This window comes from Equus caballus, chromosome 2 (assembly GCF_041296265.1).
Source record: "Equus caballus isolate H_3958 breed thoroughbred chromosome 2, TB-T2T, whole genome shotgun sequence".
In the NCBI taxonomy this organism is placed as follows: Eukaryota; Metazoa; Chordata; class Mammalia; order Perissodactyla; family Equidae; genus Equus; species Equus caballus.
In genome coordinates this window covers 116,058,727-116,202,905 of record NC_091685.1, presented here as the reverse complement: position 1 = coordinate 116,202,905, position 144,179 = coordinate 116,058,727, and the positions used below count along the sequence as shown (strand labels likewise).

At 36.5% G+C, this 144,179-nt stretch overlaps 1 long non-coding RNA gene and 1 other non-coding gene across 24 annotated transcripts; both read left to right on the top strand.

The window, feature by feature from the left end:
* The first annotated feature begins 49,640 nt into the window (after positions 1–49,640).
* LOC111772582 (uncharacterized) lies at positions 49,641–117,205 on the top strand. 23 transcript variants are annotated; one of them, XR_011436285.1, is made up of 11 exons: positions 49,641–50,376; positions 51,664–51,745; positions 54,356–54,496; positions 62,004–62,357; positions 71,899–71,995; positions 88,425–88,511; positions 90,650–90,720; positions 97,212–97,328; positions 101,263–101,335; positions 106,418–106,634; positions 112,815–117,205. It is a non-coding gene; the product is annotated as an uncharacterized lncRNA (long non-coding RNA). The 23 variants fall into 23 exon arrangements; XR_011436293.1 differs by lacking the exons at positions 90,650–90,720; positions 106,418–106,634 and adding an exon at positions 90,759–90,848 and having other exon boundaries at positions 62,004–62,137; positions 101,260–101,335; XR_011436276.1 differs by lacking the exons at positions 88,425–88,511; positions 90,650–90,720 and adding an exon at positions 90,759–90,848.
* Positions 117,206–139,626: 22,421 nt separating this feature from the next.
* Positions 139,627–139,733, top strand: LOC111772626 (U6 spliceosomal RNA). Its single transcript, XR_002806630.1, has one exon. It is a non-coding gene; the product is annotated as a U6 spliceosomal RNA (small nuclear RNA).
* Positions 139,734–144,179: the final 4,446 nt, after the last annotated feature.

Below are 144,179 nucleotides of genomic sequence, written 5' to 3'. Positions count from 1 at the left end.
CGCCACTGCTTCCAGACCTTGGAAATCACACCATTGCCACTCTTTCTAATTCCGTCATATAGAATAGTTTAACTTCCCTTCACTTCTTAATTTCTTTTTTTAGTGTCAATATAATAAAAAACAAACATACACAATTAACCAAACAACAAAGCTACGTAAAACATTACTACATTACTAATGTTACATGATATGTGCAATCAGCTGCTTCTTTGTCTCCAACTTATTTGTTATGTAGACTGTGTCCACCTTTTATTGATGAACCAACAGCTTTTAAAAGCATGCAGGTAGAAAAAATAGGCAAAATCAGAACTACTTGGCTGCAAAAAATAAAGCTGGCCAGGCCAAAATTATCTTGTGCAGGAAATGAAATTTTTTTAATGGCAAATAGCAAATTACATTAGTTACATTAATGTAATACAATATTTGTTGTTGGCTTGTCAGCCCATTTAAGTATTTAAAGAGAACTCTTTCCAAATCCTTTCTCTCTCCTAGACAATATGCTGCATTAGCTATTCAATTAAGGAATATGCTGTCAGCTTCATTTTTAATAAATGGTTTTAGTTTCTCTGATACACCTATGCCACTGTTAGAAAAATTAATACCAGAGAGTCACACTTGGAATCCAAATCCTGGCATGACTATTGGCTTAAGATTTATATCCTCAAACAAACCCCGCTAAAAATATATATATGAATTCTTTTGGTCCAACAGTAGTTGCACCTGGAAATTAGGAGTTTCCATTCTACCTATGTAGAAAGAATCTGCCTTCCTGGGCTGAGCTCTTTTGTCTGCCAACATAAAATCAGTATCCTCATGGGAAAGTCAGAACCACAGCAACACTGTGCTTCCTATGGAAAAGAGGCTGAGCTGAAACATCTGACAGCTCTGCATTAGCTTGTTGCATTAGAAATTGATGTATCATTGCCCCTGCTTTCAAGTTCTGAAGGAAAGGAGAAATGTGGAGCTGCCAGACATTTAAGACTCAGCCATTCATTAGACAAGAACTGTTATATCAAATCAGTGATTTTGCTCAACTGAAATGTCCTGCGGCTTGAGCTGTCACCAAGGAGGATGCCATCTATCCCTTCCCTACACTGTTTGACATGAAGGCTGGGGTTCATCATTGTGACTAACATTTGCACTCAGGATTTTCCTCTCTGAGGGTTTGTGCACATCCGTGTGTGTGTGTGTTCAGTTTTAGAAATTCTAAATTTTAGTAGAGATGTTCCAGTAGTAACAAAAAATAATAGTTTTAGCACACAGATGAAAGACCAGGTCTGAAAATGTAAATTTTGTATTTTCTTAAGACTTCTGTTGACGTGACTCTCCCTGTTTACTCTTATAATAAGTGAAAACTGTCAAGAAAAGATGTACAAATGTTTGTGTGGAGCAGCAGAGAGAGGAAAGGGCTTAGGTTTTACGTTACTTTTTGAAACTTAGATTAAAGTACTTAGGAAAAAACTCTAAAGCAAAAATGCCATATTCTCTTCTTATTAGAAATGAAAACAAGTTAGAAGCCAAGCAAGAAGGAGGAAGGATGTAAGCATGTATGTGTTCTTTGCTTCTCCAGGATGGGGGGATCTTTTAATGTGAATTGCGTGAATTCTCTGAACATCGGAAATATCTATGTTTAATATAACCACATAGTTATATTCTACTTTCAATACGTTCTTTTTTGTTTATATCATTCTTACTCTCAATTGCTTTCCACAAAAAGAGAAATTGATTTCTATTTTTTTAAACTAGAAAATCTTTCAATCTTCATTATTTATATAAATTTAAATTTTTTAATTATTGCTAAAAACAACCATCAAAAATCATTTATTTAATACCACACTCTAGACAAGGCCCTGAAACTGAATCATGGGAAGAAGAAACCCATTATGTTCAGTGAAACTGCTGCTTGAGATGACAGCCGTAGGCCACCCACGAGGAGGGGCTGCTTAAAGGTAAGAAGTTTTCCTTACCACATCTGTCCCAAAGGAAAAGCTAGACGTGGAAACTACAGGAAAAATGTGAAATGTCAAGAAAAAGAAGAAATTGGCCAGGAAGTCAATCGCGACAAAGTCATAATATCTGAAGTCTAAATAAATATTTAACTACAGAAATTAAATGTGTTCCTATGGAAAGGTGCTAAAATGTCAATATCCAACCATTATGCCTTTGAGTAATAAGAAATAAGTCTCTATGGGGTCAAGCTTGCCCTCGTAATTTATTAAGACTTCTGTAGTACAACAAGACCTATTTAAGTATCTTTAAACCATGAGTGGTATATTTAAAAGGAGTATTTATCCTTATCCAAGCTGTTTGTTATAATTAGTCCTTCAAGGAAAGGAGAAGATACGCTTCTCGTCAAATGGTTTAGCAATATGAGTTTACCAGAAATGATGTAACTAGGCTTTATGGGAAGTTCTTTAGTGAATATAAAAACGCACAAGGTTTCAATTTAATCAGATACGTGAAATAAACTCAGAAAAGAAAATGACGGAAAATATTTTTAAATGTTCTCACCCCAATAGAAGCAAAAAGAAGAGAAACATCAAATTAATTTTTGATCTTATGACATTTTTTAATTAAAAGATCAGCAAACTCCTCAAGTCTTTATTGTATCCAAGTCTACAGTTACTGTCCTTATGGTAAAGTATGTGAGTAGAAATCCTTCCAGGAGTGTTGACATTTTCCATTACCATAAGTTGTCAAATTTTCTGTATAAATGCTTGAATAGTTTTTCAAAATTTCTATTCTGGAATACCAAGGAAGCAGTGTTCTTGAGATTGTCTTAGGAATAATGTAAGACAGCGTTTAAAATAGAAAGCTCAATGAACGTTCAATTTATGATTTAGAGCTGAAATTAAGATTTACTATCTATTGATGGGTAATATGAAAACAACTTAGTTCCAACCTGAAGAGCACATAGTGCTTGAACAAAATTACAGCGCATAGATGGAACTTGTCATTCCAATGGATGACTCATTGAAAACTGTTCATAAAGTAAATTGGAACCTCAACGTGGAGTACTAGCATAGGTCATTTATTATTGAGAAAATGACTTTTGATTACTGTGCGAGGCATACGTAGCCTTTACCCATTTGCAGTGATTTGTACTGAAAACAAGTGAACAGCTGCATTTGCTCCCTCAGTTACAAAGAAATTCCAGCAGTGGTGTAGGTGGCATGTGAATTAAAGAGACGCTATCCACACACCCTCCGCCATTCCTCAAAGGTCTTTTGGTGCCTAACAAAATGAACAACAACATCTATATTTACAGGAAAGTTCTTGAAATTCTATCCAATCACCTTTCTCCTTCCTTAAAGCTTCTTAACTACACAAGAGAGATGCTGGGTATCTCCTTTTTATGCTGCTATTTTCCGCTTAAATTTGGTGGTCTCTTTCTCTATCAGAGGTACTTGTTCAGAGAAAAGACAGAGTTAAATGCAAAATGAAATACTTTGGCATGTTTAGCATCCTCCATAAGGTAATGTTCTTGTTCTCAGTCAAGAGCCCTTGTTGCTTAAAATAAATAAACAACAATATAACACCACAAACATAAGTTGAAAATTTAATAGAGCTTAGAAGCTTTTAATTTCAGAAAAACAAATGATTTCTTTTGAAAGCCTATGTTAAAAGTTATTCTCATAGTACTTTTGACTGCCTCGCTGTGTAATTTAGCACAGGTCTTCCTAATCCCTCATTTCCACATAAGTAAAACAGATAACTTTATTTAAACAAAGGTCTTGAAAAATCCTATGATACAAAATGATGCTTGTTGAAGTAATAACTTGCTGAAATCATGTAGATTTTGTTAAAGCATCTCTGTAAGTTGTAGAGAGCAGCAAAGTCTGGAAGAGAATTATAGAATGTTCATATTTTTAGGATGCAGTGACTATGTTTCAAACTAATCTTATATTTTGTGCTATAATTTAACAGAAAACTATCAACTTGAATAAATCTCATACTGTAAAACTGAATAAAAATCAGCCTGACTTGTTAAACAGGATGCATCCATCTTCTTGTTTGTCTCATGATTAAATGAGACAAACAAGAATGAACTAAAAATTTTAAAATATACTTAATGTAATGCTAAAATACAAATATAATGCTCATTGTTGGGCTATTTTCTCTCCCTATCCTTCAACATTTTTTTCTCTATCTTCCTTTCTTCTGTATGCATACAGCATTCTTTCTAAACCTATTGTCACACTCAACTCTAGGAATCCTCCACTTCATCATGAGACACCTTCGGAATACTTCTAGCATTTGTGAATTTCATGGCGTATTATCACAAGATTTTATACTCTACAGCATATTGGTATCTATGTATCTCTATGTAAGTTCACGTGTCTGTAAACTATATGGACATGGAGATGTAAATCTATCTATCTACTCTCCAAAAATGCTTACAAAGCCCTCTGTTATCTCCTATATCCCTAGTCTAGAATATGCACAAATGGGCAACACGTGTGAACACACAAACACAACTTGATGAGTCAATTGACTGTATGATTGTTTAACTATCTATTCTTCCTCTCTAAGGAAGTGACAGAATTAATGTCAAAAAGAAGCAACAACGGTAATCTGTTTTTATTAGAATAACTTTTGGTTTTTTATTACCCATAAACACATCAGCAAACTGAGAATCAAATAAGAAGAAATGGGTTTAAGCTACAGTGAAGAATATTTTGCTTGTTGTTATTAACAATTCTACCTAGAATATATCATATTTATGAAAAAACCTGTATCATGCTTGGTCAGACAGATAATTTCCTGCATCTGTGCAGTTAACTTATACATTACAGCCTTCAAAATGTATACATATTGAAAAATGGAAATAACTATAAAAAGATTGATATAGGGCAACAAATAGAAAATAGTAATAAATATGGTAGCTATTAATACAACTATTTGTTGTTAGTGACGTAGAGTCAATTCCCACTCCTAGTGACCCTGTGTACAACAGAGTGGAACCCTGCCCAGTCGTTTTGTGTCATCTTCTCATCTTCTAGATCTATATCAGACAATGCTCTGCTGCTATTCATAGGGTTTTCATGACTAAACTTTTTGGAAGTGGGTGACAGTTTCTTCTTCCTAAATGCAACTATATCAGCAATCTAATTGGTACATTTACATCATTCATGCTCAAATGCAACAATGTAAAAAAGAATTATACACCACAAGCAAGTGGGATTTATCCCAAGTACACAAGTCTAGTTTAACATTATACAATTAATTTATGTAATCCCTCATGTCAACAGGCTAAAAAAGGAAAATCACGTGATCATATCAATAGGTGCAGAAAAAGCCACTTGACAAAACCCAACACTCATCCATGATAAAAACACTCAGTAAACAATGCATAGAAGAAAACCTTCTAACTGATAAAGAATATTTACAAAAACCCTATAGCTAACATCATATTTAATGATTAGAAGTTTGACGTTTTCCCACTAAGATCAGGTTCAAAGCAAGAATGTTCTCTCTCACCACTTCTTTTCAACATTGTTGTATAAGTTCTTGCAAATAGAACAAGATAAGAAAAGGAAATAAAAAGTATGCAGATTTGGGGGCTGGCTCTGTGGCCAAGTGGTTAAGTTCGCGTGCTCCGCTGCAGCAGCCCAGGGTTCGGATCCTGGCCGTGGACATGGCACCACTCGTCAGGCCATGTTGAGGCGGCATCCCACATCCCACAGCTAGAAGGACCTGCAACTAAGATATACAACTATGTACCGGGGGGTTTGGGAAATAAAGCAGAAAAAAAAAGATTGGCAACAGTTGTTAGCCCAGGTGCCAATCTTTAAAAAAAAAAAGTATGCAGATTTGGAAGGAAGAAATAAAACTCTCTTTGTTCACAGATGACATGATTATCTATGTAGAAAACCTGAAAGAATTGACCAAAAAAACCCTCCTGGAATTAAAAAGTGATTATGGTAAGGTTGCAGAATATAAGGTAAATATACAAAAAATCAATTGCTTTCCTATATACCAGCAATGAACAAGTGAAATTTGAAACTACAAACATAATACCATTTACATTAGCATCCCCAAAACTGAAATGCTTACATATGTCTAATAAAATATGTACAAGATCTATGTGAGGAAAACTACAAAACTCTGATGAATGAAATCAGAGGAACTAAGTGAATGGAGAGACATTCCATGTCCATGTATAGGAAAACAATACTGTCTAGATGTCAGTTCTTCCCAACTTGATCTACAGATTCAATGCAATTCCAATCAAAATCCCAGCAAGTTATTTTATAAGTATTGACAAACTATTTCTAAAGATTATAAATGGAGAGGCAACAGAACCAGAATAGGCAATACAATATTGAAGGAGAGGAACAATGTTGAAGGACTGACACTACCCAACTTTAAGACTTATCATAAAGCTATAGTAAAGAAGAATATGATGTTGGCAGAGGAACAAAGAGATCAGTGGAGTAGAATAGACATCACAAAAACAGACCCACATAAATACAGTCAACTAATCTTTGACAAAGGAGCAAAGGCAATACAATGGAGCAAAGATTTTTTTTTCAACAAATGGTGCTCGGATAATTGCACATCCACATGCAAAAAAAAATTAATCTGGACACAGACCTTACAGCTTTTACAAAAATCAAAATGGATCATAGGGGCTGGGCTGGTAGTGTAGTGGTTAAGTTTGCATGCTCCGCTTTGGTGGCCTGAGGTTTGTGGGTTTGGACTTACACACCAATTATCAAGTCATGCTGTGGTGGCATCACACATACAAAATAGAGGAAGATTGGCACAGACGTTAGCTCAGGGCCAATCTTCCTCACACACACACAAAAAAAAAACCACAAAAGCCATCATAGACCTACATGTAGAACTCAAAACTAAAACTCTTAGAAGATAACATAGGAAAAAACCCAGATGACTTTGGGTATGGTGATAACTCCTTAGATACAATACCAAAGACGTTATCCATGAAAGAAAGAATTGACCAATTGGACTTCATTAAAATTAAACTTTTTTCTCTGCAAAGACACTGTCAAGAGAATGAGAAGACAACCCATAGACTAGAAGAAAGCATTTGCAAAGTTTTATCTGATAAAGGACAGTTATGCAAAATATACAAAGAACACAAGAACTCAATGATAAGAAAACAAACTGATTAAAAAATGGGTCAAAGATCTTAACAGATACCTCATCAAAGAAGGTAGACAGATGATGGAAACTGGTCGTATGAAAAGATGTTCGACATCATATGTTACCAGGGAAATGAAAATTGAAACCACAATGGAGCAACACTACAGACCTATTAGAATGGCCAAAATGCAGAAGACTAGATGCTGACAACACTAAATGCCAATAAGGATGTGGAGCAACAGAACTTTCATTCACTTATGGTCAAAATGCAAAATGGTACAGCCACTTTGGAAGACAGTTTTGGGTTTCTTACAAAACACAACATACTCTTAACCATACAATCCGGCAATTGTGCTCCTTAATGTTTTCCCAAAGGAGTTAAACATTATGTCCACACCAAAGCCTGCATATGAATACTTATAGCAGTCTTATTTATGATTGCCAAAACTTAGAAGCAACCAAGATAACCTTCAGTAGATGAGTGGATAAATAAACTGTGACATATCCAAGCAATAGAATAACATTCAACACTAAAAAAATTTGCTATCAAGCCATGAAAAGACATGGAGGACACTTAAATGTGTATTATTAAGTGAAAGATACCTATATGAAAGCCTGCATACTCTATGATTCCAACTATACGACCTTTGGAAAAAGGCAAAACTATGGAGTAGTAAAAAGATCAGTGGTTGCCGAGGGTCTGTCAGGTGGATGAATAGTCAGAGCACAAAGGAGTTTTAAGACAGTGAATTTACTCTGTATGATACTATAATGATGGACATGTCATTATGCATTTATCTAAACCCTTAGAATGCACAAAACCAAGAGTAAACCTTAATGTAAATTATGGATTTGAGTGACAATGATGTGTCAGTACAGATATATGAATTTTGACAAATATACCATGGTGGTGTGGAATGTTGATACTGAAGGAATCTATGCATGTGTAGGAGCATGGAATATATGGGAAATCTCTATACCTAGCAACGTTTTGTGAACCTAAAACTTCTCTAAAAAATAAAGTCTATAAAAAAAAGATATACTTCTAAAATTTTTTCTTGAGACTGTCAATATTTAAAGTAGAGAATCTTTCATCTGCTGACTCTTATTGGTAGGATACATCTTCACTTGAATAGACTGATATAGATGTCACCGCATAAGTATCAGGGATAAGACAGGGAAGTAAATTGTCTTAAAAGTTACAGCATAACTTTTAGCATATAAATATTTGCATCTGGGCACCCAAATTGTTGTTCATGTAAAAATCAAACCGTAGAAGGAAACACTAGCATGAAGCAATTTTCCAAAATGTTTTAAAAAGCACAGAGGTTGAGTAAGAAACAATGCAGCTCAAATAAAATTAACATTTTCCCTTGTCAACACTCTCTTACAGATGGTCATTTGTCAGTCCAATATCAAAGAATCACTCTACGATGAAGGAAGAATAATTGATAAGGTTATGATTCCATTTTTTTTAGTACTTGCACTTTTAAGGATTTTAGTCAACTAAACATTTCCACCCATTCTAAAGTGATCATTCGATGGCTGCATATATTGGCGCCCAAATCCATACAGGAAATGAATAAGGGAGGAATGGTAATATTGATGGTTTTATTTTCCTATCACTTCTTCCTCTGTAAAGTTCCCCTTTCCTTCATTGTTAGAGTTAAGTTGCTTTTCATTTCAAGTGAGAAACACTGCCTTTGGCTCTGTAGAATAAAGGGAGTTTTGTTTGAAGCATACAGTGGGAGTTCACAGAAAACAAGAAACCACCGAACAACAAAGACTTGAAAATGTCTGCAATCTTGGAACCTCCAGGGACTTTAATAGCAAGTTTGCCTACGTCTCCCTAGGACACTGCCATTAACCTGTGTTGATGCAAAACATTTCAGTTCAAATCGCAAATTTCTGAGAGAGCAGAGCTGATTGCTTTACATGGATCAGGCAAACCACTCGTATTCGGACAGCATGCCTTTGCATAAATATAGCCTCTGGGTACTCAGACCCACATATTAATTGATTGGGATCATTATAAGAAAGGAGATAATTATGGTCAATCAAGCAGAAAGCCTAATTAGTGCATAAATGGAATGACACTTTTGTACACTTACTTTATTATAATTAAAGTGTACCTGGATAAATAAATAAATAAATAAACAGCAAGAATTAAAACCAATAATTTAAACTAGCAGGGAATTTCAACCCTGCATCCCATCTAAAGCATTTACAGCTCTGGAGTGGGCATATTTTTTAAATGAATGATGTGGACATTTTTAACGCTACATTGCCAAACAAAAAAAAAACCTGACAAAACAAAAAGTCCAATAGATTTTAGGTAAAAATATGCATATATTGTGGGCTTTGTTGTTTGCCTAGTGAGCATCCATCCTTCTTATTTGAACAACTATCCTGTTCCATGTTCACATTTTCTTTTCTCTCACATGCATCTTCAGAAGATGATGTGATCCTTCTACACTGGAGACGTTGGGTGACGAGCCTGAGGATATCCCCACCTTTTTTTTCCTTGACCAGTGTTGGGTTTGCAATGAGCATATGTTAAAATTAAGGCTCCTGGGAGGTCTTCAGGGAAAGTTTTCTCAGCTTTCCTGGGAGTGACATGCGGATGTTAAACCTTAATTATCACTGCCATCTTGCTACATGGAAAGAAAAGCTAAGAGGACTATGGGGAAATACACCCTTTTGGGAGTCCATCATCCCTCAGACAACCACTTATATACGTCAACATATTTCCTTTTTGCTTAATTCTGTTTGACCTGAGTATTCAGTTACTTGCTGATGACAGAATTCTGATATGCTTTTTCTCTTTATGAAATTTTGATAAGATATCTGTATAAAGGAATAGAGACAATGCAAAGTTATTCTCTTAGTAGTAAGTATAAATACTCCTTTTTAGGGAAAGGTCCATTTTTGTTGAAACTGGCTTTAGGCTTTGTGTAGGAAAATGAAGCTACTCTAAATACCAAGGAGGGAGAGGAGAGAGCAAGACTAGGTTCTACACGGGAAAACAAGTGAGGGTGCAGTCCAGCAGCTGGGGCCTGAAGGAGGAGCTCAGCCAGAGACATTCCGGCCAGGAGTTCCCCACGGCCCTGTGTGCACCAAGTGATGTGGCACCTTTTTATGATCCCACAACACTTTGGAAATAAAAAAAGAAGAGATAATTATAATATATTTGGTTATATTAAAATCCTGTGGAAGTCAGTAAAGGCATCTCAGTGAGATTTGAAAGCATCGAGAGAATAAACCCATAGGGACAGGAAACAAATAACATCTGTGTTATTAGTGGACATTGGAATGACATCCCCCAAAATGTTAATGGTGAGCATCTTTGTTGAGTTTTCCTCATATTTTTTCTGTATTTTCCAACTTTGTGTTGTTTTCGCTCCAGAGGAAGTAACTTTTCATGATCGTAACATGAGAGGTCTATTGAGAAAGCCAATGCCCGGAGGCAGAAGGACACTGGTAAATCTTAGAGAAAGTGAGACATTTCAGTGATGGTTATCACAATGTGGGTAATGGACTCAGATATCAGGTGGTGTTTGACAAAGTGATAAGTAAAATGTATCAGATCTGTCTAAAGAGTAAAAGCAAACCTCGGACACACCAGGATGACAAGAGTAGTAAAAGGATCTGATAATTGGATATTACAGTAAAATAGCTCATGGCTGAAACTGTGAATAAGATAGAGCTTATGACATGTTGTTAAAGTAAAAAGACCTTTATCTGCCCTCCCACAGTGTAAATCACCCTTCAGAGAAAAAGAGAGAACAACTCTTGTAATGGTTCAAGGGAGCCTGTCATCCCACTAAGAGAAAATAAGAAATCATACTAGTTGTTATCCTACCAGTATATGTAAATGTATATTTTTAATAACTTTTTAAAATAGAAGAACAGCTTTTATTTTTTAAATGACAAGGAATTACTTTTTTTTTTTTTTAAAGATTTTTTTATTTTTTCCTTTTTCTCCCCAAAGACCCCCGGTACATAGTTGTGCATTCTTCGTTGTGGGTTCCTCTAGTTGTGGCATGTGGGACGCTGCCTCAGCGTGGTCTGACGAGCAGTGCCATGTCCGCGCCCAGGATTCGAACCGAGGAAACACTGGGCCGCCTGCAGCGGAGCGCGCGAACTTAACCACTCGGCCACGGGGCCAGCCCCCAGGAATTACTTTTTATAAGACTATTTTTTTAGAGCAGTTTTAGGTTTACAAAAAATTGGGAGGAAGGTACAGAGATTCCCCATATACCCCTGTGCCACAAATGCATAGCCGTCCATCACCAGCGTCACTAACCAGAATGGTGCAGTTTTTACGACGGATGAACCTACGTGGAAACATCTTAATCACCCAAAGTACATAGTTTACATTAGGGCTCACTCTTGGTGTTGTACATTCTGTGGGTTTGCACAAATATATAATGACATATACTGTTTATATTTTCTCATATTTTCCTCCCTTTTACACAAACAATAAAAAGATTTTTTAAAGAAATATCATGACCTACCAAGTGTAAACCCAACACTACTTTGTAAGGCCATTGAATTAATTCCACCTGCTTCTTTAGGAAAAAATCTGTTTTAACTAGATAAGTTACAAAGCTTTATTTTTCCCTCTCCCACCATGTTTTGCATTCTACTTATACCTATAATGTGATTAATGACAAGAATACATAAAATTATCCCCTGAATGAGTGAGAAGTTAGGGGAAAAAAGGGTAGGCTTAGTTAATAAATTCTTGAGAATCTGATATTTAGTCTAATGTTGTGGATGTGAATAAAACTTTACTTACAAATTTTCAAGTTTCTACTTGTCTTTTATTTTAAATGCTACCATTACTAAGAGAAAAAAACACTTAGCCAAGGCCCCATTAAATCTTTTCCTCCTTCACTACACACTTTATGATTTGTGCTCTTTGTGAACTTGATACATCACAAGAAAACATAAACCCTTCTCCATAATATAACTGTATTTAGGAAGAAATTTTGATTTGCTGAGCATTTAGCATTACCAATGCTATTTCATTAAGTCTTTCTTTGTTCTTGGAAAGCTGAGTTTAGGAAAGTACTATGACTTTTCTTTTTCAATTGGGAAACATATAACACAACTGTAATTTTCTAAATATCTTTTTGAGATGCTGATCAGCCCCGTAGTTACTAATTAGTCACAAAACATGTATCAAACACCCTTCATATAGGGCATAGGGAACATAATAAAAAAAAAGGAAATCTATTATAAGATATTTGAGTAATTAACAATTCTGAGATGTTAGAGACATAAGAAACGAACCTGCAGACACAGATAAGCTAGGTAAATACTAGAAAAGTAGAAATAGCTTTTAACACTTTTGAAGATGAATAATGAACTTTTACACAAAGATAAAAGTCCAAGTGTTTTTCTTTACTTTTTATTATTTAGATCCAACTTTATGTTTCAAATTTCCAAAGACTTTAATAATTTCTTCTTATAGACATATAATAATAAACACAAATATGGTACCACAAAGAAATCAAATTATTGTAATGAGACGGTTACATTACTGCAGTAGGCAGAATAATGGCTCCACAAAGATGCTCCCAGAACTTGTGAATATGTCATTTTATACGACAAAGGAGAATTAAGATTATAGATGAAATTAAATTTTTTAATCAAATGGTGCTAGATTATCTGGCTGGATATTTATCACAAAAGTCCTTGAAAGAGGAAGGCGGAGGCAGGAAAAGGAGGCCAGGGTGATGTGATATGAGGAAGACCCAAGCTGCCTTTCCTGGCTTTGAACATGGAGTAAGGGAGCCACAAGCCAAGGAATGAGGCTGACCTCTAGAAGCTGGACAAGGTGAAGAAATGGGTATTCCCCTAGAACTCTCAGAAGGGAACCCAGTACTGCTAACACCTTGATTTTACCTCAATGAGACCCATGCTGAACGTATGACCTAAAGAACTGTAAGATAATAAATTTGCATCATTTTAAGCTGCTAAATTTGTGGTAATCTTACAGCAGCAAAAGAAAATGAACACTGACTTTAGTGCCGGAAGTGGGAAGCTGTTGTAACAAACACAAATTTGGAAATGGCTTTGGAATTGTGCAGAGGAGAGGGGCAGGAAGAAGACTGTTAGGATAACAGTGGGTGTTAACATTTCTGCAATCGAGGACTCCAGTGGAAGTGAGGAGCATGGTAGAGAAAATCTAAATTACCTCGGAAAGCTCCCATATCATTGTGAACAGACTGTTAGCAGAAAGATGGGTGTCAAAGGTGCAGCTGCTGATACTGAGGGCTGGGGAAGAAATGAGGAACATGTTGGAAGCTGCAGGAAAGACAATCCTTGTTACATAGGCAGTGTAGGGGAGGAAGACATTTCCTCTTCCCAAATGTGGGTTCGTCTGGCCGGAGAACGAATTAAATTCACATGAGACAGAATAGCAAGAGAAAATTAAACAAAGCTTTATGAGGAACCATGGCCCGGGGCCTTTCTTCCTGAATGAAGAAAGGGCACCGAAGAAGTGGGGTGCACATAGTGGTTATATACCCCCAAACAGGGTGTTTCACATGTGATTGAAATGTCCCTCCCACAATAGTCACAAGATTGCCCTGTCTGCACAGCGCTTGATGGACAGAGCAGGTAGTGGGTCTGCTATCTCGGTGGGCGTAGCAGGAGGCAAGTCTATTGTCTGGAGCTGGGCGGTCACAGGTGAGTTCAGCAATCAGTTCCTAGACTAAGGAAAGATGCTTAATCCTTAAAGAAATGCCAATGTTGGGAGGGGGAGGGAAGTCAGTTACAGGAGGTTACCAGACTAGCACAATAAAATGCAGATTTAAGTCCTTGCCTTTGATATTGATTAAGAGTTTCTAGAGAGAAGGTCATCTCCTTTCTTCTTCCTGGTACAGAGAGGGAGGCACATTTTACAGATAGAGATTTACCTTACAAATGTAAATGTGTCCTAACAAAGGGCAAGTTCCATTCCTCAGAGCCTCCTTCCCTGTCCCAGTTTATCAAAAGCAATCAGCCTCAAATAATCCTGATGCCAAAGAGATATATCTTGGGGTGGCCAATTCCAGGTCCCCACAGCAGAAATCTTGGCAGTTGTGTGTCCTGTAGTTATGTGGAAAACAGAACTCATGAGAGAACTTAGGTGGTATTAAGGAGGCTAATCAGCTGACCTTGAGATGGAAAGATAATCCTGGATTATCCAGGTAAACACAATGTGATCAGAAGGGTCCTTGTAAGAGGAAGAGGGAAGCCATTAGAGGAGGTCAAAATGATTTGATACGAGGAGGACACAACCCGCCATGGCTGGCTTTGAAGATGGAGACAAGGGGCCAGGAGCCAAGTGTCAAATAAAAATGGCAAGTAATAGGATATATTGGAGTATATGAGGAAGCCATTTTGGTGTAAACCTAATTCGGCCTGACCTTGTCTTTCCAAAAGGGCCTGACCGAGGCCGTTGAGCATGCATTGTATATCTGCTTTAGAGATTCCCTATGGCAAGAGCAAAAGGCCCTTGAGATAAAGGTGCAACTTCCCTCCCCCTCCCAACGTTGGCGTCTCTTTAAGGATTAAGCATCTTTCCTTAGGCTAGAAACTGATTGCTGCGCTCACCTGTGACCGCCCAGCTCCAGACAATAGACTTGCCTCCTGCTACTCCCACCGACATAGCAGACCCACTACCTGCTGTGTCCATCAAGCGCTGTGCAGACAGGGCAATCTTGTGACTATTGTGGGAGGGACATTTCAATCATATGTAAGGCACCCTCTTTGGGGATATATAACCATTCTGTACACCTTATTTCTTTGGTGCCCTTTCTTCCTGGGCCATGGTCCTCAGATTTCAGCTCAGAATAAACTCACCCAAATTTTCATTTACAGATTGGTTATGGATCATTTTCGTCGACACAAGGAATGTGGGTCATCTCTAAAAGCAGGAAAACACAAGGAAATGGTTTTTCCCCAGGTCATTCAGAAAGGAACACAGCCCTGCTGACATCTTTATTTTAGCTGAGTGAGACGGTGTTGGACTTCTGACCTACAAAATTATGAGATCATAAATGTGAGTTGTTTTAAGCTACCAAATTTGTGGTAATTTGTTGCAGCAGTGATAGAAAATAAATATAATTACCTAAAGCCACAGTTCTCAAGGTTTCTTTCCTTGTTTTTTGGTAACTAATATATCTGAGATAATTTCAAACTTAGGGAAAATCTGTAAGACGTACACAGAAATCTGTCTACCCAAATTCATTAATTTTTAACATTTACGCATTTGCTTTTTATCATTCATTCTGATCCCCTCCCTCTCTGGGTCCCTCCCCTTCCTCTCAGAGTTGAGTGTACATTGTATATAACATGTCATTATTGCTGTGTTTTTAGTACGCATTCCCAAAGAAATAACACATTTTTCTGACATAACCACAGTAAAATTACAAAATGTAAGAAATGTTACATTAAGTTAAAAAATCTTTGCCTCTAAAGTTGACCGAGATTAGTCACAGAAATGCCAGCACTTTCGTAATAGTTGAAATTAACTTGTGAGAGAAAGCGTGAGCCCTGAGCAGTGGTTCTCCATGTGTGGTCCCTGGAACACAATTACCGGCATCACGTGCTTACTTACTAGTGAAGCCACTTCTCTTCCTATCCCACCACCAAACATATTACTCAATTAGAAACTGTATTACCCAGGCCCAGAAATCTGTTTGTTAACAAGCCCTCAAAGTCATTCTGATATGTGCTAAAATTGGAATATCGCAGGTCTACAAGCTTTAGGCAACTAAAATTCTTTACGTAAGGAAATGAGTGTATTGAACAAAAACAAAAAAATTACTGACCTGCCTGCACATCCTGTCAACTTCTAAGAAAGGACAACTGCGAAACCTAAAAGTCACGTATGTTTCTGTTGTGCTAAACTTCACTTGCAGGCACTAAGTCCACGGTGCTGACTGGGCTGTGAAGAATGCTTGAAAGGGACGGCATTTTTAGGACTGCCTAATCCGGTTTCTCTTCACCTCTGGGATGGTCAGGACACTCTGCATCTTACGTAGTGAAAGCGCTAGGCATTTTGCACAGAACACAAACCCTCTTTCTCTGTTTCTGCTCTTTGGGATATAAATGTTCACAAGCGTTTTTGAAAGCATCACACCAGCATATATTCTACTTACCAAGGATCTCAGAAGCTGAGAAAAACTGAGACCCTACTACATATTTCATATACTACATGTGAGACTATACTACATACTTCGTGCCCGAAGTATTGCACAAACCAAGGTCCCAAACAATAATTCTAAATAAAATGCAAGAAGGCTGTATCTAGCCAAAAGGATCTTAATAAGAAACAATCTAGACCTCTAAAGGTTTCTCATATAATCAGTGGACCCTGTTGACAAGGAATTACAAAATTTGTATAGGCTTTTTCTCTACTATATAAAATTCAGAAAGCTTGAGGAGTTACAGTAAGATGAAGACAAATGTTATAATAACTCTTTGCTATCTTGCATAATACTATCCAAAAAGAACAAGAAGGGGCCAGCCCCATGGCGTAGTGTTTAAGTTCGTGTACTTCATTACGGCAGCCCAGGGTTCTCAGGTTTAAATCTGGGCACAGACCTGTATACCACTCATCCAGCCTTGCTGTGGCGGCATCCCATATACAAAGTACAGGAAGATTGGCAACAGATGTTAGCTCAGGGCCAATCTTCCTCGCAAAAAATTTCAAAAAGAACAAGAAAAAAAAGAAGCTTCCATGTTAGAGGCACATGCTGAAGTGTTTTTCTGTGAAATGAAATGTTGTTGAGGTTTTGCTTCAAAATACTTCAGAACAAAAAATAGGAGAAAGAGAAATAGATTCAAGACTGCAAATGTAATAAGTAGTGAAGCTGGGAAATTATTAAACTATTATTATTGTTTATTTAAAATTTCTCATAATAAAAAGTATAACATGAAAAAAATAATAAAAGATAAACCAAACAAACCTAAAAGACCAAAAAAAACTGAAAGAAACAGTATTTCTCTACTTTGAACTTTAAAAGAACTTTTTTACTTAAATGACTTCTGTTCGGGGCCGGCTCTGCGGCCGAGTGGTTAAAGTTCACGTGCTCCGCTGCCGTGGCCCAGGGTTCGGATCCTGGGCGCAGACATGGCACCACTCGTCAGGCCACATTGAGGCAGCGTCCCACATCCCACAACTAGAAGGACCTGCAACTAAGATATACAACTATGTACACGGGGGGTTTAGGGAGATAAAGTAGGAAAAAAAAAAAAAAAGATTGGTAACAGTTGTTAGCCCAGGTGCCAATCTTTAAAAAAAAAAAAATGACTTCTGTTCTCACAGACGTGTGTTTCAGAGGAAAGTCAAGAGTTGTGGTAATAGAGGAATAAAAAACATGATATATTGAAAGAATTGATACTGTTTGTAGAAATACAGATTATATTACAAAGGTATAAAGAGATACTTTATAAAGGCAATCATTTCAAAAATAGAAAAAAAAACAGTATGGAGTAACTGTATCTCAAAATACTAATCTTTTTAAATTTGTTTATATTTTGTTCATTTAGCTCCCTCTAGTTTATACCAAAGCAATACACAGCAAATCTTTCATATTTGTTGTAAGATAGATGTAACCTGATGCTGCTTAGTGCACTAGTTTACCCCCCCAAGAAGAGCTGACACTGGATTTGGAAGAGGAACAGGAGGACGTGGAAGGGCATCTAAAATGAGAGTGGAAGATGTGGAAGGGAGTGGAGTCTTCAAAGTGGGGAGAAGCAGACAATGTAAGTAGCAAGATGTTCTTAATGGTGGAAATACCCTCCAGCCTATCGCTGGACAATATACTGTCCACCATTCTAGAAGACTTGTCAACCCCACAGAGAGAGGAGCTGGATTCCTTATTTGGGTTCAGAGTCAAGATAGGATACTTCTGAACATGGCAGAATCGAACAGAACCAAGAGGGCAGGTTCCTCTGAGTCCCGCGTCTGTAATCAAATGCCCACTGTTACATCAGCATTTGTTCCAAATCAGCCTGGGCTATCTTTTGCTTAAGATCTCTGAAAATGGACTTTTGTGTGTTTTAATGTTTTCATCGAAAGCAATGCAAAGAATATCCTTCATTTGTAAATATGTTTTTTCATTTTGTACTTATATCCATTACAATGTAGAATCCTGAAGTAAACATATTAATAAATATTTTATATATGCATATGCCTGTGTAACAGCCACACCTGTCAAGATATAAAGAACTTTTACCACCAGAATGTCTCCTCCTTACCTGTGCCTATCAGTCTCCTTTGTTCTGACTTCTATCACCTTGTATTAGTGACTTGTCCTTAAAATTTATTTAAATTTAAATAATACAAGATAGACTTGTTTTATTGGTTCCTTTTGCTCAATATACTGTCTCTGAGATTCGGGCAGGCTGTTGTGTATATAAGTGCATTAAAAATTTTTGTATTAGATAGCATTATAAGCATATACCACAACTTATTGATCCATTCTTCTTTTCACAGATATTTGGGTTGTTTTCAGTTTCCTTTTGACAGCAATTAGCTGTTTCCAGTTTAGTGCTATCTGGAGGAAAGCTGCTTTGAACAGTATTGTACATGTCCTTGATAGCCAAACACAAGAATTTCTTTTTAGACATACAAATGGGAGTGAAATCCCTGGCTCATGGAATAGGAATATGCTTAGTTTTAGTAGGTACTGTCCAAGAAATTTCCAAAGGGTTTTTTCTTTTAATCAATTTACACTTCATGCTACAAAATACAAGATTTCTAGTGGCTCCACGTCCTTGCTAATAACTGAAACTGTCAACTTTTAAAAGTTTATCCATTCTAGGCGTGTAGTGCTATTTCATTGTGGTTTTCATTTTCATTTCTCCAATGAGTAATGGTGTCAGGCATGATTTTATAGATTTATTGGCCAACTGGAGATTATTTTCAGTTAAGTGTATTTTCAAGATTTGTGTCCAATGTATAAATTAGGTTTTTTTCTTTTCTTCCTTGCTTGTGGTGGTTCTTTATAGATTCTGGACATTAATCTTTTCTATATAAAAATTTTAAATATTTTCTCCCAGTCTGTGGCTCACCTATTTGCTTCTGAAGACCGTATTTTAGTGAATTGAAGTGCTTACTTTTAATAAATTCCAATTTATCAATTTTTATGTCTAGTACTGTTTGTGACTCGCATAATATATTTTGGACTCTACAATATCATAAAAATATCTTCTATATTTTCTTCTATAATCTTTATTGTTTTATCTTTTGTGTTTGTGTTTATGATCCATATAAAATTGAAATTTGTATATTGTTTGAGGTGGCAGTCAATTTTGTTCCTGCCAAACTTATTGAACTGATCATTCCTTCCCCAAATGAATTACATTGTTTCTTTTGCCATAAATTAAGTGGACATGGTTGAGTGTCTTTCTATTTGTCCCATTTGTCAATTTATCGAAGCTTGCATCAATTATACACTGTCTTACCAAAGCTTTAAAGTAAATTTTGAAATATGGTACTATAATTCCTCCCATACTCTTCATGCTCTTTAAATTTTCATTGCCGATTCTAAGTCAGTTACATTTCCATATAAGTTTTAGGCTTTTGCAGTCCTTAAATTTTTGAGTAAAATACCAGTCAGGCCTTCTGGACTTAAAAGATTTTTCTTTTGTGAGGGGAGAGTAATTACATAATTAATATCTTTAATATAGAGAGGATTATCCAATTTTCTATGTTTTTTCAGGTAAGAATAGTAATTTTATATACCAATTTCTATTTAAATAGGGCATGAAATATTGCTTGGATTATATTCAGTTTCTATATCAATTTAAGGATAATATTAACAATATAAAATATGAATCGATAATTCACAATTATTTAATCAATTAACAAGGTGTATATTCTCAATTTTAGGTTTAATTTTTCTCAGAAATATTTTGTAGTTTTAAATTTCCAGATCATCTATGACTCTTTTTTTCTTTCTTTTTTTGCTGAGGAAGATTCACCTTGAGTTAAAATCTGTTCCCAATCTTCCTCTTTTTGCTTGAGGAAGATGTGCCCTGACCTAATATCTGTGCCAATCTTCCTCTATTTTTTATGTGGGTTGCTGTCACAGCATGGCTGCTGATGAGTGGTATAGGTCCATGCCTGGGAACTGAACTCAGGCTGCCAGAGCGGAGCACACTGAACTTAACCACTTGGCCACAGGGCAGGCCCCTATGACTTCTTTTTTGAGATTTGTGTCTTTGTGTTCAATAATTCTGATGCTACTATAAATGACATTTTTATATTTAATTTTCTGGGTTTTGTTGATATAACTGGGTTTGTATGTCAATGTTAAGTTTGATGACCTTACAAAATTTACATCTAAACTCTGATAGTTTCTTTACAGCATTTTTCAAAACCAAGACATTGAATAAAGACAGCTCTGACCATTCCTTTCCAATAGTCATGCCATTTTTCCCCTCACGTTATTGCACTGGCAGTAATTTCCAGTACAATACTTCATTCTGACCACAGAAGACATGCATTAATATTTTGCCACTGACTTTAATATTATCTGTAATTTTTAAAAAAAGATAGATAGATGTAGAAATAGATAATAGGTAAATATAGATGCAGATACTCCCTATCTGATTAAGGCAGTCTTTCTATTAGAAGCTGATTGAGAATAGTTATCATACATGGGTGTTGAATTTTATGAAATATATTTCTAGCATCTACAAGACGATTACATGCTTCCCTCCTTTATCCTACAAATGTGGTGCATTGTACTGATGAAATGTACTGATGCATTGTACCACTTCCAGTGGTAAAGCCCACTCACACTCCTGGCATTGTCTGCCCTTGGACACAATTAATCAACCTCTTTATGATCCTATTTGTCGTTATTGAGACTTTTTACATTTATGTCTATGAAAGTTAGTGTGCACTTAATTATCATTTTTATGACAATTTTATGACGGTTTTATTTTTTATTTCATTATTATTATTTTTTGCTGGCGAAGATTCACCCTAAGCTAACACCTGTTGCCAATCTTCCTCTCTTTTTTTTGCCCCCTCCATAAAGCCCCCGTGCATAGTTGTACATCCTAGTTGTAAGTCCTTCTAGTTCTTCTGTGTAAGCTGCTGCCACAGCATGGCAACTGGCAGACAGGTGGTGTGGTTCCGCGCTCAGGAACCAAACTCGGGCAGCCGAAGCAGAGCAGGCGGAACTTTAACCCATAGGCCATCACGGCTGGCTCTATCATTTCTTAAAATCTCTTTTTTAAGTTTTAGTATCAAAGTTTTGTTGATCTCATCAACTAAGTTTGTAAACTAACTTTTTCTATTCCTAGGGAGAATTTGTACAAGTTTAGCATTATTTCTTCCTCACCTGTCTGGAAAGATTTATCAGTGAAGCTGGTCCTCTTGCCTTTAAAGGGTTTGTTATGTTTGTTTTGTTTTGTTTTATTTTGTTTTGGGTTGAAGAAAGGATTTTCGGTTCCAGATTCAATGTCCTTAGTAGGTATAAGCATACTCAATATTTTTACTTCTGGTGGTAGTTTTTGTTAAGTTCTGCAGAAAATTATCCATTTGCTATATTTATGTATCTATTGTCATAAACATGTTTTTACAATATCATCTTATTAATATTTATATGGTTATAATTCCATATCTCTGCCCAATCCTTCCCGCTGTTCCGGAAAGAATAGAGATATAATTAGAGTGTGCCCTGAGGCAGTCATCGAATTCATCACCCAAATCTCTTCCAGTAAACAGAATGCCTCTTTGACCTTACAGTACTCTCAAACGAAAAAGTGTAGCTTATTAGTTTATAGAAATTGCATATGTTTATGTGTTTGTTGGTGGAAGAATCCCAGATTCCACCTCATCATCTGCAATGCTTCCAGGCAGAACCAGTTGTAGCATATTTCAGTAAAAAGTCTGTCGTCTTTTATGTAAGTGAGTTGGTAGTTGGCTATATCATAATATATTTACATATGTCCTTTAAATATTAAGTATGTTTAAATATCTACAGTGTTGAATACACACTTTTAAACTAATAGGAAACATCCACACCATGGAAAAAATCCAGGACTTCAGTAAATAATGTTAAAGCCCAGAAAATTATTACATCATAGTATTTTAGTTTACTACCTTAAATTCAGATTTTTAGAAAATTCAGGATGTATCCCAGAGGAGATTTTGGATAGGGAGAACTTTGGAATTTGAGTTAATGATAGTAACAAAATCATAATTAGCAATAATGAAACAACAATATTATCTAACACTTATTAAACACTTTCAATTCACCAAATATTTGCTAAACATTTTACATGAATCATCATATTTAAAAATTTCATAATAATTAGAAGCAACTGCTGTTAAATGCTGTTCAATTTGTGCATATGAGGAAGTGAACTGAGGCAAGTTCATTAGCTTTTTTAAAGTCTCAATGCAGGAAAGTGCTGGAGCTGTAAGATGACAGAAACACCGTTCTCTCCACCCATCTACAGTGGGCGTAACTCTTTTGACCTAACAGCAGCAGAGCTGGTCAGGTGTGGCTTCTAGACTGAGGTACTATTTAACCAATTAATTCCTCATGGTGGATGAATTTATGAGCTTCCTGTATCAGTGTCTCAGTAGGAAGAGAGACGGAGTGAGGAATCAGTTAGCTCTAAAAGAACAGTGGCATTCTATACAACTGATGAGAGTGAAAAAGAGCCATTAGATTTAAGGATATCAGTTAAACAGAATTTAGCAAAAGCATTATTCTAGGAATAAGGTAGTGTTAAGTTTGTTAATTGTTAGGTAGGTACGTTTTCCAATAGAAAAAGACACCTAATTGATGGTCTGGAAGAAAGGAAAATTAACTCAGAACCTCAGATGTTTTGTTTAAAAAATATCCTAGATTGTTCAAGTTAGTGTAGAGCCAAAGACTCCTTGTCATTTTGTGAGATTAAGAAGTACACTATGTTAAGAAACCTTAATCAAATGAGGGCCTTAAAAACTGCAAATATCATTAACTTTGAAATTTACATTATTGATTCTTAAAAATAATTGATTATTTGAAAATAATTCTCCCAAATGAGGATAACTGAGATCAGTAAGGTCATTTCCCAGACAGTAAACTTTTCTGGAGATGTTTTTAAAAATATAAAAAAGAAAATCTTCATTCTTATTTTCGGTTAATTTGAGCATGCAAACATTTTAAATGGAAAAAAAATTAAGTGAAATTGGTGTTCCTGAAATTCAGAATATACAAAAACCTTTCAAAATGGTAAAATCAAAAGCTCCAAATATAACAAATTCCTCCTATGCCCCTATTTTAAAATATGAAGACAATTTGAGACCGATACATAGTGGACAATAACGAACACTACATTCCCACAAACGCTCTGGGCGCCCTATAAAGCTTGGAGTCACAGGTGGTCTGCTCCAAAATTAGAATCAAATTCTGCTCCTGTGAAAAAACTTTTGAGTAATGAGTTTCAACTTCAAAATTACATTCAAGTGACAAGGTGATCTTTTATAACTTGCCTGCATATATTGGGTTTATTAGTATTTTAAGTAAGGATTTAATCTGAGATGTCTGAATAAAAGAACAGATGGAAGCTTTATTTAAATTTAGAGAGAATGAATACCACATGCTGAGCTCAATAAAGCAATTTAAATGTTTTCTATCTGATATAAATTTTATTTAATGTTATAATCAGCTTAGGAATTCTAAAATACTAACTATAAAACAACTAATCCTACCTATGTCTTTCATCTGTATATAACCAGAAAAATATGTTCTAAGAATATGGAGATCCTATTTTTAATTCTTTTGAGAAACTGGCTAAAACAGGTAAGTTACAATGCAAACCTCATTTCAGCTAGTAAATAGTATCTTCGAATTAACCAACAAGCGTTGTGATTCAAAGTCCATATTCTTCACCGCTGCATGACTCAGATATTCTGAGCTGCCTAATCAGCAAGACTGCTGAAAACTTTCTCTCTAGCTTAATATTCTTATATCCATGCCATGAAATATATATTATATAAATCTTTTTCTACTTAAATTCAGCATCTCTGCAATGTGACAAATTTCATGGTGTTGTCCAAAGGATATTAAACTTCCATTATTCATTGATTAGGTCCACCATTTTTTTTTAAAAGTCCAACCTGTCCCACAAAAGAAAAACTAAATCACTAATGATTTCAGATAGAGGGAAGCAAGGATTATGGTTGACTGCAAAGATGAGAATGTATTTTAAACAGGTTCCCAATGGAGTTGTCATGGGCTCCAGTAGGCTCATGGGTTTAAATGCCAGATTTTCTTCAATTACTATTCTTTGCATTCTTTGTTGTTGTGTGTCTCCCTTTGTGGTTTAGTTTCAAGATTTTTTTTTAAAAAAATCATTTTTGTTTGGCTCTCCTTTTTAACACCATAAAGAAAAAGAATACAAAAATATTTTTTCTCTTTCAACTATTTTCTTTATTTATTACAATGAATACCCCCAAATGGCATAATAGAGGTGAAAGAATCTAAAATATTTGCAGAATATTAGTCATTAAGGTTGATAAATAACATAGAATTTGTCCAAGTCAAAAAATACTAAATAAGAAGGGGGATCTTTGATAATAGCAGAGAGTTAGTATTAAAGGAACATTTGCAGAGGAAACAATTATTTACTGTGCACAATACTTAAAAAGAAATATTTGAAGTTATTTGACTGCTAGAGCCAAAGATCAACACAATTAAGGGGAAGATAAAAGAAGTTAGAAAACTAAACAGTTCCAGGTGTGCAAAGAATAAAGAAAAAGCCACCAATGTTTTAAAAAAAAAAAAGCAGTTGAGAGAATAGAAACCTGATGATCTTTATTTAAAAACATTTATGTATATGATGACCAAAAGAAAATATGCTCATTATAATTGAATTAATGGGAAATCTATAAAAAATAGAAATCAAAGCAAAATAAAAAGGAAACTCAAGAACCAAAACCTACAGTCATTGAAATGACAAATTTACAAGATGGGTTTATCACAGGTGAGAGAGAGCAGAAAAACCTAAAATTAAAGAAAGATCTATTGAAATGATTGAATCTGAAGAATATAAACAGAAGAAGATAGTTTATGGAAAAAGCAGAACACTGGGCTTTGTATAATATCAAGCAGTCTAACTTAAATATAATTGGATTCACTATAAATGAAAAGAGAGAATGGTGCAGGAAAATAATTTGAAGATATAATGGCAAACTTTTTCCCAATTTTGTTGAAAAATATCAAACTCCATGTTCTTTCTGTATCAAATTTCAAGTCCAATAAACACAGCAAAACTGCAAGCAGATAAAAAAGAAAATCCTATCACATTGTGGTATAATAATAAACACATATTTTAGTCTTTATCCCTAGCTCCTGGTCAGAGCTCTTGAAATCTTTGTAATTTCCCAAACAATAAAGGTGCTACTAAGAGCATCTTTTGTTCTAATATTTGGTCTTTGGCCACACTTCCTGACACAAAGCATCTATATCCCTTGGAATTTTCTGGGTGATAAGAATGTCTTTTGTTCTGATGAGGTGACTCTTGGTGGGCTCCTGATGGCTTCAGGATGGGCTTGGTCACCAGAAGGATCAAGCCAAGATTAGAAGTTGGAAGCTTCAGCCCTACCCCTAACCTCCAGGTAGGGGAGAAGGGCTAGAGATTGAGTTAATGATCTATCGTACCCATGTAATGAGGAGGCCATAAAAATCCCTAAAGTATGTGATTTGGGGAGGTTCCTGGTTGGTGAATACATCCTCATACCAGGAGAGTGGCATACCCGAACTTCATGGGGACAGAAGGTCCTGTGCTCAAGACCCCTCCAGGCCTTTTCCTGTGTATTTCTTCATCTGACTGTTCATCTGTGTCCTTTATCATACCCTTAATTCTAAAATAAACTTGTAAGCATAAAATAAAGTCGTTTTCCTGAGTTCTGTGAGCTGTTCTAGCAAATTACTGAACCCAAAGAGAATGTCGTAGGAACCTCGATTTATAGCCAGAAGCACAGATGACAACTTAGGACTTGTGATTGGTGTCTAAAGTGGGATCAGTCCTATGGGACTGAGCCCTTAACTTGTAGGAAGTGAAGCTAACTCCAGGTAGGTAATGTCAGAACTAAATTGAACTGTAAGACATTCAATTGGTGTCCATAAAGCATTGGAGAATTCTCAATGCTTAGTGTGGAAAACGCACACAACTGGTGTCAGAAATACTGTGAGTGTAGTGGAGAAGAAACATGTGAGTTTTTCTTAGACACATCATAATCAAAACGCTGATAATCAAATATAAAGAGAAAATATTAAAGGAAGGCAGAGAAAAATGTACCACTGCATACAGGGGAATAACCTATGAGTTACGGCTGACTTCATATTAGAAACAATGGAGACAGACAACGATGCCATGGCAACTTTAAATCTCCAGAAAAGATGCTAAAGAAAATTCAGGAAGCTGAAGGAAAATGCCTTCAGATGTAAACTGGCGTCTACAGGAATGAAAAGAAAACACCAGGGATTTGCAAATATTTGGGAAAATAAGCAAGACTTTAAGTTTTCTCTGACTGAATTAAAGTACATATGCCAGATTGATCTCCTACTCTTTTTCTTTCACTTTGCCATTTTCATTATTTTCCTCTAGTCCTTAAAAATCTTGTCCAATGGGGCCGGCCTGGTGGCGCAGTGGTTAAGCACTAAGGTTCACCTTCGGTGGCCCTGGGTTCACCCGTCTGGATCCTGGGTGCGGACATGGCACTGCTTGGTACGCCATGCTGTGGTAGGCGTCCCACGTATAAAGTAGAGGAATATGAGCATGGATGTTAGCTCAGGGCCAGTCTTCCTCAGCAAAAAGATGAGGATTGGCAGCAGTTAGCTCAGGACTAATCTTCCTCAAAAAAAAAAATTTGTTCAAGAGTGTTTAGGAAGAACAAGCCTGGTAAACATCTGTGCCCAGGTGAGGAGAGAATGGGTAGGAGTTGGTATGCAATTTCAGAACCTGTGTAGGATGAAGGAAGCATGTATGTAGATGTTGTGTGGGGGGGATGTTGAATTGTAAACAGGTAAGGAGAACATGCCCATCGTGTGGCAGTCTGGCATGAGATGTTAGAGCACAAGCCAGTTGAAGAGTGATCAACATGGGGAAGTGGACCAGTTTAAGTAGCCAAAGCCCTAGCAGGGTGATGAACGTGTAGATGCCGAAGGGAGCGGCACATAGAATGAGCCAACACGTATGCATATTGTAGAAAGTGTTTGCGTGGGATGGCCGTCCAATATGAGGTACTGAAGCCTAAATGAAGCATGATGAGTAGCCTCCTAAAAAGACGACTTGATGCAAGCTGTTGGAGCCTGAGTGGTGCAAAGCTGTGTTCATGTGGGAAGCAATCTCACGGGGGGCGTCACAGCCCTAGTGGGATGAGGAAAACACTCTTTCCCTGTTGAATATATTTTCCTAGAAAAGTGAAAAATAAAAGCTAAAATTTGTTCAGATCATACTCTGGGAGTCATGCTTGTTCAATGTCCCGGTTACATTATCTTGTTTATCAAGCCTTTGCATCTCTATTTAAAGAAATGAGGAAAGAGAGATCCAGAGGCTAACTATCCCTGAGTCACAAGGAAAAGAGCCAGGACTAGAACTCTTTCTCTTGAATCATAGTCAATACCCATTTCCCTACTACCACATCAAGCTTTAAGATCAGCCCTCCCGATACCAATTGCAAAGTAACTCAGTGTTAATAAACAGCAAAGTACTGTTTTTAAAGTTTATGTTGAATATGTCAACTACATATTTTCAGCTCAAAGACCATGACAAATACCCACTGAAGATCAAAACAAAAGCTTTCTTTTTATGATGCTTCATAAATACAAAAAAATTTTCATGTGCATTGTCAACCTTAATGACAATTAGCATAGACTAAATTTGTATATTACTTTTATTAGAGAGATGCTGAATTTAAGGAGAAAAGGATTTATATAATATATATTTCATGGCATGTACATGAGAATATTCAGCTAGTAGAGAAACTTTTCTGCAGTCTTCTAGATTAGGCTGCTCAAAATATCTTGAGTCGTGCAGCTGTGAAGAATAATGGACTTTGAAGTCTAAAGCTTGTTGGTTAATTCGCAGATACTAATGTCCTAGCTGAAATGAGGTTTGCATTGTAACGTCTCCTTTAGCCAGTTTCTCAAGAGAACTGAAAATAAGATTTGAAATATTTGGAAGGTGTCTTGAGAGGGATGTTTTGGAGGGAGAACTTCTGTTACCCAAAAAATGGCAACAATTCTAAATATCTTCTCCCTGGACATTCACATCCTACCACTTTTGTAGTATTCTCTCTTCTCGTTTTTTTATATACTTTTCACAAGTTGCCTACCACCTAGTGGTTGTTGTTTCATCTCCCATTTCCCACCAAATCCTTTTTTCTCCATATTCCTTTAAGGCTTTAGGATAAATTCTCAGCTATGTTTACACAGCCATACACCACACAGCCTGAGCCAGAGCACTAAGGGTGGGCGATTTCGCTGCTTGTCCTCTTACATATGTCCGCCATGTATCCAGGATTCTCATACTCCTTTTAGGCTATCCAAACTTTCTCAATGGTCCTTCCTGTCAAATTACCAATTAGTAGCCATAATTCTTCTACGACTGGCTCAGGGTATGCAGGTGTGAGCACACAGACTATTGTAATAGATTCTAGTAAGGTGGACTAGCTTCTTTTTTCAGAGTAACTTGGCACTTGTATCCATTAACATTCTCGAGGCAATTCATTTGAGAAGAAGCCTACATCCATTTATCAGTGGAAAGAGGCGAGGAAAAGGGGAAAAAAATGAAAAAGAACAGGTGGGAGAAGCATGTTAAAATTTATGAGATATAATGCTGCTTCTTTATCTCTAAGTTAACGCACCCAGTCTTGATTTATCTGCATTTCCTCATCTAGAACCATGATGCTTCAGGCCTGGAATAGCTTCCCCTTGAACTAAGGTACTTGAATATTATTCAATCTTCACATCTTTTCTAACAAGCCATCTTCATCCAGACAACTGTGCTTATCATCCAACTGAATGCACTCAGATTTTTACAACATTTTTTTTTTTTTTTGCCTATGCTTATGTAAATTAGATTGCAAGTTTAGGAAATGCTATACACTTTGATCTAGTCTGCACAACCCACGGCAATATACAAGCTAAGAGACTTTGAAATAAATTGTTTAGAAAATATCACTGAAAACAGAACAATGCGATTTCAATTTTAAAGGAATACTCAAGAATATATATTTAGATTCCAAGGCATGTTCAGTCTTCAACATCTTCAGAAATATATTTTCTCTATTTTATGCTTCTTTGTTAATGAGTATATCAACATTTTTTAATCGTAAATGTAGAGGTAAAGAACTTGAAGGACGAAACATGCCGCGTGAGCACTTTTTTCTCGGGCAATGCCAGAGAGGAATCTACAAAGAAAGGAGGCTTGTAATAAGACCTAACTAGTTGTGAGGAAAGACATCACAGGCATTTCCTGACAGAAAGACGGAGATTTCATCACCGAAGCTGCTTTTGCAGCCGCTGCCCAGGCGCGTTAGCATCGCCATAGGGAGCAGGATGCCCGTCAAGCCTGCAGCAACGCGAACGCAATTGCTGCCGCCGCGCCGCCCGCGGACGACAGATGATGCTCACGCGCTGTTTATTTTCCTTCCGCACATTTTGATCTTGTGTTGCTTTATCTGTAAAAAATGCCAAGCCTTTGTATCACTAGAGAAGGATATCTAGGGAGAAAAAATTGCTATTAAATCTACGAAAAGGAGGAAAATGCTTCTTCAGCTTTTACGCCACTAGCCAGAATCTTGCTGCTGAGTAAAGCAAAGATCTATATTGATCATTCGTCAAAAATCTGTAAGATTTAGAGGGACACAATTAAAACATTTTCATCTGAAAATAGGAAAAGTACAATAAGAATTATATAGTCTGTAATACTGTGGTACTTCCAAATATAAGGAAGCTCCTTAAGCCAATTTAGGCACGTTGCTTGTGTGACCTTGAAAGGATAACTTAACCACGTAGATGGTTTCCTTATCTAGAAAGTGGGAAAACAGCATCTCTAGTGCTGCTTGAAAGAGAAGTAAATCAGATACTCTACAGAAAGGCCCAACATTTGCTAGATACTTAAGACAAATGAGCTCGCTTCCATTTCATCCCAGATTCTTCATTCCTATACAGGGTCTCAAGATCTATTTATTATAATCTTCATAGTTGTTCAATAAATATTTGCAGGGTTAATATATGAACACTTATGTGTTCTAATGCTCACCTCTGCTGGAAATATGACACTAGAGACAGATGACAAAAGGGGACAGAAGCAAGAGACTGTTCATAGCACTGGAAAAAAGGCCGGTTGAATTTAGGGTTTCTGTTAACATCTCAATTCACCTGCATAAATACAGTATTGGGCCTATAGGAGTGAAATCACATGAGATTTTGAGTTTCTAGAATCACCACAAAGGTTATATTTTAGCCTTTATAAATTTATAAAATTAAATAACATTTATAATATTAGCTACCAGGTATAAGAATCACAATGTGCTCACTATAATAAGTACTATGCTTTAATGTACTATCTCACTTTATTTTCATGATTAAAAGATATGGCTCTCTATGTGTATATTTGATATATATGTTTGTGTGCACACACGCACATGTGTGTATCTGTGTGTGTATATACACTCTGCCTCACATGTGATCTGTGTTACTGATCACATGTGATCTTGAGTTGCTTCATTAAACTCAAGCATGTTTCTCTTAAAAGCCAATGCCATTTCTTTTACACTGAACTGCAAACAACGTTATAAATTTGGAAGCAGCTTAAGTGCATTAAGGTTGTCTGGACAGAATTTGATATAATGACAGAAGTTAATTGAGCCCCTCTCCTACTTTAATGTGGAAAACTCCCTCCGTATACTCATCTATCCTGTCCTGTCCACAAGCACAAGAGAAAAATTCGTTATATATTTCTAACCACTCACTGGCCTAAAAAAGATTTCTATTTCCATTCAAACACACGAAACAAAGCTATGAAAAACACCAGCTGAAGGTAGGCAGACGTGGTGCTTATGGAAATATTCTGTAACTTTCCCAAGAAAGTGAAAGGATAATTATAATGGACAAAGAAAACTTTTGTACCCCTAGCTGACTGATTTGGTTACATTATGTGGCCTGGGATAAAAGAAAGTAGAGTGAGAGAAAGGAATTTTCTGTAGATCTTAACTGTTTTTCTACAAAATGCACCATGAAGAGGAACTGTAAAAGTTTATCATCTGCTAAATTTTCCCCTTTCACTGAAGTGTAACCCCAGATTTACTACTCATTGTGTTCTAACTTGCTGGCTCAAAACTGTCATAAACCTAAGAAAGTGCATTCAGAGATATAACGCTTTGCATATGGAGAAACTTACGTGGTACAGGAGCTCTGCACTTGCCAAATGCCACCCTCAAGCAGCTGGCAATGCTTAATTAAGTAGAGATTGAAAACATCTGTAGCTCCCCTCTTCATGCTTCTACGACAGAACTGAAGAAAGTCCCATCCTCATGTAGAGGGTCTGTGAAAATCAGAGATTGGCAAATAAGTTTAATTGAAATGACATTGGTTCGAAGTGCTCCTGCTTGTGAGAATCTGTGAAGAATTAACTGTAGGGAATTACGTTCTTATTGCAAAAAAAAAAAAAAAACCTAGAAAAACTGGCAAATATGGGACAAAGACATTTCATATTTTATCGACAGGCAAAACAGGAGAAAAGCCGAGAATTGTGGACCACACTTGCCCCACCTTACAGCCTGGAGGCAGTTTCTGAGCCACAGGGCTGGAAGTGCAAGCTAAACACAGTATGGTGGTCTCACTTCCTCGAGGAGACAGGGACTGGAGTTTCAGAAGGCATTGTTCCCCTCACGTTTATGCTTCTATAAAGCATCACTGCTCTTCTGGTTCTGAAGAAGATGGAGCAGACGCATTTCACCCTGCTCGTCCTTCTGCTTACAACAACTCTGGATACAACTAGTAAAGCAACTGACGGAAGACTGAAAGGTAGAAAACAAAAGCAGCTGGCTGGAGAATTTGAGACTTGAGGATGACACGGTGGGAGGACTTGTTTTGTTTTGTTTCTGTTTGCCTCCAATAAAAGTAGTTTCAATATTCCATAACTTCAACTATTGTCTTTATCAATCAGTTTGTATTATTTCTCTGTGATTTTTACACAAAGAATAAGTCCTCCCTAAACAAGGGGGAGAGATGGCGGCCCTGGTGCAGGGTATCCTAACTTAGAACATCATTTAACAGGACTCAAGTCAGTGCTCATAAGACAGCCCTCAGGCTTCAAAGTTCATCGTTTCCGTTTATAGCAAACATATTCTCCAACTCAATAAAATGAAATAGAATTGTCTTCTCTGCTTCCAGACATCATATAATACCATCCACCCTTCAGATAACCATTTCCCCTTAGTCAGTACTGTTGCATGCTGCGCTTCACCTTATTTAACTCAATACCAGGATGCATGAAGAAGGAATATGCAAAGTTTGTTAGATTCCATGGCCTAGCAGGGTAGATAACATAGCATTTCACTCAGATAAGAGAAACCCAGGCCTGAGGACAAAACTCTCCCACTGAGGAAGTAGCAATGCTTAGGATGCTGACTCAGCCTCTTGGTGGTAGCACACTATCCAAAGATGATGGCTGATTTTTCTGGAAACCCTAAATAAATTATGAGGGCACTTTGCACATGATGCCTCCTGGAGCTGTTACTTTGGGTTTCTGAAATGACTCCAAGTATGGCCAACTCTCTGTTGTGTACTTCAACCTGACACTGTTTCCTTTGAACTGCTTTCTGATGAAGTTCCAAAGACAGCAAAAACACTTGGGTTCTAAACACCAAAAAGAAAGTGCTATAACATAAGGATTCCTAGATTTACATAAAGATTCCTGGGTTTTCACACCAGGGCAGTGATTTCACATGTCATAACAACACTGGTGGAAAAGCTGTCTACCAGAAAAAAGACACTGATAAGAACTTCATGAGAAATCATACTGGTCTTGGCATCCTGTCTCTCATATGTCATCTAGTTTTGTCGTCTGTCATAATGAGGATGGTTATATGGAACTCATGTAGTCTCTGGCCAAGTACAAGAAGAAATGAACACTGTGGAAGCCATGGAGAGCTTTGGTGCCTAGAAATGCCAACATCCACAGAAGGTCACCATGGCTTCAATGTGGGACTCTACTATTCCCACCCATGATTTCTGTATCTTGGAGTAGCTCCTGCTACCCCAGGTCTGCTCTCATACCCTGTCACCTGTCTGCTTCTCTTTGCCTTTCTTTAGCTTTCCTTTCCCTTAACTCCTTCCTAAGTGTGGCTGGACTGTAGGGTAAAGTTCATGACCAAAACTAAGAGATACAAATTTCAAAAATTCATTACAAAGGAGGTGCACAAGAAGCAGAGGGCAGTGGGCGAGTGGCCTGACATCCACTTATCCAGGGAGCAGAGGTTTGGGGAGAAGGGAACCCCAGTGAACATGAAAGGAGCTCAGCGGTCAATGTTTGGTACTATGGGAGAACCAAAACAAGAAACTGAAGGACCAGACGAATTATGAAGACAGAAACCACTTACTAAAATCATGGCACTCCAAGACAAAGCTGCTCTTTGCAACAAGACAAAAACCTTCTTACCTGCTGTGGGACAGAGTGAGCCTGCCAGAAAGAATATCTGAGTACGGAAGTTAAGTACCTGATTTATTGCAGAGCCTGGAGAAATGACCACCCTAAGAACAGAAGTTTAAAGGACTCAGCTATATAGATTGGACCTCCAGAAGGAGGGATTAAAAGAAGTCATTACATCCCACACATCAACTGAACATGCAGAAATCGATTGGTATTTGTAATTGGGTTGTACTTTAGCATCTTGAAAAAATACTTGCTTCATTTTCTAATAGTAAACATATAATATCATGGCAATATATAGGGTTCTTTTTCTTTATGACTTGATTTAAGACATTTTCAAAGACTATTTTATGTCTGTATAGTTAGAAAAAAATTAAGTATTATATCTACCTCTTTACTTTCACTTATTTAAATGAGAAATATCCATCTCAGGTCAAAGATGATACTAGATCTGAAATCTGATAGTCTTCCCAAAGAACAAAGTTCCAGAGACTCCCTGGGAGCTGCTCAATGCTACTCTGAGCACAAGGTGATGTGGAACTGAAGAAAAATTTCATTAACATGAGATTTTCATTTTTGCTTAAGTTTATCAATCTTTCTGCTCAGACAGAAGAAAATGGCATGCTCCTTGGTCCCAACTGAAAAACTAATTTTTTTTAGATGACAATAAAGTTTATGTTATTTTATTTTTTTCTAAGTTTTTCATTATTTCCAGTTACAATATAACACATAGGAAACTGAACCAAGTGGTGCGGAGTATCATTGTAAGAATATCAACTGAGTCCCACAGGATGTGTCTGTATCTCAGATTGTAGCACATCTCACAATTACTCAAAGCTCGCCTCTGATAAAGTAAACTAAATCGTGAAAGTCAGAAACTGCCAAGGTTAGCTGGCACCACTGTTCACCATAAAAGGATGCAATCCTGGAGCACCTGGGATGCTGAGGGATCAGAAAACAAAACCTACTCTTTTCACCTGTCATTTATCTCAGAAGAAAAAGAAAACTGAAATCTTATTGGGTTCGTTGAAGTCATAATTACTGTTGAAGGCTGAACAGTCTCTTAGAACTCAAGCACTCTGATTGCATCGGAAAGGTACCAGACAAAATCTTTTCTAAATATATATATTTTAATTATCAAAGAAGAAATAGGGGAAAGTATGACCATCAGAAGGTTGAATAGAAATAAATCAAATTAAATCAATATTAGTTGTGTGTTTTCTAGATGTAAGACACAGTGATAGGAATTTTGAAGGCAACTAGGAGATATCAAACATAGTTCCTGCTTTAAAAGCAGCTTACGTTTTAATCTAGTAGAGAAAGGATATAAATACATTGGATTATAAATAATGATGCAAGCTAGAATTTACAAATAGTTTGTCTGTAAAAGAAATAAGATAAGATAGGAAGTTCATGATAAATTACAAATGAAAGAAGCAATCAATACAGAAGAAAAGATATGATTTGAACTGTGGATACTTCACAAAACTTTTGTAACAATGTGGAATTTGAATGCAGTCTTGAAGGATGAATGAATATAAGAGTATATCTTACTTTACGCATTAGATGTGAAAAAAATGTATAATTATTTAATTCAAGTCAAATGTGGTCCACTGGCTGCAGGTGACTGCTACTTCTATGTCAAGTTTGCACAAAAGAATCTTTGCTTCTGGTAGGACCCTGGTATTTAAGTTCTCTGCTCTTTGAGGCTACCACAGACAAGTGGTTACGCTCTGCCATGTGGCCACCCATCCTGGGCCCTGCTAGGGAGTAAGCAGTGCTCTCCTATACTCTTGTCACCTGCTCAGCTCCTTCTCCTCTCACTCCTGGGCTTCCTCTCTCTCTTTTTCTCTCCCCACCCACCCTGTCTTCCCTTCACTCTCCTTAATAACTAAAAGTCCCTCAAGGTCTTTGGTCTTCTGGAAAAAAACAAAGCCAGGAAAATGTGTTCTAGTGCAAATTTCTTCTTTCTCTCTGGGAAAATAAATTTCCCCTAGTCAAGAATCTCTATGCTTGGGAACCTGCTTGGAATAGTGAGGAGGGAATAAAAGAAAAGCAAAATATAAACTAATATCTGAAGAAATTATCCTGCCATATATGAAAAAGATTATGCTGGGAAGTCCAGGCTGGGGAACTTGGACAATGAAATTTAAGAGACAATGAATAAACCAGTCTAATAACTAGAGATGATCAATTCTAATTCTCTAAAAGAGAATTCAAATAGAAAAATATTTTCTAAATATTCTAAATTAATATTAAAGTTAAGTTTGGGAAAAATTTAAAGAACATTGAATACAAGGTTAAAGGTCTTATGTATGACTCTACCTAATGAAAATCATCGATGGTTTTTAGAAGAATGATTTAATCAAAACACATTGTTTTAGAAATGATTGAAGATTAGAAAACACACTAGATTGAGGAAGGGAACGGCTCAAAGAAGGAAGAGTGAGTAGACAGTCAGGGTGACACAGAAATAAGGGATTTTTCTTCTTAGCGTATTTTGTTTATGATACTTATGTGTCGTATGTGAAATCTTATGGTAAATTAAAGTGCCATGAGTTGATTGGCAAAAGGTAGGGTCAGTAAATTAATGAGAAAAGGGAGTAGGGAATTAAAAAAAGATGACGTTGAGAAGGGATTCAGAATGCAAGTGGTGTCTTAGGATTAGTGTGGGAATGTGACCAATTATTCATAAGAAAATTTAAAATATATATGATATTGCAAATCATTTATTATTCTGAGAAAAGCAAGAGACATGGAGTTCGACACTTTGAAATCCCACTGATTGGAGGAGACATTTGACAAATGAGCAAAGCAGAACAAAAATTTTATTTAAATAAATCATGTCTCAAAATGCCAATGCCATGGGGGTCTTGAATGATGACAAAGTTTCCACATTTGCATACAAAATGCAAATCAATTGGGCAAAATTAATTTCCATTTTAATTAACTTTAACTTTAAAAAATTCATTTGCTTTGGTATTGTCAGAATGTCTCACTCTTTTTTTGTTTTTTTTGAATCTTTAAGAGAAATTTGGGGTTTAGGAGATTGCATTAGAAAAAGGAATTTTAGAAGTCTAGTAGAATTAGCAGTTATTCAGAGAAAAAAATAATCTCTATATGGAAATGTTAAGGGATTATAAAAGGTTTTTTATTATAATCCTTGTGTAGAAGGTAAAACTTCATTTGCTTTTTAAACTGGGCATGGTGAAGAATTCTTAATTAGATAAATATTTTGTATGGAAATGGCAATCCAGAATCCTTGGGTGCCCCTGCTGCTCTGTGACCAATTAGCTTGGTAATCTCAGCTCTTCAATCTTACCTTCTTAGATCTTAGCCTCACTTCACAAGCCTTTTACCTTAATTTTCAAGTGGAAGAATTTGAACTAGAATCAGAGATCTCAAACTAGATACGATGGCATCTTAGTAGCTTCACACTGCTGTAACAAAATACCACAGACTGGGTGGCTTATAAACAATAGAAACTGATTTCCCTCAGTTCTGGAGGCTGGAAGTCCTAGATCAGGGTGCCAGTGTGGTCAGGTGAGGGACCTCACCCTGCTTCCAGACTTCTTCTATCCTCACATGGCAGAAAGGATGAGGGATCTCTGTGGGGTGTCTTTTGTAAGAACAGTAAACCCATACATGAGAGCTTTGTCCTCCTGATACAATCACCTCCCACAGGCCCCATCTCCTAACACCCCCGTCTTTAGGGGCGAGGATTTCATATATGAATTTGAGGGAGAGCACATTCAGACCACAGAGGATAGCAAAGGTGATTTACTTGGCCTATGGTATTGATTTTTTAAAACCGTTCCAATATCAAACAAAGATTTACATCAATACCTACATATAGCTTCTTTTGAGCCCTGGGTCCACTTTCTCACTGAGTTGCTGTTGTCCTATTTGGACTGGTCACAGAAGTGAAACTTCATCAGCATTATCTATGTTGTTGGCCTGGTCCTTGTAGGTATTGAAGTTAGCAAACTCTAATCTGGATGATTACTGAGTTCCTGAAATATCTAAGAACTCTCATTGGACACTGTCAAAGGATAGAATGTGTATAGAGGTGTATGTCTGTGTATGTGTTTTTAACTTAGTTTACAAATAATTTATTGTATTATTTTCATTGTGTATATTTTTCCTTGTCAAGCAATGTGCTGTTCCTCTACAAAGATATTTCTTAATAATTTAACTAATTTTGTTATTGCGTATATTATTCTGTTGTAAGGAGCCACAGATATTTTTGGAAATATGAATGAATTATATCTCTCTCTCTAGCTATATATATATATATATATATATATATATATATACACTCCATAAACATATACTATAAATATACATATACATTACACACATATGTGTCTGTGTGTGTATGTAGACAGCAAGAAAGAGAAAGAGAAAAAGAGAGAGCACATATTTGATTGTCTAAATTTAACTGATATGATGGATTATACATTTCTGTAGTGTAGATTCACAAGAAGCCATCCCATGCTGTAACTGCTATAGATGACACTGAATGGTGCTACGGCTTCATATGGCAAACGTGAAGCTGATGAAACATGAAATTGTGAGCAACACAAAGGACTTAATGTTTTATAAAGTATTTTAATAATCTAGCAAATAAAACATTAGCTATTTAATCACTAAAATGGAATATAAGCATTAAAAATATTAGCATATTTTAAAAGAGAAAATCAATTTTATTTTTTCTTCTAGGATATATTCATATTTCATTTTGTCTCATAAATATTTACAAATGTAGTCTGCACAAAATTTTACTTTCCATGTTTTGTTTCATAGCATTACATCAGATACATTTTTCCATGTTGAAATCATGTTCATAATTATCTTAATGGCAGCATAATATATCATCAAATGGTAGCATTTTAACTTGCTTATTCAATATATTTTATCTTCATAATTTTATTGCTGCCGTGTGCTTCTTTGTGCATATAATTTTTCTCTTCTTTCTTTTTCTCTGTCTCCTATTTCTCTTTCTCATATCCCTCCTTCCCTTGTTTCTTCTTCTAATCTTTTTCTTCTTCTTTTGAAGTGTTTCTATAAAGTACTTTCCCAAGAGTGGAATTATTGAGTCAAAAGTCAAAGAGATTTGTCTATAGTTTATGATATACATAGCCACATTCTTTTCCAAAAGGAAGTATGAATTTGTGTTGCCCCAAGGAATGAACCAGTTTTGTTTGAAACTTAGTGACACTTGGCTATTATTATTTTAATTTTATGCTACTTAAATTAACTCACAGCTATTTAAAACTTTTGATATTAATCATGAATATTTTAACATAGGACTTGTGCTATTGAAGTAGTTAACTAAAACCTCCATATTAGTAAATAAAATGTAGAAATAAAAAATCCAGGTCATGTGTCCTAGCATCACTGGAACACAGAATAATAAAGGATTGAGAGAGAACTTTCCACTACTTACTTCAACTTACATTGCTGTGGGTATAATCCTTTTTTATAAAACCCTGCATACGTTCAGAATCGTGTTTCGGTTGTCACTCCTTATGACAGTGAACTGTTCTATCAAATGCTACTTTGCTGAACAAAATTTTAACTTGTCTTCTGGAATATCTGAGTATTTCATCTACTTTAATTAAAGAAAATGAGCTGCCTTAAAAGTATTTGCTTATCTAGGCCTCAAATAAACAATTGAATATGAATTTTTCAGATGATTGACAACTTGGAAGAAAGTAATGCCAACATTTAATTCAAATACAACTAAAATCATGTGACACACACTAAACTTTACAAATCCAATTAAATAATCATCTGAAATATTCTTGGGAAGGCTGTTTAAAATCAAAATAATATGTACAACAACCTATCCATTTACGAAATCAGTAACTTATATGAGAGGAAAAAAAAAGCTCAAACAGCAAAATCTAAAGAAATTAATGAAAACTACGAACACACACATCCACCATAAATTTGTACGTCAATTTAAATGCCTGAAGAAAAATACTATATTCCTAGATAGAAAGGCAATGTTTTAGAAATGTTAGTTATCTCTGAATAATATACAGATTTAATAAAATTTCAATCAAAATTATAGTGGATATATCAAAACTTGAATTATTGTGAAAGACTCTAAAGTCCCTTAGGAAGAATAACAGGCAAAAGTGAGTTAAATTTGGAGCTGGCCCAGTGGTGCAGCAGTTAAGTTTGCATGTTCCACATGGGCAGTCTGGGGTTCTCTGGTTCGGATCCCGGGTGCGGACCTCCACACCGCTTGGCAAGCCATGCTGTGGCAGGCGTCCCACATATAGAGTAGAGGAAGATGGGCACGGATGTTAGCTCAGGGCCAGTCTTTCTCAGCAAAAAGAGGATTGGTGGCAGATGTTAGCTCAGGGCTAATCTTCCTTAAAAAAAAGTAAACTAAATTTGTTTTAAAAATGAAATAGGAAGAGCTTTTTTTCACTACTTGATATTCAAGTTTGTTAGAATGTGTGGTAATTAAAATACTGCTGTCAGGAGGCAAGAACAGACTCTCATATCAGACAAATCAGAAACAGACCCTCGGATCTGTAAACGCTGAACATGATAAAGGAACTATCACAAGCCAATAAAAAAGGAGTGGGGTTTTCAATAAACTGAATCTAGATAATTGGCATTTGAAGGTGAAAAATAAAAACAATCTAGTGTCTCATCTTCCATCACCCATCAAAATTAATTCTAAGCAAATAAAAGACAACAACATGAAATAAAAAATAAAGGACTACTAGTATATACTTTAGGGGAACATTTATCGAATCATGGATGGGGGAATATAATGAGCTTTTAATGAATTACAAATGAGCATGAGAAAAAGGGAAAAAATTATCACTCCCTTAAAACATACACATCGAAAATCATAGTCACAATATTAAGATAAAATCAACAAGGCAAAATGTAGCAAAATATTGGCTGATAAGTAAAATATGTAGAATGCTTGTGAAATTTGTAAGAAAAATCCCAAAAGGAAATAAAACAAATTAATGTACAAGGAATCTATAGGAAAAAAAACAATTTTAATAATAATAAAGAAATAGAACAATAATTATATTATAGTAATATAATGAACACTGTTATACACACTGTGGAGAATATTAATTGATCTGACTAATCTCAAAAGCAAATTTTAAATTATTTGGCAGAAATTTAAAAAATATCCATTTCGCTTCTAGGAATCTATCCAAAGGAAATAATGAGAAATATAAAATAATATGCATACACTAGGATGCCATTTTCTGTATAACAGTTTATTTATCATGGCAAAACATTAGAAATGACCAAAATCTTCTAGTATCGCACTATTCAATTGTATTAAAAAAAAGTACAAGTAGCAAAAGTATGTGAGTGAATTACATCAAAATGTTCACAAAGTATTCTTTATAATGGGATTAAGTCATGTATTTCTATAATTCTAATATCGTTCTGTAATTAATACATATTACAATATTATAATATGTAATTCAATATTTCTAATAAGATTATAGATTACTTTTAGCTTATAAAACAATAAGAGTTATCTAAACTTGAAATAAATTAAAGTTAGTTAAATTTTATTTATTCATTTCAGAAAGGATGCATAATTAAATAAGGACATTGATCTCTTGTTAGTTCTAAATAATTAAGCCAAATTTTCAGAATATAAAAGCATTGAAGATAGATTTTTTCTATCAAAAAATGTATTTTCATTTTGGATTTTGGGATTACTCAATCTATAACTTCTTTTCAAATTCTCTTCTTTCAAATCAGAGTAACTGAAGTGTTTTAATTTATATAATTCATATATTTAGCAAGTTTGTTAATTTATGCTTTCTTTCTTGTGTTTCACTACATTTTAAATGAGGACAATAATTAGCTAAGGGCCTACAGGTAATTGAATTATTTCCTTCCTGTTTACAAAGCTGGTAAAAAAAATTAAACTAAATTTATTGACCCAGCAAAAAATTCCAAAAGTCTATATCCTTTGTGTGTTTACAAATACCATCTTTATATTTTGGAAAAAATAAGTCTTTCAGTATTCACATTATTTAACTTTCCTTACATGTGACTCTCAACTTATCAATATGAACAAAGGAGAAATTTAAAGGACCTCTGGGACTCTAAACATGAAAGCATGAGGGAGCAAGTTTTATGGAAAAATTTTCCCTAAAACAAAAGGGTGGCATCACAGTCTCTTTTGATTCTTGGAAATATTTAATTTTTGCTTGTTACTTTTTGATAAAATAGTAAACTATGACTTTTTAATTAAACCACAAGAGAGTCTGTCTTTGTGAAGTTAAATGACAATGATCCATTTATGTGTGAAAGTTTTGTTCTACTGATTATTATTATTGATTCTGAAAAGCCATTCTCATTTCTATAGTGCTTAACACAAAGCTCATCAATAAGAAGTTATCTGCCACATAAAGTTTCATACACAAAAAGAAATGAAAACTTACTGCAGTTCATACACATATAGCATAAACTTGACGATGAAATATGTCATTGGAAAATTTCTATAGCAATAGAATGTGAGTAAGTGATATAAACAGAAGTTTGAAACCTGTAGTTACTGAATTCTATTCACAATCAAATCCAACTCAGGTTTCCCCCGGGCCACTGAGATAGTGAGTTATATTTCAGACATCAGCTAGTAGAAAAACAGTGACAATATGTTAAAATGAACTTTCAGTGGCTGAAGCCCTGGGAATCAACAGACTGATTCTAGGGGGATGAATGTGTCACCGCATAGCACCATAATTCTTCTTCATCTAAAAGATAAAGGACATACTCAAGAGTGCCTAAATCTTTTTGTGTCTGTTTCATTTTTATTATATATACTTGGATGGGAGTACCTTGGACAGTGTTTGTGACAACCAGAAGAAATATGACAGTAGTTAAATAATAAAAGGGAATATTTATTTGACAAAAGTATGGTATCAATTTATACCAAAGTATGATCAAGAACAACCTCCATTTGGCTATTGGAATTACAAACTCAATAATAAAATAGAAAATCACAGAAAAAAATCTACTCCAGCAACTGGCCCCATGGCTGAATGGTTAAAGTTCTGCTCCCCTGCTTCAGCAGCCCCAGTTCATGCCTTCGGATCCTCGGTGCAGACCTGCTCCACTCATCAGCCATGCTGTGGTGGCATCCCACATGCAAAGTAGAGGAGGATCAGCACGGATGTTAACTCAGGGCTAATCTTCCTCAAGTGAAAAGATTGGCAACAGATGTTAGCTCATGGCAAATCTTCCTCACCAGAAAAAAAAAGGAAAGAATTTACTCAATAAACGTTCAATGTAGCGTACAATATGGCTGAGTAAACCTAATAAAAAGAAGTTGTTTCAGATTCTAGCTGTTCTAAATGTACCAAGAATAATATTTTTATCAGATAATGTAACAGCATTGACAAATTCAATCATTTATTTTCTCTGAAGGAAAAATTTAAAGCATAGTCTCTGAACTCAATACAGTCAATATCAATAGATTAGAAATTAATAGATTCTGTGATAACTTATTGGGAGCTCTAAGTTTTAAAGCACCTTTTTCCTTTTTTCTTTTTTATTATTCTTTTACTATACTTCTTTCTCTTGGTCAGTGTTTTCATTGGAGATTTGTTTTAAAGCCATTTTGAGAACTAGAAGCAGATATACTGTAGAAATTACATGTAGCAGAGTGTCTTATGTCTGATAAAGGGGTCACATTTATTAGCACTTTAAAACGGGAATTTGGAATATTTACCACAACTGTGTTGATTCTTTAATCTGCCCTGTGTACTTACAAACAGTTGTCATTGTTTGTATAACTAATTACATGATTCTTTCCAAAAATAATTCTTCTCCCATCTGTTTACTTGTGACTTTGGTACCACAATAACTGCAGAATTATTTGTGTTCTTAAATGTTTGTTTCATATGCCAATGTTTAAGCAGTGAAAAGCATGCTCTGAAATATTCTAAGGAATGTTAATCAGATGTTTAAACTTTATTATTTTAATAAGAATTTTACTAGATGATGGAGATCATTTTTACCTATACTGGAAGCCAACAATTACAGAGCCTTTCTTCAGTACCAAAATCTTGTTCAAAGAAAACCTGATTCTGTAATTATTATAGTATTATTTGCAGAGTGTTAAGTTTGTGAGAATATTTGTAGCTTCATTATTCGTCTCTTTCCACGCATAGAAAGTAAATGCTAGTATGCCTTTTTTGGGAGGCTATTTTGACAATAAGGTTAAAAGCCAGGAGCAAGAGAAATCACATAGCACTAAATTATTCTGATACTTTGTGTCAACAGTGGTGCCATTAAGTAAACAATTAATGGATTGTGGCTACAATATCTTCACCATAAACAGACTATTATTATACGTAACTCCAGTGTATATATGTTTAATTTAATGGAGTCTTTTGAAAGTTTTATGAAGACAATTATTGCCCCAGTGATAGGCTATTTAGACTACTGAAATCATTATAGCTGGAAGAAATCTAAAAGTTCTGAAAGATATCACTCCCTCACTTTAGAGATACAGAAAATTTCAGAGCACAGGTGGAAATAGATATTTTTACCAATCACTTGAGGTTCTTGAAAAAAACGTAGATTCCTAATATAATACTACGAAAGATTCTAATTTTACAGGTTTGCGCTGGCCTCCTGGAGATCTGCATTTTTACAAACTTGCCAGGTGGCGTGATGCAGGCAGTCCACGTAGAAACACTGAAATGAAAATGCAAACACCCAGGGCCTCAGAATCTAAAGTCAATGTTTTTTCTATTCTACCAAAACTTTCATGAACATTATGAAGTTTTAAAATTCAGTTAAATGAGGTGTAATTCAGCTTAACACATAGGTTAGGTAAATTATAATTCAGAATTGTGTATCAATCATATTTTTACCATGGGATTCATGTTTTGACCATAAATTACGGTGGTTAGTAATCAGAAAAGGCATCCTTTCTTTCTGGGGAGCATTCTCTTTCATCTATTTAGGTAACAAACAATGGCTTTAGTCATTCTCATATATTGCGCTTCCAGGAGCAGAAAGGACGACTAAGATTTGATTGCTGGTTCCTGGTCAAAGATACAGCAGGGGACTCAGAATTTCCCACTGGTGGTGAGACTTCTGAGGAAGACACAACTTTGCCCTAGAGCCACTCTGGCAATACACAGTGGCAGCCTTCTCTTTGCTGTCTATTATTAACTAATCCAACTTTAAAAAACAAAAAAGTACTGATGCTCTCTACTTTGAAATTGGGAATTGTTTTAAAGGAAAATCACTGAAATATTGTTCTTTACATAAAAATATGCAACAAAATGGATTCTAGAGTTTCTCTGTAAAATATACTAAACAACTTTGTAACGTGGTAGAAACACAATTGAATTTTTTCCCATCTTTCGCCAGCCTTCACCTTTGGTGAGAGCAGTTCACATATGTTAGCAGTTTATCTTATCCCCCATCACGCAGTAAGTAAACTACATCACTTTTGTGCTGAGTGTAAATAACTTTCTAAAACACACTTAAGTTTCAAAAGCCGAAAAATGTGACTTTACAAAAGCTTTCTGTGCAGTTTAAAGATAATAATCGGCTTTCAGCACTTAAATAAAAAGAAAGATTTCCAGCATTTAGATACTTGGCATAACTGTTTTAACCCATCACCAAAATAAACACACAATTTTTGAAGAAACCGTGTTGTTTATTGGAAGGAGTATGAATATTTTGAGTTAAAAGTTCTAAATTAAAGGCTTCTCCCCAACATTTATTTTTAGGTTTAACAGGTTGTATCTCTCTAAGCTTCAGCTGCTTCCCATTTAAAATTAGTCTTTAAAAATGCATCCACACATCTAGGGTTTAATAAAATGGTATTTACAAACTGTGAAATCACCTTATAGATCACACCTATATTTTAGTTTTCTATTTAGAAAATATTATCTACTGACAGTGAATTTCTAATTCAGTTATGAAAAGTTATTAAATAGAATTGTCAACTAGTTTATAAATTACTCGAAAAGATGTGTGCATTTTTGGCACCCTAAAATCCACACTCCTACCCTTTTGTCCTCCGTTCTCTCCCACTTCCTTCCCTCTCTTTCTATCTCTTCTTCCTCCTCCCTCCCTCCTGTCCTGTTTCCTTCTCCCCTCCCTCCCTGCTTTCCTTCCCTCCTTGCATCCTTCCATTCTTCTTTTCTTCTTTCTCTCTTGCAGCACTTTCCTTACTTGTTAGCACTACAAGATGTTCCAGACTCATCTTTTATTTCCCCTGCCAACAGCCCTAGAATTATCTATTTTTCCAAGCGTCTCTGGTTCCTTTAATTGGATTATGGCATTTAGAAAGAAATATCTGGGTATGAGTATTTGTCCTTGCCATTGGGGTGTCACTGCTTCTTGACCTTCTTAGTGGACTGAGCTAGAAACCATACATATCTATGATGGCCCATGTATGCACATATATTTAAATGTATATCTATCTCTGTATGTATTAAAAATAAACACAAGTTCATATTAATAGCTCTGATTAACCCAGAACATCAGTGTCCGTCTAGCATTCTCTGCTTGTTTATTTTATTGTAACATTGTAAAAGAGAAGTATGGCTTTCATCTGCAATCTTTTTATTATTAGTTCAACCATGGTAAACATATAACGTAGAATCACACTTACTAATGGTAGCCCTGGGACAAACAAATTTGCCAACTAGAGCACAGTTTTTGTTCACAGTTCTTTATGTTTTTAGCCTTCCAATATCTGAGAAAACATTCTTTTCCAGAGTTGTTTAGCTTAGCTCCTTTCTTCCCCACCCACTTCTCTGAGATTACATCATATAATTGAGATAGAATTAGATTCATTTCAATGTCTGCATTCCATCCTGGCTTCCCTACATCCCGATTGTTTTTCAATTTGAATGCAGTAAAAGTCATTCTTTGTAGTGTACAGTTCCATGGCTTTTGAGAAGAGTCATGTATCTACAAATGCAGTACCAAAACAGAGAGTCCCATCAACCTAAAAACTCCTTTGTGAGGCCCCTTTGCAGAAACTATTGCAAGAGTTGGGGGAGGGGCAATATGGTCTATTCACCATCTCAACTCTCTGTGTGTCAAATCCTTTGGACTGCCACTCTGACCTTCCAGGTCTTTATGATAATTGCAGCTTCCTGTCTTCTGGTGATTAAGTGCCAACTCCTGGCCTCATGGCCAGACCATCATCCTCATGGATATCAAGGAGCCCAGCTCTGTGAATACCTCTCCTGCTATTAAATCACGTCCACAGTGGAGAATCACTAACAAACATCTTAGTGATGCTGGTGCCCCTCTCACCAGTATATTCCTGATGACCGCCATCGAATAGTGTTTCCTCTGGCCCTCTGGTGGAATATAATCCACTGGTGGATATTCTGGCTTCAAATAATATATTCACTCCAATAATCTCACTTCCTTCATCCCCTTTAGTCCCTTCTCTGCTAATTGTCAGAGCAATTTAGCCTTATCCATCTGAGCCAGCCTTAGCCATCATTTCCTAAGATTCATGCTAGCCATGAGTTCGCCTCTTCCCTTGGGGTCCTTCCTAGAGCGTTATATCTCATATTCGAAAAAAGTGCCCCCAAGTCAATGAATTCTTGCTTATTCAGTCTTAAAGGTTTTGGCCACCTTGATCAAGCATCTGCAACACCTGGCTCCTGCCTGTAGACACTGGTTCTTCCAACTCCTCTGTCCTCTCGCATAAAGCCCAGCACACCCCCAATCAAATTATCCTGAGATTTATCCCTAGATAAGGGCCTTACAGCCAAAAGAAGAGAAACTGTTGAGTGGTGGTGGTGGGGCGGGGGGGGGGGCGGGGGGGGAGTGGTACATGTTAACTGGGGAGGAGAAACCTCCGCAGCATTTTCCAGTACAGAAGAAGTACCACGACAAGGTCCGAGAGTCCAAGTGGTTTACAAAGCCGGTATTCTCAGGAGTAGTCATCTACAGATCAGCACTCACATTTCAGGGGCCCAGCTTTTTTTCCTACTGGGACTCCAACCTTAACATAACGGACCTGCAGTGGCTGAGCATTTAAACATCTCTAAAGATGGGTGAGTCTAACTTGTAGGGGTCACAAAGTCCTAGAACTATGTCTTTTTGCCTCTGATTGGCCTGACATGGGGCCCGAGCATATCTCTGAAATAATCCTTGGTACGAGAGGAACAAGAGACTTCCATTGAACAGCTCAGGGTCCTGTTCACTGAAGTCAGGGCAGGAGTTAGCATCACCTGAAGCAAAGGAACAGCGTGGGGGATGATTTATTATTTATAACTACAAGCCGGAGGGTGTGCTAGGCAGCAAACCTGCAAATGCCTGGGAAAAAACTTAACATAGGTTGGTTCCTATTTCTTAAATATTTTTATGTTCTGAGTTACTTGGAACCAAAACAAAATTTGTTTAAACAATAAAGACCCCAAATAAAACACAAATTTTGGACAGTGTCGAGCCATATAATCCATAACCAATCTATAAATAAAATTTTCGGTTGAGTTTATTATGAGCCAGGTCTGAGGTCAATAGCCCCCAGGGTGGGGTGGGGGGGTTCCTTCCCCAAGGAAGGAAGCACATCTGAAGATGTAGGGTGTCCAGAGTGGTTATATACATCTTGGAGCATGGAGCATACATCACACATGACAGGAACATCTTTTATGCTGCTGTCTCTAGATGCTTAGCTGGTACAGCAGTCAATGGTCACAAAGTGAGCACAGCAGGTCAATAATTAATCCTTAGTTTTCAGGAAAAGATGCTTCTCCTTTAAGAGATGCCTGTATTGGTGGAAGATACATCCCTATCTTTAAGGACATCATTCCTGTCTTTGGGACACCGTAAATGTTTACAGCAGATGCACCATTCATGCTCAACAGACCACGTCAGGCTCTTTTGGAAAAATAACGTCAAGCTGAATTAGTTTTAAACCAAATGGCTTCCTCATATACTCCAATACATCCTATTGCTTTTTTATTTATTCATCAACAGCAAACCTCACACCTTAGATCTAACAATGTTCTTTCAATCAGATCCAAAAATGTTCTGTCAATTGCAGGCCTTCCGCTTGTCTTCTAATCCTAGAACACAGGAAACGGGAGAATGGAGGCGAGAACTCCTGGTTTTACAGTCTCACATCAGTTGGTTTATCCTTTCCTCCGTGTAAACCCACGGCTTCGGGCCTCCTGTGTGGCAGGGGCGTTGAGTCCAATCTGTAGATCTAGACTCAGAATCTCAGCGCTCTCCCGGGCCGAGCTCTGGCCTGTCCAGTGGATGTGCGTGAGGGAAATAAAAGACCCTAGGAAGGCAGTGAAGCGGTGGCAGCGGTAGTTAAGGATAAATTCTGCGGAGGCCAAGTGGCAGAGTCGCTACACCCTGCTAATAATTATCACCACTATGAAGCATGGGAGCAACTGTTCCCCTTCCCACCCACTGTCCTAGGAGTGGAGGGTAAATGCCCCTCTGTGTGACTGTCACCAGCTTTGGAGTGATCCAAACAGCCGCCCCGGGCACCGCCTCAAGACTCCGACCAGCTTCCCGGCCCATCCTGGGCGGCCGCCACCAACCTGCCCGCAGCGGCCAGGGAGAGATGCCGGGGTCCCCACGCCGCCCAGGCCGGGGACAGAAGGACCAGAGGGGCCGATCCCGGCGCAAGGCGGGCGGATGGGGGGTCCCTGCCCCTGCCCCTTCCCCTTCCCCTTCCCCGGCGGGCAGGCGGGCAGGCGGGCGCGGGAGGCGGCGGGAGGGCGGCGGCGGGGAGCGAGCGCAGAGTCCCCGCCCGCCCCGCGCTCGCCCCGCCCGCCCCGCCGGCGCCGCCGCCTCCCGGAGCAGCCGCGGCGTCCGCGCTCCGGCCGCGGGCCCGGCGAGGGGAAGGGCCGCCCGGGGAGCCGCGGAGGCCGAGGCCCCGGGGCGGGAGGAGTCGCGGCAGCTGCAGCCCGTGGTGCGGACCCCGGCGGCCGGTCCGGTCCTCGCCCGGGACCCCGCCCCGGGCGGCGTGGGGTGCGGAGCCCAGAGGTGGCACCCACGATGGGGACAAGTTTCTCGCGGCTTGAAATGAAGGGGTCCTGAAACAAACACTCGTTTGATTTAATCAGCTTAACAAGTTTCTTTAGACCAAGAGGAAATACTTCCCTAGAGTATTTTCGGTTGAAAACATTATTCTGAAAGTTATCGTCTGCTGTGGTTATTTGCGTATGTATATTTGTTAACTTCCTAGCCAATAGAAACCCTTAAATTAAAATATTCGGACAGACACATTACAGGATGGCTGTGGCGCTTGAGCATCATGTTATCAGTTTAGTTAGCATCTGTCTTCCAGGACTGGTACCAAAGCCAGTCCCTTGGCGATGCGTGTTGCTTGTTACAGTCGTGGCTGAGTCCCACCAGGTTCGCAGCCCTTATATGGCTAATTTTAGCAACGTGTAGCGTAGCACGAGGTTGTGGGGCTGCTACCAATACTGCTGCCTTATTTAAGTGAAGCCAGTTTCCAAAGGGCCGGGGCCACGGGGAGTGGGTACTGCGGTTCTCTCTCTGTCGTGCGAGCCTTAAAATTTTCTCCAGCGCTCATTTCAGCTTGTTGAAGTTTAACTTCAGGTAAGTGTGCCCATTTGTTTGGCCTATCCAATAATAACGATTCAACTGTAAACTTTTAAAAGAGGTGAAGCAACTATGTTGCTCTTGTTTATTTACTGAGACAATTTAGGAGTTGACCTAGTGACTGCTTTTGTTCTCTTAGTTGAAATTATTTTAATTAAATCAAGTAAAACAAGACAAGCAAAAAAACCCATTCTTTTTTATCATTCTGAGTTATTTGTAAGTCTCTTGAAACATTCCAGTATTGAGAAGAGGGGCTACCCCCTTTTAATTGTTTAAAATCTCCATCAAAAACTTGCAGTTGTCTCTTTAATGGGTTTATTAAACAAACTACTTGTCTTCTTTCGCTTGAGGGACTTTGTCAGAAACATTAGGGATTCCTACTTGATACAATGTATTTTATCACCTTCAGTTAGTTACTCTGGGTACCCATTTGAATGCCAAATTTAGTTAGAATTGAAGTATTATTTCTTTTATAAACAATTGTAATCTAGCAATATATGTAATCAGGAGGGATTTCGAGAAGAATACTCTTTTAAAGAATGGAAATGCGTATGTTAAAATACTAATGTGTAAATATTGAGACACAAGTGAAACTGATCTCAAACACTTATATAGTCTTTCTTTGCTCTTAGCCATATTAAAGCAGAATAGTTTGAGAGTTTCTCAAAAGTCTGTGTAGAACATGTATATTTCTCCTTTCCTGGACTTCAAAAATAAAATACTCCTTTAAAAACAGGGCTGTATATACCAAGAGGCTTGCTCTGTCTCCTCCCCCTGAACACAGTGTCTGCCTTCCCTATGATAAGCTAATCGTTTTTCTTTAAATGCATTTAATGGGAAAAATAGGAGGTTTTCTCCTCTAATATGCAAAATCTTGATTCTAAACTTGTCTCATTATTTAAAATTTTTCTTTAGCATCTTTAAAATAAGGGAATTTCAAAACAGTAAAATATCTTAGAAGAACACATGCATTTTTGTGAAGAGATTTATTACTCAGTTTTGTTGATTTACAATATGGCATTTTCTTTCAACTAATTTTTGGGGAAAGATAGTGTTTCTGAAAATTATAGCAAACATCTGAGTAATTTTGATAAAATTTAAAGTTAGTTTTAGTGATAGTAGCGATAGCATTTTAACTTTTTTTTCCTGAACCATATATCATGCAGATGAAGTAAATGAACTGGAATTGAAATATGTCATGGTTAGTGTGGGTTTGGGGAAATTGTAGCTTTAGTATTTCTTTTTCCAGTTCAGGGAGTGTTTGACTATATAACTTTCTTGCAGTCAAGCTGTGCGTTGCTGCTCTTTGGTGCAGAGGCCAATTTACTTACGCCACTCCACAAGCAAACTTCAGCTCTTTTTCAAGGTAAACTGCCGTATTTATTGTAATATTTATGTGTGGTCAATCATTAGACATGAGTAAAACTGTGCTTACATATTAATTAAGTTCCCAGCTGTTTTTTATGTTTCACTGACAAAGTTTCTGAGTGACGTTTCCCTAGCTCCGTGTTTTCCAGAGGCTTCCTGGTTTATGCTGCAAGATTTTGCATAGTTCAGTGATCTTTTTTACTTTAGTACTGCATGTGTCAGCTTGTAGCCAAACTAACTGTGTGTTTGTGTGTGTGTGTGTGTGTGTATGTAGATATATGGGTACTTTATTATGTATGATCTGAAATATATAATTTATAGGATAAATAATGTAATTATACTTACCGTAATGTGGAGATGTAATATCTGTTTCAGTTATCTATTGCTGAATAACAATCCTGGAATTTAGTAGCTTAAATTAAAAGTTTAAATTATAAGCTTAGTAGCTTTTAATGTCTCTCGTCGTTGTGCGACTTGACTGAGCTCAGCTGGGCAGTTCTCCTGCTGGCCTCACTTGTGGTCTCATGTAGTTATAATCAGATGGCGGCTGGGGTGGAAGCATCTGAGGGGTTTATGGTAGTGCTTCCCTCTCTCTTCAAGTAGCCCCGGGGCCTCTTCTCTCATGGTGTCTCCCTGTCATGGTGTCTCCAGCAGGGTAGCCACATTTCTTATATGGAAACCCCAGGGTAAGCAACAAGCACAGCAGTAGAAACTGGCAGGCGTTCTTAAGCCTTAGACCTGGAACTGGTACAATGTGACTTTCTCCACCTCCACTAGACTAAGCAGCTACAGGGCCAGCCCATCTCCAGAGAAGGGGAAAGCACTGCCTTGTGATGGGGAATGGCAAAGAATTTGTGGCTGTCTTTAATCCACCACAATGTCCTTCACTAATAATTTTGCAGATGAATATCACAAGATTTTAGAGCCAAAAGGCTCTTAGCAATTGTTTAGTCCAACATCATCAGTTTACGTGAAGGGGTACTGGAGCAAAATATCACAATAGAAGACAGAGTCAGAGTTATTACCCTCTCAACTTTTTTTTATTTCTCGTAAGGCATGGAAAACTGCCTGGGATATAGTAGGCAATAAATACATACTGTTGACATGGGAATTTATTAATAAATGAAACCTAAGATTCTAGTAATATTCTACTTTAAAGGTACTCACTTTTCTAACTTGTTAGAAATATGCCTGAATTTTCCAAAAGGCATTAAGACTTGAAAGATATTTTAAATGGTGGCATAACAAGATATTTCAGGACGTTTTCACATAATTATTGTGCCTTCTCCAAACGCACACACATCAACACAGAAGTGGAATGTCATAAGACAGTGAATCTAAGGTAAATCTTCTATTCCTGAGGACTGTGTGGCCCCCTCATGGTCTAATGCGCAGGTCATTATGCCTCTTCACACTCCTCTCACCCCAAGAATGTCCTTATTTTAGACTGTAAATGTGTACTTCTCAAATAATCAATTAGGATGGGAACCTGTTTTTATTGCCAGAAAGTTACCCTGCTCATGAAAACACCATTGATGGTATTGTTTTGTGCCTGAACTTAAAAATACAATAGTAACAAAATTCACTGTATATACAACATAAAAAAAAGTTCTGTTGGTTTAAGTGAGGTACGTACCGAAATGTGTCCAAACTTTCTGACCTTTCATTGTGTCTATCCCTCTCGTCTGACCCCCCCCCCACCTTTTCTAACCAATGTTTTCATTTTATAGTCTCTACATCAATTACCCTAATTTAAAAACACCAGTGAAATTCTACTCCTTCTCTTTATTTTTTCTCCTTAGTTCCCTTCTTTGACTCCTAGGTGTTTTAATTCTGATGGCAATTGTTCTTTCCTCCCTGCTTAGACTCATCTTCCTTATTTATGAATCCGTTTGCCTGTATTTCGTTTGTCTCTGAACTAAACTATGTATTTATTGCCTTTCTTAATTTTTGGACTTGCTAATTGTCTATTTTTCTATTGGGTTTTTCTTTTTTCTATTGATTTGTTAGATATTCTTTCACAAAGAAAAACTATGTATTAATTAGAAATAATAGCATTTGTTTGCTTTTCCTAGTATTTTTCTTCATTCTTGTAACTAAGAGAAGAAATTAATTTTCTTATGAATTCAGGTCTCTGTTGTCAATGTTTCTTTTGTGTTATATGCTGTAAGTAGAGTGGTGTGTTTCCTAGTTAGGAAATGAAGCTCTAATGGCTGTGCTTCCAGAGTACTACATGAAGCTTCTTATAAACTGGATTTAAGGAAATCCCAATCATATAGAATAAGGCTTATGCAACCTCTTTTAGAAATACCAAGTCTCAGCATCTGGTATTCCTTTTCCGTTTTTTTGTTCCTGTATTGTAAGAGCCCTGTTGATGGCTGTTTAAAGGTTATGTGACTTTTCACCAGCCAGTCACGACGCTGGTTCTGATTCCTCTGTAAAAGTGGGAATGAAAATAGCCATACCTCCTACTTCACTTAGCTGTTATAAGAATGTAATGAGCCTCTGGCTGTAAGAATACTTTACAAATTATAGGTCATTTTTCATCTCGGTTTTGGTTTGTTTATAAGGTGTGAAAACTAGATTTAATCATTTCTGATGTCTCCAGCAGTTTGAACTATGTGAGAGTCTTTAAAACATCACTAAGGGAGAGCAGCACCCATTGATTGGAACGTAGTAATTGTGTGGTAAAATCAGGTGAGCAGAACACCTCTTCTGAGGGTTGGAATCCCCATCATCTGTCCACATGGTAAGTTTGGCCTAAACGTCGGACATTTTGTGACAAGTTACTTTGGCCTCCTGGACTTCAGCCTCTTCAGGTGAAGAGTATAATTCTAAGACACTCTGGTTTTCCTGAGTAAGTTATTATCCATCTATAATATAACATTTAAAATACTTGAAGGTACTTATATACTTACTTTCTACCATTTGTTATTGCAAGAAATTCAAAACTTACTTCTCGTATGAAATGAATTTACTGGCCTCTAACCCTTAACCAAATATGTCATCATTGTGCTTGTACCTTTGGAGAACTCAACTATTTTCCTCTTGTCTTACACATTTGTATACTGAAAATTTTTTTCTGCCCCCCCTCTTTATTTCTTATTTACCCTTGTCAGATGCGTAACTGGATAGCTTTGAAAGAGCTTGAGATTTAGAGTGAGATAACCCTGCCTTTAAGTCCCAGCTTTGGCAGTTTTTATCTGTGGTCCTGAGCAAGTTCTTTAGTCCTTGTAGGCATCATTTTCCTTTCTGTAAAATGAGGACATGGACCTCATAGGTTAGATACTTTATCTGTGAGAATTCAAAGGCATATAAAATGCCTAGCACAGTAAATCCTCAATATATTTATTACTTATCATGGTAATTAGATCTTGAGTAAGGATGGTGTAATTAAAAAACACTTTGGTGAAATTCCAGAATGAGTAAAATGAGTTTCCTTAAAAATGCCAGAAGTGTAAACTCAGCAAGTGTGATCATTTTTGTAGTTCATTTATTCAAAAAACATTTGAGTGCTTGCTATGAGCCAAGCACACTTCCAGCAGCTGGCTGTGGAATGACAGACAACAGGGCAAGTCACTGCCCTCATGCAGCCTGCCTTCCAGGGAGGAAAGACAGAAAATCAACTCACAAATAAATATGTATGGTGATTTCAGATGTGATAGGAACTGTGAAGACAAAACAGATTATGAGACAAAGAGTGGCAGGGTGTACAAGAGGCGGAGGAAGTCCTGCCGTGGTGCAGGAACTAAGAAAACACTGCTGGAACATTCCCGCTGTGATGGCATGTATGATTATTATTAAGGGGAGGAAGACCAAGCAATGTAGCCAAAAGGACAAGGTCGGGAGCACTTCACAATTGAGGTCATAGCTCAGGTATACTCAGGTGAAACAGGAGGACCAGAGCATCAGAGATAATTGTATACCTCACTAATTTTTAGGGAGAGTCTTATTCCTAAGTTAACTCCTGAAACAGTTTCATTTGAAATTCTAGATCTCAAACTACCCTCCATTTAATGTTTCACTTAATGTCTTCAAATTAGGTGGTAGGCTTCTTGTGGATCGCATCATGCAGTGTGTTTCTTTTGGTCTGTCCCTGACCCTGGCATGGTGTAATGCAAACAGAAAGTGCTCATTTTAATGCCCTCTTTAATTAATCATTTAATGTGGTACTAGAGTATCTTTTCCTTTGTGATACATAGTAGACCAGCTACTGGGGCCCCCAATCATTTTGTTTTAAGGAAGGCCTCTAAGTGGACAGCTCACTTTACTGCCACACGCCACCTCCCCACCCCCAATGACTTTGGAAAACTCGTCAAAGCTCAATGGTCAAGGCTCAAAATACACCTTAATTTATGCATGTAGAATCCAGAAATTGTCTTTCTTCTACTAGAAAAGCCTAGATGCAAAGTGAAAAGATAATGGGTTTCAGACTTGAGCAGACCAGCGCTGAACTTTCAGATACACTCCAGAGCAGAACTTTGCCAGCTTCTTAACCTTCTGAACCACGGTCATCTCATATATGAAATGGAGATGATAGCACCTTCCTCATAATGCTTGAAGAGGCTGAACAAGAGCGTGTCCTCAAATGATGGTTCTATTATCTATCCTACAAAATGTGCTTCATCTCAGGAAGTGTTTTGGGTGTTCGCAAATTCCCATCTTACTGTGTGCGCCAACTGCAGGTGCACTCTCCATCAATTCATTGTGTGCCTAAAAATTCAGCCTATTTTGAAAAGGGTGCATACAGCATAAGAAGTGATTGTATGTGTGTATATGTATTTGTAGCTATAAAAATACAGAGTTATAGAAAGTTATTTTACAGACATTAATTACTTTTCTTATTGTCTCTAAATGGTTCTCCAAATGTAATAGAAGAGATCTTTTACAGTTGTCCTAAGTATTTTTTTGTTTGTTTTTAAAGATTTAGCAGTATTCACAGTCAAGGACTGTCACAGTCTCGTTATTTTCTGGCCCCTGGAGGAGAGCTGTGCTAATTGAGTACATTTAATGGGGAAAATTATTTCTTCTTTGTTTATGTTCTGCTTCAGCTCCTGTTCCTCTACTTATTAGTGCTTGTTACAATTTATTAACCATGAATTATACATCTCAGTAAATGAAACGTTCCTTCTCTGCTGCCTGCCCCCCACACTGAATTTGCCAGGTAGAAAATTTGCATAAAGTTAAGAACCAGTCAGTTAGCTTCTTGAGAATAATGTCGTTACTGACCAATTTCTTGTAGTGCTTGACCTCAGAACAATTCACCAGCTCCTGTGGACCCAGTGCTGATTTTCCTTTTCCAGCCAGGAGCGGTCGTATCAGCCAGGCGCAGCACCGTGTACCTGTCTTTACAAAGCTGTTTACAGTCACGTCTGCTTATTAGATTTCCCTGGTTGAGAGCTGCATGTTTTCTTTGCCCTCCCATTCTTTGTATCCAGCAAACCACGCACACACACATACACACACACTTCCCTATTACAAATATGGTGCATTTTATGATGTTTTCTGATGTTTTATTTCATTATTTTTTCCACCTCCATCCTCAAACCATTACATTGGAGCTTTAAATAAACTGGATTTTATGCCATACATGGCTGTTGACAAGTTTTCGTTTTGTCACTAGAGATTTTTCTCTTAATACATTGTGTAACAGATTAGCACTGTTATGAATACATGTGTTTTTGAAATTTGCATTGATTTATTCTATGTGTGGAATCATCAAATCATATATTTCTCTTCTAAAGGGATACTCTCAAATTCCTTGGTATAGTTTTGGTTTTTTTAATGAAGAGGCAGTTTTTTAAGGCTTACCCAATTTACTTGACCTCTGTGTGCCTCGATTTTCCCATCTATTAAAGATTGTCTTAAGGGGTTGAAGGAGATAATCGGTGCATAGTTTCTTGGCACAAAGCTTCCTGGCTGGTAACTGGCTGTGGCAGTTACCTCATGAAGAGATGGGGTGGTTGGCACATCTCCTTGAGCCTTAATGAGTGTGGTAATGGCTTTTGCTAATAGAAATGATTCTGGACCAATGTCCCACCTCAGGCACTTTTCACCTCCTGCCTCTTGATATGTTACAGCTAGGAGCTCTGAATTGGCATGTAAGTTTTCTGACTAGCCTTGAGGCTGCCATACTGGAGAGGCCATGTGTAGGCTCTCTGGTCCCCAGTTTTAGATGAGCCTAAGATTCCAGCCACTTCCATCAAGACATCATACTTGTGAACAAATCAATCTTGAGTGTTCCAGATTAGCCCATCTACCAGCAGAATACCACAGAATCATCTATTGATGCTCCATACAACAAAAGAATTTCCTGGTCAGGATCTACCTGAATTCTTCACCCACAAAACCTTGAGATTTGAGACAATGGTTGTTGCTATATAAGCCACTAAGTTTTGGGCAGCAATAGATAACTAGAACACTGGTATATCGAAATAAAAAGGCTTTCATATCCTGTGACATTACTAAAATTACTTATTAATTTCTAATATTTTTCTATATATATACTCCTTATGTATACATTCAGAATATTCTGAATATACATATGATTTTCTAAATATACATTCACCTGTGAAAAATGACTTTTATTCCTAGTTTTCCAATGTTAATTAACTCATTACTATGCCTTCTTGCAGTGCCTAGGGCTTTGGGACAGTGTGGGATAAGCATGGTGATAGCAGCAGATTAATGGCCTTTTTGGCTTCAAGAGGGAAACCTGTTAAGAGTATTGTGTTCAGTACGATGTTTGCTTTAGGTTTTTTGTAGATGTACTTTATCAGATTAAGGAAGCTCCAGTCTATTTCTGGTTTCCTAAGAGGAATTATCATTATTATTATATTATAATAATTATTATCTGAAAAAAGAATAGCTCTTGAAAACTGTTTTTAAAAAATTATTTGCAAATTGTTTTTCTCGTTTTTCTAATGTGAAAGCTCTTGAGGTTATATGTGTTAGGATGATTATTGCTGTAGCTTTAGCCACTAGAACAGTACCTTTTTTTTTTTTTTAATTAATTTATTTATTTTTTCCTTTTTCTCCCCAAAGCCCCCCAGTACATAGTTGTATATTCTTTGTTGTGGGTCCTTCTAGTTGTGGCATGTGGGACGCTGCCTCAGCGTGGTTTGATGAGCAGTGTCATGTCCGCGCCCAGGATTCGAACCAACGAAACACTGGGCCGCCTGCAGCAGAGCGCATGAACCTATCCACACAGCCACGGGGCCAGCCCCCTAGAACAGTACCTTTTGAATAAATGTTATTGAATACAGCAATAAATAACTGAAAAATTTGTTGAATGTGTGACAGTTAAACTTTCATACTTTCTACTGGTATATCTATGGAGCTACTAATCAATTAAATTTGAAGTTGCGAAAAATTGATGGAAGGAAAGCTACTGTAAACATCAGGATGGGTGAAGTCTTTTCTATTTTAAAGGCAGTTAACAGTATCAAACATTACACCAAGTCTGAGAGTGACACAATTTCATAATTGTATTGATCAACATATATTCTTAAATTTAATATTTATATATATATACTGTGTATTTATTAAAAATATAGAGACACCACTATGTAACTGATAAGGAATGAGTTCCAAGATCTTGAAAAAGAAAATCAAGTCACAGTATAGTGACTAGAACATAATGCCATTTGTATATAAAAAGAATATATACCCAATTCTAGATTCTTCCACCTATTTTATAGTGTAGGAAACTAAGTTTTGGAGGGATTATGTAATTTGTCAAAGGTCACATATCTGTCCGTCTGTCTATCTGAAGGTATTCATAATAAGTTAGTGAGACGGGGCCTTCCTGGAGAAGGGACTGGAGAAGTGGAAGGTTAAGGACAGGAATGAAAGAGACTTCTTATTTTATTACTTTTCATACTTTTTAATTTGTGTCATACACATACAATGTCTATTCTACTAAACACATAAGTAATTTTTAAAAACTGCTGCTGTATTTAAATAGGTTTATTATGATGTGGCATAGTTTTCTACAATTGTACTTACTTTTTAAAATTTTCACTTCCAATATTGTCGAGTTATCCTGTTTGTATTTTTTTTGAGACTCTCCAAGGGTTTAAGCAAGAAAATTTTTAGAGTGCTACTTGTATACTAATAATCTTGTTACAAAGTCCATGTGCATATGAATAATACAAATGTATTTTTAGAATAAGTGAGGTTGCCTTCGTTCCTGGAATTGAATGAAACATGAGCCTTGACACTAGTATGTTTGACAATACATCTCAGTGAAAGTTTGCCTTCTCAATTTGAGATTTTTGAAGGTTGTAATTATAATTTTACGAGGTCCTAAAGGCCTTTTTCCCCTAAATTTCTTAGACCAAGTGAGTAAGATAATTTCCAGAAATGTCACAAAAATGCTGTCCCTATAGTTCACGTTTTAAAATTACGTTATGATTGAATGTCATTAGCTACAAGCAATGAAAATAACGATAAAGACATGATCCTTAGTGTGATGTGTGCAGTATAGTTTTTAAAGAATACCTCATGCTGTGTTTTAATGGGAGTGAATCTTAACTTGTTTGCTATGCATGAATATGCTTTCCCAACAAAAATGTTCCTTTGCTTATAAAAATGTTTTTCTCAAGAGTAGTAAATTTGGAAATCTATTTATGTCCTTCTGCCTACGCATATGGCTACCTTGTTCAAAAGAGATAAATTCCTGCTGTACTCCAAAATTGTAAACGTATTTTGAAAAGTTCTGGAATGCATTGATAAGGAGAAGTACTTGTAAATAAATTATATAGTCAATTATGTAAGGGTTAATGTTACTTTGAATGTAACTGGTGTTAAAGAAAAAAATATTCTGACACTAGTTAAAACAAAAAGGAAGACTTTATTCAGGACTATTGTGATAGGTAATCAAGACTATGGAAATTGAGGAGAGAGATGGGGCTTAACTCTGAACACAGTAAACACTGTGATTTATAGCCAAGGAGCAGAGGCAGTGGTGGGGAGCGCGGTCAGTGGTCAGTGGATAGAAAATTGCTAACAGGAGACTTCAAGAGTAGGGGGATTCTTACTGAACCAACATAATAGAATTCTTGTTGAAGGCAGGCTAGGGTGATCTGATATTGAGAGAAGGGGATAAGGAATTTGATCAGATATCAAGGATGGGGGGGTATTCTCACTAAAGTGACTTAGTAAGATTCTTGCCACAGCTGGGCTATGCAGGCTCAGCAAGGACAGAAGCCAAATGATGAGGCCCAGACAAAAAGAGGGTTCAGAGGAGGCTGTCTAAAGTTTGGTGATGGGGAGAGTCTTTGTCACCAGCCAGAATATGGCAGATGCAACTGCAATCAATAGAATGTGAGGCATCCCCAGGCTCTATTAGCTTCTAGGGCCATCTGGCCTGGCAGACATTTTGAGCATTAACATTGACTCCCTGCTGCTTTCTTGAGTGGGCTGAGCTTCTTTCAGTATGCCACGTGCTGACCATAAGGGGACACCTGACCTTCAGGAAAATAGGGCAAAGGTCTGCAAGAAGAAACCACTAGATGTGCCAGCTAAGAGTAAGCAGCAGCTGAGGTTGGGAGCGAGGTTGGTCGGTCCCTGTACAGGTGCTGCACCATCGGGCTTGCGGACATTGCAGTTAGCTTGCTGAAGAAAGCAAATACATGAAAGGTCTGTAAGTTAAATCATGTTGGTGTGCCATTTCTCTTGATATTATCTACTTTTCACCACCTCTACTCTTGTCTTTGTTTTGAGTTTGCAGTATAATTACTCAGAATAAAAGAGATATGACCTCTTGATGACCTTTCTGAAAATTACTTGCTTATAGGTTAGTTTTGCCACCTTTGCAGATATTCCTGGGTGAGAACTTTCCATTTATCAATAATAGTTCTGAAAATGTCCTTAACACAGTTATAACCGTAGCTCTACTAAGGTCACAGCATGGGGACACCGTGACATTAAGGAGTAGAGGATTGTCATCAACATCTTCTTAATTCTGGCCTAACGACAGGATGATTATCTTGGAAGTCCTTGAATGCTTGAGGAATGGCCAAGACGTAGGTTCTAGACACTTGGACCAGGTTGTATCTGTGCAGTGGGGAGGTGAGGGGAAAATTAGGAGAACGATGCAAGAAAACTCTGGACTACCGAAATTTATCCAAGAAACATTATATGGCAACTGAATTTTTCTGTTCACCTCTTAAGTCCTAAGAAATGAAGCCCTCCTTGTTTTGTGTTCCCTCATCACAAATGTCTGTCTCTCTTCTTCCTCCTTGTCTTCCAAGAGCTCCCTTCTCTGTCTTTCCCTGAGTGATTCCCGAAGTTCTCAGTGATGACGGTCCTGAGCTGTGCTGGAGAACATGGAGAAGTGGGTGGTGCAGCCAGGCCTGGGAGGGGTCTTGCGTCAGACCACATCTGGGTAAGATCCACAGCTGCCTCAGCACCACAGCCAGCGTTGTCTAAGGACGGAAAGACCATATTGCAGTGAGAACTGTTACCAAATTGTAATTGCTACTCTGCAATCTTGAGAACTGAGAAATTGTAAAATTTGAAAATAAAAGAGATACTCTTCTTTTTCTACTGAACATGTCATCCACTTAACTCAGCTGAGCACGGAGGGAGAAAGCACTGTCAAAACAGTACGTTCGACTTTATTTTGTAAGAGTGTTGTGTGTGTTACATCTTACTTCATTTCTTTTCTCTTGAATTATGAAAATGTTAGTGGCGCTTAGTTAGTATCTGCCCTGATATTGGGTCCCCTACAGTGAACCCAGCATGTGTGGGGTTAAGACCAAAAGCACGCCTTCCCGGGTCCCTGCTTCTTTTTTTTTTTTTTTGAGGAAGATTAGCCCTGAGCTAACATCTGCTGCCAATCCTCCTCTTTTTCGCTGAGGAAGCCTGGCCCTGAGCCAACATCCGTGCCCATCTTCCTCTGCTTTATATGTGGGATGCCTACCACAGCATGGCGTGCCAAGCGATGCCATGTCGACACCCGGGATTCTAACCAGCGAACCCCAGGCCACTGAGAAGCGGAACGTGCGAACTTAACCACTGCACCATGGGGCCGGGCCCTCCCTGCTTCTTTAGTTACACTCATATGTAAATATTTCTTTCTTTGACCTCTGACTCCCTGAGCTTTACAACCAAATAGAAGTTGCAAATTGTTAAAGTCCAGGTGGCCTGCCACTGAGATCACACTAAAGTTTTAGCTAATTGTGTGTCCTTGAAGTTTCTTTACAGAGAAACTAATGTCCAGAGAATATGAAGCTTCCCAGAGGAATCCACTGGCCACCAGAGACAAACAGCCGAGGATGCCCATCTGTAAATTCTTTATCTTGCCCTGCAAATAGCCTCAAGGCCAAATGCAAACTGGTGGGAAAACACAGGCCAAAACTATGTACACCCCCTCCCCTACCAAAAACCCCCAATAAAAATCCCTACCCATTTCTTAACAAGGAGCTAGCAATTCTTGAGGCACCAGCCCCTGCTTTGCTCCCTCTGCCTGGCAAAGTAAAACCTTTCCTTTTCACTCAAGACTCTGCTCTTGTTATTCGGATTGGCATCAGGTTCAGAGACTGAAATTTCGGTAACAAAAGATTTGCTTATTTGTGAGAAATCTAAAGATGGGAGAATGAAAAATGTGGCCGCCCTTTGTTGAGCACTCCCCACGTTCTCTGTGCTGAGGGATCTTCCTGTGCTGCCTCGGTGAATTCTAGAGTTTCTGCTGTCTGGAACCTCTGTGTCTGGATAACTCACTTAAACGTGCCCAAGCTTACACTGTTGAAGAACAGTCTTAACCCTATTTTGATTTGAGCCTATGGCTGGTGATTTAGGAAATTGAACATTTTTTCTTTTCATTGTTGTTTGGGTGGCAATCTGTGGCTAAGGACACTGAAGGACAAGAGGTTGCTACCCCGTATCTGTAGGGTTTTTAGATTTATGATTTTTTCCCAAGCTACTCAGGACCCATAGTATTTGTAAATTGCAGAGTTGTAGAATTAGTTTAAAATTTAAATAAAATTATAATTATTTTTAATATTCAAATTTATTTCTAAACTCCATATCCTGTAAAGTGCACAGAGTTTAGAATTGTTCAAACTGGATTTGAATTCAGGTTCTTCCCCATAAGCTTTGTTGACTTCAGGCAAACTAATTCTGCTTTCTGAGTCTCATTTGTCTCATCTGTAAAATGAGGCTAACCGTGACTTACCACTTGGGGTTATTTATGAGAATTAAATGACATAGTCTTATAAAGTGCTTAGCACAATGCTTGATACTGGTAAGTTTGCAATCAGTGATAGTTTTTATATGATATTAGAATAAGAAATCCTATGGATTAATTACTGGAGAGTTCTAAGTCATAAAAATAGTTATACAATATTAGTAAGTAATAATTTACAATAATATCAAGAACATAGCATTTTAATAACTCAGGTGAGAGCACTTAAAGTTGAGGAATTTGAGTTCTAGCCCTTCTCTCTTCCTCTGCTTCTGATGAAGATGGGCAAAATGAGGAAGTGAAGGGACCACCAGAGACCATGAATCCAGCCATGAACAACTAAATTCCAGCTTCTTTTTTTATCATTTATGAATAAAGTAATAAGCAACTTTCTATGAAAATAATCCAGAACCAAAAATTGGAGTGAGTTTATTCTCAGTCAGATATGAGGACTAGCTTAGCCCAGGGCCTTCCTTCCCAGGGATGGAAGGGCACCAAAGAAGAGGGGTGTACAGAGTGGTTATTTATCCTCAAAGAACATGTTTCACGTATGATTGAAATGCCAATTTTATAATAGTCATGAGACTGCTCTGTCTGCACAACGATTGATGGACACAGCAGGTAGTAGGTCTGCTGTCTCGGTGGACACAGCAGGGAGCAAGTCTGTTGTCTTGAGCTGGGTGGTCACAGGTGATCGCAGCAATCAGTTCCTAGTCTAGAGAGAGATACTTACCCTTAAGGAAATGTCAATGTGGGGGAGGTTGCATCTTTATCTTAAGGCCATTTATTCTTGTCTTTGGGACATAGCAAATGTTTAAAGCAGGTATACAATGCATGCTCAACAGCCATGTCAGGCCCTTTGGAAAAACAAGGTTAGTCCGAATTAGGTCTACACCAAATGGCTTCCTCATATACTTCAATATATCCTATTGCTTGCCATTTGTTTGTCACAATAGACACTTGTAGATAGTATATAATGAATTCTGATACAAATAAAAACAATACCAAAGTGAGATTTAAGGAAATCAAATAAGGCAGAGAATAAAGGCAGAGCCATGGAGAATAAAGGAGGGCAGACACCATCTGTTTAACTCCTGTGTGATTCAAATGAATGGATGTTTTTGCCTCAAATATAACTGTGATATTCAAGAAACGGCAACAGGTGCCTGGGTCACTTTTTGTTTTCCTAAAAACAAGCAAACAAACAACACACAAGATCTGTTTCTCTGTCTTGATAAATTTTGGGCAAAGGACAAGTAGAAAAATGAATGAAGGAGAGATGGGAGGAAAGACGTAGGGGAAGATGAGAGTTTAGTTGACGGGAACCAGAACATTAGGGCGGGTGACTGTTCATCAATTTCAGCTCACATTCATTCCACTCACATTGCAGTGAAGGGCCGACTCAGAGAGCAGTGGTTAGAGTTCCTGATTACTGCAGGACCTCCACACCTGAGACATCTGCCAGTTCTCAGTTTAGGGAAGAAAAATTGTAGGAAGTAATTGATTTTTGTGTTAACTATTGTGTTCTGAGGAAATGAAAAACATTCAGCAACAGGAGCATAGCATGGGTGAAAGTAGAGATAGTTAATTACGAGGAAACTAAACCCTACCCTCATGTCACCATGTCTCTAAACATCACCAACCACATCTACAAAACTCGTATTTACCAGACCCTTCTTCCTTTACCCCCAAAAGGTAGCAAAACCCAAAGCCCTATCTGGCTTGAGCTTTGCAGGGATGTTGTAAACCTTCTTTTCCAGCTCCCTTTTCCTTGTCATTCCACAATGGGCAGCTTCCCTGAGCTGTAAAATAAAGACGGGCAAGTTTCAGGAATGTGAGTGTGGGTTACTCGTTAATCATAATGTTTCGGTCAGCATAATGGTTTGGTTAATCAACGAACCTGTTGTCCCCTCTGCCACAGAACAGTCAGATGATAATATCCTTTCAATCCTGAGGTGTAGATTTAATGACAAAAACCCAAAGAGATTTGGAAAAGACATGAGGAAAACAAGGGTGGTGCAACCTACAAATGAACTAACATTTTCCAATTCCCATAGCTATACTTTTCCTCTATGCTATGGTCCCAAGAGTATAAGACAAAGAGGGAAAACACCTTTGAAGATATCCTTTACATTGTTTCTTCTTTTAATAGCTTAATTTTTTTCTTGAGATATAACTGACATATAACATTATGTTAGTTTCAGGTGTACAACATAATGATTCGGTATTTCAATATATTGCGAAATGATTACCACAGTAAGTTTAGTTAACATCCATCACCACACAGTTACACGTTTTCTTTCCTGTGATGAGCACTTTTAAGATCTACTCTCAGCAACTTTCAAGTGCACAGTACAGGACTGTTAACCATAGTTGCCATGCTGTACAGTACATCCCCATGGCTTATTTATATGACGTTTCTTTAAGGAATTTTAGTAAGTCCAAAACGGACAAGTCATTTTCCAAGAAAATCCTATAGACTTAACCCAGGACTAAATGAATTGAAATACGTTCTGTTGATTGATTTGGAGAGACTAAATATTAACATTTTCATATTACTAAATATCACTCATGCAAACAATCATACAGAGAAATGTGTTTAGTTTAAGATGAACCTATATAGCACCTATATTTAAACATTTCAACTGAGACTCATTTCATCTATTTTATAAGCAAATAAAATCTAGTCCACTTAAATTCTTTCACAGAGAACTTTTACACTTTAACCCATATTTTAATTTGTTTTGGCATACATAATATCTTCATCAATATAAATTATTTAAATTTCATAATATAGTAGAATCTTTTTTTTAAAAAAAGTTTTAATCTGTCACCATTTGTGCATCCTCTAACATCTACTTCAGTATTGGTGCCAGATTTTTAACTAAGCTTATTGTTTTTGCATTTATAAAGAATTTGTCCTGTGGGATTTCTGTCATTTTAACTAAGTAATTCAGTTGTCTTATCTTCTAAAATGACAATTTTATCATTGTGTTTATATAACATAAGCTAACGGTTTTGTTATCTAATTTCTATTACCTTTATAATTTATAAACATATTTTTCTGTTTTGTCCCAGACAAAGGTCAGCCTCTTTTCTATAATGAGGTGTCTCTCTGGCCACCTTGCTGGGCAGTCACTGCCATTCCTACCATCCTCCATTCACAGTGGCCGCTGAAGGACTCCTCCCTCACCAGGGGTCAGACTGCCCACAGTCCCCCGGGAGATGACATATGTGTGTAACCAATCAGGATGTCACCTTAGGAAACACATTGTCTTAAAAGATGCTTTCATGAATTGACTTTTTCCCTCATATGCTGTTTGCAGTCACACACACACACAAATGTATATGTGTGTATTATGTTCTAAAGGCTCTAATTCAGTTTTTAAACATGCATTCCTTGCCCCCACCACACACACACCCAGCCAGCCTCTGGAGAGATGTATTTTCTTACATATGTAGTTCTTAGGTGTGAAATAATAATTCAGATGCCATCAGTTTTGGAGAAGCCAGATTGAAAATCAAAGCAAAATTACTTTTATCTACATATAACTTATCTAGATAGAACTCTAAATGTGTCACAATATGCAAACATTTAGAAAATTTGTTTTGCGTTCATATAATTATAAATGTAAATTCTGAATATTGTGAGATTGTTAACCAAGGCATGGGTTTCAACTTCTCCTATTCTTAGGAAATGGGGCATTCTAACCAAAGTGATTATTTTAGATGTGTTCCATTTTATACTTCAGTGAATCTGCTTAACCTTCTATCATTGTGGAGATTTTCGAATTACATTTGTTTGCAGACTCTCTTGTATATAAAATATTGAAATATTCAATAGGTGTTCTTTTCATAAATAGAAATTTAAAAAGTTTTTCTTGTTCAAAAGTATGAAATGAAAAAAATTGTTAAAGTAAAATAGTGTTCTTAATTACTAGTGTGAATTTAAACCAGCCCCTCCTCCAAAAGTATTAAGGATATTGACAAAAACAATTTATTTAGTAATGAGGCTTAATGTGTTGCTCATAACAGGTGAACAAAGATTTTTTTTCTGTTGTGGAATATTAATAAAAATTATTTTTCAGGGAAAACAGCATCATTTTTTTGCTTCCTAAATTGTGTTGGTCTTACGTCCTCTATTTAGAAAATATTTGATGTAAAATCTAGAAAAATAGTGCAGTGTTGACTTTTGTACAATAGTTTAAATATATGAATGCATAAAAATTGATTATAACTTATTGTGTGGTAAAACGAAATGAAAATTTTCACCTATAGGGTCAGAAGTGTTCTTCACATATTCACTATACAAATATTAAAATTTCTCTGTGAGTTATCCCGTATCCATTCGGCAGATTAATTGACAGCTTAATTTAACTGACATGATTGTATAAAGGAAGACTAGAACAGGGGGTGAATGCTACAGAAACATATTTGTTCAAAGATATTTACTTAGTGCTTGCCATTGACTAAGAACAGGGGTTATAATGGCAAACAGAACAAATACACTGTAAGCTTTCCTGGATCTTACTGTTTAGTGGGAAAATCAAATAATTATGCAAAGAAATGTCCATTTACAGACGATGTTGCCTACTTGAAAGACATGTGAAGAATAACGTGAGAAGCTGTAAGGCAGCAGGCTTGGTTTAGAATGGGGGTTGTTTTTACATAGAGATGCGGGAAGATTGAAAAACTCTATCACCACAACTACTTTCACAGCAATCTTCCTGGATTAACTCTGATGATACATATTTTCTACTATTTTATATTTTTCCTATTATAAAATAAGCATTTGTTCTCAAATTCAGAGTCAGAAATAAGGAATCATATATATATATACATATACATATATGTACACCTTATAAAACATGGTCAACAGTCTTGTAGAACAACCAGCCTTCACTCTCAGGTTAAAATTTTTCTAGTGAGGTGATATTTCAGGCAATTCTCTTTGGTACTCAGTGTAAATCTTGGCCTAATTTGTGCAGTCATTAATCTAAACTCACATAAAAGTAGCTTCTTATTAACATTCTATTTTGACAGCTGGGACCTTGTGTTACCAGAGGAGGAATCAGAGCAAAAGGATGGCCAACTAGGGAACGGCCAGGGCAGTAGGAAGAGACTGACACCTTGTAAAGAGTGGACCAGTAATGCGGTAATATCCTTCTCAGAGTGGAGGGCTAACAGTTTTGTAGGATATTAGTGAACAAAAGCACTGGGCAAGGATAGAAACAATGACAATAACAGACAATATTTATGGATATTTATGATGTATCAAGAATTGTGCTTGATGCTTTGTATTCTATATTTTATTGGTCATCCCTATAAGGTAAATATTTCATTTTTAGCACTTTAGAGAGAAAGACACTAAGGGTTAGAGAGTTTTGGTAACATTCCAAAGGTGACTGTAGATGGTTAGTGGATGTGGTAAGCTAGAAAATACCCCTCCAAAAGGTATCCACCTCCCCATCCCTGGAATCTGAGAATGTACTTTAAATGGCAGAAGGAAGGATTTTTGCAGATATAGTTAAGTTAAGGACATTGACATGGGGAGATTATCCAGGCGTACCCGGGTACAATCACATGTATCCTTATAAGAGGAAGGCAGGGGGATATTTTACACACTGACGCACAGAGGAGACTCTGGTGTGACCATGGAGGCAGGGATTAGAGCGATGTGGCCACAAGTCAAGGAATGCTGGCAGCCCCCAGAAGCTGGAAGATGCCAGGAACAGGGTTGTCCCCTGAGCCTCCCCAGGGAGCACAGCCCTGCTGGCACCTTGATTTCAGTCCAGTGATGTGAACTTTGAACTTCTGGCCTTCAGAACTGTGAGGAAAAAGCCATTCTGTTGTTTTGAGGTTTCAAGGATGTGGCAATTTGTTACCGCAGCTGTAGGAAACTAATAGAGTTATGAAATAAACCAGATATGTCTGTCTCCAGAAATAGAGCTTTCCACCACTTGCCAGACCATAGATATAAATTACAAGGCATAAAAATTATCAATTTTTCCTTAGCACCAAAAGCTGAAAGGAAAAAATTAAGTAAAACGTGTGTGTGTATGTGTATATGAATATGTCATGTATGTATATGGTAAATTATGAAGCCTAAAAGTCTTAAAGTAATGTTTTAATTTTACAATCAATGCTCATGCACACACACACACACCTGTTCACAAACATTGTTTGTCTAATCCAAAGTTAGGGAAATGTTTCTACAATGCCATACCATTTGTTTATTATACCATATTCCTGAAGATACAGTTAACTTTTATGAGTAATTGAAAGTAGTTTGAGTGTTATCATTCCCTAAGGAGGCGTACTTTCCTCCAAATTTAAATTTGTACTTGCTGGCATTGTAAAATTTATCTTTGCTTATTTTTCTCACTTTTACTCTTTCACTGTCTTTTAAAAGATTAGTTAACCTGGTAACCATATAATTTTTTCATTCATTTTTCTGTGGCTTAAGTCTGTTTCCTCTCATTCATTTCATTATCCTTGCATTCCCACACTGGAACCATTGAGATGAATCCTGCACTGATCTTCTTCTGAAACATTATGAGTTTTGCAGTTCCAAGTTCTATCCTTGGATGAATAAAATCAACTTTGCATTCGTCTGAATTTTTAAAAGCACATTTTAACAAAAAAGGCAATCAGATATTTCGGCAGTATGTTTTAGTGAAGTTCTAAAACACATAGTAATGGCCATGATAATTTCACATGCTTTGGGGCTGGCCAAAGTTAAATTCAGTGGCACAGCAGTTAAATTCACACATTCCCTTCGGCAGCCCGGGGTTCGCCGGTTTGGATCCCGCGTGTGGAAATGGCACCAGTTGGCAAGCCATGCTATTGTAGGCATCCCACATATAAAGTAGAGGAAGATAGGAATGAGATGTTAGCTCAGGGTCAGTCTTCCTCAACAAAAAGAGGAGGATTGGCAGCAGATGTTAGCTCAGAGCTAATGCTCCTCAGAAAAAAAAAATCATCCTTCTCCCACCCTTCAGAAGCCCTCCCTGGGTCCCCTTCACATCTGGTATGAGCCAGCCCTTTGCTCACAGCACTGTTGTTGTGGTCAGTTTTTCCAGGATTCTCAGCTTTGGCTAACTGAATGAATAGAGTTTACTAAAATAAGAGGGGACAGAGCATTTCAATTAAAGGAAATAATAGATGCAGTGGCTACAGCGTGGACAGAAAGATAATTATTAGGAATGACGGGAGGGTTGCTGATGCTAGGGAGGCTGGGCTTATATTTCGAAACACCTCACGAGTTATGTGAAGGCGTCTGGATTGTAAGTACCACCAGTTTTCCTGGCATGTCCAAGTGATTCATATACTTTCCTCCCTTCCTGGTATCATTTAGATTCAAAAATAAAGCCGACCATATTCTTCCAATATTCTATACCTATTTGTACAATGTTTTTATAACTCAATGATTTTAACAGCGACACCTCAGTGGTCTCTATATGAAATGGCTCTTTTCATGTACAAAAACCAACATAAGTTGGACTTTCAACGACGATAAAGCTATATAAAAGTAAAGGCTAACAAATAAATGAGATTATCTCAAGGACAACAAAAGTAGTGATAGAATCCTGGGAGCCAGGAGAGTACTTCTTATGACAAACATCTTCCTTCCCTTTTGCCTGTGCATTTGATTGTTGCACCAAAGAGGATGTGTGATGGAGCATCTCAAGGAGAGAAAATCAATCAAAAATTGTATAAAACCATTCCACCAGCACCATCACAACAGCAGCAAATCATTTTTAAAAACTTCTAGATGTCAACTAGATTTATTATCTGAAGTAAGAGGACCTGTGGAGATCATGTGAATGGAAGAAGCATATGGCATATGATATTTTATGAGCTTAGTGTATGTGTAGTTTTGAATTTTTATCAACTGGAAGGGTTTTATGTTCAGTTTTTTTTCAAATTAACTAAATTCTCGGATTATGTGGCACTTTCAGAAATTCCTGCTTTCATTGTGAAGACTTATCCTTTAAAGAAAATCGCTCTTCAGAATCTGACCTTGCTATCCAATTTAAGGTGTATGCTCCTCTCAAGGTAAGCGACATTGTTTGTTATGGGCCCATATGCGAAATGACCAACAGAAATGTGACAGACTTGGTGGCAACTAGAAAATAAAATCCTGTCGGAAGGCCTGGTCTACTCGGAGTGTATTCTGCTCCCCCAGTAGATCCTTGTTTAATTTTGTGGGGAACACTTAGGTTGTTTGTAGTAAGTGTCATTTTTCCCACTGAAATTATGAGCGGTGAAAGGAATGTGGATGCTATCCCAAGGGTGTGCTGAATGGGAGATATAGTCACATCCTTCTCTGAAGCCACTAGTCCTGTCCGCCAACCCTCAAACACAAACATACCAACATCAAGCCTGATGGAATAGCTATAATAATTAATGAAGTCTGCAAGTCTTAAAAGTAACATCTGAATTTCACCACGTAGTTAAGTAATGGTAGATTTAACTAGATGTATTTACAGTACGTTTTAAAATTCTCTATTTAAATCTATTTAAAATAAGATTAGCCTTTGCCTAATGCTTCTTGGTGTTCTGTGGGGCCTCGCTTGCCTGTGGCCCTGGAGCTCAGTGCCACCGAGGCAGTAACAATCGTGTACTACCTCGGGCTGGACAGGGCTGGAGGGGGGATTTTGCTGGTCTCATAACCTGGGCGAGACTGTCTGATGGGAAATTGCCCAGACAGAGGAGCCTGAGGAGTAGATAGTTGGTGGAGGATATCGCAGACATTAATAACGTTAAAAAGCAAACTCAGGCACATTAAAGTTTTCAAGAGTTTATTTGAATATACATGGATTGAAATCTAGCAGCGTGAAACCGAAAATGGTTAGGAATGCAGCACTGACAGGAGCTAGGGGAGAGGTTTTTATGGAGAAGATGGGGAAACAAAGAGAGGAAATTATTGGATTGGCTGTAGTTTAAGCGGGTGCCTTATTTGGGAAGGCCTCCTCGCCTGCCTGTTGTGATCTGTTGTTCTTCAGGTTCGTTTTCTCCATTTCCAGCACGTTGACTCTGGTTGGGTTTTGGTTTGCTTGCATCGGCTGCTATGACCTTACAGCCGCCTCTGTCCAATGGCCTCCTTGTTTAATGACCTTAACAGTAATAGCTGCTGGTTTCTAATCTGTCTTTATAAAGTGATCTCGAAAGTGCCGCCAGCTTGTTCATAAAACATTTATATTTTCAATTAAAATGAGACAATACAGTGATAGCATTCTGCTAACCTAAGTATTTATAGTGAATATACGTTTCTGTATTTTGAAATGCTCCCTAACATTTCTTGTTTAGAAAATAATATGAACATTTAGAAACCTTTTGGCTTAGACATTAATTTCTGACTTCTCACTGACTCTTCCATTCTGTGATAAATTCTCCCTACCCTGTTAAGGGAAAGAGAGGGTGTCAGGATGTTTGTCAAGCTTCTGTGGCCCCGAAACCATACAGAGGCATGGCACATTCTGTCTTTTCAGTGGCCAGAGACCTCACATAATGCCCAGATGTAAAGAGAGGTATTTTTAAAAAGTTTTTCAACAATGCTTTATTTTTTGGTTTTGTTAGAGAATTACACGATAAGCAAGTGATTTGCTATTAACCTATAAAAATACAGTATTTCAATTGCTGAGCATCAAAGCTGATCTTGTGCTCAAGGGAAAAAATAGTAGAATGGAATTTATCACTTTGTCTCCATATGCTTAACTTGGTGTTTATTCTTTCATGTGCTATTTGTATACGTTATGATAAAAATGCTAAGTTAAAAAAATAATATTTATTGAATGAAAGTTGAATGAGTAAAGTCAGTTCTGTATTCCTGTTTTTTATGAGAGAGGATTCAGATTGCAGTTCAGGCAACATATTCATTTATTTAACAGATGTTTTGTTGTTGTTTGTTTCTTCTTTTTTTGTTTTTACCTTTCGACTCCCTTCATCCATTTCCCTGACCCCAGACTCTGGTAACCACCCATCTGTTCTCTGTCGGTGAGCTTTTGTTTTCTGTCAGATTCCACATATAAGAGCAGTCATAAGGTCTTTGTCTTTCTCTGTATAACTTATTTCACTTAGCATAATGCCTTCAAGGGCCATCCATTTTGCCTCAATGGCAATATTTCATTCCATTTTATGGCTGAGTAATATTCCACTGTGTATATATACACCACAATTTGTCCATTCATCTGTGGATGGGCACTTAGGTTGTTTCTCTATCTTGGCTAGTGTAAACAATGCTGCAATGAACATGGGGGTGCATATATCTTTTCAAATTAGTGTTTTTGTTTTTGGATAAATACAAAGAAGTGAAATTGCTGGATAATATGGTAGTTCTAGTTTTACTTTTTTGAGGACTCTCCATACTGTTTTTTTTCTGAGGAATCTCCATGCTGTTTCCTTTCTTTTTTTTTTGAGGAAGATTAGCCCTTAGCTAACATCTGCCGCCAATCCTCCTCTTTTTGCTGAGGAAGACTGGCCCTGAGCTAACATCTGTGCCCATCTTCCTCTACTTTATATGTGGGACACCTGCCACAGCATGGCTTGCAAACTTAACCCCTGCACCACTGGACCGGCCCCTTCATACTGTTTTCCATTGTGGCTGCATCAATTTACATTCCCACCAGCAGTGCACAAGGGTTCAACCCCAAATTTTTTACACAGAAAAAATAATCTCTCTAAAATGAAGAAGAAATAAAAGCATTTCCATAAATATAAAAACTGACAGAATTTGTCATCATCAGATATACCTTAGAGAAAGAAAAAGAGCATTCTTCTCTAGAAGGAAAATGATTTTTAGTCAGAAATGTTGAAATAAAAGAAGGCATTAAAATCAACCAAGAGGCTAAAATTTGCATAAATGTGAATTATATAGTCTGTACAAAAACATAATGATAAGATCTCTGGAATCAAAGGAATTTGTAAAGAAATCCTTACTTTTAATAAGACAGTTTAGAGGCCAGCCCAGTGGCATAGTGGTTAGGTTTGCATGCTCTGCTTCAGCAGCTTGGGCTTCGCTGGTTCGGATCCTGGGCGTGGACCTAGCACTGCTCATCAAGCCATGCTGAGGTGGCATCCCACATGGAAGAACTGGAAGGACCTGCAACTAGGATATGCAACTATGTACTGGGGCTTTGGGGAGCAAAAAAAGAAAAAGAGGAAGATTGGCAACAGATGTTAGCTCAGGGCCAGTCTGCCTTGCCAAAACATAAATAAATAAAAGCACACATTCACAAACAAGACAGTTTAGCAAGGTAGCTGGATACAAAATTGATGCATACAAAACTACTATACGATTTTATACTGTTTGAAATGAAATGATATAAGCTACCAGATCCATTCATAAAAAATGTGAGGTAATTTGAATAAATCTAGCAGAAGTGTAATATCCTATGTGAGAAAAGTTGTAGAAATTTTCCTGAGATTTACTTTAAAAAGACCTAACTTAGTGGAAAGATATAATACATTCATCATTTTGAAAACACTGTACCGTAACAATATAAATTCTTTTCACATTTACGTATAGATTCAATGTAATCCCAATGTGTGTGTGTGTGTGTGTGTGTGTGTGAACATGTGTGTAACATATGACAAGCAGATTCTAAAACTTAAATGCAATGTAAAAGGCCAGAAGTAGCTACGAGATTCTTGAAAAAGAAGAACAAGCTCTCAAAACTTGCTCTACCAGTGTAGAGGGATAGAAAGATCGATAAATCGATACAGGTAGATGAGGAGAGAGAGAGAGCTTTAGTGCTGGGAGGAGAAAATAGATACGTGGGAGGTAATGGTGAGTCCAGAATCAGTCTCACATATGTTTATACATTTGATTTGAGATTTTCATCTCTTTGATTATTGATTTCTTTCATGCAAACAAATCATTTATCCTGAGGAAAAAATCTAATTATAAAGGTACATGAATTTACATTTTAGGTTATTCCCATTTTGTTGCCCAATTCAAGTTTTTCTGTGCTTTCTAGTGACTCCATTGATTTTCCAATATTAGTAAAATTATTTCAACTATTTTGAGAAAGAGACTGTAAGATTTATATTTACTTAAATATCATCTGCCTGAGACAACTGCTATTCTCTGTACCTTCAAAATTAAATTTTATTTATAAAAGTTTTGCTTTATTAAGAACGTATGTATATATGAAAAGTGTTTTAGGTGTGGACTATGAGGACACAGTTGTTCTCCTTCTAAAAGAAATTCAAGGAACAAATTGATTCAAACTTTTCTAGTGAAAGATCTTATTAGGCACATGGTTGCCTGATACAAGGACCTAGAAGGAAAGAAGAGAATAAAATAAAATCCACTAAGACATTTACCCACCTGAATTCAGAGGAGTGACTGTGAGAGAAGAAGGCAGAGAGAAAGAACTATAAGATGTAATGGGTAAACCAGTGAGACACTCCTCTCCTATTTCCAGTTTATAAGAGTTGATGAAAAATGAACACATCAGAACGATTAAAGTGAAAATTCCTAAGCACTGAATAGAGCCAAATAAAATGTACTTTTACTATATATTTTTAATTTATTTAGTATTCAGAAGTACAGAATTCAGTTGATCAAACTTATGGCTTCATGGCATACGAATATTATTTACTCATGATTTTTCTCTGTTAATTTCTTGTTCTATTGTCTTTACTCTTCATCCCTCAACCGCAGAACCATTTCCCCTTCAACATTAGCCCCCATTCTTGTGGGTTAAATATGTTTGCTTTCAATCTGCTATCCAGCCTTCTTGTTTTATATGTGTATTTGTGACTACTTGAACTATTAATTTATATTTTTGATAAGTTTACAAATAAATTTTGATATAAATGTGTTTCTTTTAAAATTCACTATGATCTATTTTTCATATGTTTCTACATTCAGCTTATGCAAATAGTCCATTTATTCTCATCACTACATAGTATCCTATTACACACATATAGCTGATGTTACTTCAACATTCTCCCATAAGAGACACCTAGGTAGCCTTCTGCTGTTTCCTAAAAAGGAATATTGCAGTATAAATCCTTATGCATGTCTCCCTTGTCCACCTGAAAGAGTTTTCTAGGCTTTTTTGCTTAATGTTCTCTTTTTGAAAACATGGCAACATTTACACAGTTGAACAGTTCTTTACTGAGAGTTAAGATATAACCAAACAAAGGTGGAAATAATGAAAAACGAGAGCAAATAAGAAGAAAAGACCGTGTGGACAAACCTAAGGAGAAACTAATAAGATAAGTCATCTCGCTAACATACTATTTGGAGTTGTCTAGAAACAGCAACAGGATTAAGAGACTACAGTTTTTTAAAAAATCATGCTATTGGGTATAGAATTTTAAAATAGGAATGTTAAAATGAACATTGGCATAAGAAAAGCTTCATTATGCTAAAATGAAATAAATAATAAAAATTGAAATGATTTAGTTATATACACTCTATACAAACTCTTTTAGAGGCAAATTTATATTTGATATATAACACACCTCTTGTAATAAAGTTATGGTATCCTTATCTATTCTATAAGGCATTATTTTTAACTAATGGGGTTAAATTTAACATTTTAAGTGTATATAATATATACAATGTTTGTACATTAAGATTGAAGAGGAAAACAATGCTTTTCTCAAAAAAATGAAAAAAGCAAATTGTAAATTTAAAAAATAGGAAAAATACCACGTTTTACATGTGTGTTTTCCAAATTATGGTGTGTGGTCTACTTAATGCCTACCAAATAGTAAAATCAGAAATTTGTCGTAGTTAAGAATTGTTTGAAACATATAATATTTTAAAAATCTCCTCCCAACTCAGAATACCTCTCCACAAGTGTAGAGGAGAAAGACAATAATCTTAATGTTGCATAAGCAATAAACCAGAATGTGAGGCACATCACAGGCAGTTTGTAAGAGAAAATTGCCAAAGACAGAAAGAAATCTCACCCTAGTATGTTGCCAAGCAGATCGATGCATTGTGTACATGTTCTCAACATAGACAATAATTAGTCCTCAAGAAAGAAGATTTGACAGCATCAATTCTCACACATAGTTCATCCTAAATTCACCTGGTTATTGGGGTGAACATCTATGTTTGCTAATGGGCTTTATTGAAAAGAAGAATGAATTTCCCATGTCTTTATGACATGAAGTAATTTTGCCACTTAGGCAAGGCGTCTACTGAAATTAGGCTCCTGCCCTCCCACACAACCTAGGAGGTAGGGAAGCTCTTTCCCTTGATGTCGACATTTCAAAGAAGTGGTTCCCAGGTCTTAGAGAAAGTCATTCATGGGTCTTAAAGCTGGTAAGAGGCTTATTAAACTTCTAAAAGGATTTACATACATATCCAACAGAGAAAGAACTTATAAGTTTTCTAAAGTAAATATTCTAAGAAAAGGGAGGGAAGAGAACTCTCTTCCCTTATTTTCAACAGAGAATTAAACCACTTGTTTTTAATTTCTTTTCCCTTCTAGAATCTATATTGAGTAGACAGAAAATTCAGTTCTCCTGGAAAATTATACATTTGAACTTTATATAGAAGAAATATTATTGGATATTTCTATATGTATAAATATTTTCTGATCAAAACATGCTATAATCAAATGAGATCATAGGAAAACCATGAAAAATATTTAAAAATTTAGTAAAATATATTAATTATAGGAGCCTTGTATATATATAAGATATTTATTTGAGATATTAATTTATGTGCATTATATGTAAATATATATTGAAATTCAAAAATATTTATATATTTTATATAAAACTGTATTTGTATTTCAATATAAATCAAAGTTTTAAAGGTCATATTCTTTCTGGAAGAAAACCATCCGTAGTTCAAATTTACTTGGAAATTCACATGCTTCAAGAAATCAGAACTAGTGTTTCTAATTCCAAATACGACTTAAGGCTAACATAGACTTATTACCACAGAATTAAGACTAACACAGACTTATGATAACCTTCAGTCCTTTTTACTCAGAGAAAATCATCAAGTTAAAGTTGCACATTTGCTAGATATATACTACTGGTTGATTGAAATTCTCAACCCATTTTTCTTTCTAACACATTAGCAGTAACAACACTGTTAAAAATAGCCTTGAATTTTGATGTCTATGGAGTTATGACAAGCACAGCACAGACTGTGAAACCTCTCCTATTACTGACTTATATTAATAGAGATACAGAGTTATTATTGCCTGTCAAGCCTGCAGTTGACAGGAATTCAAGTTATGCAATCGAAAGTTGCCCTGAATTTTCACTGAAACCATTTTGCAAATGAGTGTTTCTCTGCGATCATAATAACAATGTCCAAATTGTGACATAGACTTATTGAATATCTTCCTTTTTGATTTTTAATAACAAAACATTTTTTATTAAGGTATTTTTTACATACCATAAAATTGACCTATCAGAAGTGTACAGTTTGATAAATTTTGGGAACTGTCTATAAACATGTACCCTCCATGCACAATTCAGATATAGACAAATTTCCTCTCCCTAAAAGCATCCTTCTGTTCCTTTGTGGGGGAGACTGTCTCCCACCCCTAGAGCCAGTAAAGGCTACTCTGCTTTCTGTCACTGTGGTTTTTCCTTTTATAGAATTTTATATAAATGGAATTATATTGTCTTTTGTATTTTACTACTTTCAGTTAGCATAATGTCCCAGATTCAGCTAGGTTGTGGTATCTATTCATTTTTTTACTTTTTATCATCATGTAATATCCTATAGAATGTTTAAGCCACAATTTGTCCGTCACTGGTAGATGGACATACAGCTTGTTTACAGTTTTTAGTCATTATGAATAAAGCTGCTATGAATATTCACAGACACATCTGCGTAAGCATATATTTTCACTTCTCTTTGATAAGTACCTAAGAGTGGAATTGCTGGTTTGTACGATCAGTGTATGTTTTACACTATATGGTAGAGCTATATTGTTTCAAAAGTGACCGTTTGGGATGCCCACCAGCTTGTATGAAAGTTTCACTTACTCCCCACACTCCTCAAGTCTGAGTATTTTCACTTGAGCCATTTTAGTGTATGTGTGTGTAGTTGTATTTTGTGGTCATTCTAATTTGTGTTTTTCACTTGAGCCATTTTAGTGTATGTGTGTGTAGTTGTATTTTGTGGTCATTCTAATTTGTGTTTTTCACTTGAGCCATTTTAGTGTATGTGTGTGTAGCTGTATTTTGTGGTCATTCTAATTTGTGTTTTTCACTTGAGCCATTTTAGTGTATGTGTGTGTAGTTGTATTTTGTGGTCATTCTAATTTGTGTTTTTCACTTGAGCCATTTTAGTGTATGTGTGTGTAGTTGTATTTTGTGGTCATTCTAATTTGTGTTTTTCTCTTGAGCCATTTTAGTGTATGTGTGTGTAGTTGTATTTTGTGGTCATTCTAATTTGTGTTTTTCACTTGAGCCATTTTAGTGTATGTGTGTGTAGTTGTATTTTGTGGTCATTCTAATTTGTGTTTTTCACTTGAGCCATTTTAGTGTATGTGTGTGTAGCTGTATTTTGTGGTCATTCTAATTTGTGTTTTTCACTTGAGCCATTTTAGTGTATGTGTGTGTAGCTGTATTTTGTGGTCATTCTAATTTGTGTTTTTCACTTGAGCCATTTTAGTGTATGTGTGTGTAGTTGTATTTTGTGGTCATTCTAATTTGTGTTTTTCACTTGAGCCATTTTAGTGTATGTGTGTAGTTGTATTTTGTGGTCATTCTAATTTGTGTTTTTCTCTTGACCCATTTTAGTGTATGTGTGTAGTTGTATTTTGTGGTCATTCTAATTTGTGTTTTTCACTTGAGCCATTTTAGTGTGTGTGTGTAGTTGTATTTTGTGGTCATTCTAATTTGTGTTTTTCACTTGAGCCATTTTAGTGTATGTGTGTGTAGTTGTATTTTGTGGTCATTCTAATTTGTGTTTTTCTGGTGGCTCGTGACGTTTAGCATCTTTTCACATTACAGTTTGCCATCGCACATCTTCTTTGCGAAGTGTCTACTCCTATCTTTTGCTGAGTTTTCATTGGATTGTCCTATTGTTCGTGAGTCATAAGAGGCCTTCCCATATCCAGCCCATGGTTGGATTTGCAAAAGTTTCCCCGGGTCTGTACTTTGCTTTTCTGTGTCCTGAGTGATGTCTTTCAAATAGCAACCATGTCTAATGTTGATGAAATATATTTTATCAACTTTCAGATACTTTATTTTTTGTGTTGTTTAACAAATCTTAGCCTAACCTAATTCTCAAAGATTTTCTCTTATGTTTTTACCTTCCACCTGGATGTCTGTATGTGAGAGTAAAGGTACTGGATAGTTCAAAACAAAACAAAAAACTCCTTTTTCTGTGAAGCTTTTTCAATTTCAGGTAAGTCCAAAACACTTTAAGATGAATTATTCTAGGAAAAGGCAGTGTATTGAATTAGATATATTGACAATAATTCTAATCAAAGTGTCAGTATTTCTCTGTCATTTTTCTTAAAGTTTCGACAATTCATGGTCTCATAGGTGCAAGAAATGTGTATTCCAGTACAGTTCCCTTTAGGGGATTGTGTTAGCCCAGGGAAATCGATGAGAACTATAATAATGTAGAGAGATTGATAATAACATAAAATTGCTTAGAGTCAATTTACATGGAAAAATAGCCTAAGTAAGACTCTAGGGATTGGTGAGCACTATCTATAGATTACCTATTCTGAACTCTTTTTCCAGAAATTTTCTGTAGGGCTGTCATATTTTGCTTAAAGATCTTTTTATAAATAAACTTTAATTTCAAAAACATATCCATACAACTTTGTCACAACTATGATGTTATGTAAAGCAATTGCCACTGGGAACATATTCGGTGGGTTTTTTCCCCTATATTTATTGTGATTTAGATCTTGTGAGAAATGCCACCTTAATTTTCTTCCAACTGCATTTATGATCTCTAAATAGACGTGACAGTGCATCTCACTGCAAAATAGCTTACAGATTTGTTAAATATCATGATATTCACATCAAAACAAACTGAAATTTCTTGAAATTAGATATTTATTACTAAAATATGGACATTTTATTGTTACCAAGTCTTGTAATATCTGCATATTCCTTGTAGTTAGAGAAGTGGCTTATTATAGTATAGGAAATTTCTTAATTGATTGTTTGTGAATACTAAAAATAAAAGATGAAGGAAAGAGACCAAGTACATGAAGAATTTCCTCCTTCTTACTGGTAAATGGTAAACTCACATTCATATTGTAGCATATTTTGTTTTTCAAAGAGGGCCACATGTCCCTTCTCAAATGCTATTCTTACAATGTGACTGACACTCTTCCACCCAAGACTTGGGATCGATGTTTCCTCCTCTTGAATCAGGGTTGCAGTTGTGACTGATCCTCTCCAAAGAGAATGCTGGAAGTGAATTCTATGTGATTTCACATCTTAAAAATGTTACAGGTTCGAGGCTGGCCTGGTGGTGTAGTGGTTAAGTTCATGCACTCTGCTTAGGCAGCCTGGGGTTTGCAGGTTCGGATCATGGCTGCAGACCTACCACCACTTGTCAAGCCACACTGTGGCAGCATCCCACATAACACAGAGGAAGATTGGCACAGATGTTAGCTCAGAAACAATCTTCCTCAAGCAAAAAGAGGAAGATGGCAACAGATGTTGACTCAGGGCCAATCTTTCTCACGCACACAGAAAAACATGTTACAGGTTCTATCTGGCTTTCTCTCTGTCAAAATACATGGCCATGGGACCCAGTCACCATGGTGTGGGAAAGCCTGAACCAGCCCATATGGAAAGACCACATGGGCAGGCAAAATGGATGGGAACCTAGGCGCTGAGATGACAACCAGCATCAACTACCAGATATGTGAGTAAATGATCCTTCAGAAGATTCCAGGCCCCAGTCTTTGAGTTTCGTACCTGAGACCACAGACATTGTAGAGCAGAGGCAAGCCATCCCTGCTGTGCCCTGTCTGAAATCCTGACCACAGAACTGAAGGTTCCTCTGTGCCAGTGAGTTTTATAGTAATTTGTTAGGTAGCGTTGGACAACTGGAGTAGTATTTAATATTTTTAAAGAAGTGAGTATATTTTGGAATGGTGAACACAATAGATCAGAGATTGCTTTCTACCGTTCATGAGACTTGGCCATAAAATTAATTTATGTCTATGTGTTAGTAGGCTTTGTCTCACTAAGTCGAATAAACCATTTAAGTTAGTTTTCTTAAGTTAACAATTCTAAATTGGTCTTAGTAGAATTATAAAAAGAAATAAGCTTTCACATCCTACATAGAAGAATTTGGGAATTAGAGCCCTCAAGAGTTTGCCCATATCTGATCACATGAGCTGATAAATGGGACCACTATTAAAGTTCTTAGCCCTTACCATAGGTTATGGTTGCTCTGGTTGGCACATCCTTCGTATTTCAGTGTTTTACTAACATCGCCAGCCCCCACTGATTTTGACTTTCAGGAATCAAGTGCAGTAAAGACATAGTCCAGGAGCCTGACATCATGACTTTTCTGGGAGAGAATCCCTGATGTATGAAAGCAAATTTCCTGTCCCCAGTAATGGGGAAGAAAGGGATGGGTAGTGGATACTGCTTTTTTCTCTCAATGGGTAGACTGCTGTTCTTCTTAATGTACCTTGAGTGGGAAAGTGAAGATATGCACAAACTAGTTCAGAATCTATTTTCACAAAGAATATAGTGGAAAGAAACTGAATTTTTGAAGCCAGATAGAAACAGTCTTTCTCTTTCGTGTTATAGCTATGTGACTTAGGGCCATTTCTTTACCGTATTTGAAAGTTAGTTTGCATATTTGTTCAATGAGGTTTAGTAAACCTATCATATAGAGATGTTGAGTGATAAATGAGAACGTAAATGTAAAACGTCTAGCACAATACAAAACTTGACTCAATATATAAAAAATATTGGATGAAATAGCTGCAAATGATAACCCAGGAGGCAGTCATTCCCTCTTCTCTTTGCAGCTTTCCCTTTCCCTGGGAGATCTTATGTAGTCCCACGTCTTCAAGTGTTATCTATACAGTAAATTTATACCTGCATCTCAGAATTAGCAGACAAAAATAAGAGAATGTGCTGGAAACAAAGATGATATAATCTTAGCTGAAAAGGAAAAGGAGTGAAGAGAAAGAGAAACTTGGACATAAAAATGATAGAAGACTTGTCTTGAGAATGGGGCTTTGGAATGCCAAATTTTGGACGTGAAAAAGAGAGTGTTTTAAGTTATGGAGCAGGAGTTTCAAAGGGCACAGTCAATGGGTTTGTATTAGAAAAGAGAAACATGATGTTAGGGTAGGAAGACAAAATGGTGCTCTGTAAATATAAGAAGGCAAGAGGAAATATTCTTGGCAGGGGAAAGTGGTGCCGTGGAGTCTGGTGGGTTTAGTACACCTGATCTCCTGGAGACAGGTGAGCATTCATGACTCACAGTGATCAGCGATGGCCTGTGGGCATTGGATGGCTCTCTAGTGTGGGGTTGCTGCTCCTTTTCACTCTGTTCACAGCGGTGGATATTCGTGGCAGCAGACAGAAGCCAGAGTCTGGCCATAAGAACTTTGTAGCTTGACACACAGAGTTTAGGTGCTATCTTGCAGAAACGGTGTTGTGTGCCACGTGCAGATGAGTGGCAGAGCAGAACGGTTTTTCTTGAGGAGAATCCATAATTATGACAATGTAGCACAGTAGTTTAGTTTGAATGTCTAGTTGGTTTTGCAGAAAGAAGAAATACAGTTGTCCTCTATGGCTTGACTTCTAGAGAACAAGTGTGACTGCTAAGCACAGCAGTGGAAGAGGGCAGAATTTGACAGAGCACTCATTAATGTAAGTGACCTCAGCATCCTATTATAGAGAGTTAAGATAGAAAAGAGAGCCAATGACAGCTGCAGTTTGAAAACTCAGGAGATTACTTTGCTGGTCATACCTAGTAACACTTGGTGGTGAAGTGGGGGGAAAAAGGTGGCGAAGGACATGAGAGAGACCCCAAAGTGAAGCTTTAGATCCTGCATGAGAGAATGAGTCAGAACTTTACAAATATTGTCACCTTTTTTTTTAATCTTAGGGTGGTGTGGAGTCAGAAATCTGGGTAGTATCAACAAATATTTGAGTTTCCAATTTATTCTTAACAAGGTATACAACTCATCTCATAGTTTCTGTTTATGTAGTTTTTTCATTCTTGTTCCTCCTTTTCTGTCATTATTCTTTTTCCATTGATCTTTGTCTACAATAGAAGATAAAACATTTTCCTTTTGCAGTGAACGTTAAAGTTTTCTTTTTATTAAAAGCTTTCTTGAAATTCTCCCCTTCTAATTATGTACCCAGTTTGCATTCTAATTTACTTCCTTTTAATTTTCCATAGGTAATATTTTATATTGTTTTAAGTTATCTTGAAAATAACCCCTCCATTGTTGTTTGTTTTTCCTATACAGCAATAATTTATCAACTCTGGCTATACATTGGAAGTCCTAGGAGGAACATCTGTGAGGAGTACCCACCCCCACGCTCGGATATATGATTTATTTAGTATATCTCATTTCTGAGAGTTTTTAAAGCTCCACTAAGTGGTTTTAATGTACAGACAGGAATAGAATGATTGAATTAGACTATTTTCATTTCTGAGAGTTTTTACAGGCCTCCTAAGTGATGGCTTTAATGTACCGGTAGGGATAAGAATCATGGACTTAGAATACTTAAATTAGGATATTCAATTAGAAGTGAAAAATTACCATGATTTGCTCCTCCCTTGTTCAGTACGTTTTTTATAGAAATGAGAAATCCTCCAGGGGGATTTGGTCGGCACTATTGAGAGTTTCTGTGAAGGAGGTGTCATGAGGGTGCCAGTGTCTGGAAATGCTTGTCTGCAACACAGCATTTCATCTATAAGCCACTTGGCAACACCATGTCAGAGCTTCGTATGGTCCCTAACATTTTGAAACTTCTTTTCTGCATTAATCAGTTCACTTGTGTATTTTGAGTGGTGAGTCCCAGGTGGCTCCTTCATGATCTCTTCATCACTAAATACAGGTTCCTTTTTCAATAAGCAGTTCTGGCAGTAAAATAAATCTCATACACTTGGGGACCTTGTAGGAGCGTGTTGAAAATTTTGGTTGTTTTTGTTGATGTGTAGTTATTGAAATTGTCTTTGTCTATGCAGTCACAGGTGGCCACATTTATTCTGCTTTAAACAGCTGCAGAGGTTGCTAGAAAAATCTAAGGAATAGCTTGATTTATTTCTGGATTTCTTTTATATACCACCTGCTGATTGATAGCATTCATAGAGCTTTTCCTTATAATGTTGTTTCAGAATAATCAAATCTGTTTACTATTCCCAGCAAAGGCAATCCTGAAAAGTCGAATGCTGTTGTTTTTGATTGTTTAACAAAGTTACAATATCTGTTCACCCATTCGGGCTTATAATTCCTGTTTGTTTAGTTATTGCTTCATTTCTCCCTTTAATGATTCCTTGCTTACATTACATATTCATTCAATGCTCACCATCCAGAGAGAGCCACGTGAGATGCTGTGAAACCTTTCTCTGATAGATCTCAGTCATCAGATCTATTCTGCCAGGGCACTGTCTGCGGATTCCAGCCCCGCTCTCCCACACAGGCGAACTGCCAGGTGCAGGTTCATTCACTATACAAAGACGGCAGTTGTGTTAGCGACAGCCTGCTATGCACTGAGTTGATGTCTAGTTACTAAATTCTTGGGTAGTTACTGAGATGTAGCAAATACCCAAGGAAAGTTGTATGGAGGAAAGAGCACGTGTAGTCACATAAATCTGAGGCAGAATTCTTTTGCCATCTTTAGTATGCTGAATGGCAGTAGGTGTGGAATTAGTTCTTCCTAAACCTAAGTGGGAGAGTTGTTTTAAGGATTAGATCTGACAGTTTATTGAGATTTTCCAACACAGTGCTCAAAATCTCAAATGGTGTTCATAATATTTGTTGGCATTATTAATGGTACTAAATATTAAAGGATAATCGAGGTCCTTTTTTTCCTTTGAACGTTTCTGCCTGCAGTGAATATCCTGTCCTCTACCTTCGTGAGCTGAACTGGACATTTTAGTTTCCTCTCTCACTGCAGACATACAGTAGAGTAGCGTAAGCTTGCACTCCAGTCTCTGTCTTCCTTTCTCTAGATTCAGCACGGCATCTGCTTGATTTTCAGATTTTGACTCTAAATTTGGGAGAGAGGAGGACAGGAGTTACCTTATATCTATAACTGTTGAACATTTTTACATTTCAACTATATTTAGACCTTCCATCCAAATCATGTTCCTCTGTGGTTCCAAAATGTATTTTTTTATTTATTCTTAACTCACAAACAAAATATGAAGATGACTTATGCCCCGCCTCCGCCTTCTGAGTGAAGAGGTGCTGAGGAGCTCTTTACTTCCGTAATTGCTAGGATTTCTGCAAACCACCAAAACTGGAAAAAGCATAGAAACCACAAAGGAGACCAGCCCTGAAAAGCATCCATAAGATAAGCGGGAAAATTAAGTAAAATGGAATATTAGTCTTTAGTTTAGATTTGGATGTAATCTCTGCTTGCAGGGGTGAGACATATAGCTTGGCAGCAAGGTAAGTGAAATCTTCTTTTTGGGGAAATAAAACTATTTGAGGAGAAAAAAATAGAGCAGTTTGTCTTTGCTTGGCTCTCCATCTACACAAAACTGAACTCTCTGTACAGGTTTCTATGGTGACTCCCCTATAGTCAAGCTTTGGAAGCTCTAGGATCCTTATTGTCATCTTCTCTCATGGTATTCCACCTTTGGTGTAGCGGTCTTGAAGTAATTTCCCCAGTAAACAGTCTTACTTTTAGCAGAAAAAGCCTCCACAGTAAACAGAGACGATATGTGCTGTTCACACTTGTGGAGTTTAGAAGGAACGAGAAGCCAGGAGGTCCTTGCTTTAGGTTTGAGTTTTGACTGTTGCTTGGAGAACCAAGAATCCAGAAACAATGTTAGGCCTCTAAAGATAAAATTTATCTTTATGGGCCCTGTTCTCATGGGCTTTACAAACTAACAGGAATAGCTACACATTAAACACAAAAATAAATATAAAATGTAAATATAAATTTTTTAAAAAGTCATGTTAAACATATTAAAGAAAGAGCAATATGTTATTAAATAATTGCAAAAGGCTATCCAAGTTGGCCATGAAGCTATTTATAGAACACTTTTCTTAGGAAATGACATTTATGGCAGTTCCTGAAAGATCTAGAAGTTTAGTAGCTGTGAGGGAACAGGGGCATGTTTACGCAAATCTTGGTAATCTCTGTGATAGACTTTTCGTTACAATGAAAAACCATGTTTTAGAGAAATGCTTAATATTTTTTTCCAGCTTTGCTGAAATATAATTTAAATTAAGAAGGTCATCAGTTTAAAGGATAAATTTTGATAAATTTTGGTAATTGTATACAGTCATGTAAACACCACCATTATAAATACAGAACAATATCATCGCCCTAACAGATTCCTCACGCCTCTTTTCAGTTGATCGCTTCTCAGAACAACTGGATCCAGACAACCGCTGACCTTTCTGTCACTATATAATTTATTTTCCTAGGCTTTCATATGAAGGTAATTAAGAATAACATAACCTTTTGTTTCTGCGTTTTTTAACAATGTAAGATTTTGAGATTCCTACATGTTGTTATGTCTATTTCATTCATTTTATTGCTGATTAGTATTCCACAGTAGGATGAAACCATATCCATTCACAACATTTGTTAATATGGTGCCAGATTTCTTCAAAAGAATTATTCAGTATTGGGAAGCCATCAAGCTCATGGTAGTGGATATATGTATTCCAAAATTCTAGTTTTCTCTTGAAAGTTCAAATTTTACTGTGGAAACAGATATTGATTGTTGTTATTCTTAAAGTGAGTGACTAACTTCATTCATTTTTGAGAAAATGTTTTCCAAATGTCCAAATCTGTTTAAGTATTGTTCACCTATCAGTTGCGTTTTCAGTTAAAAAATTGATGTTTCATGACGAAAAGGTATTAATTCAACTCACAACTGAAATAATTGCGCAAGTGCTTTTTCTTGAGACAACCATCTAGTTTGTTATACTGTGCTGTCTCAAATAGGAATTGGCAAGAACTGCATAAAGTCTGAGATTTTATCCTCTTTGCAAACTAAAATATTAAGCGGCTACAGTTCAGGGATCTTAGAAGAAGACATAAGACTCATGGCTCAGAAATAGGGGATATGGCATTTTACTGACAACAGCAAGAGTAGCCAGAGTTTCAGCATGTGTGCCAGCACTGCGAACTCCAGTTCCCACATAGTGAGGTGAAGAGGTACAGGTGATAGCAGCATGTGCAGTGGGGTGTATTACAGGAAAAGAAGCCTGAGCGTGGGGACCCTGAATCTTATAAGAGGCTAGGTCTCCCTGACCTCTGCTTCAGTGAGAGACATTATTTTCATTAAACTAGGCAGTGAACAAACTTTCGCTGTGATTCAGAGGAAGACACGATCTTTATCTTCCAAGGCTATTTATAAGGAAAGGACAACGAGTGTGTCTTATGGTAAGATATCCAGAAATATGCGATACTTACGGAGAATTGTCTCTCAACAATATTGACCACTAGTTTCTACACTTGTTTTGGCTTCTGGTGAATTTTTCCATGAGTACACAATTTGGTGAGCTTCTTTGATGAATCTGATCAACCAAGGCTGGGACCAAACTGTTCAACTGGTCTCATAAAATAGTTAATTAAAATAACCCTCAATAAGACTCTAAGAAGCAGAATAAGACCAATGTATGTTATTGAACTCAACTATAGCAGCAAGATTCCAGACCCAACCAGCTTAACAAACCTCATAAACAATCAGTGTATACCTTAGAAATCCAGATGTCTTTCTCCATAGGTTTGAATTGGCTTTTTCACATGGACTAAGGCATTAACACAGGGACAGCAAGGTGTATTAGGCTTTATACAGACCTTATATTGGCTTTCAAGGAGGATATTTAGGGCAATTGCGTTATTCATAATAACCCTGACCAGTGACTTGAGGCTCATTTGAATGCCTCATAGGCTGAAAAGATGTCATTAATCAGCTAAAGTCTGGGACATATTTCATACTAGCTTTTCTAATTTTATGACTCTCAACATAGGGATCACTATCCACATAATGTTATTCTTCCAGAAATCTCTTCAGTTAACCAAGGGCACTCTCAGTTTGGAGATACTGCTGCAGTCATCAGGGTGCTACACATAACATCTCGTTCATCTACTGGTGATACTTGCTTAAACACTTTAAGCTGTTTTATGACAACCCCTATAATACAGGTCATCATGTTTCTGTGAAGGAGGTTCATTAAGGCTTTGCTTCTACAAAAGAATTATAATGACTTGGGAGTTGTTAGTGATCCTGGAGACAAAATGTTGCTTACAATTGTTGGGGCCTCCCAAAATAAGATCTATAAGAGTTAGGGGCATGAGTTGACCGCGCTTCCAACTGGCCTTCTGACTAGTTGGTAGATCTTAGGTTACCAGATAGTTCAAATAATTGAACACAGTTCTTATTTTTGGAGGAAGTTGTTTGGGGAGGGGATAATGGCAAACCTGAGTGTCAGTTAAATTTAAACTGTTTGCAGTAGTTTTGGGGAGCTCACTGTGGATTTTTTCCTTCCTGAAGAAGCTTCTTGGGGTGACACTGAAAGACAGAGATCATTAATGTTCATCCTCCTTGTATCTTCTGGTGTCTAGGTTCTTCCCACCAAGTCATGACGAGGTTACGCCCTCTTACTACTGTAAATCAGAGCCCCCTTCCAATAACTGTAAGTTCACCATTTTTCCACTCTTCCTCTACTTGCAGAAAAAAACGTCAGATGCACGAGGAGCAATGATATTATTATAAGACTTATGGAGACCCACATGTCCCCTACTTCACCCCACTTGAACCACGGTAGGTGGGACGGTCAGCAATGTTTTCCACCAAGTGGTCATTTTCGTTGTTACCCAGGAACATGTCAACCCAACAAAATAATCCAAGCAGTTGAATGAGATTGTTTGAATCCTCTAGGCCCCTGTTTGGAAAGATAGTTATTCAGAAAGCATGCCAATCAGGCCGGCCCATTAAGGAAAAAAAAAAAAACATGCCAAGGAATGTCCAGGAAGAATCCAGAATTTTCTATAGAGGCTTATGTAACTCTTTATCACTTTCATCCTGATCATTACTCAGGAAGTGGCACAGAGGAGGTAATTCTTTTCTGGAGACAACTACATTCAATGACTAAACTGCCTTTTTGAGGAGTATGGACCAGGAGGAGACGAGGGAGGATGTCAGTGACGTTTTAAGTCAATTTTTGAGGAAGCTGTTCCCATGCTCAACAATATCAGATGACTGGATGGTAGCTAGCATGGAAAGTACATTGAAAACATTTATCATGAGTCCATTTTTCAATAGCTTTTTCAATAAAAGATGCACCATTGTCAGAGTTACAAATTGTCTCGATAGCCAAACACATAACACAGATTAGCTTTTAGGGCCACAGCGTGGGACTGCAGTCAGTTGTTTGAGCTGGAACAGCAACAGTGTAACTAGAAATGTGTCAAAAACAGTGAGGTACCACCAATGGGGGTAAGAAGTGTGAAGTAGTCAGACTGCTGGGAGCAGGAAAAGGGCAAGGGGGCCACGCAATGTGGTCCCCTTCACCTAGAGGCAAATGAGTTAGATTTTGACAGGAATGAGAAGTCTGGCATGCAGTGGGAGCTTCTGCATCAGAATAGAGTCTTTACTTGGTGCCTAGAGTTTTGATTGGTGGATGTGTTGTTATATCTGGTCTGATTATAGATCTAGAGAGCAATCATGGTGATCCAGTTCTCTCATGAGAGAATTGCCCTTATTCTTGGCATCTTTATTAGTGACCCAAACAGTTTGATTGCAGCTATGATTTGTTTCCACAGTCCACAGCCCTGATAGATTACCTCTAATCTCCCAGTCTGTAGTTTTCCAAGTGGCAGTCCAAATAGCTAGGCCATTGGCAGCAGTCCAAGAGCCAATAAAAACATAACAAGGTTCATCAAGGGGAGTATTGCTCAGAGCTATGAGAATGGCCTTGATTTCTGCCCACTTACTGTAACCGTCACATCTACTTTCAGTTCTGGATTACTGCTACTCAAGCTGATAGCCATAGTGGCCCAGTGGACACCATTGATTTCCAGGTTAGCTGAACCACCAGTAAACCAGGCCCAGCTATTTAGGGAAAACCATGAATCAAGGGCTCCAGTGAGTCAGCAGTGTTGTTCCAGATAGCAGAGTGAGAATAAAGTTTCTTTCAAAAAGATAGATTCAATGTTTTTATCTAAATCCTAGGTGCTATGGGGGATATGTCAGCTCTTAAATGTACTATTTCCATTTGATAAGTGAGACTTTGGGGGCACTTCCAATCTTGTTAGTTCTTGAGTCTGAGTTGACCCACCCCCAAAATGGGAACATCAGGTGGGAGAATCACATGGTTTCCTTGGATGAGGCATTAAGTTTCAGTAAGAGTCCAGTAGCAGTCTGCTCTTTAGATGGGTTTTCCTGGTAGCCGTTTCTGGGAGATGATAAGTATAAAACCCCAAGGGGTTCTTCTGGGTGTAGCTGCCTCCCTTTCCCAGAGGCTCCAAACATCACGTCATCACTTAACAGAGACTTCTAGCTCTAAGGAATCTTAAAATTACGTGGACCCAAAGGTACTAGCACCTCTCTACCTGCAGCTCTTTCCAATCTGGAGACCTGCCTCTTGCATTTAAGGGACAGGGATATACAAGCATATAACAAATATATTCCAACTGTAGCTTCAGATGTGGAGTCTACAACAACAGGACATTGACTTGGCCCAAAAGGCTTACTCAGTATGTCATGTTAGTGTCCCTTTCCCAATCTAAATGTTGCCCAAACTCAGTCAGTTATGGTCATTAGGAAAAGGGGGAAAAAGACCCTCAAGATGTCAATAATAATGGCATTTTGGTATTTGAAACAATTGATGTTTGCTTTTACTTAAGTTTAGAAAATTACTTTTTAAAATAAAATTATCAAATTTCACATAAAATATATGAATAGACAAAACATAAGCAAATCTTAAGTAGATAAAAAATTCTGAGATAATATGTTTTGCAAATTGCTATTTTTAAAGATAACACTCTTTTTCAACTTGAAATGGACATAGAAATGTTATAAGAATCTGTTCCATGCACCTTATAAAGGTGGTTATAATACATTAAATATACAATAACTTGGTGGAATTCTAGTTTCTTCTGGTCCTTATCCTGTCATCAAATTAGTTTTCTTTGTTATCCTCATGTGAAAAATAGTGGCTAATATATTCTGGAGACCAAAGGAGAATTTTGATATTAAAGTCAAAATGGTCAGGGGAAATAAGAAAAGGATAAAAGCAATTAATTATTCTCTAGTATTTGAGAGATAATAGTAATTTTGCCATAGATCTTTTCTATTGTTTGAACAGTCTCTAAACATACTTCATAAGACATTGTCATATGTTACTCAGTTAGTGCAAATAACTCGGCATCTATATTAGTGACCAAAACAGTTCCATCAGTAGCCATGATTTGTTTCCACTCAGTTATTACAAATAACTGAGTAGCATATGTATTAACATCCATTAATACTTACCATTTTCTCCAATATAAAGTGTAAAAAATAATCCTCAATTCTCACATTTAATATTCGAGGCTCTAAATAGAAGGTTTTAAAGCCAAACATTAAATACTGATTAATAATTTGCATCAAATATGAATTTATTTTTTATTCAAAATAAGCAAATTATTTGTAATCCCTCTGCAAATACTGATTTAATAAATAAGATGTAACTTTAGGAAGTGGTAACTTTTTTAAATGAAAAAATTTGTAAGACTTAGTTTAGTGGTATAGTTAAAATTTTCATTTAGAAATTTAAATATATAGTTTAAATTAGCCAGCAGTGTGATGCATAAAGTAGTACAAAGAGCCCACATTAATATAAAAATTCTATTCAGAACAAGGAACCATTTCTCTGTTCCTATTATTTCTTCCTGAAGAAAAAAAATACTCCAAACTTAATGGCTTAAAACAGTTTGTCACTATCTTTCACAATCGTGGGGGTTGAGTTTCAGCTAGAGATTCTTGCCTCAAGTGCCTTATATGAGTACATAGGATGGCACTGAGTCTGCAGTCATTTACCATCCCAGCCAGGCTGGATTTCCAAGTTGTCTCAATTTCACAGACATGGCTGGCAATCAATGCTGGATATAAGCCTGAAGTTCAGCTGGAGTTTTAGAAAGGAGCACCTACACATGGTTTCTTCATGTGGCTTGGGTCTCTACAGCGTGGCAGCTAAGTTTTGGGAGGGAAGATTCCAAGAAGGAACATCCTGAGAAAGAGCATTCCAAGGGGATTAAATAGAAACTGTGAGGTTTATTAGGATATATTCTCAGAAGTTCCAGAATGTCACTTCTCTGTAGTATATACTAAAGAAAATCACCGATGATAGCCAAATTCAAGAGGAATTAACCACTTTTGTTGGGAGGAATAGCAAGGGATGTACAGACATCTGGACCTCACAATCTCCAGTGGTTTTTCAGAACATATCTTCAGTACTGATTCTGCTGTCTTCTAAGAGCTCAGTAGGAACATATGAAAGGAAGACTTTACAGTTCTTGACATTATATTATATATTAGTTCATTCACTTGAGAGAGCAATATTTTCACTATATTCATCATATGAGATTCTTTTAGGCAGGAAGAGTAACAGATTTGTTCTGTTTTATTCCAAAATTCAGACAGGAACTAAAGTATGAATTCCAAAGAAATAACTTCATTTAGGTAAGAAGAAATTATAGTAATTAGAGTTTTCTAAAGATGGAACAAACTGTCTCAGGAATTGTTTTTTATTAATACTTGTAAGCATCGAAATGAGGTTTGGATTACCATCAGTTAATGAGATAATAGAAGTTTCTATTAGATGACTTTACAAGTTCATTTCATCCATGTGTGCTCGTGCTGCAGTAAGGTGATGAGCTGCCGAAATATCATATATACCGTTTGTTTTCATTTAAGACTTGTTTCTGTATGAAGTTAGATATCTTAAAACCATTAAAAATGTTTCTCCAATTTTCTTTGATACATTTTGAGACAGAGAAGTTGTAGTATTCTCTGGGTAATTTTAGATTTAATTTAGTGAATAGAAAATAATCTAGTTTGAAATTGATATAAAAATCAGATATGTAACAGAAGAGTGCTACTGTTTATAATTAGAGTAATTACTTTTTAGACCTAGATGATTTTGCCTTGGGAATTCATAAACCCATATTACTAAAGAAGCCTTTTTAAAAACGTGAATTTGATAGCTAAGGTGACAGAAACCGAGCCCTTAAAAAAAAATCAAAACAGATAAATTAATAACATGTGTAGATTCACCTTTATGTTCTTTTAAATTAGTAGTTAGATAGAAATATCAAAGTGTTATCTTGTTAGTCATTAAGATACTTCTAATATATCAATCAAAAATGGTCCGTAAGGATGACATCAGAGAGAATAGCAGACTAAGAACCTCCAAAAAGCCTAACTTCCATGAAAGGAGTGAGAACACTGGCAAAAAAAGTCAAAGTCAACTTTTTCAGAACTCTGTAAATTAACCAAAGGTTTACAACAATCTGGTGAGCTTTTATTCAGGGAGAACAAACAAAGAAATTCAAAAGGTACTCTAGAAGATATCTAACACAAAAGAAGGCAGTAGTAGAAAAATAGAGGGACCAAAAAGTAAGACAAGTAGAAAACAAATTGCAAAATGGCAAACATAACTCTTACCATACCGATAATTATTCTCAATGTAAATTGTGCATTAGATATTCCATTCAAAAGAGGGAGATTGACAGAATGCGTTAAAACAATGTGATTCAACTATGTGCTGTCTACAAGAGATAAACTTTAGAATCAAAGACAAATTGATTGAAGTAAATGGGAAAAGAATGGAAAGACAATGGATTGATTCTGTTGGAATGGAACAGAAAGATATACATACAAACAGGAATCAAAAGAGAGCTGGATTGGATATACTAATATCAGACAAAACAAACTAGTACAAAAATTATAACTAGAAACAAAAGGACATTTTATAATGATCAAAGTGTTAATGTGTTAGGAAGACATAAATTTATAAATATATATGCACAACAAATATATGAAGCAAAAATTAATATAATGCAAAAATAGACAATACAACAATAATAATTGAAGAATTGAATCCCCCACTTTCCATAATGATTCAAGCAACTAGTCAGAAGATCAAAAGGGAAATAGAGGACTCGAACAATACTATAAACCAATTGGCCATACAACTATAGAACACACTACTCATAACAGCAAAATGTACATTCTTCTCAAGAACATATGGAATATTTCCAGGATAGACCATATGCTATACTATAAAACAAACCTCAGTATTTTTAAAAGCAATTAAATCATACAAAGTATGTTGTCCAACCACAGTAGAATGAAATCAGTGAATAATAATAGAAAGAAATTTGGGAAATTAAAAATTAGGGGAAATAAAACTTAATCCACTCCTAAATAACCAATGCATCAAAGAAGAAGTCACAAGAGAATTTAAATAATACTTAGAGACAAATGAAAATGAAACGCAACGTGCCAAAACTTTTGGGGTGCGGCTTTAAACACATATTACCTGTAAACGTCTATTTTAGAAAAGGAAAAAAAAAAATCAAATCAACAACCTAAGTTTCCACTTTGAGAAACTAGGGAAAAAAGAGGAAACTAAAATCAAAGCACTCAGAAAGAAGGAAGTAATAAAGATTAGAACAGAAATAAATGAAATTGAGAGTAGGAAAACAACAGAGAAACCCAATGAAACCAAAACTTGGTTCCTTGAAAAGTTTGACACAATTGACAAACTTTTTGCTAGACTGGCCAAGAGGAAAAATAGAGAAGAATCAAGTTACTAAAATCAAGGTTGAAAGAGAGAACATTACTACAGATCATATAGAAAGATAAAAATAATTGTGAGGGAACGTCATGAATAAGTTAATGTAAAAATTAGCCTTAATGAAATGGATAAATACCTATTAAGACACAAACTACTAAAACTGACTCAAGAAGAAATTGAAAATATGAACAGACCTATAACAACAAAAGAGATTGAATTAGTAATAAAAAAAAAAGAAATTTCAAAAAAAGAGTAGCCCAGGACCAAATGGCTTCAATGTGAATTTTATAAATATTTAAAGAAGAATTAACAACAACCTTTCACAAACCTTTCCAAAAAACTAGAAGAGGAAGAAACACTTTGCAAATAATTCTACAGAGCCAATATTATGCTGATGCCGAAACCAGGCAAAGACATCTCAAGAAAAAGAGAGGTGGAAAGAAAGCACATTCATCAACAAGGTAATGACTACTTCAAAAACGTTTTGTTCTTATAAGAATCTTACCTACTCCAATCTATGTGTCTTTCGCTTACCTTATAACCCTTTAATGCCATATATATATATATATTTATTTTTTAAGCTATTTTTCACAGCTTTTCTTGAATTTGGAATATAGAAGGGTAATAATTTAAAGCTAGCTTTAAAGAAATACACCCATTTAAATTCAAATATCACTAAGTTTCTCCTAGTAATTCTCTCTATTTTCAATGTCTGTTCATCATATAATCTGTTTCTGAACATCTACACCCAATGACAACGTTTATAGTAGCTTTAATTTACTGAATTTTGTTACTCAATTCAGCTTAAGACCTGAAGAATCAAAACAAAATGTTAGGGTATTTAGATGAGAAATTGTTATCATCACCTTTGAAGTCAAACAAACCTGAGCTGCAGCCTGGCTTTATTCCTTAATGTTTGTGACTTTATCCTTTTTCATTACGGTTTCCGTACCTGTAACATAGGTATTAGATTATCTGCCTCATGTGATTGTTTTGAGCAGTAAAATAAATGAGATTGAGAGGCACTTGCATAAAATGCCTGACAAAGGTGGAGACTTAGTAAGCAATAGTTAGTGTATCAACATAAAAATGTTTTGTTAGTACAGTCATGCATTGCTTAATGATGGGGATATGTTCTGAGAAATGCATCAGGTTAAGCGATTTTGTCATCATGCGAACATCGTGCACTTACACAAATCTGCGTGGTATAGCCTACTGTACACCTAGGTACTAATATTACGGGACCGCCGTCGTACATGGGATACGTCGTTAATGGAGACGTCGTTATGTGGTGCATAACTGTGACTGCTCTATTTTAGAGACCTTCTTTGAGAAACACTCAGTCAACTTTGGGCTTGCTAAAAATTCACATTCCTACTCATACTTCGTGAAATTCTGATTCGTATAAGGAAGGAGAAGTAGAATAGAAATTCGTATTTTGAAAGAGTATCTCTGAGACTTCTTATGTTTATGGTAACTCAATTCTTACCATTTCTTTAAGGACTAAAAAAGATTATCTCTCTAGATAGCCATAGAGAAAATGTTATTTCAAAATGCTTCATTTTGCTGTTATATGGAAAAGGACCACTGTTTTTTAGTAGTGTCTAATATGCTCACTTAAATGATTTCATCGTCAATGAATCCCTTTAGAATGATGGTTCACAAGTCCCGGAGCACCTAGCTTTTACTTAGCCGTATACTGTTACCAACACGATTCTTTGGGCATCTGAATTTTTAATAAACTGCCCATCGATTTTTTTAACCTACTAGTATTTACAAAGCACATACTTAGATATGATACTACCTAGGCAATATTTATGAAAGATGATCACATTCACTTCCTACAATTATAGGAAATCTATGAAACATTCTACTAAAACTTAGTCTTCACAAATTAAACAAGAGATTTAGATAATGTTTAACCAAGAATAATCAGATTAAAAATTATTTTGTTGCCAAAAAATTGACTAACACAGAACCTTGCATTGATATTTTAAGGTCTTGAGACAGAAAAGATATTATCTGTTCAAAATTAGCATAAGAAACTCAGTAATGTACTATAGTTCTTTATAAGCCATTTAAAGGGGATTACTATGAAAATTCAATTTTAAAATGATTCTCTTAACATATTAATGAAAGGATTTCAATTTATCCCACCTAACTAGGTCAGAAACACTAGCAGGATATTAGGTTCAGGAGTTGTAATATTTTATGATGATCTTATTTTTCAAAGCACTGTTTGCCAAATTGAATCTTGGAAGGAAGCTGATGTACCATTGGATTCTATAATTATTGACTTGGCCTGGGCAGGCTGCTGCGATAGCTATGACTGAAAGTTGATTGCCCAGCTGTTGCTGGCACATAAAGGGACCGTAAAACTGAGCATAGTTTCAACTGCCTTCTCAGGTTCTCTATTCTCAACAGATACGATAGTTTGATGAGATTTTTTTTGACTTTTTTAAACAGTCCATGTATATTTAAGGATTTATTCATATTCAAAATTAGACACTGCTGATTAAAAATAATAAAATAGAATACACTACCTCAAAATGAGAATTACAAGGTTACTTAAGACTTGATAGTTTAATAATTTATATATTTAAAGTATAAATTTGTCAAAAATGATCAACTCATATGTCCAGGAGCTAATAAAGTGATCATGGATAATTAATTGAAGTAAATAAATATTACTTAAATTTTGTTTATTTTCATGAATTAAACTTTGAGTGTGATATAATATTTTGCATATGCTTGTTGTCACAAGTAAAAACTAAACTTTGATGAAGTAGATAGAAGGAATTAAATCTGATATATTATAGTCTCTAATGCATACAGCAGCCTGAGGATTGTGTAGCATTACTGAATTTAAAAGTCCATTTTATGTTAGATTATGGCTTAATGTTCATGAAATTATTCATTTAGGGTATCTTTTACATTTGATTGTTTTAGTTAACTTTTGCTGTGTAATTAACTGCCCCCAAACCTAGTGGTTTTAAAAACTTATTTGGTCCCAGAGTTTGTGGGTTGGAAATTTAGGTTGGCAGAGCTGGACAGTGCTTCTACTCTCTCAGCTGATTCACTGTGTGTCGGCTGCCAGCTGCCAGTCAGCTGGGGACCAGGGCACCGGTTTTTCTAGGGAAACCCTAGCCATTTAGGCTCATCTCTCTTCCATGAGATGTATCCTCATGGGCCAGAAGCCTAGCTTGTTCGCATAGTGCCATGTTTCCCAAGATCAACAAGCAAACCTACCCTAAGGCAACGGCGTTGTTAAGCTTCTGCTTGTGTTACATTTGCTTACTGCCTCATTGGCAAAGCAAGTAACGCGGCCAATCTTAAAGTCATTGTGAGAAATCCTTACTGAAGGGCAGGGAACTAGGGAGAGGAAAGTTTTATAGCCATTTTTACAACAAACTACAGTCCTCCCTCTGGCTGCAAATCATTCCCAATCTTTCCAAATAAAAATATCCTCAATGCCATCCTAGGACCTCCAAAGATCTCATAAAATCGTGGTGTCAACTTTGAAGTCCAGACTTTCATGAGCTTTAGTCATATATGGGGGCAACTCCTTGAAGACAGCTACTCTTGATCTAAAAATTAATGATCTAAAAAAGTGTTTTCTGCCTCTGACTCACCCAACATACAATGTTGAGACAGGGGCTTACCTGCATTGGTCACTTCTATTCCCGTAATAGCTGCTGCTGCTTAGCATTCTGAAATCCAGGGCACATATTGCAATGTGACACAGAGTACTTTCTCTAGTGACAAAGAATATACCTTCCTTAAGCCTGGATTTTGCTCCTGGAAGTGACTCCTCTGTCATTGTGTTCTCTGATGCTGTCAGGGAATTCCTCCTCCATTCAACATTCCTTGAGACTCTTGGCTCTGCTCTCTAATTTATTGACTCTTTTTTCCAGGACTTCCTTTATTTTCTCTAAGAAATGGTCCATATTTGCAGCTAAATAGCCCTGCCAATGTGCTTTGTGCTTGTAGACAGTTGGGGGTCCAGAGACCTCTTCAGGTTTGGAGTAACTCAACTTTTTACTCCAAGCTGTTGGTCCTTTTGCTAGTTCAATTTTAACCCACATCAATAAATCAATGCTGCATGTTTTAAGGTTTTTTGCAGAAGCTGTTCGATTTTGTGTCAGATTTTTCGTGTTAACTGTCCTCTGTGCTAAACCACCACAAAACTGTTTTACAACAGCAGCTGTTAATCACATCACAAACTATAGGTTAGCAGTTTAGGTTGGGCTCAGCTGGGTGATTCTTCTGCTCATAGAAGCAGGACTCACCCACATGTCTTTAAGCAGTTAACCAGTTGCTAGGGTTGGTTGGTCCACTGGGGCCTCAGCTAGGATAGCTCATCTATTCTCCACATATTCTCTCTTCTTCCAGCAGAATAACCCAGGCTCGTTCACATGGTGATGGAGTTCTCTGTCTCAGGTTGAGTTTCCCAGAATCAAATCTGGAGGTAAGCTGTGGGGTGCAAGATATTTATTTGTGAGCAAGATCTATAAAAAGAAGAAAAAAGAAACATATTTGGGAAGAGGGAGAAGTCAAATTGTGAAATAGCTCCAGCAAATCCTTGTTCCAGTCCATCAGGGAGCTCTTGAGTGAGTAGTGACTGTTGACAGGCTTCAGCTCCAGCGACATGAGTCTCTGAGGCAGACCCGGAAGGAGCTGAGAGCGGTCGGTTGTCTGCTAACTGCATTCCCTGAAGCTGGACAGCAGGTCCTTCCTCAAAGGAGGATCTGGAAGATGCTTTTCCAAGTCTACTGCATTTCCTAAAGCAACCAGTAAACAAGCCCAGTGTGTCAGTTTTGCTAACGTCCCATTGGTCAAAGGAAGTCATATGGCCAAATGATGCACTAACAGAGGATATGGCCACAAAGAAAGGATGGATTTGAGGCAATTTTTGCAGTCTACCATATTGTGAGTCTGGTGTAGTAATGACCTTGCAGTAACAGCCTAAATTAAAAACAAGAGAAAAAAAGAGCATGGATCTCTACCTCTTCATGTTGAAAATGAACTTTATTCTGCCCTAAACATCAGTCTAAAAGAAGTCTAGACTTAAGGAACCCAAGTGAAAAAAATGGAAGTGTAAACTTTAAAAAGAAACAGCCAGGGTACTCATAAGAGTATTTTGGTGAAGCAAGAGAATAATATGCTACTTTCTCGCAGAATTTAGAGAGCTCAGAAGAATATGCCTCACTGATGTATGTTTTAGATATTCAAATATTTTGGGTCAGAAATTACAATGTTTTTTTTTCTTATGACGTTAAGATCATTTAGAGTTGAATATGACCTAAATGTTATTTTCCTGGTAAGGACTGACATTTTCAATTTGGCTTCTGTTTAATTTTCTCGTTCCAAACAAGAGAGCTTCTAAGTTATTGACAGAAGTCTCTGAAGACAGAAGCAGCTTATACTGCTGTCTGTTTATGGAAGTTTTTGAAAAATAGACTCATGAGTTGGCAGAGACAGACCCCACACAGCCTGGCAGAGCTGATTATCATGTCTTAGCAAATGAAGAGAGCCCTAATGCACGGAGAACTCTCAACCGTTAATGCTGGTTTTCCCACAAGGTTACATAAACTCACAGTTTGCCAGGGGTAGCACATCTTGCTTATCCTTCCACTGATTGACTCAGAAATTTCATTAAAAGTACAAAGTATTCTCCCTTACTCACTGTTAGACTTAAAGTTCCAGGCTTTCATTTTATGGATAAAAATTGTAAATAGTTCGGGTGGATGATAACATGATTTTCATTACACTGCAAATCATAAAATGTATACTTTGGTTTCCAACTGTGAAAATATTGTGACACAGGTTATTTTGTTTCCTGAAAGGATCAGCCATTCAAATGACTGTAATTTTGCTTGTAAAAATGTCCTGTGCCTAATATAAGGGAAATGTTAACATTCACCAATATTATAGGACAATTATTCCAAATTGTCCAGAACTTCATAGTGTGTTGACTGCAAATATTCCTGAGTGATTGTGTATGGGATTTTCACAGAAAATGACACTATTGCATGAGTAACCCTATGACAGATATAGGAACTAGGATTTCAGTATTAGCCGGTATAGGAAAACACCATTGCAGGGTTTTGTTGCCATATCCTTTTTCAGTTATTTGACTGGGAAGCATTTTTATGCAGACCTAATATTCTTAATGAATTGCCTCAGACATATGGTCATATCCCAACATGTTTATCCATCGTGTCTTTATAAATTCAAATATTTGTACAATGGCTTTGGATATAGAAAGCAAAGACACACTGGTGAAGTCATTCCCAGAGTTTGCTGGGTAGTTTGGATAACAGAATCGAGTTTCAAATTGATGTCTATTGGTTAGGATAAAGGCTAGTCCAAAACATAAAATACCTGTGTACAAGATGGCAGAAGCATAGCGTATGACAGCAGATAGAAAATAGGTACATTTGGTATATTGAAATACTCTGTGTGTATTAACTGAAATGCAGAATAAAACTATAAGTTGGAAACAAGAAGACACGTTTTTCTTTGCCTCCACTTTCCATTTAAATTATTTCTGTAGATCCTTTATTTCCTTAATCCTAGATGAAAGCATAAGAAGTTTCCATAGGGTTCTGTCCAGGTGACATGGTGTCCACATGTGCTGCACTGACTCTCCCATGGAATTCAACAGTAAAATCTGGACAGAATGCGTGGGGATGGTATTTGAGGACTGAAAAGTAAATAGGAACTGTCAGACCAGAGAAGAACACCAAAATCTGAAGTACCACTGAACCTACGTGAGCTTGGTTTTTATTTTCCTGTCTAATCCTTCTCACCCTCCACATGAACTTCGCTTAGCTGGAAACCTGGATAGAGCATCATGACACAGACAGAGAGCTCTAGGAGAAGCCTTCTACTTCTGGCTGAACGAGCAGGAAACTGAACTCCTAGAGCTCAGAATGAGTGGGGAAAATCCTCTGTGATTTCTTTTCTTCTGTTCTCTTGTGCCCCAGACCATAGACAGGTCCATGGTATTGGCAGCAGCAGTGGCAGCAGAGAGAGAAATAACGTATTACCTAAATGGAACAATAATTCAAACAATTATAGATTTCTCATCAGAAACTATGGAGTATGAGAAGGAACTGGCACAGCATATTTAAAGTATTGAAAGAAAATCACTGTCAATGCTAAATTCTATAGCTAGTGAAAACATCCTTCAGAAGTGAAATCGAAATAAAGACATTCTCAGGTGAAGAAAAACCAAGAGAATTCATAGCCAGAAAATGTCCTCTAAAATGGTTGCTAAAGAAAGTTCTTCAGACAGAAAGGAAATGATGCCAGAAGCAAACCTAGAACACTAGGAACATGATGAAGCAAGGATGAGCAGCAGAAATGATAAATATTTGAGTAAATACAGTTATTCTCCTCTAGAGTTCTTATACACCTAAAAATAGAACTTCAAAAGGTGCAAAGCAAAAACTGAAAGAACTAAAAAGAGATATATGAATCCACAATTATAGTTGAAGTCTTCAACATTTTCCTCTCCCTAATAGATAGAAATGGTAGACCAAACATCAAAAAGGATATAGAGGAATAGAGAAACACTATCAAGCAACTGGATCTAATTGACATTTATAAAACACTCCACTCACCAGCAGCAGAATGCATGTTCTTTTCAATTGCCTAGGGAACACTTATCTTGGGCCATGAAACAAATTTGAGACACATTTGAAATAATACAAACTATGTTCTCGTACCATAACGGAATTAAACTAGGAATCAGTAATAAAATATAACAGGAAACTCAATCAACACTTCAAAATACACAAAGCAAAACTCAAAGAACTGAAAGGAGAAATTTAAGCATCCACAATTATAGTTGGGGTCTTCAACATTTCTCTATAACTAATAAACACAACTAGTAGAACATCAGATTGTTTTGCTTGCTTGAAGCATTTGTGCACTGGAAGCCCATCCATTCTTACCTGCAGCTGCCACCTCTCTCTTGCAATGTCATATCATTTATTAAAACTTCAGTTTCTCCTGGATCATTCCCATCCACATCCAAATTTCCTGTATTATTCCCATCTCAATTAAATTTTTTTTTCTTGACTTCACACCATTCTAGAAAATACTACGTTTTCCCTTTATAATACAAACCTGGAAAGAGTTGCCTGTATTCCCTGTCTTCACTTGCATTCCTCTAATTGCATATTGAACACACCTTAATCAGGCTTATATTCCCATAATTCCACAAAAGTTCTGGTTCTCAAGGTCAACATAGGCCTCCATGTTGCCTAATCCAATAGTCATTCCTTCCTCCTCATGTTCCTGGCCTATTGGCAGCATTTGACCCCCGTCCTTGAAGTATTTTCTAACTCTCCACTGACCAGTGTCACTGGCTGCTTCTTTTTCCCCTCTTCTGGATCCTCCTCAGATAACTGACCTGTGAACAAGGAAAGACTCCACCCCCCAGTATCTGCTTTTTCTAAATTTGGTCAATTTTGCTGCATCTTCTAATTACTCAGTCCAAAAAACACATAAAAAAACACCTTCCATCTTCAACGCCTCTATCTCACCTCTGACATGAAATCCACCAGCAAATCCAGTTTGAAATACATTTCCAATCAGATAACTTTTGAATGCCTGCACTGTTTAGCCTGTGTTTATGGCAACATCATCTTTGCTTAGATTTTTGCATTAGCCTCCTAAGAGTCTCCTTCCTTTTATCCTTGTTTCCGGGTCCACCCACTCTATTTCTCATATCGCTCTTGAGTGTGATCTTTCCAAACTTGAAGTTAGGTCATGTCATGTCTCTGTGGTTCTGCTCTCACAATAAAAGCCAAAGAACTTTCATAACAGACAAGGCTCCACGTGATCTTCCCCCTCCTGACAATCTATCCTCGATTCCTTCTGCTTGCGCGCTCACCAATGCAATTCCAGCCACACTGCTTATGCTCTTCTTTCAATGCATCAGGAATGTTCCTGCCTCGGGTCCTTTGTAGCTGCTCTTCTTTCATTGTCCTGTGCTGTTGTTCCTCAGATATGTCTGTGGCTTGAACTGGCAACCCTATTGAAAATATTGTCTCTCTCATCACTTTGTGTTATGACTCAACTTGTTTTTTCCATCATTCTGAGTACTTTCTACCACTTGCCGTATTATGTGTTTATTTGTATATTTGTTTTATTTCTTGTTTTCCTCCAATAGAAATTAAGCATTATAAAAATAGGATTTTTCCATTTTTGTTTAAAAAAGATTTTTTATTGAAATATAATTTACATATAATGTTATATTAGTTTCAGGTGTATAACATAATGATTTAATATTTGTATATATTATGAAATGATCACCACAATAAGTCTAGTTAACATCCAACACTGTATACTTACAAAATTTTTTCTTTGTGGAGAACTTTTAAGATCTATTTTCTTAGCAGCTTTCAAATATATGATATAGTATTGTTAACTACTGTCACCATGCTGAACATTACATCCCCAGAACTTATTTATTTTATAACTGGAAGTTTGTACCCTTTGACCACACCCCCATTTTTGTTGTTGTTGTTGTCTGCAGTCTTCCCATCATGGAAGGTAAAGACTGGCACATGATTGATAGATGTCCAACAAACATTTGACAAATGAGTAATAAAATGTAAAGATAGCCATTGTGCCTGAAACTTAGAGAATGAACATCAGGAAGAATAGTGGATGATGCAGGAAAGGAAAGCCAGGGCAACGAGAAGCCACTCCATGACCCGAAGAAGAGAAGTAACATTAACTAAGTTAGAGTGGTAAGTGATCACTTTGTCTGCTGTGGGAAGAATAGATTTTAGGGGAACAAGATTAGAGAAAATTTAAGAGCCTAGTGAATAGTCTAGCTAAGAGAGACTTTTGGCCTGGACATGCATATTAGCAGTAGATTCTGTCATTTGTAATGGAGTGGGTGGTGGTACAATGCACTGAAAACTGAGATGTTCTCAGGTATCCAAGAAGGCAGTTTGATGTGGGCATCTAAAGATCTGTGCTGGAGATATCGATTTGGGAGGCTACAGCATGGTATGTAAAAACAAGGGATCAGCTGAGATTACTTAGTTAAGGAGTATAGATGAGTGCATGAGCCACTCCAACAGATATGTTTAGGAATTTAAACAGGGCCCAGAAAACAAAACTAAACAAAAAAATGAAAAGGAGTAGACAATAGTATGAGAGGTATAAGCCAATGGTATAATGGTGTGAGCTAGGACAGAATAGGAAGCCAATAGAAGCCAAAAGTAGTATAGAGTGTTTCAAAATGGAGAGAGGTGTTAATGGTGCCAAGTGTCCCAAAGAGAGAGTATGTAGGTTAAGGATATAGAGGCAGCTGTTAAATAAGCAATGTGGCATTTCATAAAGTCCATAGAATTCATTTATTCAATAATAACAAAAATGAGATGATACAAAACAGTGTATTATACTTAGAAGTAGCATTAACTTTTATCACAGAAGACAAAGTCACAGAGCTGATATTCTAGTAATCAACACAGACATTAGGTAATTGATTGCAAATAAATCATTTTGTAATGATATTTTTCAAAGATGCCATTATACAATCATTTGATCTGGCAATCTTCATTCAAGGAATTGATTTCACAGATATATTTGTACATACAAAAGAATAATATATGCAGGGTTATTTTATTGTACCGTCATTGATTGCATCATTATTTCTGATAGCAAAATGATGTTGAAACAAGATGTTCAGCCATAGGAGACTGGAGAAATAAATTACGGCATGTCAGTAAAGCTTCTGTGTGGCTGAAATATGAGTGAGGAATGTGCTTAGGCACTGATATGAATTTACCGCTAAGATGTACAGACATAAAATATATGAAATATATATGTAGATATAAAAAAGTAAAGAATTGAATATTATTAATAATATGATGCCATTATTGTAAAGAAAACAGCAGGACAAAAGAGTACGTGTGTTGCCTTGAATATTTATAAAATATTTTTAGAATTTTCTTTAAAACAGTATCTTATTTTTTTATCTACATCTAGATACAGGACTAGTTATTTGGGACACAAGGATGTGAACTAGACTTTTACAGTGAATTAGTTTGTGAATTTTAATATATGAGATATATTACTATACAAAATAAACATTTAAAATTCATAACTTTGAGACGAGTGCAGAGTGCCAAGTGTTTATTTTCTTTTTGTTGTTTTTTTGTTTTCATCTGTTTTATCAGAGGTCTAAAACATTGGAGACAATACGTGACAGTTACACCCTAATGGGGTGTGGGAAGAGAACCACCTGTCATGAATTCTTTTAATTACATTCTCTTCCTCTTCCTCGTAATTACAGATGATTTATAGTGAATCTCTGGTCGCTGATATTAATGCAAGTGTATCATACCCTTAGGTAAAAAACAATTGTAATTGATAGGCTCAGAAACATTTTTAGAATAAAATACAAATCACTTCCTAAAGAGAAATCAGTCTCAGTCGCGGTTCCATAAATTGTATGTTTTGGAGATCACTGCTTTGCTTTGTATTGAACTCTATCCATGGCCAACATGAGTGTTAGAATCTGTTTCTCCTGTGAGTAATTTAATACCTAATATCATTCAGTTTGTTGTAATTAAATATGTACATGAATAAATTCAAAAGTATTCAGTGCAGCGCAAACCAAGTAGCTATACTGTACACATTGAGCAAATTTTCAATATCTTCAGGGTTCAGAACCATGTCTTATATTTAAAGCACATAATTTTCTAGATGAGTATCAGATTTTTCATTGATATATGGGTAATCATAATTGATCAATTCTCTTCACAGAGTGGTTGGGAGAAACATAAGATTAAGTTTTGAGCTACCCGATGTGAAGGTGCTCAACCAGGACAAGGAGTCAAACTGAACATAACAACTAAGCCTTTATTCTTTACCACAGTGGTAAGAGCAGAAGGCTAAAGAGAGTTAGGAATGTTCCATTTCTACCCATTGACTGGTATTAAGATATTGTCAGTGCAATGACAGGCAGCGCAAGTAGAGATAATCTTCTCACAGCTAAGGAGCCTTGAATAGAAGGCTCCTGCCATCTTATGAACCTGGGGGTGAGGGGAAGGGAGAGGAGACGGGCTGGGGGTGGAAAGTACTGAGTCAGAGTGGAGAAGTGTCTTAGTCAAGGCTCCCCACCCCAAAAGAAGGTCATAGCAAGAGCTCCTGAAAAGTGCTCCAGCCTGAGGTCCATCCCTTCCACCAGGAGGCCCACCCAGGCTAGGAATAGAGACATGCCTATGAACGTGGCTGGCCAGGGAGGGGGGGACTTGGGGGAGGCGAGTGGGGCTGGGTCCTTGTCTGCACCTCCCTCCAAAAACTGTAATGCCCTGGGTGTTCACAAAGTCTGGATGCGAGGGCTATTTTCCACTTTGAGACCTCCCAGGCAAAGCTCTGACGGCCTATGGTCAGGCTTGAAAGATCACACGTTCTAAAACTTCTAGCATTGTTTATATATGTCATACACATTATTAATGCAATTAAAAACCTGAATGTACAACCAATATTTCCTTATACAGAGAAAATAATTCTATAAAATATTTAAATTTACAAAAAGTGTCATTATTTTCCCTTTGTTTTAACCTCCTTGTATAGGTGACTCTTGGGGAGATTTTAATATTAAACAGGATGAAAATTGTTAATATGGTAACAATGTAAAATAGTTTGGGAAATAATAATAATTATACTGATTAAAATGCAGAGGAAACTTCTCTTTGTTGGGGACAAGTGGGTATTGGTAGGTGAAAATATGATTTGCATCCAAATATGCTTAGAAATTTCAAGTGACTCCATGAGCAAGTTGTAAATAATGACAGTGCATGGATATATTAAGATTTTAATCATTTCTGATAGAATTTGGTCTTGATTGATTTCATCTTCACTGTTTTATGGATGTCTGAGTCTAGTTGGAAACAGTCTTTAGGCTGCTCATCTGGCAGCAGGTGCACTATTTGCATAAGTAGAGTCTTACATGTGGGCTTGTGTTTTTGGAAGCCTCTAGATTTATGACACCAAATTATGTTTTATGCAGACGGAAGAAAATCTGATGACGTAATGGATGTTAGTATAAAGAAGAGTTAATTTAGTTCCCTTTAAAAATAGTAAATATTCTTACAGTAGCTCTGGTATAATTTTGGGTATATGAATTGCTTGCTTCATTCATGGATGTATAATTCTTATGTAGAAAATTTTAAAAGTAAATAAATGGCTTTGATGTTTAAAAATCATCTGCTTCTTTATTTTATTCAATTTGAGTCATATGTTTGAACTCTTTAGCAACTCTGTATTAGGTTTCACTAAGATTATGGATGTTATATGCCAACTCCATAATTATATATTAATTTAAATAATTTAAAGTAAGCATAATGACATACTTAATAATTTTTTTAGCATATATAATGTATTATGTATTTTTTTGGTATGAAAATACTTTAGGGGAAAAAAGTTGAAAAACAAGTTTCTTGTTTAAAATATGATACTGACCCATTTAGCTCCTGAATATTCATCTCTTTTAATTCTGATGTAAGAGACGTAGCATAGCGAAATGAGCGTTAGCTCTGACTCAGTTATTCTTGGATTCAAATCTGTGCTCTATACTAATTGTATGGCTAAACAGAAACTAATGAGTTGTTGCCTCGGTGGCATTTAAAAGATTATTAAAACCACCACACATTAATATTGAAATATTTTAAATCATATTTATGTATACATATGATATATGTGCATATATCTGTATAATATTGCATATATGTGAATATATATCTCAGATACTGAATACATAAATAAAATTACCTATCCTTCTTCAAGTAATTTATAGTCTAGTGATGGAGACAGACATAAATAAGTAGGTAGAAATGTAGGGTGTTATGGAAACATGTGACAACTTAAGGATAAAATGAAAAATAGAAACTCTGGGAAAAGGGAATATGATCCATTCATGTAGGAAACATAAAGAAAGACACAGAAGAATGAAACAAGATTGTATAAATGGGGAAGCAGTTTTTTCTTTATTGTTGATGGTTAAGCAAGAAGGAAACAGAGAAGATGAGGGTGTGGATGGGAGGCAGATTTTGTGTGTCATGGAAGGGAGTTTAGACTTTATCTGGTGGGACAATGATTATATTAATCAAAGAAGTAAATTTCTCTCAAAAAGATCCTTCTGGTAGTCATGTGGATAATGGATTTGATGAGTTAACTTTGGCAGTAGGAAGATGAATTAGATGATTATTGCCATTTTTAGAAGAGAGATGATGGCATTCTGAGCAAAGTGTTTAACGTGGATAGAAAAAATAGGAAAGCATAACAAGTATTTATAACTCATCTTAAAATTGTTTTAAAAGCATCTCTCAGTACAGTTTAAAATCTCACATTCTTATAATTTTTTTGACATTTCAAAATAGATATGACCAAACAAAGCAATGTTAATTTTAGTAGAAGAATTACATGTGAATATATAGATAGAGAGATACGATGCGCACACACATGCAATGTTCATTTGTACACGTGTGTGTCAGTTTCAGTCTGGAGTAGCTTGAGTGTGCATGCTAGAACACAATAAAACTCACTTTCACAGTTGAGCCTGAAAAGTAGAAAAATAAGAACATGGGGAAAGTTATTCAGATGTTTGAGGTTAAAGAGACAAAATATTTGGACCAGCCAGTGGCTGAGTGGTTAAGTTCCCACACTCCACTCCAGCAGCCCGGGGTTTTGCTGGTTCAGATCCTGGGTGCGGACTTGGCACCATTCGTCAGGCCATGCTGAGGCGGCCTCCCACATGCCACAACTAGAAGGACCTGCAGCTAGAATTATCTGACTGTGTACTGAGGGACTTTGGAGAGAGGAAGAAGAAGAAAAAGAAGATTGGCAGCAGATGTTAGCTCAGGTGCCAATCTTTTAAAAACAAAGAGAAATGTTTTTTCAAAGTTATTGTTAAACCATAAATATAGTTACATGTTTTATTTTATGTTTTGAAAAGTTCCAAGGCATTTTTAATTATTTCTAAATTGCATAAGCTGCTTTCAGGGGAAAACAGAGTGCCACTGTTACATGAGAGAGAAAGTGCGTCAAGGTTTGATCTTGGTGTAGGAAGCAAAGGTTTAGCTCCAGGTGAAAAACTCATACAGTTTACTGTAATTTCAGAGATGTTTGAACAATAAGTATAATTTATGAGCCATCACTATCCCTGTAAAAGCATGTTTTCATGACTTCTGTAACCATCTAAAACATTTTTTAATTCCATGGTGTCTGTGCAAACGAAGTTTAGTAATTCTGAGGAGTAAAAAAGTTTCCACGTTTTAGTGAAGAAAGAGTCCTTATGTCGTTTGATTGGCAGAAAATGCAGCAGAGACATCTATGATTTCTGATAGAGAGCTAAGCCAAATCTACATTTTTATTTATCCAATAATTTATTATGAGGTAATAAACACACACAAGAAAGGGAATGTTGAAATAAGCATCCGTGACTCCATTCCTTAGGTATAGCCAATTTCACTACTACATCGTACTTGTTTCAGATATTTGAATCATTACAAACACATACAGACAAGGTGGAAGCACTCTGTTCCCGTTTACTATTTCTTTGCTTCTATTTTCTTGAGACTCATTTTGTTATTACTTTTTCTTCCACTTCGTGATTTGAAAACAATATATATTTGCAAACTTCTTTTTCTGTTTCATACTTTCACTCAAAGCTACAAGATTTCACCTGAGTCCTCTCTCAGTCAGATATTAGAGACCTTGACACAGCTTTTCTGCTGTTACTAACACCTTTCAAATTTCATTTAATACCTATGTAGACTATAATAATGGAGCTGTATATTTATAATATCCAGTGGACATTTGTGATATCTTTTTATCAAAAATTCTATTGATATATAGTACACTTAGAGAAAATTTTAAAAAACATAATTGTGCATCTCAATTAATTTTTACAGAGTGAATAAACCTGTAGAACCAGCACACAGATAAAGAGGAAGACGTGACACATGATCATTGCCCTGGAAGACCCTTTGTGCCCTGACTCTGGCCGGTATTCCCTCCTGTGACAACTACTATCCTGACTCCTAATAATTTTAATTGTTTGATTTTTGACAAGTGGAACCATATAATCTATTCTCTTTTATGACTGGCTTCTTGCTTGTAATGCTATGTTTTTGATACCTATCCACTTTGTTGTGTGTAGATATAATTTGCTCATTTTAATTGCTATACATTATTAAATTGTATGAATATACCTCAGTTACGTTTATCTAAATAATGTCAAGGACATTTGATTTTATTTTTACACTTTTTGGCTGTTAGAAGCAGTGCTACTATGAATATCTGCCCCAGGTGTTTTGGTGCACATGTGTATATATGTCCACCTTGAAATAGAAATACTGTACCGTTGGGTCTGCAGATGTTGCTTTCTGGCAAACCACTGCTAAATGTTTTTCTAAAGGATATATGTCAATTTACCCTCCCATCAGCTGTGTACAAGAATTCCATTTTTACTATATTCTCATCAATACATGGTATTGTCTGTATTTTTCATTTTAACCACTGTAATGGGCTGTAATGATGATGAATTGAGGTTTTAATTTGTATTGTCATGATACTTAATGAATTTGAACATATCTGCAAACCTATACCTGCCATTTGGGGATGCTGCATCAAGAAAAGTCTACTCACTTCTTACTTATTTTTCCATTGTTTTCTACCTTGTTCTTGTGCATTTGTGTATATGTGTATACAGAATATATTGTGTATACAGAATATATATCCTGTAAGTCTTTTGTTCGATGTATATGTATTTACAATATTGTGTCTCACTGTGTAGTTTGCCTTTTCATTCTATTATAGTTTCTTTTTGATTAATGAAATCAATTTTATCGATATATTTTCCTTTATGATTAGCACTTTGTGTGTCCTGTTGAAAAAAAACTTTGCTTACAAGTTCATGAAAATATTTTCTTATAATATCTTTTCAGTAATTTGCTAGCTTTCATATTTCGATTATAATTCATCAAGAATTAATATTTGTGTATATGTCAGGTTGAATGATATTTAACTTTTCTGTGTGCAAAATTAGTTGACCCCACAGAGTTTCCTGAAGAGACCATCTTTTCCCCACTACAGTGAAGTGTTATCAGGTAACTATATTTGTAGGCTGGTTTTGAGACTGCTGTTCTGTTCCAGTCTGCTGCCCTAGCACCTATGTTGCCTGTTTTTGATTTTTTTTTAAGTAACTCTTCATATCTGTTAAGTGAAATAATGCATGTTTGTGCTCTTTCCAGATTGTTTTTGCCATTATTGGCATTTTGAGTTTTCATATAAAGTTTTACGTTAGCTATTTAATTATGAGAGAGAGAGATCTGTTAGTATTTTTACAGAGAATGCATTAACAGTATTTTTTTTTTTTGAGGAAGGTTAGCCCTGAGCTAACTGCTGCCAATCATCCTCTTTTTGCTGAGGAAGAGTGGCCCTGAGCTAACATCCATGCCCATCTTCCTCCACTTTATATGTGGGACACCCAGCACAGCATGGCTTGCCAAGCAGTGCCATGTCCGCACCCGGGGATCAAACCGGCGAACCCCGGGCTGCCGAGAAGGGGAACGTGTGAACTTAACCGCTGCGCCACCGGGCCGGCCCCACATTAATGGTATTGAATCCTTAAAATATGAAATCTTCCAAACCAAGAATCATATATCCCTTCACTTATTTAGTTTTCTGTTAACTTTTCTCAAGTATGTTTTGTAGTTTCAGTGAAATTGGTTCACACATTCTCCTTAGTTTTATCCTGGGTATAGTCCAGTTTAATCTTACATAAGAATATTGATTAGAATGAACTAATACCAGTTCTTAGGATATTGTGGAATGAATTCTGTTGTCTTGCTTTCCCAGAGCAGTGCTTTATAAAATAGTACTTCAATAAGCTGATTGCCAGTGGGCACGAGAGCTTTCCTTTATTTCATCCTTAAATGTCATCTAATATTTCTGCCTTCTATGCTATTTTTTGATACAAGGGGCTTATATTATTTTGTTGTGATTTTCACTCATTTCTTTCCCAGTGACTACTGAAATAACTTTGAATTTGGAAAATTTTATTAAATGAAGTTTGGCAACATGAGTCAGAAAATATTTATGTAAAAGTTTTCAAATCCATTTTATTTGTTAATACTTTAAAACAATAACATGCTAATTCATCCTTAGTACAGATCACAAAGGAGACATAATTTATTTATATTCAATTAATTTTATTATTTTATGGAAACATCTTTTATTTGAAATTACGTATTTACATAGGTATGCATCTATGTAAATGATTACAAGAAATTAAAAACTGTTATTTCTAGTTTTCTTTACTCTAAGTGTCAACCCTACAAAGGATTGAGACTCAGTGCTAAGAAAAATTTGTCTCCCTGCATATTTATGTGCTGAATTGCATCCCCCCAAATTCATATCTTGAAGTCCTAACTTCTAGTAAATCAGAATGTAGCTGCCTTTAGGGATAGAGCAGCTAAAGAGGTGATTAAGGTACAATGAAGTCATATAGGTGGGTTCTTAGCAATGTGATCGCTGTCCTTATGAGAAGTGGAGATTACGACACAGACGCACTCAGGGAAGATGGAAGACAGAGCAGAAGATGGTCATCTGCAGACTAAGGAGGAGTCCTCAAAAGGAACCAGCTCTGCCGGCACCTTCACCTCAGACTTCTCGTCTCCAGAACTGAGAGAAAATAAAATTCTGTTGTTAAGCCACCTACTCCGTGGACCTTTGTTATGGCAGCCCTACCAAACTAATGCAGAGAAAATATATCAAATCGTAGACAGATTATTTCCTTTTAATCTAAACCACAAGTGCAGTAATGCCTTTTACATTTTTAAGCTGAATAATTGAGGAAGACTTTAAAATATGTTTTTATACACACTTGTCCCTTGGAGTCTGGCCAAATATGTCATATTTTAGATAAACTCGCTATATATCTACTTATCTACTCCGGTGCATGTGTGTGTGTGTGTCTGTCTGTCTCATCATCTCTCTCTCTGTCTCGCTTCTCTCTCTTTGCTAGAAAATCTAAACACAGATTTTCATAACTCCCTGCAATGAATTCTGAACAATTCATTCACCCTCTCTAACTTTCTGTTTTTTTTAACCTTTGGACAGGAAGAGTAACACTCACCCTTCCTCGGTACATATGAAAGCTCTACAGCCATAGACTCGTAAATAAAGTAGCTAGCTTTCAACTGAATAAGCAAGTTGGAAAAAAAATCATTCTGAATTCATTAGCAGAGCCTAAAATTAAGCATCAAAGATATGTTTGATCCTATGAGTGTATGTGAGTGTAGCTACCTTCAAAATTCCATGACCGTTTAGAATACAGGATTGATTTACATTCTGTGTGCTTCTTATGTGGTTCGAATTTGAGTCCCGAGTCTCTGTGTGTCTGTCACGGTGTTTCTTCGCCCTGACAGCGCTTCAGAGTTGCCTGAGAAGCTTGTTCTCCTGTAGCATGCCTGGTCCTCAAGGCAAATCTTCAAGACACTGAGGCATAATTCTCAACGATTATGATTTAATAGGAGCCTAGTGGGTCCCAGCCAGCTGTATTTTTAACAACCTGGACAGACAATTTGGAGTCCCAGGTTGAGAATTATCACTTGAAGCAAATTACCTCATCTTAATAAGCCCCTCCTCCTTGTTGTCATATACAACATATTATTATTGACTGTCACCGAACATTTTCTTGTTATTTTTTAATTAAAAAAATTTTAAGATATAATTGACGTATTGTGTAAGTTTAAGGTATGCGGTGTGTTGATGTGGTACATTTTTATATTGCAGTGTGACAAGTACAGTAGCGTTAGCTAACACCAATATCATGCCACGTTATTATTTCATCTTGTGGTGAGCACATTTAAGACCTAGTCTCTTAGTAACTTTGAAATGTATTCTGTAGTGCTGTTGACTGTGATCACAGTGCCGTGCATTAGCTCTCCAGAACTTACTCATCTTATAACTGCAAGTTTGTGCCCTTTGACCAGCATCTCCCCAATTTCCCACTCCATCCCCCCACCAGCCCTGGGAACCACCATTCTAGGCTCTGTTTCTCTGAGTTTGACGCTTTTAGGTTCCACATATAAGCAATATCATACAGTATTTGTGTTTCTCTGTTTGATTTTTCTCATTTAGCATAATGTCCTCAAAGTCCATCCATGTTGTCACAAATGGTAGGATTTCCTTTCTCATTTTCTTTCTAACTTCTAAGGGGTCTCTGGCTTGGAAGTATTATGATAAAACTGTGAAATGATTTGAGAATATTAAGAAAATAAAATATTATTTTTCAGAATTTTGTGTTACGTGTTATATAACATTGATTACTTAACTTTCAAAACTAGAATATTTTTTTAAAGTTTCAGTTAAATCAACAATTAGTTTTGGTAGACGTTTTTGTTATTCTGAGTAATTTTGGAGGCTCTGTGTGTTCCAGGAATCAGAAAATATTTAGAAATGTTCTTTTTTTTTTTTTTTTTTTTTTTTTTTTTTTTTTTTTTTTTTTAAAGATTTTATTTTTTCCTTTTTCTCCCCAAAGCCCCCTGGTACATAGTTGTATATTCTTCGTTGTGGGTCCTTCTAGTTGTGGCATGTGGGACGCTGCCTCAGCGTGGTTTGATGAGCAGTGCCATGTCCGCACCCAGGATTCGAACCAACGAAACACTGGGCCACCTGCAGCAGAGCGCGCGAACTTAACCACTCGGCCACGGGGCCAGCCCCTAGAAATGTTCTTTTTAATACTTAATCCTTCATTACAACATAAGTGGCGAGGTGGGAAATTGTAGGGGAGATTATGGATATGGGCAGATAGGTTTTCATTACATGCAGTAATAAACCTCATATTTATACAACTAGTGATAGCAACTCAGTCTCTCCAGAAATTGCTAGGCTAACTGTCTGTAAGGGAATAATTTTTCACCAAATATAGTGCCAAAATAAGGGTTAATAATAACTTACTGATACGTGAGAAAATTTGATGTGAGATTAATAACGGGGAAAACTATGACATGAAACCAAATTATTTTCACTGTATGCATGCATTTACTTTTACATTTAGCATTTATTTTTAAATTCATGGTTCTTAGAGATTCAAATTCATTAAAATTACTTAAAGCAATCCATGCAACATTTATGACATAAAATATTATATTTTAAATATTATTAGGATGCTATATATATCCTATACTTTATATTTGGAAAGGATTTTAACATTTTAAATTTAAATTGTGAAAATTAAAAGGATATTTACCATCGTGCATTTGAAATTATTTGACTCTAAGTCTAGCCCCACAAACTTTTCTACAAACAAAATTTCTATTAACAGCAAATGTCTCATTTTTAGAGATTGCAACATTCATTTAAGATTTTATACTTTTTACACAGATATTTTGAAGCAATTTTTTTTCTTCTAGCCTCAAATTTTACCCCCAAAGGTGTAAAACTGGTATAACTTATAACTGACATATTTTTACATCTTGTCACATACACACAAATGTTCCAAAAAACTATTTCACCATTTACGTATATCCATCACACAGACGTGAAGTGATTTTGCTGCCATGTTTTACCAGACTTGTAAACAGCCTTCATCCAGCTGTGTCAGAGCCACATCTATTATAGCTGATGTATAATTGGCAAGAATAATTCTCCTCTCTTTAAAACCATAATTGTAACAAACACCTTCTAATAAGCATACAAAGTACAAAATAATCTGCCTCAATGAACAATATATTTTATGAAGTCCAATTACTTCCACTTAATGAAGCAATTATCAAAAGGTAAATCTGATGCCAAAGAGTATTTATACCGGCCAGTTTAAAACATTGTTAGTCTTTAAACCATTTCAAAGAATATCAGAATTTTTACGTATAAACCTTCTTTTTAAATTAATATTTTTATATTATAATTAAATTGCAAGATTTAAAAAAACACAATATAATAGACTTCAATTAATTTATTTTTTCCAAGTGTCTGTAGCAGAGGCATATGATAGATGATTATCATGCAAATAGTTATGTAAGATTGATTATTTTAACCTTCTCTTGTTCTTACATTCATACACGGTTTCTCATATTGACTCATTCAACCATTGCCAAACATTCAGTAAGATTCTTCAATGATGTGCTGTAACTCTTGGAATTCACATATGGGCATCAATCAATAAATTGAGCAAAATTCTGGATCATTAACCATTTAGATAAACATTATAATTTTGATCTTAGAATGTACATCTTCAATTTTATAAAATAATGAGCAGATTATATTGTGACTATTTCATAGTCTAATTCTGTATTCAAACATACCATAGAAAAAGCAAATCCATGACAATTATCATTGCAAAACTGTAGCATTTTTTTTCTAAATGCCCACCTTCACATGAATAAAAAGCTTCATTTCTACCAAAATTCTCTAGGTTCTGAAACATGATATTTCTTGACAACAACTTGATGTGGTTTTATCGTGGGAAGGCAGTTCTAATTTCAAGGTAGAATAATGAAGCTGGTTAAAATGACATTTTTGCTATGCTAAAGAAATAATTAGTTTTCTTCTAATAATATATGATATGCCAAAGAATTAGGAATTGTGAAACCTTCAAAAAGAAAGTTCAAAGAGTATTAGCCCTTATGTTATCATAGACCACCTTTAAACCACACTGCATATTCATTTTACTTCAGTCTATGCAATGCTGATTATAATACTGAATTGAACTTAAGATACTGAGCTGGGATCAAATATTCTGTTGGGATTTCTGTATTCCATTGGTGGCAAGTTATATCTGTTAAAGTTATTTCAAAGTCAGTTTTCAATATAATGTTTTCCACTTAAATATTTATCCATTATAAATCAAACATGAATATCTGATTCCATAAAATGGCTTGAGACCTGACTGAAATACACATGCAGAGAAGTTCTGAAGTTTTGAGAAAATAATCGAAACATCCTGGAAAATGACATTATTTACAAAGCATGCATATTTAAAGTCTTTATAGTCTACTTTTATTGGTTACTTAACTAAATTCTTTCATGTTCATGAATAAACATAATCATATATAATCAATAGAATATCAAAAATTTGATAGAGTTATGTTGTGTGTTAAGGATGAGGACTTTTCTAATTCAGTAGACGCTGGATTGGAAATATAAGAAACTACTGGGTCTCCACCCTCTGTATCCGGCATTAAGCCCTCCTGAGCTGGTATTCATCTTTTTTCACTAGTGATTCAAAGTCGGAGATTAATTGTCTACCTTTCAGGTTGCCTCATGGAGAGAGTAAAATAATCGGTCACTCACCTAACCTGATTAACCCTGGGTAATCACCCAATATGGCTGTAAAAGGAGCTAAAAATAAACAAAGTTCACCTATTTAGAAACAATTTGGAAAGTGGTTTCAGGATAAAAGGAATAAACCTTTCAAAGCAAAAGGATCAAATTCACCTCTTACATCCCTTTAGAGTGATACATTCACGGATGCTGATGTGTTTTTTAAACTATGTCAGCATGGCTATGAGACCAATGCCAGTGAAAAATTTTGTTTACAGTGTAACTTCCATTTCTGCTAGAATTTTGAGTGTTAATACCCACAATATTACTTCTAACTCAGTCCATCTAGTGATAAATGAAATGGCAAATGAAAGAAATTTAATGATATCATCAAACGTTCTCAGCGAGGAACCATTTGCTTTCCTAGAGCGTGGCTTTCGGCATTCAAACCAAATGTGATTTATGTAATTGTTTTTGCTGAGTTAAAATTTGAAGTGATAAATGTTAAGAAATACTATTAATACATAGGCATATTCATAGGCAGCCAGCAGCAAAATTAAAAAGAGAGTTTTAAAATTTACTGTACTCCTTGCAAACACAGGGTGTTAAGTGGTACATTTTCAGAGGAGACGTTTACTCTAACAGTCTGCAGTTATTAGACTAGATCTGCTGAAACGACAATGAAATGTATTCTAAATATTGCCACACTCACAATACCAAATCAGAATAAGAAACCATGGATTCTATTTAAATATTGATATGCCCTAATATAAAGTTCAAGTCTCACTCCTTTAAATACTCAAGTTCAGTGCTGACCGTGGGATAGAATTGTATCATCTGTGCCCTCCTCTTTCACCTCCTGTCATCATCATCATCTCCTAGAGTTTCCATATACACTCTCTCATCTTTAGAAAACCCAAGCAAATAGGTATTATGATTTGCATTTTTGTGCGTGAGTAATCTCAGAGAAATTATGCTATTATACATCTCCCAGATGAAACTTATTTCCAGCACACATGACCTGCAAGATAAGCAAGCTTTGACCAAGTGAGCATTCCTTGCAGCAGCAGAAAGAAGAGAGGATACACTTTTTTATGGCTACACTTGTTTAAGAAAAAGAGAAAAGGAAGTAAGCCAGACAAACAGTTTCATATAACAGCAAAAGGCATGGCTATGGAGCTAGCATTAAGTATTCCATGGGGATGGATATGAAGGAGAACGAAAAGGACTTCAAATTTTCTTCAAGAATTATCTCCTACCATGGAGGTGAGAGGAATACATATCATCTCTTTAGAAATCCTAGGGCTGTGTTGAAGTCCACCAATACTTGAGGATGTCCAAGAAACAGGAATACAATTCAATGATGGTTCGTTTTTCTTCACAACAAAACAGACTACTAACCAAAAACAAGTGTTATCAGAACTTAGACCTGTTTTTATCTCAGACCTAGGCTTCCAAGGAAACATAATGTGTCAGAGCCTTTTGGAAACATTGCAAGGACTTTAGTAAGAGTGGTAAAAAAATAAATATTTCTTGCTGGGATACAAATAATATGACTGGATCTGAATGAAATATACACATAGAAGATGAATCTTAGTAAAAGAGAAAACTCACTCAAAAAATATAACCCCGCATTAAGGTATTAAGCTGTACGTTGGGTATTAAGCTCTACCCAAATATAGTGCAGTGGAGTTGGGGTCAGTAACAGTGATCCACACATGGCCCTGTGGTGTGACCGCCATTACCACAGTCTACATTGGCTTGGAGAGATGGGCGCGCAGCCTTCATTTGGTAACCTATTTTGGTGGCAACTTGATTTTTGGTTGGGAAAGAGCTTCTTCATAGATGTCATCTCCTCCCTCTCAGGGAAGAAGCTGGCACTGTCTTTGGATAGTCCATTGTTGTAAATATTGATGGTCTTTGAAGGGAAGGAGGAAGCAAAGATGATCACCAACGATGTTAAGGTAGGTATATATTACTTCAACATTTCAAATTTCACTTTATTTCTCCGCCTCAGATGAAACAAGTATATCATATACTTCTCTCTGAATTATGAAAGGCAGTATCAAAGTATGCAGTGTGTCATGATCTTAAAATTTTTTTCTACCTGGATCCACAATTACAAAGTGGATCCAACGTTTTAAAAAAATGCCTTTGAAGAGACTATCTACCATTAAAGCATATTGCTAGTCTAATCAGCTTAAATATGAAATCAACATGAATAGATCTTAATAATAATTACTTGAAGAGTTTTCTATGAATTAAAATTCATGCATATGGTAAATTCAGACTTTTTTTGAAATCCAAGTATGCTATTTATTTTCTATTATACTATTTTAGAACTCTGAAAATTAGCTTAAGTAGGGAGAAATAGGCACAGAAAAACACATTTGTTCACATATAAATGTGAAGATTTAAATTGACTTTCCAAATTTATGAAACATTCTATGTGTACACATATGAAGACCATTGTGCTGTGTTCAGATTACATTATATTTCTCATTGTGTAAAACTCCTGCATGTAAATAAAGAAAAACAATTATTTGAAAATGTTTAACTTTTGGAATGCATTGTGTTGCATAACAACGTGGTTTATTTATTAATAAAGTATAAATAAAAGTGATCCACAATTATTTTAGTTTTCAAGCAAATCACTGAATGATCTTATCTCTTTTACATTCTACACTGATTACTTGCAAAGAAAGCAGAGATGGTTGATTCCTAATCTTTATTCTGTACAGCTTTGTCAGTTTGGAAGAATATCTAGGATCAAATCACAGAGTAAAATTACATCTTCCTAAAGATGCAGTTTTTCTCTAGATATTAAATATCTCCCAGATATTAGCAGTATTAATTCTGTTGTTAAATAAGCTAAGAATACACTACATGTTACCAGGTGAGTGTGCGAAGACTAGAAAAAACCCACTCCATATTCTGGATGATATTTTAGTCTCTCCTCTTTAACATAATAGAAAATAATTAATAACAAACTTTTATTTAAGTTTTCATTTAGTTATTTTTGAAAGCCAGTGTTTTATATGCAGCCAATTAAAGGTTCGAATGCATTGCATGCTGAAAAAAATAGGATATACGTAATTTTTGTCTAATATTTCCATTTCAAATATTAGGTTGAAAACTTTTCAAATTTTTATTCATATGCTAATATTTACTGCAATTTTAGAATATGGCAGTTTGGCCATTAATGGGTTTTCATGCAAATACAATTTTATTCAAAGCAGACAGCGCCTTTGTGTTCTTGAGGTGAGGCCATTTCCTGAGAGTATGCAATGTAAGAAGCCGACCAATCACGTCCAGGGGGAACTGAACAAGTGTAACCTGCTGTGTCACCTGCTCCTCGTTAAGTAGAAATCTGTTTGTAAATTGCATAAAGGCCGAAAAGATGTTTTGAATTGTTTGAGATTTGATCTAGTTCTTAATTCCATTAATTGAAAAAATTCTATTTATTTATCTGATTCTATGTCACAAGTTGACTGCATCTCAGAAAACTAATTCCATGGACAGGGAGCCTCCAGTGATGGCTGAGGTCCTTCTTCATGGTCCTGAAACCCACATGTTCAAGTTTTCCGCACTTGTGATTGCCATTCCACGTGCCTGGCACAGAGGCAATTAACATGGTATAATTAGTAAGGCGTGGCTCCCATTTAAAGTGCTTATTGAGGGAGATGGATTGATGGATAGATAGATGGAAAATAGATAAGCAGATTGATAAATTGCATGTGTAATAGTAAAGATGTCCTTCAGTTTTATTTAAGCACAAAAGGCTTTTGGAGGAGGTAATGCTATGGGAGAAAAGTGTAACTTGTGCTGTGTTCTGGAAACTGTATGTGTGAAGGATAGAATGTGATAGAATGTGAATGCGAGACTACCGTAAGAGGATGAGTCAGAAATCTATCACAGAGATTCAGACAATGATGACACTTCTGAAACTAAAAGCGGGGTAGTAAGAGTGGGGAGGGAAGAAAAACTTTAAGCAAAATTGGTCTGGTAACATTGGAAGAACGTGTTGCTGATTGTGTGAATGACGTTTGTAATAAAGAGTTAAACTCAACTTTGGTGTTTGCCTGCCAACAGCTTCCAGGCCTCTCACCTGCCTCTTCTGGTGCCCCACACCTGGGCAAGCTGAGGAGGAAGCAAGTGCCCCCATCTAGCTGCTGCAGGAGATTCAATCCACCCAATCTCCTCCTTCTCGTGGGAACCCTCCCCCAGGCCCACCCCCAAACTCAATAAAAGCCCTGAGCCAGCCTGCTTTCCTTGCTCCCTCAAGCCATTTTCGAGCTTGAGACTGCTCTGCTCATCCCAGAGGCCTCAGTTATGTAAGTGATAAACCTTTTCTACCTTCTTGGTGTGTGTGTGTGGCATCATCTGTCTCCACATTCTAACCAACTTTCGTGTGGAGGTTCTTCCTGTTTTTCCAAAGAGGCCAGGTCCCAGCAGTGTTGAGGAGCATTGAATTCAGCATGACTTCCAGATTTCTAGTGTAGGTTACAAGGTGTTGATGTCTTTTTGATTCTCAAAAGAAAAAAACAGTGAAGGGGTTGGATCATAGTGATGAAATTAGAGGTTGTGGTGGTTTTTCACTTTTATACCTATTGCATTTAAGGTGCATGTTCAGGTTTTAGTTTTTTAGTCCATTTTTTGGCTTATGAGCTCAAAGGAGAAAATACAGAATTCAAGGTCATTTTAATAAAAGGAATAGTTGAAAGTATGAGAAAACCCAAGGTCAGCCAGAAAAAGTGTTTTGAGAGTAAAAGAACAGGAATTATCCACAACTCATATAATTTACCTTTTCTATTAAATGTTCATTATGGAAATAATAGTGAAAGCATTTCACCCGTTTTTACATATTAAGTTCAAATGACAATTCAGTGTTAGATTAGAAGAAATAAATGATCCTAGCATCAGATGAATTCTCTCATTTAATATATATAGCACTTCTCAAATTTTTTCACAATTTTAAGTATTTTTTGAGATATTTCAGAACTAAACCAGCTGCTTCTAGTAGTTTCAGAAGCTGACTTCCACACTATATGGGCTAATTACAAATATTCCTTTACGTTTGAAATGTTTTAATAGCATAGTTTCATGCAGAACTAGACATTGGTTTGCTCCCAAATTTGTTTAAAGATGCACCTATTGTTGATACACAATTAGAAAAGATAAAATCATCGAGGACTGTCTCCTGGTTCCTGCCATATTGGGCCCTCATTTCGCCAAACCATATTACAAGGTGGAAAAAACACAGAATAAAAATTCGGGTAAAACATTCTTTCCGGACGTTGCATTGCTGAATGAGACTAAATCCATCTGGAATAGACGGATTCTCCGTGCTGAGTGGACCTCTGCCCAGCTGATTCGATTCTTTATTTCTTTTTGTCACTTAGAAGTATTTGGTTTCAATTACCATTATTGCAGCATTTCTATATCTAAGCACACCATCTCTAAACATTACTACACTGCATTCGAGTAACCCAAAATTCTATGCTCTGATTAACTTATTCAGATGGATAGGTAACTAAATTTCTTTGGCCAGTAAGGTCATTTCAGTAACCCAGAGAAGCACAAAACAGCGATCTAAAATTAACATATCTTTGTAATTTTGTTACTTACAATGGATACTTCTAAAAAACATGAAAATGTAAAATTAGTTTAATCTGGGGGGAAAAGAAAACCTCATTTTTAAATCTCGTTCCTGCCAATTCTCATAAAATATATGTACGTATTTATTAAAATTCCTAATCTTATAATTAAATGACAAAAAGGAACACTTTTCCTATATTTAAAATTTTAACACTCATATTTCTCTACTTTTTACTTATATGAAGTTGTCTTGAAGATCGGAGAATTAGATTTCCTATTCTTTCCTCTCCCTTAAACTTACCTTTTTAATTCTTATAAACTCATTGCCCCTATTTTTTAAATCTAACACATTTAGAATCAGTTTTTCACAAGCAAAATTGTGTATAGGAATTAAGTCAGTTGATTGGAACATTGAAGTCTGATCTCATCAAAAACAGCCCTTCTCTCTCTTTCACCTGGAGTTGCATAATCTTTGCGACACTAAAACAGTCTGTATCTAAGCCATCACTCATTTTGATTTATGAGAGAAAAGGTAATTGAGTTCATTTTCTAAGACAAGGTACTTGTTACACAGAATAAATGAAGAGTTAGTGTAACAGTTGCCATCATAGGAAGCTGGGACATGTGTATTGTCTGAATTGGATTTAAAATATCCTGAAAAAACAACTTCGGGAACTATTGTGTAATATTTTAACTGAAATCATCTGGCAATATATTCAGGAAAAAAGATCATAATGAAAATATAGTTTAAATATAGTGTTTTGGCTTTATTCCGGTTAGTGCCTCCAGAAGGCAGGCCTTGTTGAGGAGAACCAAGTGCTCTGGTGTATTTCCAAAGGGTTCCTTTTCCCCTCCCCCTGCTGGAAGCAGGAGGAGAGTTTTCTCTAATATTTACAGTGCAAACCTGGTAGATCTCCTGGACATAACCAGTACCAGGACAGGAAAACCTGAACTATGATTGACAAATTGTTGGTGGCTTAGTGTTGACAAGCAGACATAAGCATATGTGAAATGAATGACAGCAGTGATGTAAAAAATGGGAGGAAGGAATTAGGATTATTATGTTATTATAAGGTACATGCACTACTTATCAAGTTGTTAATGTTATTTGAAAGTACACTTGAATTAGCTGTAAATGCGTGTTGCAAACTCTATGGCAACAATTTAAAAATAATAAGAAAAGTATAACAGATATGCTAAAAAAGGAGAAAAAATGGAATCATACACATGTGATCACAAAAGGCAAAACAAGTGAAGACAAAAATAGAAACAAAGAACAAAGGCAGCAAATAGAAAACAATAATGGATATGTAATATAGTAATCCAGTGGTACTAATAATGACTTTGAATGTCAACTGTCTAAATGCACCAATTAAAAGACAGAAATGGTCAGAGTGAGACAACAAAGAAGACCCAAGTACATGTTTTCTACAAGAAACCCATTTAATATATAAAGACACATATAGACTACAAGCAAAGGGATGATGAAATATATACCATACTAAGAGTAATCAGAAGAAAAGCAAAATTAGCTGTATTAATTTTAGACAGAATTGACTTCGAAGTGAAGAAAGTGGTCAGTGATAAAGAGAAGCCTTACATAGTGATAAATGGGTCAATTCTCCAAGAAGACATAACAACCCTTAACGTGTATGTAGCTAACAGTGTCAAACTAGTGAGGGAAAAACTGATAGTGAATTCATCCATTTCTCTTGGCAGTTCTTTCATAGTGGAGACTTCAACACCTTCTATCAAAATAGACATCTGGCAGGCAGAAAGTCAGTAGGACTGTTACCCAGAATATACAAAGAACTCTTATACTCAACAATAAGAAAACAAACGACCTAACTAAAAAGTAGGCAAAGACCTTAGCAGATACTCACCAAAGAGATATACAGATGTACCACTATGCCGGGGGATATTGATGAAAGGAGAAGCTGTGCATGTGTAGGGGTAAGAGGTATATGGGAAATCTCTGTATCTTTCTCTTAATTTTACTGTGAACCTAAATCTGGTCTAGAAAAAAATCTTAGAAATGTTTTTGAAAATGATACTGATAGTATTTCAAACTAACAAATTTTCATGGAACAAAGTAGGCATACCAAAATATGATATACCTCTCAAGAAATGTCTGATCAAATTCTGGCTTGGACAAAAGCTGCCATTTGAAAGCCGCAAAAAGTTTTGTTTTTCCAAATATTGTTACTTGATGATGTTACTTGAAGACACTTTGAGACAGAATGTTCCTATGTTTGGGGGAAAAAAAACATGGAATTTGTGTCTTTGTTATGTGTTGTATGTCCAATACTTTCGGCAATTGGGCTGTCAGGATCCCCATTTCACAGTGGGACGATAAGAAAGGTCATTAGAGGCAGGAAGCATCTCCCAGACAATGTCACCATGAAGGAGCCGCTTCATTGCTGAGTGGGATTTCCTTCTTCCCTGTTGAGTGGTTCAAGAAGGCCTATCATCCCCCCCACCCCCCACTTAGGATATATAATGTCAGTGTTAGTGTTGCCTTAATAGCACCAACAGTAAGATTCAGAAAGTAGGCAGTGGAAATAATTTACATAATAATTTACTAGATAAGGGTCAGAAGTAAATACTTATCTCAGGCAGAGTATGAAGAAGTTGATCCAGATACTTGGCCCAACCCAGTGAACTATGTGGCTGATGAACAGCCTCGAGAAAGGACTGTATGAGCAACCTGAATTAAAAATTTAGAATCAAATTCTTACTAAAAGAGTAGAATATTTGAGGGCCAGGAATTGTGAGACAGTCCCTATTTTGAGTCGGCAGAGAGATACTTTCCTCTCTCTTCTGGAAGTTTCATGTGTTGGGGGACAAAAGGAAGGCCAATCCTGGTGTGAAGCTGAGTGCAGAGTTTGACTAGAATATTTATTAGGAATTTTGCTGCATTAGTATATGGACTTGGATGATTGTTTTTGTGCTCTGATTACAAATTTACATAGGTTTGAGTGATCCCTAATTCTATTTTTCTCACATGAACAATCTTAGAGAAAGTCCTATATACCTATGATTAAAATTCTGGTTTTAAAATTCAAGAATCTATTGCACAGGGGCTGGCCCAGTGGCACAGTGGTTCAGTTCACATGTTCCGTTTTGGTGGCCCGGGGTTGGCCGGTCCAGATACCAGGTGCAGACCTATGCATCATTTGTGAAGCCATGCTGTGGTAGGCATCCCACATATAAAGTAGAGGAAGATGGGCACGGATGTTAGCTCAAGGTCACTCTTCTTCAGAAAAAAGAGGAGGATTGGCAGCAGATGTTAGTTCAGGGCTGATCTTCCTCAAAAAAAAGAAAATCTATTGCACAAATGTCATAATTTTTTTAAATTGTGGACTTTATTTTGTAGGAAATAATTTATTTATATGTTAAATTTTAGCCCTGATACTTAATTAACAACATTTGAAGCTGAAAATATATTTATTTTGCATAAATCTACCTGATGGACATCTAATAAAACTAAAATGGATTTTTTTTTTTTTTAAAGATTTTATTTTTTCCTTTTTCTCCCCAAAGCCCCCCGGTACATAGTTGTGTATTCTTCGTTGTGGGTTCTTCTAGTTGTGGCATGTGGGATGCTGCCTCAGCGTGGTCTGATGAGCAGTGCCATGTCCGCGCCCAGGATTCGAACTGACGAAACACTGGGCCGCCTGCAGCGGAGCGCGCGAACTTAACCACTCGGCCACGGGGCCAGCCCCAAACTAAAATGGATATTTAAAGAATCGATCCCATATCAAATACAAAAGAGAACTTAGGAAATAAAGCGTTAGCGGGATATTTTGGGGAGTTTTTGTACCAGTTGTATACAGTTAACCATTATATTGTATACACCAAGGAATGAAATTTTATTTTTAAAGACATTACTTAAAGCTGTATGGTTCTATGGAGATTTCAGGTTATGATGGGAGATGAGAATCCAGAGCACCATCAGCACGTCAGTGGAGGCTTACAATCCCGATGTTTCCTCAAATATGAATAAAATGGTGGAGGAGCATAGAAGTCATAAGTAATGAAAGTAAAAAGGAATAAAATTATTGCTTTTCAGCAAAGCTTTAAAAGCAAATATAGCAAAGCAGTGGAAGAGAAAATGCTCAGCGTAGAGAGTAATTTGCCATTGTACCACCACATTTCTAGTGGATGGTAGGTTTTGTCTCCCTTCTTCATAAATATGTTCATTACACACCCAATTTAGAGCAAAGTTAGCCAAAGAGTGTTTTAACAATAAAAAACAGTTATTTTCCATAAGATTTTTTTTTAAAACATTGGCACCTAAGCTAACATCTGTTGCTAATCTTTTTTCTTCTTCTTCTTCTTCCCAAAGCCCCCCACTGCATAGCTGTATATTCTAGTTGTGAGTGCCTCTAGTTGTGGCATGTGGGACACCGTCTCAGCATGGCCTGATGAGCAGTGCCATGTCCCCACCCAGGATCCCAACCGGCGAAACCTTGGGCTGCCAAAGCGGAGCATGCGAACTTAACCACTAGGCCACTGGGCCGGCCCCTCATGTGATTTTTTGAGCTACATAAGCCTGTCATTAGGTAAGCTAGAGGATCTTAATTCAAATTTGAGACAAAATGTGAGCAAGAATACTTTTTTAGTTCCCCATTGAAGAAAAATTATTTTACCAACACTTTAGTTTATTTCCTAACATTTAAGAAGGACATGCTTTTTTCTATTTATACCACTAATTTGTCCAAAATAGAGTGACAGTACCCCTCAAGCAGATCACCACTGCACAGCTTTATCTCTGATGTTGTTGACACTCCATCCCACGTCTTCTTGTGAAGAAGCAAAACAAGTCCATTCATCAGTTAACCAACCAGTCCATCAAATCTGAAATATGTAAATGGCCTGTAAAATGTGTTCAGACAAATAATTTTTCCCAGAGCCAAGCAAGGCCTGAATTTGATAATACAGATGTACTATCTTACGTAATTGGAGGGCCGTGGTTTAATTAACAGTGGCACACATGGACTATTTAATGTACTTGGCTAGGAAGTATAAAGCCTGCATGCCACCTGGTCCTGTTCACCTGGGTTAAGAAGTCTGTCTTTTAAAAAAAATTTTTACTGTTTATATCAAAATTTTGGTTTACTTTCCATCAGATTAATTTAACAGTGCATTTTTAAAGGATGCAGATGTTTTTAATCTCTTCATCCACATGACCCTGCAAATGCACACTAAGTAGCACAAAGTGGCACTGAATAAATATTCCTAGATGAACAAAGGGTTGAAAGTGCAGAAGGAACACAGTAATGATAAGTAGGTTAGAATGAAAGAGAGCAAATAGGGTTAAATAATCGAGACTAAATATTTCATTTGGAAAATACATATTTTCATGAGTTTGGGCTGAAACAGACAATAAAAATAGCTGTTAATTATGATAGGTAAGAATGTAAATTAATGGATACTTTAAGGAAAGACATTTTTTTCCCCACATACTTTTTTTTGAACACTTACACTGTTTTCTTTCAAATTTAAAACTTCCTTAAAGTACGTTTTCTTTGAATCGCCAATGAAAAAATGTCAACAGTTACTGCCCTTTCTAATCTCTGATGGCTTTGTATTAGAAGCACGTTTGCCTCACTCCTGGTTTTCACATGGACAGGTTTTCCCTGAGGATGTTCTTAGGCAATCTTTTCTTTCACTCACTTTATCCCTAAATGGGGAAGTGGGACTGTGACTTGCCTGATTGTTAATCTGAGAAGAACAATAGCACACGTCTGTCTCACCCCATCCTCCCTAGAGCCAGCCTGCTCCACAGGCACAGAGTCTGCTTCCCCCCTCCAGGCAGTCACTGTGCAGGAGCTCTATTCTGTCGGGTGGGCAGAGCTGGTGCCATGTGGTCTGGACCTTACTGAGTAAGTCGGCCGGAGTCTGAGATCAGTATGAGGCTCGCTTGACAAGCAGCCCTGAGGGGCCCACTCTCCAATCTGTCCTCTCTCAGGAATGAAGTTGAAATTCTGGACCCATCTGCTCCTGTTTTGACTTATGTCTCAACTTGTTCAAAACCCAACAGGGATGGAAGGTGTATTTATTTTCATCAAGCTATGTGTTTCCTTCTGTATCAAGGCACTTGTTTGAAGCTTCTCCTCTTCCTTTAATTGATTAAGCTATATATAATGCCAAAACTTCTCTATCTTTGTAATCTGAATTTTAACGTGATTACTGAGTTTGAGTTTCAAAATAATATTTTCCAGTTTCTTACAATAAAACCCCATACTTATTTAGTTCACTGATGTTTTCTTTCTAGTTGAGCTTGTGAAAACGATGCCTTCTATCTTTTTTTTTTTTTTTGGAAATTACATATTTCAAGTCTCTCCCCTGGAACCCTGAAGGAATTCTCATCTCCCTTGAGGTCTATATATTTTTTGCCACAGGGATCTTGGGTAACGGGGTACAATTTTACTGTTGGAACTCTGTTCTACACCGCCTGATCTCTACTTCACATTTTTAATACTGAGGGACAAAATAACTTTGAACTCAGAGGAGGAGTCAATAGTATGAAGAGAAGGAAATTTATCAAAATATATGGGCATTACTAAAGTAGAGCCTCTTACCCAGGGCATTTTGTTGTATTTTAATTGGCAAAGAGGCTAATGTTGGCTTTTGTAAAATATTGGTTTGGTTAGGATTTTAGACATTAACTTTCTGTAGAATAAAATATCAAGAAGTATTTATAATATTTTTAAAATTTAAGATCTGCTAAGATCACTATGTGATCTGGTTTAGCATAATTTCAAATTTCTCCCTCTTATAGTCCTTTATTTCTGCTTCCAATATGGTAACATGACTTTTCTTTAATAACCAGCCTTGCAATTAGTTGTTGCTTAATAAATATCCATATTATAAAATAAGTGCCTGTTTCTCTAATCCTTTTAACTTAGATATTTCTGAGCATATCATTGGCGACTGTACTCTCAGGTGTGTATTAACCTTAATGAACTCCTGTCATTCAGAATTTTAATTTTTGCCTCCTATTGAACTTAATTCATTTACCAAATATATGTTTACCACCAGTTATAACTAGGTGTCTACTATGGTAGCTATCAAACATTAAAATTTGAAAATATCCACAGGAAAAAATGGAAGAGAGAAATTTCCAAGAACATATCTCTCCTGCATTTTAAATTTTTTCCAATTAAAGAAAAGACATTTCGCTGAAGGTTCCTAGAGCATTTAAAGTATAGTTCAATAACAAAAAATTCCAAGATTCATTATATTTATTCAATAATTTTAGAACAAGATACTCATTCAATTAGTTCCAGGTCCACAGCCTCTTTGCTAGAGATTAGTACAATAGTTGGAAGATTTTTTAAATTGAACTTGATGAGTACATTGAATATTTAGTACTAATTGAATAATTATTACTGAGTACCTAGTATGTATACGTTTACTATTATCGTATGCGAGAAATTGAAAATTAAATTCATCATGGCCAGTGCCTTCACAGATCTCTCAGTCTTTGAAGTGTGTGTGTATGTGTGTGTGTGCACACATGCATGCACATGTGTATGTGTGTTAGAGTGACCAAGGGTTAGTATTTGTTTCTACTGTCCTGAACATTCTTATGTACATGTGCCACCCTACGTATACACAATGAAATTGATGCAGGGTCGGTGAGCCGAGGAGTCGAAAGAAAGATCTGTTAGACTCTTAAGATCTGGCAGTAGTGCTCTTTTATTTAGAGAATAGTAAGGAATAGCATGGGGACAGGACCCATGGGCAGTCAGAGCTTCTGCTGCATGGGGACAGGACCCACGAGCAGGACATGCTGCTGCTACTGCCGCTGGCATGGGGACAGGACCCATGGGCAGTCAGGGCTGCTGCTTGGGGACAGGACCCATGGGCAGTCAGAGATGCTGCTGGCATGGAGAGCTGCTGCTGCCCCCGCTACTGCTACCGTTGGCATGGGGAGCTGCTGCTGCTGCCGGCATGGGGACAAGACCCATGGGCAGTCAGAGCTGCTGTGTGGGGACAGGACCCGCGGGCAGGAGCAGCTTCTGCTGCTGCCGCTTCTGCTGCAAAATTGGGTGGAGAGTAAGGCTAAATTTAAGGCATAGGTATGTGAGTTATCTCTTTACAAGACAAAGGGATATGTAAAAAAGTTAAAATGGTATCAGTGCCCATAGGGTCCGACCATTTGGCGGTCCCACAACTTTTAGATAAGAATCAAACCAGATTGAGTAAATGGCAGAAGTCACTGCTTAAATATTATCCTCAGCTAAAGACAAAGGAGGATTTGGGGGGGGGGGGGGGTCAGTTACATGAGGTTGCCAGACAGTAAACAACTTAAGTCCTTGTCTTCCCCATGAAGAGTTTCCAGAGATAAGGCCATCCCCCCTTCCTCCTGGTGCAGAGAGGGAGGCATGGAGATTTCCTTCACAAATGCAACTGTCTCTGATCAAAGGGCAAGCAAATTCCACTCCTCGGAGCCTGCTTCTCATCTGAAGTTTTAAAATTAACCAGCCTAAAATCCTTATCAAAATGATTTCTCCTGTTGGAATTACATAATTATGAGGAAAAACACAAAAATGTTTGTGTTTGCATTTGGGACAGGTAGGAGATTTAAATTAGCAGGGGAAAAAATATGGTTTTGTCATCAGATTCTTAAAGAACTCTGGTTTGGTTCTTTGTTTCTTCACAGAAAGTGCTTTCTCATCTCTTGGGAACATAGTGGCGTGCTTTCCCTAAACACCTTCAGCTGTTCTTCTTCACTTCTAGTTTCACCAGCTGGTACAGAAAAATATCTTCCTTAAAGCCTACGCAATCTTGCTGTGGTTGCTGAATTGTTGGACATAGTTGTAAGGAGAGGAGATGGTATTCCACCGGGAAGTAGCACTCTCAGACATGTCTACAGGCGGTGAAGGGATAACATGAACGAGAAATTCAATTGAGAAAGATGTTACAAAAACCTGAAAAAGTATATAGTTTTGTTAGAAACTAAAGCCACTCCTGAAGATCTAAATGTTGGTCTCTTATGTGGGAGTATTGATTTTGAGTGATTTTTCTCAGTATACATGAGGCAGTCTATTTGAATCACTTGTCCTGAACAGGCCCTTGTATATTCGCAACATATTTTAAGTTCTCAACAGGGATTCAGAAAGACAAATGAGACCAGGAAAAGACAATGCATGAAAGTACCAGATGAGCAAGGGAGGGGATGTTATCAAAAGTCAAGGAATGTTTCTAAGTATTTCATTCATATGATGAATCTCTCTCCATTTATAAAGGTATTTTAAAAAGGTAATGGATACATTTTCTTTTGAATTATTTTCACACCACAGTTTTTGCTTCAAGATGATAGAATTTTTTAAAAAGTGCTTAACCTAATATCAAAACACCACATAAACTAAATGAAAAAATTAATTGAAACTAGATCTTTGGCATCAATCAGCCTATTTTCGTGGCTAAATTTTACATTTCTCAATTGACATTTTATTTGAGTACCAAGTGCCATGCTCCTCCTCTGCTGAATTCACCCACATGCTGAATTTCCTTTCCTCTGAAGAAGTCAAACTAGGAACTTCCTTTTCTCCTAAGGTAACATAAAATTGGACAACTCATGAATGAGGACAGCAAGAGCTGGGCATCGTTATGAATGAATCTGTCCATGCCGAATGAAATTTTAAGGTGTCAAAAACATTATTTCTGTTTAATTTGGAAGTCAATTTTCCTTCTAAATGATAGACCACTTTTTCAAACTTTCCTTTTAAAAAAAATCAATTTCAGTATATTTTATTTGAATTTCCTGTCTCTTGAGGTTTGGTGTATTGTCCATATTCCTCTTTTTGTGGTAAATGTCAGTTGTATCTTATCATCTATTTCATACAGGAATATGCTCCCTGCCAACTTTTCTTACCTCTCTTAGGAATCAGATATTTTTTCTGGCATGACACTTTTCCAGACTCACACCATCCATTATGGACTCAAATTCTAAACACCTTGAATTACTTGTATCTAGCTTTCCTGTTTCTTCCACTAGACAGAGTGCTCCTTGTGAATAGAAAATGAACAAGCACCTATGATAGAACTGAGGTGGTAAAGCGCCCTGGGAAATGGAGTTGAATGACTACCAGATAGAGAGTCAAATTAATTCCCAACTTGATATTAAACTCACACTGACTGCTTGTCCTGACTTTTGCCAACTGAGACCTTAAATGTCCTTGCAAACAGCCAGGAATTCCCTCCGGTCCTTTTCCATTAAAATACTGAATAACAGACATGAACGTTTATAATATCGAGGATTTACTTTGATTTTTTTCTTTTCTAAGATAATTTCCTTTATATAATACCAATAGTTTTTATAAAAACAATTCTTTTTCTCACCCCAGGCCAGATTATTTTGCTTATTTTAAAGGTGAGAGTTTCTCAATTTTTAGACAGAGCAATTTCACGTATTGTTTTGTGTTGCTGTTTGGTATGTATGCATTTTCAAGCCAGCCGAGGACTTAACCCATTTTGAAATATTATCTATTAAAATTATACATGTTTTTCAAATACATCATTGCGTTTATCATATGCAGATTGAATTTAAGAATACATATGCACATAGAAAAGCCAAGACTGCCTATAATGAGTTGAGTATGATAACGCCTCAGTGATGGAGCCTTTCTAATTTATAATGTAGCATTTTCTACAAAACTATTTTGATAAGAAAAATCTATACTTAATATTTCTGTGGTAATAAGACTCCCCATAAGTTACCCTATACGTGAGCAATCAAATTTGTGAATAGCAAGTGTTGTGACAGGCTGAAGAACTCCAAGAACTTTTTTATTCTCCCCTCTAAAACTAGATCCTCAAATCTGAGTGTATTCAAATAAGGGTAAAGAAATATTCTTGCTTTAATACCTTTTTATTTTGCTGCGGAAGATTCACCCTGAGGTAACACCTGTGGCAACCTTCCTCTTTTTGCTGAGGAAGTTTCACCGTGAGCAAACATCTCTTGCCAATCTTCCTCTTTTTGTGTGTGAGCCACTCCCACAGCATGGCCACAGACAGCAGTGTAGGTTCATGCCCAGGAACTGAACCTGGGCTGCCCAAGTGGAGCATGTCGAACTTAACCACTAGGCAACCAGGGTTGGCCCTAAATACCTTTTGAATTGTGTTCTATCTTGTAACTTATAAAATATTGACAATATAGAAATTAAACCTGTTTTATCTAAGTTTTCTTATGTAGAATTCACACAATTTTTTAGCACTCAACACGCTAAGAAATGGTGAATTGCCTACATGATCACTTTATAACTTCAAGTACGGAGAGCAATCACTTCTTGTTTTGCAAGTTGAAAAGAAATTTCATGCATTTTCAAATGACTGAATACCAATGTGGAATTTTTCCCTCAAAAGTTGAAGATATGAAAAAAATGCATAAAATAGTGATATGTTTACTTCCAATACTATAAAAAAATTTGTAGGGCTATGAATTGCAAGGAAATATTCTTTTTAAAAAATAAAGTATTATTTAACCCATGTTAATGGAAATACATACATATATATATACACACATATATAAAGATACTTAAAAGCAAAAGAAAATCATGACTCCAACATGTGTCCAAGATTTTATTTAACTCATTAATGTTTAGCTTAGACTGTAATACAAATATTGTAAATATACACATAATATGTATATTGTTTGCATTTGGCTCATTTTAATATCTGGAGGCTATAACTAAAATACAGTACGGAATTATATTCTAAAAATTTTTTTATAAACAGTTTGGGGTTTCATGTCTAATTACCCTTCAGAGATGTCATGCCACTGTTTGACCATGAGAGGAACTCTATGTTGAAGATATACTGATGAAATAATGGGAAAAGATGATAGCATGCACATATTTTTTTGAAAGGTAGGGCTCCTCCATGTGCCAAATGGGTTCTGAGCAAGGCAGGGTCAGATAGCTATATTGATAGTTAAATATAGTTAAATTTTATCGCCAGACAGTTTTGAACTATGTGTGTCCTAGGCTATCTTTGAGTGATAATGTGTATAATAAGTGCACCTCCAATACAGCTAGCAGGAGAAAGCATTTTCATTATGGAGTAAAGGAATATAGTGCTTGGTGCATCTCAGTTTGGATACCACCATAAAGAAAACTGCATTTGATTGCCTGGAAATTAAAAGTATACATCAGTTACACATATAATTAAATGACAAGTATCTGGTAAGAAATATTTGTGGTCCTAATTCAAAAATCAAGGTGATTAGCTTGCATTGGCTAAAATAATGTGAGACAGGGTTTACCTCAAATATTTCCATCGCTCTTTTCACTGTGTTTCCTCCTTGTTTCTCTCTCAAGAGTCACTTCCCTCTTTCACACCAATGTATATACAGATTCGAAGAATACTCTGATCTAGGTGCCAGACGGAGATTCGCTTGTAGGAAGAGTAATTTCTTCTTCGATAAGGTAGATAAGATTGATCTAGGAGAAGAGGAGGGAGGAGATTGAGGGCCGAGGGGCAACTAAACATTAAAATGGAAGAGCAAATGTGGTGGTCTGGTTTGCGCAAAGAGGATTTTCCCTTGCAGTGGATCAGGGAGCAGAGTTTAAAACACAAAGGACAAACCAAAAAACTTCAGAGATTTAGTTTTATATATGATTCACTTAGGGATCCATTTTCATTTTCTTCTAGTTAGATAATGAACAGTGCCACTACTTTCAAATAATCCATTCTTTTCTCTCAATTGAACTTTTTCTCTGAATATCTTTATAATAATTGAATTCTTTTATCTGTTTAATTTCCCATTCTGTACCCCCCGATCTATTTTTTTCTCAGCCTGATGGCATATTGATCACACTGACTTTATGGTGTGCTCTGCTAGCTGGAAAGGCAAGATCCCTAAACTAATTTTAGTTTTACTTTATAGTAATCAAATTATAAGACTTTTTCTTCCCAAGAACAAAACAAACAAGAGAGAATCTGGCAGAAATTCTAATTAGTATCAATTAAAGTTGTATAATATCTTGAAAGAAATGCATGTAGAATACATAAACATGGCTTATCTGTCCCCTTGTTCAAATCTTGTTTTATGTTTCCATATCATTTTATACTCTTCCTCATATAGGTCCTAATATTTTCTACTTATACACATTTCTAAGTATTTTATTTTTCAATTATTTTTTTTGAGGAAGATTAGCCCTGAGCTAACATCTACCACAAATCCTCCTGTTTTTGCTGAGGAAGACTGGCCCTGAGCTAACATCCATGCCCATCTTCCTCTACTTTATATGTGGGATGCCTGCCACAGTATGGCTTGCCAAGTGGTGCCATGTCTGCACCCAGGATCTGAACTGGCGAACCCCAGGCCGCCAAAGTGGAATGTGAGAACTTAACGCTGTGCCACCAGGCTGGCCCCTCTAAGTATTTTATTTTTTATCTTAAATTACTTCGTTTTCATTTCTAAGTACTATTTGCTCAAATAGACAAAACCTATTTTTTGTTGATTGTTTTCATATCCAGCTACCTTACCAAATTTTAAAAATTGTCCCAATTAATAAAAAATTCCATTGGATTTGTCAGATATACAAACACATCAGCAAAAATTGACTTTATATTTCTTATACTGGTTATTTTTTTTGTTTACATAAATTTGTCAGAAACAGACAATGTTAAATAATGATGGAATATATGGTATCTATCTCTAGGGAAATGGTTTTATTACTTTGACTTATGTTGGTCTTTAACCATTTAAGTACCATATTACATATTTGATTCTACTTATTCTTTAATGTTTACTAAACATTTATAAATATGTTATTAAAAATGCTGCCAGATATTATATCTAACTTTTCAGCATACGTTGATGTTATTAAAAGTCCCATGGTGTTTGCTTCGGCAGCACATATACTAAAATTGGAATGATACAGGGAAGATTAGCATGGGCCCTGCGCAAGGATGACACGCAAATTTGTGAAGCATTCTCTATGGTTTTGGTGGTTACCATAGGGGAAGTGGGGAGGGGGGAGGGCAAAAGGGGGTGATTAGGCTCACATGTGAGGTGATGGACTATAATTAGTTTTTGGGTGGTGAGCATGATGTATGTAATCTACGCAGAATTCAAAATATATTACCATGTACACCTGAAAGCTATATAATGTTATAATCCAATGTTACTGCAATAAAAAAAAAGTCCCATAAGTTTTGGAATGAGCTATTGTCCTCATTACTACTCGTTATTGTCATCATTGTTGTTATGTATTTTATTTTTCAGATAGTTCAAACACTTTGGCTTATATTCTATTATTATTATTCCTATCAAAATTTCCACTATAATCGGAAAGTTAAGGAAATGTTTTGTTCTAAGGTAAGATTGACTTTGTCTGCCTCCCTGAGTGACCCCGTAGTCTGCAGAGCCAGGCACCTGAGCACCGCAGGAGCAGCAGCAGAATCTTCTTCACTCCTGCCATCCTCATCGAGGCCATCTGATGGTCTTTACCTTGGATTCCTGACTAGCTAGCCATTTTCCTAACTGAAAATTAGACTCAGTCCTTGAACCTCAGCCTGCTTTTCTGGGAGCTCAATACTTTGGGGACTTGACTTTGCCTGGAGGATGCAGTGTAAGTCCTCAATCCATCAACTACCACTTTAGATCCAATGATCAACTTAATCTAAAATAAAGTCTTCAGTAAGCCTCTCAGCCTACCTCACTGACCTGATGACTAGACGATTATGTGTTCTCTGGCTTCATCAAGTCTTTCAGATCATATTCCTTTTAACTGCCACTTGAACAGAAAATTACCATCTTGAAGTTTCTGCCTACTTGACCCAATTTATCACCTTCCTTAACTTTTCCAGTAACAGTGTTTCTGAGATGTCCAAATGTTAGATTTATGTTGAAAAGTTCTGTGAAATGTAAGAAATGAAGAATTTCTCAGATTTAAAAGATACATAGATTTAAGTTAATTTTGCCTAAGGAGAATATTAAAGAAATTCATCCCGAACATGGACAAAAATGAAACAATATTCATGATTTGCATGTACTAATGCCTTTTATTAAGCAACTATCATGTGTCTTGCACTGTTATATCTGTTGACACAAAATAACCAAACCATTCTATATGATAAGAGAGATAAAATGAGTTTCGCTTGAGCCAAACTGAGGATTATGACCTGGGAAGGCAGTTTCCACAAAGGAAGAAAGTGTTCTGGAAAAACAGGGCTTTCAGCATAGTTTTATACCTTTTTAGAACAAAGTACATACATTAAACACACCCAGGATACTTAGTCATCAAAGTTTCAAAGAGGTATTCAGTTGCAAATTAGCAGGTCAACATGACCCTGATGTCCAGGAAAGGGAATTTATCTTTTGGAGTACTAATATGGATGTTACTGATACTGGTGGGCATGGGGGGGGATGTATGCATTCTTATCTGCAAAAAGTGCATTCTTTTACTCTGAGATAATGTTTAATGTGTTCTTTACTTTAGTAGATAAGCAGATGTACAATGTATGTTTGATAAGCCATAAAGCAGTCTTCTTTAGTTCTAACCAAAGCAGTTTTGAACCAGAATTGCTACCCCATGTACCTCAATATGTGAAAATCTCTTGTCATCCTAGGCACTGATGTTACAGCAGTGAATATCTGCCCTAAAGATACTTAAATTTTGGAGGTGAAGACATAATAGACATGTAAATAGATAAATTGACATAATTTCAGATTGTGATAAATGACATGAGGACAGGAGAACATGGAAAAGTGATAGAGTGATGACGGAGATTACTGAGTTGTGTAATCAAGGTTGCTGTCTTCAAAGAAATAACATTAGATCTGATACCTGACAAGAAAAAGCCAAACACATGTAGGTATGAGAACGAAGAATTCTAGGAAGAAGGATATCCAAGTTTAGAAGAAATCCAATAAAACTAAACATATTGCATTTGAGAAGCAACATAAAGGTGGAGGAGATGAAAAATTTTCCTTCTACCTTTCTGAATTCCTTTGGCTAGTTGAAGAGTTTGATTGACTTAAGATAGATTAACAGAAGAAAACAGAAGTTTAATAACATGTATACATGGCAGAGACCCAGGAAAACTGAGTAACTCCCAGAAATGGGGGAAGCCTTCACCTTAAATATCATCTTCAGCTAGAGACAAAAGATATTGAGGATGGGGAAACAGTTATGGAAAGTGATCAGGAAAAGCCCGGTAAGCAAGGGTAAGCTGGTTCCGCAGATTTAAGTCCTTGCCTTCTGCATTGAGAAGAGTTTCTAGAGAGAAGGTTATCCTCCTCTCCCTGGATTAGGGAGTCACCCTTATAAATGGAGATTTCTCTTATACATGTAAATGTCTCTTACAAAAGGGTAACTTCTCAGTTTTGAAGCTTTTCCTATGTCTGAAGTTTCTTAGAAATAATCAGCCTAAGATAATCCTTATGCTAAAGAGACATATTTTAGGGTTGCAAATTCTCCCCTACAGAGGCCAGGAAGAATGTAGAAGAGAGGGAGAAAGAGGTACGCCCACCTCTGTCTGGTTGCATAGGCCATGGTAGGGGGTTTCAATGTTTTTGTAAGTCTAACAGGTATTCTTTAGCTAATATGATTCTTTTACTTGATTTTTACATCTAAATACTTGTCAACCTACAAAAATAGAAACCAATTTAAGAGACAAGGTGTTTATCTGGTATCAAAGAATTCACAGATTCAGGTAGAAACCCAGTGTCCTGTTTACAGGAGAGGGGCTCATGGTTTTTATGGGACAAAGGGAGGAAGATGAGGTACGTTGTATTAAAGAAGAATTCATTGGTGCTAGATGAGGTAAGACTAGGTTTGTACTTCATTGGTTGACTTGAGGTTCTGTCATCGGGGAAAGGCTAGAGTTGTACTTCGTTGATTGGTTAGTGATTCCATCATCAGCAAAGTCCAATTTCATCAGTCCTTACAAACAGGATATTATTATCCTTACTGACTTCTTGGAATGTTGGCAATTTGGTCCAATTTGGAAGATAAAACAAGATGTGCAAGGCAATTCCTCTGAAATGGCTGCTTTCGCTCTATTTTAATATGGCTCTACTCATGTCATCTTTCATATACTAAGCAACTCTCTTTGGTAAAATACAGTATAGAGGAAAATTCTTAATCTCAGGTTCGTGTGCCCAATGTGCAGCAAGCCAAACACTGAGACATCAGTGCTTGGAGATGGAGAAAGGTTTATTTCAAATAAGCCAAAATGAGAAGGCAGGAGGCAGGTTTGCTCAAATCCATGTTCACTAGAGCAAAAAGCAGGGGGAGTTTAGAGAGCTAAGGCACTTGGCAGGAGGAGCTTTGGAGAAACAGTGGGGTCACTCCTGATAAGCCCCTGGGCGATCTGCAAGGGCTGCTCGGGGCCAGCCATCTGGTGATCACAAACTCCCAGAAGGCATTCTCTTTCTTCTGCAAAACAAACTCACACATCCTGGAGACCCAAGTCACCCCTGAAGTTAAACAAGAAAACAGCAAATTGACAAGATTCATAACCAGGTCAAAAGGCAATCATGTTCTTACCAAGTATCTACAGTATCCCTCAGGTAGCTGGCTTCAATATCACGTGAATTGTTTCCATATTCTTATGCTAAAGACGTTATTTTTATTGTAAGCCAACTGTGTACTGGAAGTAAAATACAATACTGGGGAGGAGACTTTTCTCTAGCATTGCCAAATCAAAATGATGCATCCTGTTGGAATCAGCATGTTGTTGTAAAGTCAGATAGAAACTTGCTATTAATGATTTCCATAATTTGTTTTAAAAGTTGAGAAACTTGCTATTAATGACTTATGTAACTTGTTTTAAAGGTTGAGACATCTCAAGACATTCAGATTGTGGATCATAAATCTACCAGTAGGCTGTAAAATCAGTCATCATGAGCTTACTGTATGGAAATTTGTTCCTTCCTTACCATGCCAGCTGGAAAAAGCTTATCAGCCTGGTTTAGGACAAATTTTCTCCCAGAAATGATTTTTTGTTACCTATTGATACCAATGAATCTCCTGGATAATTTAAACAAAGGGCATATGCTTCATCATATTAAAATCTAGTTGTAAATATTAAATACATGTAAGTTTCATCTATAGCAATACGTATATTTAATATTTCTTCTATGATTTTAGAAATCTATTGTATATAATGCAGTGTATCAGATCACTGAAACAAGTAAGCACAATATAAATTTGGGGAAAATGTATGTATACTGACCCATAATTTCCAAAGACTAAAAAAGACATGTCCCACTAACATTTTATAGTTAATTGATAATTTAATACCAGAGCCTTTGATCAATTTTCATCCCGAAAAGTTTTGTTCCTTACACAGATGTCTGACTCTTGAGTCATATAAGCCAGTTATGTGGTTGGAAACTTGCTCGTATTAATCAATGGAAAATGGAGGCAGAGACTACTTTTATT